We start from the raw sequence: 129,719 nt of genomic DNA on the forward strand, positions 1-129,719 counted from the left end.
TCACAAATACAAATCACCATCTGATTTACATTAAAACACATTACTTGACAGTAAGTTAATTCAAAATTTAAATATAATCCAATTAAAGAACCGAGCTTCTCTTCACTGTCATGGTTTTCCCTGAAAAATCTGATGCTAAGCGTTTGCATTGTTGCGGCAAATCTGCTCAAAACCCTCTCGCATATTCTAAAATGATGCCTCAGAAAAACTTTGGGTTGTGTCTTTTTTTTTTTAAACAAATTTAGGCTAGATTGCAGTCTGCCTTTTAAAACATGGACTGTATAAAATCTTTTCTGAAGGTTTAAATCAGCAAACACAAGACTTTGACTCGAATATTTCATTAAACGTCTTTTTTCTTTAATCATTCTGGGTTTTTGTTGTTATTTTGTGGTCAGTTTATAGAATATTTTCATTTCAATCGCTTGTCAAGGAATAACTGCAGATGTGGAAATGCTGCCATCCAGCGGCAAAACGTCGTCATCACGCGGAAAACCTGCACGACAATGCAGCATGCGCTTTTATTTCAGGAAACTTACAGTACATTTATTGGCAATTCGACACTTTATTTTTAAAATGAAAGTTATTAAAGGTACTTGACAGTAATGAATGTGATCATAATTGTATCCATTACTACTGGGACTGCAATGTGACATTTTTGCTCATTTAAAATTGTATTAAAATCTGTTATGACGACAGCAACAGGTTTTTAAAATCTGGAGCTTGTATTTAAGTTTCTTACATGAACTCCTTTACAATTGTTTCTGTGGTGACATCTCACATCTCACATCTCACCTCACTGTAGTCAAACATGCAAATATCTTTCAAATCATATGAACCAACACAAACCCAGCGGGCATTCTATTCAATTGGATTCATACAGGAACCAAAAAAAAAAGAATTTGAAATATTTCTACGTAGCCCTATTTTCTGAACCTTTAATATTTTTAAGCTTAATGAAGAATAACAAGAATATAGTTGGTTTCTGGTGCTTATTGTTCGAATAGCTGTTTTGGCTCATTCAGCAGATCATTTTGAGGTTTTAATGAATCACAATCAACTATAATATCACATTATTGTACCTTTCAAGGCAATAGTGTAATGCAGGATTTTGCAACACTACCTGTTGAGGGTCTTTTTTTGTGTTAGGTTATCATAAGTTGGTGATACAAAATGTACCAGTATTGAGTTAATCTTTAGGTCTAAATATGCATTTTATCTCATGACACAAATAAACAACTGTGTGCCAAGACATGGGGAAATCTTTATACTATACAAACATTTCAAGTAGGAATGAAATGAACCAAACATTAAATCCCGTGATTTACAGCCACATAAATGCGACTCTGCTAAAGTCTTTTTTTTTTGTTTGAATCTATTGAGAATTTTCCGTTTAAAAATTCCCCTGGCTTCCATAGAGTATTTCTATTCTGTTCTAATGACTTTCACTGACTTCACTGCTCTTAAAGAAGCTTCTGTTGGCTTCGATCAAACAGCATTGATTCCACTGTGGGGCAAAAGTCTACCTCAGCTGGTATTTTAAGATGTTTATTCAGTAACTGCATGTTGTTTTATTGTAACGTCTCAAAAAACACATCAGTCCAGGCACATTGTAGACAATTTCACATTTACTATTTTTACTGCACATCGTCTGAAAAGCACTCTTCAGTGATTGTGTAACAGACAAAAGAAAGTTACAAAGTGCATGTTGTAATGATTAACACTTAATAAATCAGACTGTACAACATCAACAATTTACATTTTGATCATTTGGAAACGGTTCACAACTTTCAGTACATTTATGACTATGATCAGTTGAGAACTGTCACGATAAAAAGGAATAAGTGAAACTCATATTCAGTGGTTTCTGTGGAAACACATTTCAGCTTTTTGACAGGAAACTGAAACAAACCAGACACATCTTCAGACATGTGGTTGAAGCACAGAGATGACAGGATTTTTTTTATTTTTTAAAGAGACAATACAGACCAAAACTGTTGAAACACCGTTGCTGTCTGTGATATAATTATAAAGCGGAGATCAAACACGTGAACAGAACAGGGTGGTGGCGGCAGTAACTACCAGTTTATAGACAGTATAAACATTTCAGTTCAGGGGCAGCACATTTCCATGCGGGGGGGGGGGGGGGGGTTAAATATATTTCCAGACGGATTTTTCCATCTCAGTCTTTCTTTACTGGATGACATGAACTGAATTGGTTAAATGCCAGACTTCCTCATGTCTTTCACATTGTAAGATATAGTAGTGGTGTTTGGAGGTAAAACAAATAATTTTGTGCTAGTTAAAGGCTTTCAATCTGAAAACTGGCAAGTTTTTACACAAACACTGAACTTATTTATTAATTTTACTTCATTTTCATTACACCAACAACAAATTTAGCAATAAAAACGCGTTGGACCAAAACAAGTTTTACCCTTTCCTTTCCAAAACATTTAAAGGGAAAAAGAAAACTCATCCTACTGATCTCCAGATTTGTTCCCTTGTTTTTTGCCCTCGGCTGAAGCTCTGGCCGCCCGCCCCAGTGGAAGTTTGGGGAAAAAGAACTAGAATAATTGAGGTAGTTCAAACATCAACTCTATGTCAACTTTGTATTTAAAATCACTTGAGCGGTCCTTGATAAAGTCTCTAACTTCCCTGAATTCATACTTGTGCTGTCAACTTTGTGACTCTTCAGAAGAATTTACGATAATCTACTTTGCAGTGACGATGTCCTTCACTTGACACGGGAAATAACGCTTCAACTTGCCGAGACCCGTGAGACTATAAGCGGCCATGAATGTGATGGAGACCTGCTGTTACAGTCAGTTCAGTGGCTTTTCCCACATTAGATCATGTTTTTCATGAACTGACAAAAAATATTTTGCAAGACAGATCAGAAACAGGAAATACAAAAAAAACCACCAAAAAAACAGGTGGCCTGATAGGAAGAAGCCTTTTTTTTTTTTGGAGAGAGAGAGGGAAATTACTGTGCAATGTGTTCCCAAAAGAGCAGTGAATTGTGAAAGTACACTCTGAGGATACATTCGTATATTAATTCTAACTGGCTTGGAGCCTTGCAGCGAGGCTCGACAGGCTTTAACCTGCAGAGCAGCAGGAAAGTAAAACCCACAACATGCGCCTCTATTATCACAAATCTGTTGTGCCTCTTGCTTCCCTTCATCTGCAGCCTACCCGTTTTTCCTGTCCCTTTCACACAAAGCCTGCCACAGTTCTCTGCAGCAAACATCTTTACATGACAGTCAATGGAGTGCTATAAAAAGGCGGCAGAAGCTCGTTCATCTCCGCTTCCTCCTCCGTCTCACCCTCTGTCACCTGATTCATGACTTCACTGCACCTCCTGTGCTACTGTCCACACACTCGCGCTGCAACAATGAAGTCACATAGAACGGAGACTAGGCTTTCTCCACAAGGAAATTCCCTCCCGACTCTTGAGATAATACCCACAATAAACCACACTGACTGTGCAACTGTGGGATTTACAATCTTCCCTGCTTCAAAAGAAAAGCAAAACAGTTTCTTGGACGTTATCAGCAATAAGGTAATAAACTCTGTCGGGCTGTGTAATACAAGACATCCGAAAAGATACGATTTTATGTTTTATATCACATATTGTGCAAACAAAACGGCATATTTATTTTAATATTGCCTAGTGAAAGCTTTTTACTGACATAATTATCTTTTTTTTTATTACAGATGAATTAACAAAGAAAAGCGATGTTCTCCATGTAACTTATAAATTATAATACCTAACAATCAAAAATACAGTTGTCCATAGTGATTGGTTGAGGGTGGAACGGTCAAGTGGTGTAACGAAATAGGACAATGGTTGACGTCCCCAAAATGTGGATCTGAAACTTTCAGAATAAACTGGACTGTCAGTGTCTCCTTATAAATATCCATTTCTCATCATTGCACAGATGAGACACACTTGAACTCATGACATGACCGCACACTAGATTTCCCTCCGAGGAAGATCATTGTTCAGATGTCACTGAGTCGTGGAGGGGGTGGGTGAGGGGTCATTTCCATTCATCAGCACTGCTCTGACTGTGTCTGATGATCGACGACACTCGTCATCTGTTTCAGCTCGTCCTCGGCGCGACTCTGCTCCGGCAGGGCTTCCTCCTCCACAGCCAGCTCCCACAGTGAGCTCTCGGGCTCAACTGTGACGCACCTCAGCAGGGCCACCGAGCGTCTTCTGAAGTTTCTACACAAACCGAGGTAGAGAAGAGGCCTGGCGCAAGCATGGACGCAACCCAACGCCGAGGTGGCCAGCAGAGCCGTTTTCAAATTTTCACCTTGAGGTTCCTCGGAGCCACTCATGAGCGTGTCCACGATGACTGTGAAGTTGTACGGCACCCAGCAGAGAAAGAAAACCCCCACCAGGGGAAGGACGAGCACGGTGGCTCTCTGCTTCTGCAGGGCTTTACAACTGCACCGCAGCCGTAGCAGGACGGAGGCGCAGCGGAAGATCAACACGGCCGCGGGGATGGTAAAGCCCACCAGGTGGTGGAACAGACGCGAGACCATCCGAGAAGAACCAGAGTAGCTGTGAACGCACAGCACTTTGTTTTGATTGGTCTCTTGCTTGGCCTCCAGGTAAATCCAGTCAGGGATGGTGAGAAGCAGGGAAACGAGCCACACCGACAGGCAGGTGACGTGAACGGACCGGGGCTTCCTGCGCGAGTACAGCTGGATAGCAGGGACGGTGATGCAAACCAGCAGAAAGATCCCGCAGAAGAAGTTCATCTGTGAAAAAGAAAAGGGAAATTGGACTCAGTGAAAGACAAATAAATCCATTTATTTCCCCCCACTTTTCATGTGCAGTTCAAGTCCATTACAAGTTAAAAAAAAAAAGTACATTTGTCTGAAACCAGGTTGCAATTGTCTGGGTGATAAGTGGGGGGGGGGGGGGGGGGGGGGGTCCTTCTCTCCTGATGGATTTTGCCTTTTTTAAACCACACGGGGGAAACATTCAATCTCTCCTGTATTAAGGCAACTTCACAACAGCCTGGGGACATCAAAAAAAAAAGGAAAAGAAAAAAGAAAAAAAACCTCCATGTCTTTCATAAGTGAAGGGCTGCCAAGTCTCGCAGAGTGATAGTGAAACTCAAACAGTCCTGAACTCGCATGCCACGGCCATTTTTGGCCAAATGCCTAACTTCCTGTCTTTTCACATTGTTGATGGTTATTTGGATCGACAGAATAAGTCAGCTACAGCTTCTTTACGTTATAACCACATAAATGTTGGCCCACATACATTGTGGTTATGAACTCTTTATATAGCACAAGACTGGAGAAAGTGTTGAGCTCTCCAAATAACACCGCTATATCCAACCTGAAAACAAAACAGCAGAGGAGCTTATCTGATTAGATCTGGAGAGTTTATAAGCGAACACGTCTCTTACATGTTCACTCCCAAATCTGAGGATTATTCATTGAACATTTCTGCTCCACCAGAGACACTCAAAACTCATCTTCACAAAGTGCAGCAACTGTTAACCTCCCATGAAAAACGGCAGGCTAGAATGCAGATAACGCCCGTTTTTTTTTTTAATTCACTCACACATGCAGTAGCTGCTGACCGAGCAAGAGGTTTTCAGTTTATTAAAAAAACTAAACTAAATCTGATCCGTCACTGATAATCCAAATTCCAAAGTGTGTTTCTCGCAACAAGCATGCACACACCAAGTGCATGAACCAGGCTGACATTGACCTAAAAGAGAAAGATAATGCTTATTTTATTTAGCAATTTCATATTTTATATATATTTCTGTTCTCACCACTGGTGGTACATGTACCACAGTTTAAGAACCAATGTTAATTTCTCATTACAATTCCCTTATTACCTTTAGAATGCAAAGAGTTACGAAAGAGATTTTTTTTTCAAATAAACGTTGGCGTGAATCTCCCCTTATTCACTTTTTAGCATGATTATTATTAATTTCGGTTACAAAGAGTAGATGCATGCATTAACGCGACATAAAAAGTTCAGCTTCACATCAGAAAAGTCCCATAAAATTTCACTTCTCCTTCCGGCGAGCCCTTCCTTTTCCTTCTCACTCTTAAGTCTGAAATGCGGTTGCTCTGGGAAAATGTTTGCTCAATAGCACAACCACCATCTTCTCTTGCTTAAGAAGGATCCGATGGCCCAAACCAAACACAAGTCATTTAGAAAACCTTTATCACAGCTTCAGATAGAACATCTTGCTTTCACTTTCTGACTTTGCCTCTTCCACACGTCATAAGGCTTCAACTTACACTGAAAAGGGCTCCACAGACTTTGCATAGAATCCCAGAGCATAATCCACTTCCGCCAGCCTGTGCAGCCCGGAAGGGCAGTGTGACCAGCAGGAGGATGTCTGTGATGCCCAGGTGGAGAATCAACGTGTCTGATACCCTCCATGACTGTCTCCTCTGGGCCAGAACTGCCAGGAGGAGTATATTCCCCAGCAGGCCCACCACGAAGACCAGGGAGTAAACCACTGGGATCCACACCGGCTTGTTGCTTCTTGGGTCAAATTCTTCTTTATACTCGTAGTCGTCATCATAGTCAAAGGAGGTGTTTTGACGAAATAGTCCATCAAGGTCCACGTCCATGTTCTGTGAAGACGCAAACACGTTGAACACAGAGAGATTTCAAAATGCTGCTCCGCCACAGATGTGAATAAGAAATGTTCCCTCTCTCTCTGTCAGCGAGAGGAAATTCCTCAAACTCCCCGCTTGTTGAATCCATGCGGGGTTTTATAAACACGCGCAGCCTCGCTCGTAACTCACATGGTGCGATGTCATGATGAGGCAATAGGGGAGTGGGTTTGAACGGAAAGCCCAGTTCCCTACGGCCGGCCACACCCACACACACACACACACACACACACACACACACACACACACACACACACACACACACACACACACACACACACACACACACACACACACACACACACACACACACACACACACACACACACACACACACACACACACACACACACACACACACACACACACACACACACACACACACACACACACACACACAAAACTGATGTATCATCGTCAGGTTTGTGGGCTGTGAACTGTTGACACTCATTTAGTCTCAATGAAGTTGATGTGTCACACAAACACTGGGGTTGAGTTACCATGGTGGCAATGGGGCATCGGCTCCCACTGTAATCAGATTACACCTGACTGAATTAGTCAAACACCAGGTTTGCTATGATGACTCTATGGTCATATCAGGATAATGAACAGCTAACTCCAGGTGTTGGATATTGTTAAAAAAAAAAAACTGCTTGAATCTTTTAAAACGTTTTAGAAAACGGCTAGAAAACAGTCCAGATGTATCACAGCTTAAATGTGTCGGGAATATCGAGAACCATTTGAAGCCTCTAGTGATGATCTGCAATGACCATATTGGATTTTAAACGTGGGTGAATCATAAGGCTCTTTACGCCTTGCAGTGCTCAAAAGGTCAATGTTCAGGCTCAACATTTTAACTTCCCCGAGCCTCGATTTTCATCTGGTTCGAGTGGAAGCAAATATTGCAATGTCATTTCATGTTGCACTGCAATATCCTTTTAGACTGGATGGAACAAGAGGTTAAACACTGTCAAACAAGCGGCAGCTGCAGTCAGGTGCTTATCAATATAGAATGGCTTTAGTTGAATGGCGGCTATGAGAAGTTTAGAATGAAAGTGCACTTTTTTTTTTTCATTTTAGAAAAGTGTCACCTTTAGAATGTCATTTTTCTGAAAAGCACCAATATGCACAGTACGCAGTAAATATTGAAGCGCCTTTACCCCGTCTTTCTTCATTAATTTGGCACGCTCAGCGATCCAGATGATGGTGTAGTGAACATAACACTTCCTTGGAGAAGTGCTGTTAAATTCAGGAGTGAGGAGCACACACCGCATTCATTATTGTCCTCATTTCATTATTGTTCTCGCGCGTCTGCAAAACTAATTACTACAACCGCCATGGGCAAGTATAATATCAGTATTTGAGAAAAATTCCCTTTTCCTCATTCACATAGAGCCAGAGTGTTTTCATTAAGTTACACTTCAGAAGTTGTATTGGAAAAAGTTGCTTTGTCAGTCGCCCCAAGCATCGTTGTTGTGTAAACGGTCCCCCAAAAACACAACAAAAGTTTTCCCGTTTTCACTTAAAAATGTTGTGATGTAAACGGGGCCTTGTAAGGCTTATTTCCACTTAGCTTAGTCTAAATACAATTCAGCTTGAAATCACAAATAAGTCGTTATTGAGTCAAAGATGGCAAGGAGCATTGCAGCTTTAGGGAAAGCGAGAAAAGTACTTCAGCAGAAATCACTGTTTATTACTTACAGTTCACTTGCTTTACAGTATGTGAGCTACTGTGTGGAGGTTTGGGGGAACACATAACTGTTCATATTGCCAAACAAGAGGTCGTTGATCGAGGATTGCGCATAATATTTGGTTTTGGGAGCACATGAACACACCGTTTTTAAAGTCACATGAATTAAAATTTGGGGATCTGGTCAAATACAAAAGAGCACTAATTATGTTTAAAACAAACAAACAAACAAAAAGTTAGTTCCGGGAAATATTTCGAAAATGCTTTGTGTTCAGGGAAAGGGGGTTTTAACTTAAGAGGAGGGTTACACTTAAAAAAGCATTGTGTTCGTACAACTGTTAAAAGTATGTGTATTTCAGTTTGTAGGGTAGAATTGCGGAACGGGTTCAATGAGGAGTTGAAGGGAAGCATCATTAAAAGAGGTATAGGAAGATCACTTCAAGAGAAAATATAGATGAGGGTTCACATTGTGTATTTATTTTTAGGTTAACTTTTAAGTCATAATGATGATTTCTTATAAGGGGGGGGTGAGGATTAGGTGAGAGGGGGTAGGAATTTACAGCACCCTCCTTTTCGAGCACGGTTTTGTTTAATATATATCTTTACTCACTGTTTTTACATTCAAAATAAACATACAAATTAAATTCAATAATCAAGAAAGATATTAAATGGCTTTCATTTCTAATCACTGGCCCCAAAGTTGACCTCTTGTTGACCCCGAGATCCTGTGCAGAAGCCACGCGTTCAGAAAAGCTTGCACAGAAAAACAAAAGTCATGCATCAGCGGTTGTGAGAGACTTCTATAGACGAAATAACATGAAATGTGAAAAATGTGCAAGTATAAATGACAACAGATACCACGTGTGAAGTTTAAAATAAGTTATTATGAAGCAGCTTTGAAAATAAAAATAAGGTGTACTTACCCTGTTCCCATGCAGGGTGTCAGCTGCAAATGGAAGAAGAACGGCGTTTCTGCGGTGTGGGCAGATGACACCCTAAACACGGTGCGAAAGCAACAACTTGCGCATATCTGCTGCGCGCGCTGACCAGTAACGACGCAGCTGTCGAGCGCCCGTCAAAGTCCTGCAGAGACACTTCACCCCGTCAAAGCTCACACTTTAACCACCAGCAAGGCTGCAAACACACACGACTGTGTCATCAGACTGAGTCCTAAAAACTGAGAAAGCGCCGGAAGAAACAACAATGGAAAAAAAGGGCGCAGAGAAAAGCTGCGCTCAACTCGTTGGTCGTTTCATAACTTGGACACTTTCTGACCGGACTCGCACACTCCCAGCACTTCTGAGCCCCTCGTCTGTTTACACATTAGGTTGTTTGTGGAAACCGAATGTCACATCACACTCACACATCGTCGCGTCTCCAATCTGCCAACTCACCTGAAACTCCGCGTTCACCGATTACTGGTGTTTCCAAGTAAAATCCACCGAGCGACTCTCCCGCGCAATGCGCAAAACAACACGCAAGAACAGAGATACCGAGATGAGTCGGAGCTCTTCTGTTCAGTCCTGACGAGACAGATACGATCAAATGTTGCGGATCTCGTGATTCAAGTTCGGAAAATGGCAATGACGTGGTTTGTTTTGAAGGGCGCGTGGAGGCGTTTCCGTGTCGCCCGCGTGGCTTGACAGTGAGTAACAGAGCGAGCCGGACACAAAGAGACAAAGGCTGCACTGACACACGCTCTCCACTAGGTGGCGCTACGGTGTTTGTGTAATTAAAGTGGAACCAAAACACGAGGCGCTCCTGAAAATAAACCATGTTTTTGCAGAGATGAGACGGCGTGCAGAGGATATACAACATTTATCATCACAGTTTGAGGATTATAATTTGACTTTTAATATGTAAAAAATATATACAATGTATATATATTGTTGACGTCAGGGAATGAAGTTGTTGAGAGCAGGTCAGCCAATGAACACATGGACCGTATCGACTAAATACTCACATCATGCATGTTTATCTAACACGTGTGTTCAACACATCTCTACTATACCTGTACTCTCCCAGGACCACATGATATGCTCTCATGCAAAAATGTTTGCACTGGATTGTAACAATACTGATCACACCTTTCTCTCTTGAGTAAAACATCTGTTGTGGATATCACAGTTTATGGGCACTTTATCATGGGCAGTTACTTGGACTATCTATAACAATGCTCTTAAAATAAATTACTATGGGGGAAAAAAAACCACTATCTTGAAAAGGTAAAATGCCGTAATTACAGAGTGGAATTCAATCATTCTCCCAAAATGATCATGCCAGTCGTACACAGTGGCTTGCAACGGAATTCATACGGTCGTGGGTATTTTGCTGTTGTTGTCGGTGCTGTTTGGAATAAAGTGTTAAAACAAGGTTTTTGTGTCAGGAGAAGTTTATTGGGGTCCCCAAGGCACAGGATCATGTAGAGTGCATTCAGCTGTCTGCAGGATAGAGTGTGCGTCTCACAAGTTGTGCCCGTGAGTCTTAACCAGTGGGGGGGGGGGGGGGGTTGAAGCAGAACAATTGAACTGTTGAGTTTTAGCAATAGCAGACCATTGACCTTGGTTCCCAGGCAGATAAGGCCTTGCTGGAGAAGGGAGTGAGGGAATCGTTGCTAGTTGAAAGCCAGCTTGCAAAGGGACTGAAACCAAGAGTTGCTAGCTTAAAGCCAGGAAGCCTATGATGAGCAAACATAATGAGTATAAGGCCGAGATATAATTTTACCACGACGATACCCCTTGATTTTATTTTGCCACAGCATTTTACATTGAGTCCAATTTGTGGGATGGAGACTGTTAGTTGTCTTGTGGACAGATTGTCCCACCTGAGTTGTAGACCTCTGCAGCTCCTCCAGTTAGATGGAAAGCCATGTCTTGGTAGGTTTCCAGTTGTGCCATACTCTTTCCATTTTGGTTTGAATGACAGCACAGAACGCCATGTGATGTTCAAAGTTCGGGATTATTTTTTGTTTAAAACGTCTTCACAACTCCATCTCTGGCTTGTCTGATGTGTTCCTTGGTCTTCACGATGCCGTTAATTCACAGGCCCTATCAAAACAGACGCATATATACCGAGATCAGATTGCGCACAGGTGGACTCTATTTAGTAATCAGGTGACTTTCAAAGGCTCTTGCTTTCAATGGATTTCATTTTAGGGATCAGAGAGAAGGGAGCTGATTACTGTTACTCACCACACTTTTCTGTTTATTATATGGTAAAAAAAAAAAAAAAAACAACAACAACCCAATAAAACATGTATAGGCCTAATTTTCTTCCACTTCACAATTACCTACATTTACATTTGTGGCTGTAATGTGACAAAATGTGGAAAAGTTCAAGTGGTATGAATACTTGTTCAAGCTACTGTATCTGCAGACTTTCTGAAAAGTAGAGGATGTGAAAGCAGTCAGAGCAGCTGCAGCAAATAGCTGGTTTCTCATCTGAGCTGTTATTCACAATTAAAAAGAAGAAAAAACTGTTAAAAACAAGCAGCACAAAGTTGAAAAAAAACTTTGACAACAGGCACTTGTCCACTAGATAGCACTATACAGTTATTATATTGCCCGTGCAGACTGGCGCTCAGTCCTGTGTATCAATGGAACAAACTGCAACAAACTACAATTAAACACCAAAACTCTACATGTGGATACAAACCCCACAAGAACTGAGAATTCTGTTCACCTTAACCAGGTGGCAAGAACAAAGTTATTTCTGGTCAGGGCTTTTAATACTTGACTAGAAACTAAAGTGCAGAATTTATTAGAGAAAATAGAACCCCCCCCCCCCACCCCCCCACCCCCACCCCCACCCCCCTCCATAAGATATTAAAAATTTTTAAATAAAAAAAGGAAAAGTAAAGGTTTGTTCTGACTAAGTGTGTATAAAGACCAAATTCAGAATACTTACAACACTTACAATGAAATTTATAGAAATTATTGTGGCCAATTTAAATGAAGTTACTCTCAGAATTAAGATATGCTGTTTGGCTTTACACTCTACAAAATAGTTTTATGCTGCTTTCACACTGAAACTGAACAAATAAACTGATTATGTTAGCAATTCTGTGTCTGTCCTGCAAAAGCATTGGGCTGTCTCACACTGACGGTTAACCTGATGTCAAATATCAAGACAAGGCAAATTTATTTATAGAGCACCATCCAAACACAGGGCAATTCCCTGTGCTTTACAAAGAAATTAAAGAAATACAGAAAAACTTTACAAAGACATAAGAAATATATTAATAGAAGAAACACATTGAAGCTTTAAAAGAAATGAAAGAAAGGCATTAAAACAGATAAAGATGAAGAAAAGTAGAATAAATAAGGTAAGAGATTTATTAAGATAAATTTAATAAAGTAGGTAAAATCGATTGTTTTTTCGAAAGCCTGCGCATATAAGAATGTTTAAAGTCCTGATTTAAAAGAAGTGCGTGTGTCAGCAGTCTTCAGGTGTTCAGGACGTTTGTTCCACAGGTGAAGAGGTAGGAACTAAATGCTGCTTCACCTTGTTTGTTTCCGACTCTATGAATTCTGAGTAAACCTCTTCCTGAGGACCTCAGAGGTCTGGAGGTTTTATATTCTACAAATCAATCTGAGATGTATTTAGGCCCGAGACCATTCAAAGCTTTTCAAACCAGAAGTAAGATCTGAAGTCAATCCTTTGACACAAAGGCAGCCAGTGCAAGGATTGGAGCAGGGGGTAATGCGCTCCACCATCTTTGTGTTGGTGAGGACTCTGGCTGCAGCGTTCTGGATGAGCTCTCATTAATTTCATTTATGCATTTACTCAGCCGATATAAGTGGGCGTGGTCCTTCACTGACACTGCTATATAGAGCTGTGTGTCGTCTGCGTAAATATGATAATAGCTGTCGTAATGTTCCATGATCTGAGCCAGCGGGAGCCTGTAGATGTTAAATAAAAGGGGCCCAAGGATGGAGACTTGAGGAACCCTACAAGTGATTTTAATTTGCTCAGAGTCATAATTAACTCTTGACACAGAATGTCTGTGCATCAACATAAGCTCTCTCATCTCTGCCATCCGCAGGTTCAGCATCCTTTTGTTTTTTTTTAAAAGACATTACAATTAAATCTACTTGTTCTTTGTGGCCATATTTCAATTGACACTGCTGCAGTGAAACTTCACCAGACTTTTCTGGGCTTGGCTTCTTTTACCTGCCTTGGACTGATCCGTTTGTGATCATCTCACATTAAGATCCACATTCTGCTTGTCAGATACTCAAGTAGATGTGTTGAAATAGTACTCCAGCTTTGCTTTTCTGAAGCTGCAAATATTGATGTATCAGTAAAGACAGATATGCATCATGTGCTGCTATGTGGTTCTGTTTCTTCATTAAACCAACTTCAAATATTGTTGCTGTTTGCAGTAAGCATGAGATCAGCGAGTGCGGAAGAAAATTGTTAAAGCTCAGAAAAACACGGGAGGTTAACGTTTAAAACACAAGGTTTTTATTTCAAAATATTTATTAGAAAAACTTCGACGGTCAAAAGGAAGTTGAGCTTTTTTACACACAAAATTCAGAGTGAGTCATTTCCTGTTTTGCAGCACGTAGTACAACTTCAAGCGTACATCTGAAAAAAGAGCTTTATAGACATTAAAGATATTCATAAAAAAACATGTATCAACACAAGCATTCTTTCAATCAAGACATTTCCCCCTGAACTTTATGAACTGAAAATCATTTTCTGCAAGCTATTATCTCCACTGAGTATGAAGAAGTGAGATATGAGTCATAGTTCAAGCCCTTAACTGCTTCACATGTCTGCAGAAATAAAGCCGTTTCACAAGATTTGACCATTGGGCACAAAACTTAACACATTCTCAGTAAAGGTGTTGTGACAGAATCAGCATTAAGCATTATGGTAGCCCCTACCATTTGATGATTTCACTGTGAAACTTGAGTATAAAGAACTGTCTAAGCACCAATGTGAGACAAACAGAACAGACAGGAACCTTATTTATATGAGAACATTTTGAAAGTCTTGATTCATCAAACACTTTGTTTTTTACTACCTCCCTCCTCACGAACCACTCATACTCTTCCTTGTGTTACATTTATGTTATAACGCCATGACAGAGTAGGAGGTATTCTCAGTATCTGCAAAGCTGGATGAGCCCGTGGTCCTTCTAGGACTCCTCTGGCTCCATCCATTCATTCCCAGCCAGCCTCTCTGTCCCAGCAACCCTTTGCACATTCTGACCAGCTCCCTCCGGAATTTCACCCCCACAAAGCCGTAGAGCAGAGGGTTGAGGGCGCAGTGCGAGAGGCCCACGCTCTCAGTGATCAGAGTCCCAATGTCCACCACACGACCAAACTGGCAGCCTCCGGTCACCACGCCGAGCCGGTGCAGACTGTCAGCCAGCTGGAAACAGTTGTACGGAGCCCAGCAGATGACAAAAACGGACACCAGGGACACGATGAGGCGGAGAGACTTGCGCTTTTGTCGGCGGCTGGCATTGCACAGGGACCTGAAGATCTGGATGTAGCAGTAGAGCATGATCAACAGGGGGACCCCGAAGCCCAGAACCACGCTGATGAGCTGCAGCCCCACGTGCCACTGTGTGGCGCTCTCGGCGAAATACAACTGGCACAGCGGTCCCCGCGTTTGGCCCACGATGTGCACCTCCATTACCTCTTTGAAGGCAATGTCCACTCCACTCAAGCCCAAACAGACCATCCAGATGACGGCGCAGGCAAACTGAGCATGGCAGGTGTTTCGCTTCCAGCCCGAGCTGACGGCGTGGACAATGGCCAGGTATCGGTCGAAGCTGATGCAGGCCAGGAAGAGGATGCCACTGTACCGGTTGAGGGAGAAGAGGGCTCCGGAGATCTTGCAGAGGGCCAAACCGAACACCCAGTGGTGAGCCCACTGCACTGCAAAGAGGGGCAGTGTGAAGGCCAACAGCAGGTCAGAAATAGCCAGGTGAAGGAGGAAGGTATCCGTCAGAGAGAAGGCACATGCTCCACCGCTCTGAGAGTTTCTGTAGCGTCTGATCACACACAGCACCAGCACATTCCCAACCAATGCTAAGAAGAACACCAGGCTGTACACGATGGGGGAGTACTTCTCTGCAAAACCATAGATGTCTTCCTGTAAGCACGGGGCTGCAATCGCCCCACTTGTCTCAGGAGACAGGGTGTAATTTTCGTCATAGTCAGGAATGCCACCCTGAGAAACAAAAAATAACACAAATACTTTAGTTTCAGTAAAGGACAAGATTCAGGGTGAAAAAGCTAATATCATGCACTTTGATGAGTCAAGAAATATCCACTCACCCAGTAATCCTCAGTGGTTGTCATGATCTGATCCATATTTACTGAGAAGAAGGAAGCAGCGGGCCACCTGAAACCTCCAGGAGTGAAAACAACGCAGCGCCCTGCTCACAAACACATCAGCTTAACATCCTTTTTCACAGATAATCTGTGCCACACTCGTCCAGATGACGGGGGTCGGAAAAAGGAGAAGTGAAAATTCAGGAACCGAATCCTGATGCATTTTAGACAGACGCAAACCTCGGTGTAGTGGGAATTGATGACTGTCTCAGGAAAATTGTGACATATTTTTAAAACGAGTCGGCAGCCAGTTATAAAGAGTGCAGACAGTGTGTGACTGTGTCCTCTAAAAATATTACAATTTCAGATACACAATAAAGCTCGGATTCATCAAATTTCAGCATATAGACAACTTAAAATACCTAAAGAATGAACTTAAAAATAGGTGGATTTATCCCTTAAGCAGCACAAAATATGCTTTTACAAAAGAATACCTCATAACTGGAAGAGAAGTGAAAGTGCTTGTTTGGCAGAAATCCTACCAGCCCCACCGATGTAGTTCTTCATAATTGTGTTGTTTTCAAAGATGAAACATTACTGTTGCCCGATATTAAAACACATTTTTTCTGTTTTTCTTTTGTTTTTTTTCACATTCCATTTTAGGTTTCACATATCTCAAAATGTAGTAAATAACCAATTGTTTTTAAGAAAATAAATATTTCAACGTAAATGACTAAAAATAGAATTTTTCAAATGAAAATTAAATACCTTCTATAAATCTAAATGTTTGTACTGTGTAACAAGAAGACAAGAACTGCCTACCTCTGAAGGACGCAAAGTGTTGATGCGAAGAGTACTTTGTGATGAGAAATTGTTAACAAGAAGGCGACAGGATGTGTAAGAACCTGCTTATCTTGAATAAACATGTCTTTGGGGTAATCATAACACTATCTGCTGTACATAAAAAGAGATATGCAAGAACTCCTGGAAATACGTTTCTATTCATTTTACGTGGAAATAATTGCAGTTGAGATCACACCCGTATCTGTAGATTCCTTCAGTGTACTTCCGTTCTTTATAATGGACTAACTGAAATACTAAGAAATTGAAAGATAGAAGCTGGTTATTGCAGATAAGGGGCTATTTTAAGTCTGGTGAATTTTCTTTTTCCCAATGCATTTACATTTGATGGAAAACGGATTAAAAAACACATACTTTATGTGTAATATCTTTAAAATTTCTCAAAATAGATATAGAAACGGAGAATAAGTATCATACAACATGATGTGTTAATTGCAATGAAGTTGCCTAAACATGAGATAAGACTACAACCAGACACATGTTGACTTGCTATAGTTGGCCAAGCACAATCTTGTTCACATTATTGTCATTATGGGACATGTGCAGCAGAAGTGTCACAGAAATCTCACTGATTTTAGAAATCTTGCACAAGCAATAATTTATCTCAAGGACAAGTGCCACTTGTATTACGCCAATAGTTCCAATGTTACTTATACTTATACTGTCAATATGGCTGCTTGCCTATAAAAGGCTTAACAGGTGATCTGCACGTTTGTTCACTTCAGAACATTTCCCTTGAAGGAAAATAGGATTCAGATTTGGCTCAAGAATGATAATTAAGTAGTTGTTGACACATGCGGACTACAGTTTGAGGGCTTCAGGGCTTTTAATGAGTCAGAAACTGGAGCGGCTAAAGACGGGATCGACCGAATTCCCTTTTCACCATTAACATCCAACAACTGATGCATTTAATCTGTGAGGAACTGAACACTGTTGCGGTCACTTCTGTCTCAACCGAGGGTCGTCTGCTAAATTATGTTATTGTGTAATATCACAGATGCTTTGTCTGCTTTTGGTTTGCAGGTTTGATTGTCTTTTATGAGAACTTTGCGGAAAAAAGCTATATTATTTTATACAGATTTCTCAAAACCATAACCTTCATCAAAACAAAGTCTTCAATTTGTTACGTCACAGTATCCTGACAACTGCTCCCAAACATCCAGTTTTGTTTCTGATAAAACACTGTATTGAATACATTAGATTATATTGGATTGCACTGCAAATTTACTGTCCTGACATTCTGCTGTAACTTGAGGGAAGATATGAATTATGTCTTGCATATTGCTCAAAACATTTTAGAGCTAATAATCAACCTCTCGGTGCCCTCTAGTGGACTGATTATGTAACGAGGACAAACTTGAGCACTGTGAGATAAATATTTGGCAAACCCTTCTCTGGGGCATGCGGCCTGTGCATGAAAAAATACAACCTGCACATGATACTAGATGTTTGAGGCCAGAGTTTTCTAAATCAAGTGTAAATTCCAGACCAGACCAATAGTCCACAGATCCATTTTCTGTAAAGGTTCATTCAACTCAGGGTTCATGGATCAGCAATCGCAGCTGACCGAAGGTGAAGGCATGGTACACCCTGCCCAGAACATAATGCCCATCACAGGGCAAACAGAGCAGCATAAGTTCTCAACCCTTTTCTAACCCCATGCTGGAGATCCTGTTTGGGAATTGTACTAATAGTAAGACACTTATGTTGGTCACAGAATGCATATATATTTAAGGATATCTTGCTCCAGCTTGATTGATGAATTCAAAAATATGACTAACGTACAGTGTATGTACACTCACCAGCCACTTCATTAGGCAAACCTGTTCAAATACTTACTAATGCAATTAGCTAATCAGCTAACATGGCGGCAACTTAATGAATTTAGGCACGTCCACAATAAAGTGCAAAAGTTCACACTGAGCATAACAATGTGGAAGAAGTCTGGATTGTGTGAGGTTTTTTGTTGTTGTTTTTTTTAGCTTTTTTTTTTTCATGATTCTCACCTTGTTTCAATCTTTGAGGTTGTTGAATAGGTAATGGGCAGTTTTCTCTTGTTTTCCAGTGTAGGAGACCCATACCGGCAGACAAAGGAAAAAGTAAAGAGAGATTCAATAAAACAATAATAAAACATTCATAGAAAAGTTAAAATCGATATTAGAACTCCTCAGAACATGCACTGGTTGGATTTGTAACAAAGTGCATACACATGGTGCTCCAATGACAGTTTGCTGATGATGGTTATGCTGAGGTATTAACCATTTTGTCTCACTTCTACAACCTGGTTATTTAAAAGTAGAGAAGAAAGAGCAGAAGGCTTCAGGCCTGAGTGCACCACTGAATCTTCTAAAATAGGCTTGTGATCAATAGCTTTGTCACTTACAAGTGAAACAATAACTATTGTTGGACAATTTCTAAAATCTGTATTTCAGACATTCCTTATTTACTAGGAGTTTAAATCCCATAGTCTACCTGAGTAACGAGTGTAACCATCTTCTGATGGCATCTCAAGCTGGGGAATTTTTTTTTAAATGTGTAAAGCATTTTTTGCTGCAAAATGTATCAAAAGTATTTTATAAATGCAGATTGATTGATTCTGTGAGACACTAATAGAGTCTAAAAATGTGACAAACACATCGATAAGTCTGTCTCCAGGAATATCGTCCACGATATTGTTTCATCCATACTCAGACTTTGAAACACCGCTGTGTGTTTTGTTTGGTTCAGCGGAGGACTCAAGGTGCCAGACATCACCGTAGATGGAACTGAGGCTCATCTTGATTTTCAACAAGTAAAAAAGTCCAAAGTCCATGAGATCACAGGAGAATCACAAAGACATTCTGGAAAGTCCAAACACGGGAACCCGCAAACACAGACAGACCAACAACAAGAAACAGAACTCAACTATATACTATACACTGCTGTCACCAGGTGCAGGCAATCACACGCAATCAGACAAGAGGGGGGGGGGGGGGGAGGGGGGGGGAATAATTAGTCTGGAACGAGAGTCAGAATCTCAAAAAGAAGACAGGAGACCAAACGTGAACCATAACACTATGTATAGAGCTGAGGATAAACGTAGTAGATTTTTGTCACTTTCCTTCCTGAACGTGTCTCACAAGAAAAAGGGCCTATTAGATACTATACTCAATACAATACCTTTCCCTACAATAAGCCTTTAGTTAGATGAAATAATTACGTCTTATGATTTTCAAGCCAGTCATCAAAAAACATGAATAAAATAGTTTAATGAAATACTACTTCAGTAGCAGTATTGACTTTAACAACTTCTGTAGTGTGGAAACAAAAACAAATATGTGTTGAATGTAACTCAATATCAACTGTTACAATTCTCTATTTTTTTTTATAGCACTTTCATAATGATTTTATTGTCATAAGTGTTCTTCATTTATATCTATATCACTGTTTATACATTTATCATCCATCTTTACAGAAGCACCCCGAGGATCAAAATCTTTTACAATATTGCAGGTATGAGTTAAACATTAGGAAACACTTGCTGCGTGTAAACTCACGTGTACTCCTGAACATATTGTACACCTCATCAGTTCATCAGTGCTAAAGCACACCAGTACCAACCCTCCACACACGACCGCTGACGTTTGACTGATGTTTTTCAGTGAACAGATCTCGTCCCCACAGTGGACACACACCACACCTGCTCTAAATGTAAAGGCTGGTTAATTAGTTGCCGAAATACAAATACAGACCATCCAACCACTTAAGTTTTTTATTGCTTTGTGCTCGTTAACACGGCCTCATATTCGGATGCAACCTTTTGAAATGAGCGATACACCCCGAAACTAAACATTTCAGCTTTTCTCTCTGCATGACGATAAATGTTTGGAATGTTGTGTCATCATAACAAGGCTCCTGCCTTCAATGTATTTCAATCCAGGTATAAAAGGCACTGCCAGGTCGAAGCCTTCCTCCTGTTGGATTTAGACGGCGACCATCCTTAAGATTCAACAGCTTTTCGTAGGAGCCGCCGTACACTCCTCTCAGGTCAAGACTAACTGAACCAAATTCATCCAGCAGTCTTCTTGCCGTTTTAATTCCTTTTACGCAAAACGTGAAACAATGAGAGCAACCTTTTGCTGCTTCGGTTTGGTTTGAGTCAACATGTTCCTGGACGCGATGAAGGAATGATTCGAAATTGAAAGAAGACTGTTGTTTTTGTCAATGTTGACGTGCTTCTGTTTTTCCGCTTGCAGCCATGGCGTCCCACTCAGGTCCAATCAGCTCGCAGCCGCAGGCCTTTGCCCAGTACAATGTGTCGTCTGGATCGTCAGACTGGAATTCAAATGTTTGCGACTGCTGTGAAGACTGCGGCATCTGTACGTGTCTTTATGTGTTCGTGGAAGCGAGCTGAACTTTCCCAAGTTTGTCAAGTGAATTTAATTCAAACAAAGCATTTCTCTCCTCTCCCAGGCCTTTGTGCAACATTCATTCCCTGCATCCTGGGCTGCCAGGTGGCTCAGGACCATGGGGACAGCTGCTGTCTGCCGTTCCTTCCTGGAGCCATGATTGCTCTAAGGACAAGCATTCGACACCGATACAACATTGATGTAAGTGCAGTAAAGTTACCTAAACAGTGATCACAAGACCATAACTGATGGACATATGATGAGATTTTGTAGTTTTCTTTGAACTGCAAAGAAATGGATCCATAAAAAGGTATCCACATAGAACAAGCAGGGTTTCCGTGTTTATTTGTGAGTGTGTCAAATCTGATTTTTCTGTTTTTGTGCTTTTCTGGTAGGGATCTGTGTGTGGTGATTGGGTAGTCATGGCCTGCCTGCCGCTGTGTGGACTGTGTCAGATGGCACGTGAGCAGAAAATGAGAGGATGAAAAAGAACTTCGAAGGATTTTCAAATTGTAAAGCAAAATTATGCTGAATCTGAACGTAATTATTGTCTGACATTTACGTTGTAATTTTTTTTTGTTGCATTTATGCTTAGAGATATTTATGTTCCTAAAGAACAGGGATTTCTACTTTTCTGAGTCTCTGTGCAAGTGCTTACATTTATAATGCTCTCAGTACCTAATAATACAATTGCAAATCGTCTCATTAGATGTTTATTTCACTATTGTTTTCATTAATGACTTGAACGCTGATTGTGGTTTTCCGACATGACATAAAGAAAGTCATATTATCAAATAGAACAGAAATGTTAAATCAGGTTTGTGCAATTACACAAAAAGACGACTGCTGTTCCAGCTGACAGCAGCTCGAAGACGGACATGACTGGTCTGTTTTGGGTCATTTGTCCTTGATTTTTGTGCCTCTGATTTTGGCCTGTTGAAATCCGGTATGGTTTATTATTTTAGTGAAACACCTTCTGTTTTCAATATGAGATGTTTGGTTTAAAAATGAGCAGATTCGTTACGCCTCCTATGGGGGAATTTCTTGTGTGGCTTCCACTTCTCGGTGCCACTGGACACGGCTTCCTTCAATAATAGACCTGCTGTAAACTGCCCATGTGACAAAATACCGAGATGTTAAGACATCTGAAATACGCTGCTTTTGGTGGAAACATCCCTTTTTTTATGCCCGTATATGATCTCAATGTCAATGGATATGAGGCGAGACCATCATTTCCTCTTAGCTTTGCTTTTCTCATTGTCATTTATTTAAAAAAATACAAATAAATAAATACTCCATGAGGCTGACGGCGCTTCTCCTTCTCTGATTACTCGCTCTGCTGAGAGGTTGAAGTCAGTTCACGAATAACGATCAGTTGTGGTTGTATCTGGGCATTTTTATGAGGATGACTTTTAGTTGACACTGACACTGGTGTCAGGCCATCCCCACTTTATAAATGTCTCAGATGTGGACAGTAACTCAGGCAACTCAATTGCATAAGTCATTGGGGTCAAATGAATTGGAAAAAAAAAAAGAAGCAGAGATTTACAGCAACAGTGATCCTGTAAAATTTACATACTATAAATATTAGTCTCCAAACAATGTTTTTCTTTTTTGTTGGCACAAAATAAAACTATACTTATCATGTGCCCTTTTATTTGTCTTTATTGTTAATTTTGTCTTATGTTTAATTTGCTATAAACACTGCAAGCAAAAACACTAAAATAAAATTTGTCTTGTGATTCACCTTTTTGCATGTCATTGGCTAGAACTGTATTTAAAAAAGGAAGAGTGAACTGTGTGAACACCAATGTTCCTCTTTAAGGTGTTTCTTATGGATAACATGGCAAAGTTCTGTAATGAACCAAAGTGAGCTGAGCGGCATTCCTTTGAACAGGTAAGACTTTCATGTTGAAATAAAATTGACTTTAAATTTGGAAACAAAATTGTACTGATTAAACAAGTGTTTGGGTTTTGTAAGAGCTTATTGAACATTTCATTGTGAATTGTTAATGGTTTACAGATAAGTCAGCTCTTACAATAAAACAAACCCTTTAAACATACAAGAAAAAAAAAAAATCTAGGAGAGTTGTTTCTGTGTATAATTCTTTTTGCTCTTTATGCTTCTTTCTTAGACATCGCCAGTGCCGATGTGTAAGACAAACAGTTTTATGAGTTTCCTTTGCCCATGAGGAAGTGGATCCTCCTCAGTCTTGCTTGTGTGAAAATAGTTGGTTTTTATTTTACATGAATTCACAATGTTAAGTGCCCACAGATGACTACAAACAGTAGAAACAATAGTTTGCCAATAGTGCCTTATATGACGTTTGTGTAATAGAAATGTCTGCAACAGGAAAAAGTGAAAAAGGATATGAAAATTCATCCAAAAAAGGGGAAACTGAATACGACTGGTTACAATGAATGCTGCAAGAAATTGGTGAAAAAGGCTGACTGGTGAGACGTTCAGGCTAAAACTGTTGCTGATGAAAGTATTCATAACAAATGTAGGACAACATTACTCTGATGAAGAATTTGGTGTGCTCCTCTTATTTTCACTACGTTTTGAATTCAATTTGAATTCAATTTTATTTATGCAGCGCCAAACATTTCAAGCCACTTTCACAGGGGAAAAGCAAACAATTCCACATGAACAAGTATAAGCAACGATGGGAAGGAAAAACTTCGATTTAGCATGACGAAACATGCAAAACCGGTCTTAGAGGTTGCAGCTTTTTGCTGTTTCACTTTGGTTTGAGTCAACATGTTCCTGATTTTAGAGACATTACGCAGGTCCTGCAGACTTGTTTAATGTGGAAGTTGACAGATAAGTTCTGGTCAAAAGTGAGTTTTTCACAGTGCTACTGGAGGTCAAAGTAGTACCATCCAGTGTTACTATATGTGTAGATAATTTCTGTCTTGGATGTTTTTAGCCAACTATAATAGATCCTGTTGTATCTGAGTTCAGAAGCAGAGATTTAAATGTATATTTTTTCGATATCTTTCAACTGTCGTACAAACAAAAGACTGACATAAAAATGCCTAAAACAATCTGAAGTAGATTTTTTTATCTATTTCATATCTTACTGGAAAGGAAATGAGACAGCCACGTGTGTGCAAGTGGCATATTAACGTCTGAGGAGATTGGATTAAGATTCACTGTGCAAAGGATTACAAATCCTGTTTCAACTTGAACTGTAAATGCTCCCTTTCCGCAGATCCCTGTTCCTGAAAAACCCAGAAGCCTTCTCAAAAGACATTTCTGACCATACAGGATCTGGTGACAGTCGTCTGAAAGGACGGATCCCCTGGAATAAATGGCCACTTCACTTCATCACCTGCTGACGGCTGCAGTTGTTCTTGGTACTGCTGTACTCATCAATGCATACAGCTACAACAACTGCATTGAAACTTCCAAAAATGACCAAAGAAAAACTTTTGAGTGCATCCATCGAAATGTTAAGACCATGTCTGCTTTCATAGAGGACCTGCCATCAACTGCCATCAACCTTACCATCGCCATTACTCCTGTGAGTCACATTCCTAAAGACAGCTTTGTTCATCTGCGCCACCTTCAGAACCTCAGACTGGATCACAACCACGTGTCAGACATCGACCAGTTAGCTTTCCACAACTTGTCTGAACTAAAATCTCTAAATTTGTCTTTCAATTACATCTCATGGCTCAACCCAGATGTGTTTCAAGACCTGGGCAACCTTACTTTCCTCTCACTGACAAACAACACACTAAAGCAGCTCCCGGAGAGGATTTTCTCCACTCTTCTCCAACTGAACACTTTGATCATGAGGCAAAACTTTCTGACCAATTTCTCAGGAATAGCTGCATCTGTGTCACATCTAGGAAATCTGAGAATATTGGACCTTTGCTTCAACCGTTTGACCTCCCTCACTCACACAGAAGTGACACTGCCCAAATCTCTGACAACGTTGTATGTGTGTAGAAATAACTTGCTTACGCTGGGATGTAAAAGATCATTTCTCACATCTATACGCGTTCTAGATTTGTCAAACAATGCCCTGCTCCCAACAAAGGCTTTTGGAGGAGTGGACTTGGAAAATATATTATATCTGCGTTTTCGTTCAACAAGTGTCAACATTCTGGAGTTTTTAAACCTCAGCAACATCAGGGCAAACCACATCGATTTCTCTGACACTGGTCTAAATAACACCAGCATGCTCAACGACCTTTGCAGAACTATGCACAGGAAAAGGGTGAAATATATAAAAACTCTCACACTCGGTAGCAATAGAATCAAGAATCTATCAAACTTCACACTGGACCAATGCCCTAATATAACAGCGTTAGATCTGTCCGGCAATAAACTCAAGTCCACAAATTGTCTTACATTTCTCACTGGACAAACACACATAAAGAAGTTTAGCGCAGAACACAACAATATTAAATCACTCCCGTCATGTAGAGCACAAAACATGGCTCAATTAAACAACTTGACAAACTTGAACTATCGATACAATCGCATCCTCACAGTCAACCGTGATGCTTTCTATCACACACCAAACCTCCAGACTCTACAACTTAACATAAACACTATTGCCTTTCTCCATTTCAGTGCTCTGAAAGGTCTAAAAAGGCTCGAGATTCTTCGTTTGGACAATAACCTTTTAACCGACTTGCTCTCCAACACATTTGAGGATCTAGTTAACCTACAAACCCTCAACCTACGAAACAATAGGATTTCTGTCATTTTCAATGGGACCTTTCACAGTCTTGGAAATTTGACTATATTGGACCTCGGAGGGAATAAGATCACACATTTTCAGCCATCTGGCCTTGATGGACTTAAAAGCCTGTCCAAACTTTATCTAGACGGGAACAACCTCAAACAGATTGACTCTTCCCACTATCACGTATTCCAAGGTACACTCACAGTGCTGGATTTACAAAATAATCACATTTGCTTCAACTCGGAAAGTCAGAGATCACCATTTCTGAATCTCAGCAAACTCAGAGACTTGAAATTGAGCCAACAGCAGCCTCATGGCATTGCTGTTTTACCAGACACCCTATTCCGTGGCTTGCATTCGTTAAAATCTTTATATCTAACTGACAATAACATTGTTCATATTTACCCTACAACTTTTGATGATCTAACAGGTTTACGGTTCCTCACACTGGATGGCTGCTGCGCCGGTGTGACACAGCTGCAAACAGGAGTCTTCAAAAACCTACGGAATTTGAGCAAATTGACCGTTGAAAATATGGGCATGCAAAACTTCTCAAAGGAAGTTTTTGGGAATCTCACGCAGTTACGCACACTGCAGCTCAACCGTAATGTGATGCAGAGCATTCCTGTCGATGCCCTGGAGAGTCTACCCAACCTCCATTACCTTGACATTCGTGATATCCCTCTAAGTTGCACCTGCACAAACAGCTTGCTGCAAAACTACACTCTAACAGACGAGAGAGTTCAGGTGGCCTATCTCTACAACCTGCCATGCCAACAGGACACAACACAAAAGTTCTATAACTTTGATAACAAGGTTTGCTTTATAGACCTTGGAGAGGATCTATTTTTCTGCACAGCAGCTGCAATTTTCCTCTTCACAGTAATTCCTTTGCTGTATGTCAAACTGTACTGGAAAATGAAGTATAGCTACTATGTCTTCTGTGCGTGGTTTAGTGACCAGTGGCGCAGTTTCAGAGATGAAAAGGAAACCTGCAAATATGACGCATTTATTTCTTACAATTCTTCTGATGAACAGTGGGTCGTGGAGCAGCTGCTCCCCAACCTGGAAGGGAATGGATCATCTTTTAAACTCTGCCTTCATCACAGAGACTTTGAGTTGGGCCGTTGCATTGTGGACAATATAGTTTCCGCTGTATACAGCAGTCGCAAGACTATTTGTGTGGTGAGCAGGAGCTTCCTGCAAAGCGAGTGGTGCTCCCTGGAAATGCAACTCGCCAGCTATCGGCTGTTTGACGAGCTCCGGGACGTTCTTCTGCTGGTGTTCTTGGAGAAACTCTCAGAGAGGCAGCTGTCATCCTACCACCGCATGAGGAAAGTCGTGTTAAAAAAGACTTATCTGCAGTGGCCTGGCTTGGACTGCACGGACCAGCAGCAAGCTCAGGACTTATTTTGGAACCAGTTACGAAGGGCAATGAGAACAGGCAGCAGACTGGAAAGGGAAGAACTGGACCAAAGGGAATGCTGTGATGTTCCCTCAACAGTTTGATGATTTTACGCCAGATGGAAACTATGAACGGCAGAAAGATGTTTCATTTCACAGTAAACCTGTAAGCATGATACTTGTGTTCTGCTGTGGGGGAGGAATCTTGAAAGCACGCACAAAGAATTGTATTGTGAGATGAACAGAAACATCTTTTACAGACAAATGAATCAGCAAAACTCCTTTGTCTTGTGGTCAATCTATTTTTATATTTAGCAATGTTTGACACAGAATATATCAATTATACAATATGTATACATTTACTCAATGCATTTAAACGCAGCCTAAATAAACAAAAACAAAAAGCTCTCACAACAAACATGGTCCGCTAAAAATATTTGCTTTGTCAATACTTTTCCATTATAGTCCCGGCCTAATAGATGTACAGTACAGTATAATAAAAATGCTCCAAAGATGCAAATAAAGCATAATTGTGTGTGTGTTTTTTCACATAAAGACGAAAGAGGTGACCCTCAAGATGACATCGAACATAAATTTAAAAATGAGTTTTAATTGAGGTTTATCAACATAAAACACATTTTCACTGGCGATTAACGAAAAGATCTTTCTGGTGTCTTTAAACAATCCGGTACTTTTAATTTTGAAAGGTTCACCACACATCAGTACAATCTCATGGCTGGAAAGGACCAGTGCTCTGGACTTGGAAACGAGGAACGTGGAGTTTGTGAGCCACTTTCAAGCATGCGAGATGGGGGGAAATGAATCATATCAGTGTATTTGTTGCTGTGAGATGAACAGGTCAGGTGGGCGTGGTCACAACATTTGTTGAAAGCAGAATAATGACGGTTTTGAAGAGGGCTGTAGTTTTGAGCAGAGATGGACGGAGCAAACGGGTGCGTGTTGGTTCTAAATGGGTCCTGATGCTGAGGAACGTGCATCTCTTCCATTGAATATAAATCTGTATGCTTGTCTTGGTGAGTGAAGGGAGGCTGCATTTTGCTGTCACAGTACTGTGAGCCATAGCTCTGCTCTCTAACTGCGTTGGTTTGCTTCATAAAGCTGCTTTGAAAAGAATCAAACACAAGTGACTCTTTGCTCTTTGGTCTGAAGAGAGCGTCATGCCAGTGTTGAGAGTCGGAGGCCTTTTCATCATGGCACAACATCGGGGAGGTAGCAAATGAATGACTTGCTAAAGACTTGGATGACTGGAAGCCCAAGCAGAACTGAGACGAGTCGGTGGGTTGGACCAAATCTTCCAAACCACTGACGGAGGTTTCCTCAGGAAATGGGAACCATGCAGCAGTCTTCAATCGAAACAACAGAAAGCACATTTGTTATAAGAGTCTGGAGTCATAAAGTTTACAGAAGAAAGGGAATGAAAGACATGATTCGTAACAAGCTCAAATAAGAGAGCAGCTTTGTGAATTTGGAGTCTTACCTGTTGAGGAGTCTGATATAGTGGCACATTGGACTTCCAGTTTGAATGTCTACGCTTTGTCCTTTTCAGAAATGCATCTAAAAAAGATGGAAACAAAACTGAAAACCTGCAAATAAACTGCCCACCCATCTATAAACCAATCTATATCTAATTCAGGATCCCGGAGAGCTGGACAATCACACACATTCATAATCACAACTCACTCTCTTTTGGAGTACTGACCAGTTGACGGAAGGTGATTGTCTTCTGTCCCAGTAAAGCCATGATCCGCATGCTGGACTGCCTTGGTGGAGGTTTTATCAAACTTAGGACAAGCCTGCAACTCCAGCAGGTTCTCCTGTAGCCATGGTCCGTGTTTCTCATGCAGACATTTCAATAGCACCTCCCTGCTCTCTGACACCAAGTTTTTCATTCTTCGAAATGGGAACTGCAAGCTGTCACACAAGCCTGCTGCCACCGTACCAACAGACTTGGATACACATTTGAGATCTTCTTGTCTGAGTTGTTTATCAAGGTTACCAGCAGTGATCGAGGGTGACAGTTGGAGTGGACTTGGGCTGATGGCTCTGGGTTGCGTGTGCGGGCCAGGTACCCCCGGGTTGTCTGGGGTTTGCTCAAGAGTAGAAATAATGTGTTTCTTTGCCTTCTTGCTGAATGTGTTCACATTGGGTCCGTCAATAATGGGGGTGAAATTGGACTTTTTGCCTAATTCAGACATCACATCGTTGGACTTCTTGGTCATGGTTGTTACTGGACTGACGGAGCTGTGAATTAAACTTTTAACACTTCCAGGTGAAAGGTCAAGTTGTTGCAGTGGCCCCTGCTCAGGTGTAACATCTGAACCTTCATCACTAAACTGAAGGTTTTTCTTTCTCTTCTGGTGGCCATCATCATTAGCTGGTTTCTTCAAAACATGAGCATCAGCATCAACAGCCACTAAGCCAGCGGTGGGGCATGATGCCTTCACGTCTGTTGAAGGTAGATGTGAGGCTGCACTTTTTTTTCCCTTTACATGCTGTCCAGCTGGCTCCAGTTTTTTCTGCTCACTGAGCAAACGTTCAATGTCAACAGACTTCACCTTGTGGTTAAACAGGCCTTGGTGGCCTGTCAGACGGCTGTCTGTGATGATACTGCGTTCCTGTGCAGCTGGAACAACACTTGGAAATGGTGCATTTTTCACTGAAGAACAGTGGCAGCAGTTATGGAAACGTGCTGCGTCTTTACTCCAGTGGCCATGGTGGTGCTGGCGATGGGATTTGATATTCGAGGTCACTTTGTAAGCAGCTCTGTTCTGACTTCTTTCCTTTCGGGTCTTCAGGTGCTTCGTTTTGTGCAGCCCGTGTGTCTCACTACGGTGGCTCAAGTCTTTTGACTCTGCAGTAAATCTGTTTGGTGATGGACAGCTTTTACATGCGACTTTTGAGTTCTTGTTGAGAACCGTTACCTTCGGTGATGATGTCCTGCCACATTTGTGGTTCATGCTGTTTAGGTTCTCTAGAAAGATAAAAGAAGTCAGGAGAAGTACTCGTGGGGCACAAAAGCAGAACTATAAATATACAAGGAGGCCATTTGCACCACAGTGAATTGAAGTTTTGCAACTACAAACTTGAGTCGTTTCATGAAACTTTAGTAGCAATGTCTAAATTCATGTTTCAATTATTTATTTATGCAAACTTTAACCATAAAGACCCTACATCATGTGACATATCTCAAATGTTTGTCTTTTTTTTTTTTCTTCTAAAGTATAACACTATATTAACTTATCAATGCATTTTGTCTTGTGGCCTTTAAAGTTAGAATAATATGTAAGGGAAATACCTAAATATAAAAAGAAATTCAAATGTCCAATGCTTTGCCAATGGAAGTGAATGGAGTTGAGGTTGAAATTATTTTTCAGATTTTACACAGTGCAATGTCACTCATCCACAGCAGCAGTTGGAGTGGGATTAAATGAGTAAATGAATATATAAATGCCAAAGTGGCCTTACTCTGATTCTGCCATGAGCTTTGTTTGTTTGTGAGACTGTTATACATTTTACATAGTGAGAATAATCCCGTTGCATTGTGTGCACAGATTATAGGGAAATGGCTGAAGAAGTATGAATGTATGTGCACCCTCCTTACATCAACTAACTATAATAAATATTTGGTGGATCGGTTGACATATCACGTGGACTCAAATCGTGAGTAACACATTGTTAAAAGTTACTATGATTTCCATGTATGTGTACCATATACCAAGTTATGGCACAGTGAATTAAGAAATGCGACTTTTCTTATCTGGAAACAACATTTAGATAGTGTAAACGGAGAAATAATAACCATTTTTCCAAACTGCAGTAGTAATTGGCGCACAGCGCCTCCGCTCGTTAAATCGTTAGAAAACAGGTAACGTCCGCCATCAGGTGCAATTTACCTGCAGGCAGACAGGTGTACCCAGCTACAACTACAACTGCTGAGAAATATCATATACAGCCGAATTGAAGGGAGCACACAGTCTAAAAGCAGTTTAAGCAAACAGAAAAAAAATGTTTGTCAAACTTCTCGCTCACCAGAATCTTCAGCAGTGGGTCAGTTGCTCAGCATCGCGGCGCAGCGCTGAGTTTGCGCAACTCCAACTCCCATGAACACCAGCACACTTGGGCGAGTCCACTCACTCAGGCAAGGAGGGGAGATCCTCTCATGATGTATTCCTTTTTACGTAAAAATGCTTTATTACCGCCGTACATATATTTTGCGTTTACAAATGCATATTCTAACTTGAAAGCAATCGCAATAGTGGCCGTAGAAAATATTAATCAGCTTTTTAAACGTAAAGTTGCATAAAACGTTGCCCCACGGAGGCCAATGGTACAACCGAGCACGGTAAAAATCTACTTCCTGAAACTGAATTTGGAAGATATTTTGATTTAATGGTAAACTATTTTTTCTCTATTCTCTTCATGTAACCCCTTTTAGAGCTCGGCAGTTTTCCCATATACTCATTCCATATTTGTATAAACTATCGTTGGTGCATGTTAGTTAACGGTACAATATCGGATCGTTGTTGTTTTTAAACTACATCTATCTTGTGTCTTAGCAGGTAAGCTAGCTACCGAGGCTAATCTCGTCCATCCACCACGAATATCGATAGAAGGAAAAAATACATGCGGTTGGAAAAAATGTTCATTGCTGTTGCTAAAAGTATTGAACACTCTGAGTGACTTGCTTTCCCAAACAGGTAGAGTCATGAGTGAAGAACAGCGAAACCCTGCTACCACACCCGTCCCCTGTCAGGACACACAGGGAGATGGACGCTGGATCTCTCTGGTGTGTAACGTAACACGATTACTATTTTACCTATTCTCCGGATGTTTACGAGAGTGTTTACTTTTTCCTTCTTTTTGTTTGCTAACATTGAGATTTTGAAGATAGGCACATATCCGACACTGTAAACATGCATGTTGTTCTTTAAGATTCATCATTACTAATTTTTAGGGATTGTTTCAAGAGTTTGGGTTTATCTTTGTATTCAGTGACGTCGTTGACATGGTGTTGATGCAGATGCAATGTTTGTGTCCAGATAACATTTATATAAATATATGTGCTCATGGCATTTAAATTGAACACATTTTCTTAGGCATGATCTCAATATTTGAACACGTGCCACATCTTTTAGGGTCTTTGACTGTGTAAAGAAAACACACAAGCGCATACAATTCTGCCTCTTTCTCTTTATAGCATCACCGCTTTGTGTCCGACAGCAAAGGCAAGGAACCTGAAGTGCTGTTTGTTGGAGACTCCCTCATTCAGCTTATGCACCAGTTTGGGGTAAAACACAGATCACATTCATACACTGATCAGCCGTAACGTCACAATCGCTGACTGTCAGGAGAAATAATCCTGATTACCTTGTTACAGCATCTCTTAGTCGGTCAAATAGATCAGTCAGTCAACAGATCTTGAAGTCGATGGAGTGAGGAAATAATCACAACTGTAAATGAAAGACAATTGAATTGTGTAGAATGGACCACAGCATTTCCAAAACAACTGCCATGGAGAGTTTCTGAGCTGCACTAACCACAGCACAAAGGATTGAATATATGAAGTTGTAGTCACATTATCAATGTTGCATTCATTCATATGTATTTATTCCTTGGATAAGAGATGTAAGCATAACATAATCAATGCAGAATGAAAACAAGACAAGACTCTGGGTCCTGCTACTTTTGTCAGTCACCTATCTAAACAGCATTGCAGAATATATGTACTCTATTGTTACTGCAATATTCTCTGACTGCCCTGACCTCATTCATCAGGATATGGGGCTTCCTTGGCCTGCACTGCTCATGTTGTGGTGGAGGAAACTGAAAATGTGTTCAAGGTGTTTATTTGGCCTCCAAATTCCTCAAATCTCAGTCTAATTTAGCACATTTGGAATGAGCTGGAAAAACCAGTCCAGTCTACACAGGCCTCTTCTCTCAATCTATACTGGACCTGCTAAACCTGATTCTTTTCTCTTTGGCTCCGATACCATATGAGCTCTAGGGTCTCTGCAGTTGTATGAAGGTGGTGGTTATAATATGGCTGATTGGTGTTTATTCTGAGTGTTGTTGTAAACCTTTGTGCATGCTATTACACTGTGTCAAGTCGGTGTTCAACACATGAACTTTTTACTTTTGTGGTTTGTTTCCAGATATGGCGGGAGTTGTTTTCTCCTCTACATTCCCTCAATTTTGGCATTGGCGGCGATGCCACACAACATGTGCTGTGGAGACTGAGCAATGGTGAACTGGATAACATCAGCCCAAAGGTACAAAAATATGGCCAAAAATATCTTTAAAAAAAACATGATCACACTTCTTCACTTTCACAAACGACTGATTGTGCTTAACTTTTTGATAAAATCTGAATTCCGGGTACCTTGATACAAGCTATTAACGACATGTGCTCAGCCAGACATTCCTTTCTTTCTTGTTGTCGTAGGTTGTGGTTCTTTGGGTTGGCACGAACAATCACGGTCACACTCCAGAACAGATCTGTGAAGGCATCATGGCTATTGTCCAAGTCATCAAGAATAATCTCCCCCATGCCCACACGCTTGTACTTGTACGTATCCTCTCATGCATTCCTAAAGGAAGCGTTAATGTCCTCGCCGGTATGTTTTTTTGAAATGGGGATGTGACACTCAAACTACACAGATGGGTCACCCCTTTTAGTTTCTTCTCAGGTTACTGAAAGGAGGTGGATAACAGGGTACTGGATACTTTGTAATGCTAACCCAGTTGAATAATAATAAAAGGGTCATTTCATATACTTCAGAGTGGGTTAACAATGGTCAGGATGTCAAATTGGTTTGGTTGAAACACTTGAGTTTAAAATTTCATGTGTGCGACTCTGTGATGTCTCACGGAATGTACTTTTTCTTTTTTTTGTTGTAAACAGTATTTTTCCATCACATGTGGCTGTTTAATATTCATAACAAAAGCTTGTCTTGTTTTCCAGGGTTTACTGCCCAGAGGTAAAACACCAAACCCTCTGAGAGAACGAAATGCCACGGTGAACAAGCTGGTTCAAAATGCCGTATTAGCGCTTCCTCATGCCTCCTTCCTCAACGTGGATCCGGGCTTCGTCCTCTCCGATGGCACCATCTCCCATCAGGACATGTACGACTACCTTCACCTGACCCCGAAGGGCTACCAGGCTGTCTGTAAACCTCTGCACAAGTCTATCACGTCCCTCCTAGATAAACCTGCCGAGAACTGAGCTGCCAGGGTTGCATACAATACACTACCGCAGTGGTCCACATCCCTGGTGCCAAGGAGCCCCATAATGAGCTTATTAACATCTTGAATTGTTTGAAGAATCAGTTATTAAGGGCTAAAAGCTGCACAGATATGTTGTGTAAAAGTCCTCTCCCTGGCCGGGGTTGGAGACCACTGTTACAGATATTGGGACCATACATTTGTTCTTTTGTTGACGTGTATGTCAAAAATACTTTGCAAGAAGAAACTTATGACCACTATGACAAAATCCACTGATTAGGCAGCAGTTAAGAGCGAGTTGAAAAGGTTGGGGGACTCTTTCAAGTGTCTGATGGGATTCTCTGTAAAGCTTCTTTATTTTGTCATTTTGGTTTCTCCGTTTTACTGAGTTTCATAAGTTACCTTTTATTTGGTAATGGCTTTACTGTGACGTCTGTATTATTTTGTCCATGCTCATTTGAATAACCAAAGTTTTGAGTGTGTTTGTCTACATATGTGAACAGTTGATTGTTACTGTGTTTCCTTTTCACTAGTCATGTTATCCAAGTAATGTACCTCTTTCCTTCACCCACTATACATTTTCTTGTGAGGGGATTTCTTTTTGAAATTGTATTATTGCTCCATCAAGTTGCTTATACTTCAGTTCAATCTTGTTTTGCAACAGTTTTGATGTTTTACTTCCCACTGTCATGCTTCTAAACCTCTGAATAAGGATGATGCTACGAAGCTTAATGTGCTAATGGCTGTGAAAGTGATGAAAGAAAAGCATTAAATATAAAAACAGATGGGGTGATGTTGATTGTCACTGATGCAGAGCCTCAACTTGAGGATGTCCTTGAATTTCTCCACTGGGTTCAGCAAACGTTCACGTCGGTGTCCATGGCAGAGTTATTGGTTTTGGGTTACTGAGATTAATCCTCTTTCAGACCTGATTATAAAGAAAGTGAGTTGTTCCTGAAACCTGAGACGTGTGAGCAAGTCGGGCTTTGCACCTTCACAAAAAGTTTGCAATATTTGGCTTTCGGGTGAAATTTCAGGATGAACCTAAAATGCACTAAAACTTTGACGGGTTAACTTAATGTGATCTTCTCTAAACTTGAATACACATGTTCAACTCTTCAATGTTTCAGTTCTTTTTGCGCAACTTGCTGTTCTCTAACAAGGAGCTTAATGGGAAAATTCACGACAGGTGTTTCATACATGAATCGACGAATACATTTCCAGGTTCAATTAGGATTGGTATTTAAACAGTCGTCATCATGCTTTTCAAATTTTGACACCATTATATAATAACTGATTAATAGTACATAGAACAACGGTACATTTATTGTGAACGGAGCCCTGTTGAACCGGATGATGAATGCCACTGTACTGCAGGCACATATAAGAGAGGTGAGATGCATGTAAAGCCGTCTACATCAGTGTGATCCTTGTGCTCGACCACCTGCCAGTACCTGAACACACCACCAGGCACAGGCATCATCTTGCGCGGGCCAGGGAGCATTTATGCTGGATGAAGAACCGGTGGGCCTCGGTGCTGTTCTCTGATGAAAGTCCATTTACGATGAGCATGAATGATGGCCGCCAACGATGTTGGAGACGCCAAGGAGAGTGCGATAATCAGCCACTGTCGTCACCAGACGAGCCTTTGGTGGTGGTTGTGTTAGAGTGAGCAGGTGTGTCTAGTTTATAGAGGATGGCCTACACTTTGTGAATGGTACCGTGACAAGGCCATACTACTTGAATAATATCATTAATCCAGTCAGTGTGCCCCTACATGAACAGTACAGGCCAAATTTTATCTTCAAGGACGACAATGCTCCAGCTCATTGAGGTCGGATCATTAGAAAATGGCTACGAGAGACAGTGGTAAATCAAATGGAGTAGCCTCCACTTTCTCCAGACCTGAATCCCATAGAAAACTCCTGGACCCTGAGTCATTAAGTACAGTCTCATAACTCTGTACCCCAGAACCTCGGTGACCTGATGGCTGTCCTTCAAGAAGACTGGGAAGCCATGACACCTCAGCAGATAGGTCGACTTGTGAACAGCACTAGATGTCGATGCTCAAGGTCACATGACAAGTTATTGAGACGTTGACATTTTTTTGTATACATGTTGTTAAATTTTGTTTCAATACATTGTTTGAGATGAGAACGTCACCACTGCATCCTTCTACTTTAAAGTCTTACTGTCATGATATAATATCAGTGTAGCATGAAGTTTATATGTTTTCAATAAATGTCACCCAAAAGACAAATGTCTTCAACATTTTGATTAGTGTGTCACTGAAATACTAATAATTCTGCACGGCAGTGAATCCAATCTTATGACTTACAGTAGAATATCAATTACAGTAGGTCAGCTTATAGTGCATGTTGTTCACAATAATAAGAAAGTGTTGGCAAAACTCTAAAGTTCCATTTAAGAACTCAATCTCAACTGATATATTCAAGAAGACGCTTTTCAACGCAGACCAAAGGAAAAATCTGGTTTAGTGGGAGACAGTGTTTCACAAGGGAGAAAAACAGTGGTGGCTCAGTTGGTGGAGTGGAGGGTTTGATTCCGCCTCTCGCCTTGTCCATGTGTCTAAACTTGTTTGACCAAGACATCAAACCCCAAGTTTCCCCTGATGGCGTGCAGACATTTCTTTGTGATGAGGTTTCGGCGAAATGATCCCCTTTCACTGCAGCGCAGTCTTGTGGAAATCCCTCAAAGCAATGAGCCATTGCTCAAAACACGGGCAGATTTGTTGGCAAACTTACATGCTGGCAGTTATTCACAACCACCCTCTGAAGATGGGTTGTCCGGGCAAGACGGGCTTCATTCATCTGGCACCTGATGAATGTGCCACAGTTCTGATTTCAAACATCAACACCATCCTTTATAAAGAGTCAGAACAAAAGGTATTTTATTACCTGACTGGGACTGGGGTTGGAGTACATGCAGGATTCGTACCTGTGATCAAGCTGCCAGGGGTTCATTTTGTTGCAACATGGTGCTCAGGATGCTGCTGCTGTTGGCACTGCTGATGTTCAGTGTTCACAGTCAAGGTATTGCATATTGTATACTTAGTGTATACAATATAAAGATTTATTTTTAATAATTAGTAGAAGTAAGCTTACATGTTTTCTTACTTTTTTTCAAAGGCATTCCTGATGAAAAACCCTTGACTGTCAGTACATTCACTGATGGTATGTGACTATGATTTTAAATTTAAAAAAAATATTTCAGCTGTGTTTTTTGTGTTTAGTATGCTGATATTGAATACGTAAGGTATTTTTCTATTTGAACATTGGAGGGCTGCGGCATCTTTTTAATAGCACCTCAAAAGATGTCGACTTTATGAAGCTTTTGGAGACGTGTAAGCTTTGTTTTTTTATATATATGTTATCTATGTTACAAATCTTATGTTTTCTTGTATTTGAACAAATTTCCTGGCTTTTAACACTATTGCATTGCTTAACTCAACTTTATTACATTTTTGTATTGTCATACCTTGATTTTAATGATTTTGCAAAAGGCTAGGGTTCTTCGTCTTCTTCTTTTTATTATTATAGGCTCTGCTGTTGCAGAACCTCTGACATCTGCGCGTCCCATCAGCATGCCAAGAGAAGGCAAACGACGATGTAACTGCAGAGGTAAAATTTGTACTTTCAGGAATATGCATATATTCTCATCTTCTAAGTCTTATTTTTGTGTATACCTGTATTAGCAGAATGTATTTCATGAGTCCCAAACCTCAAATTCCAAATTCCAATATATTGATGTGTATTTGGGTCACCCAGGGAAGGAAAGCGAGCTGGTGAATACACCCTGTCGCTGTCAGCCGTCTGTCAGACGCAGAGGCAGGCGTGGAAAGTGTGAGTTTTTTAATCCAATATGCAGTAAAAGTGTGTACAGAAAAGTTATGTGTTCAATACATATCATGACATGAACTTAGAGGGGATTATAAACTCACAGGCTGCAAAATGGATTTAAAATATTGCTGAAATTTTATATTTTGTTTCTTGTCTCCCTCTGTTTTTCCTTTCTATGTGAATCAATTTGAAGCAAAGAGACTGTGCCAGTTGAAAAAGTACAAGCATCTGAAGACGTGCAGCATTATTTTCAGATCGAAGAACGGCGGAAAACCTGGGAAGTTTGACCCCAGTGTCCCAATATGAGCTTCCCAATTATGCTGCACACTCATCTGTCATTGTAAGGACCACTAATACATATATAAACACTTTCTTTTGTTGTACACAGGCTTGTGTATTCAGTGTGGATGATAGTATTTCATTGAATAAATTTACCTATGTATCTGTGAACCTGCACATTGGCTTATATAATCAATAAAGCCCAAACAAAATACATGATGTTGATATTTGTTTATTGAATACCAAACAAATACAGGAAATCAAAACAGGATCATCGGTTCAAAGCACACAAACACCTTGCAGTTTTATCACCATCATGCTTCAAACTGCAGCTTTTTATTATGAATAGGGGTTGTTCAGAGAAAAAACTCACATGCTTGAGAAACTATGCAACAGTATTAATGCACTTCCCCCAAACTGGCCTCAGGACAGTGAAAACAGTGAACACATTGATAAAACAACTACCTTTGCTTGGCAATAGTTAAACACAAAAATCAAAGCAGATGCTGCTATAATAAGACGACTGTTACCTCCTTTGTCAAGTCGACATTAGGAACATAGTTTGTTTTCTCATTTATGATAAAGTAAGGCTGCAATAAAAGTCTCGAGAAGAGAAGTGTCAAACTAATTTTAAGTCATTTGCCCCATACAGACCCATGTGACCTCAATTTGGCCAGAAAAGTAAAATGATACTCATTCAATGAATAATTAAACTTCAATTTCAAAACTCCATTCTTAAAATGTTCTCATTTAATGCAACCTTTCATGACCAACATCTTTCAGGCTTCTTTGTCTCACTCAGCCGGATCTCTGCAGCTTTCAGCATGCCTGTTCATTAATCCACCCACGCAGTTTCGATTCGATGCTAACGCTATTTTTCTAGTACAAAAGTAGTAATTTTTGACTTCAGCATGGTGCTGTAGTGTGCTGTTTAGTTCTTGGTCTCAGTGACAAAGATATGTCTGCTAATCTTACTGAAATAGTGCTCGTCACAGTGAAAGCTGTCTTTTTTTTTTTGGTAATTTTTGTAATGTTATCCCATGGGCCAGAATGGAACCTCCGCTGGACTCGACCCGCCAGCCATATATTTGACACCTGTGCTCAAAATGGACTTCTCGTCTTCTCAGTTAAAGAGCACGGTGGCAGACAAAGCAAAGAGAATGACCAACGTGAGGCTGCGTCGGGATGCGAAGTAGATGGCAGAGTCCTGACCTGGGAGTGGAAATAATGAGAAATATACAAAAATGGCTTCTCAGAAAAAAAAATATCGCAACAATGGTATTAAATGTATAAAAAGTAATAACAGAAATCAAGTTTATGGAAGTATTGCATTGTGTTAAGCTCATACTATGCTTTTCAGATATCACAAAATTGCTTAATGCAAACATTTCTAAGAAGGTACTATGATATGATGAGGCAGAGGTCACTCACCTCCGAGAGCAAACATTTTAGTTTGGTACATTGTGATGTTGGTCACAGGGTTCCTCGCCTTACATATGTAGCTCCCCAGACTTTCAATCGCCACCGGGAATGTGATGACAGACCCATTCTTTACAGGCGTTGAGTGGTTATTGAAGAACCAGTAGAAATCACACTCTGGATAGGAATCCGCAGAGCATTCCAGTGACACCGATAAGCCCAGCTGTACTGAAGCTGGACCAGTGATAGTCACACTCAGAGGACCATCTGCAAGCAGACACAAGAAGCTGTTAATAACAATAATAACAAAAATACATTATGCAATATTATCACTTCAATAAAAACAAATGAGATTATGAACCTGACAAGAATAATATGCTGAAGAAATGACAATGAAAAGTCGAATAGGAGACAGTTAAATGATCACATATTGAAGATACAACTATCTGAAGGTTTCTCATGTAACATTTTAGAATGCAAGAAGTGATGTTTCCAATTAGCACACTTACAGTTGACCTGGAGCATGTAGCTTGGACTCTTATGGTGAGCAGCCTGATTTGTGGCGACACACCGGTAAGACCCGTCACTGTATGTTGTGAGTGGGGAGAAGAGCAGGGTGTTGTTTTCCATGAGGTAGGACATGTGTGGGTGAGTGCTGGAGTTCATGCTGAGTGTCATGTTGTCCTTCATCCAATAGATGGAGTTGTAGGGTCCAACAACAACACAGGTGAGAGTGAAGTTTTCATTGTTGATAGGACTTGAGCTCTTATGGATCATCACTGACTCAATGGCCTCTGCAGACACAACACACAGTAAACTGATATGGTTAGAAACCTTGATTGTACTTCGATTCATGAAAACTTTTAGACTCGTGTCATTCTTTCCCACACTTGCTATTTCATACCGATGACTGTGAGCATCTTGGTGCTTTTGCTCATCTTCCCTGTCACGTTATTATAGGCCTTACAGGTGTACTCTTTGCTCATGTTTAAAGACAAAAGGCCAGTCGTAAACATGGAAGTATTGGAGACAGAATTGTTATGGTACCACCAGCTGAATGTGCTGGGAGGCTCTGACATGGCAGAACAGGTAAAAACAGCTTTGCTTCCTGTCTCAGCGAATGCTGGCCCCTCAATGACGGGTGTTTCTGGTCCATCTGCAACGAAGAGAGAAGACAGTGGACAACAACACCTTTACAGATGAAGTCTTTGCTATATTAAATATTCCTGAATATCATACTCACAGATGACAAGGAGCATGTAAGGATAGCTGGTCATGTATCCCACAGCATTAATAGCTTTACATTGGTAGTATCCAGTGTCATAACGATCCACTGGCATGAACATGGCTGTTTTGTTTCTCATGTAGAGAGCAGTTGTATTGTCTTCCTGCAATATCACTCCATCCTTCATCCAGTAGATGTGATCATGTGGTCCTGTTACGTTGCATGTTAAATTGTATGGATAACCCTCCATGGCGGAACCCATTTGTGCAACCACATGTACATTTGTTATTGGATCTAAAAAAAAAGAAAAAACACCCCGCAGAAGTTGTTTAGTTCCATTTTGAGCCACATTGTCCTTTTATAGTTTCGCGTTTAAAAACACTAATGTTTACGTCTCACCGATGACTGTGAGCATTTTGTAGCTGCTGCTGTTTCTGCCTGTGATGTGGTTGAAGGCTTTGCAGATGTACTTCCCACTCATGTTCAAGGTAAGAGGAGGTGTGACATACACAGACATGTTGGAGACGTGATTGTCATTGAAATACCATTTGTAATGGCTCGGGGGATTGGATGTGGCATTGCAGCTGAATGTGACATTGCCTCCTGTCTTTGCCACGTGTGGTCCTGTGATCATCGGCATCTTTGGTCCATCTGAACACATGAAATCACTTTCAATGGCAATATGTCCAAATTGCTATATAGTTCTGAATTCTGATTAACATCAGCAGAACTATAAAGCGCTGACTCAGCTAATACACCAAAACATCCCTACGGTGAAAATAGCTCTGTGCATAATTGCAGAAGTGTACCACTCAATAACATGACGTAAAAAATTAGATGGTATTTCATGGTGTCACTCTTATTTGATTCTGAACATTCATAGTTAATAATAATAATAATAAATACTTACAGTAAACCATGACGGCGTAGGGGCTGCTCGTCATGTTGCTCACAGGATTTAAAGCTTGACATTCGTAATATCCACTGTCAGAACGTTGGACTGGGTGGCGAGTCAGTGTTTTGTTGCCCATGCCAAACACAGTTGTATTGTCAGCAGAAATAGGATAGCCATCCTTTTTCCAAACAATATTATCAACACTTCCAGTGACTTCACAACGCAGAGTGAAGGACTCATGGAGTATCGCTGGTCCAGTATGATTCACCACAACAGAGGTTAATGGATCTGTGGAAGTTAAAAGGTCGTTTAGAATTTAAATTCAGCAGTGATTGTGATCAGGTAAATCAGAACTACAGCCGGAAAAGAGAGATTGGCCTAACAATGTTATTGTCCAATTTACAGAAAGAGACTAATGAAGCATGTTGGACCAAAAGTTCTGTCGCGTCGTTACAATTATTGTTTGCTCTAAAGGCCCACAAATCCAACCTTACCCAAAACCCAGATCCTAGCACTCTTGCTGCTGAACCTGGCCGTCACTGAGTTGTGAAGTAGGCATTTGTAATTTCCAGAGTCACTTTCCATAACATTTTGTAGCATAAGATGCGGCCCAGAGTGGTTCAGGCTCATTTCATTCAACATCCACTGGATAGTAGCTGGAGGGCTGGACATGGCTGAGCATGACAGAGTGATATTCGATCCTGTTTTATATGTGGTCACCATGGCGGGCATGATCGTTAACGATACATTGCTTGGCCCATCTGATGATGCAACAAGAGAGAAATAGTTTGAGAAGTTAGTCCTACAATTGCACTTTCTTCATACAAATGCTTATGCATGGGAACATTTACTGTTGTGACTTACAGTTGATGGTCAGAGATACATGGTTACTGACTTCATTGCTGATGCCATTGGACACGTTGCATCTGTACGACCCCTGGTCATGGTGGCTCACGCTCATTATTGTCAGAGTGGCACCTCCATTACTGAGATAAATGTTCCCACCAATCGTGACGGTTGAGTTTCCTTTCAGCCATGTATAAGACAACGACGAGCCATTGGTCACAGAGCACATGAGAAGTGCTGTGTCATTGTATTCCACCAGATGTGTTGCATTTGCCTGCAGGGTCACATTTGAAATAGGCACTGCAGAGAAAGAAATAGCAATCACATTATCAGGTTTGGTTGAAAACGACCATTTCACAAGTCTGTTATAAAAGTCCAGAATGTCATATTTTAGTTGGAATTCAATATAACTGGGACCCTATGATTTCCATAATGCAGAAAACATGCAAGGAAGCAGAAAAAATAAGGTAGAATAACACAATAGTTACCAGTAAATGTAAACATAGTATTTATCTCGTACTTTGTTTTGCTTGGTTAAATCTTTACATTCAACATGTGAGTTCACCTGCTTTGTGCATTAGAAAAACAAATCTTAATAAACAACCTTTGGAAAAGCCAACACACGGCTGAATGAGTCAGCTGTTTAAGCTGAAGTAGAATGTTAAATGAAGTTAAGTGAATTGTTCCGATGAAATGTAAAAAAAAATCAAACAAACAAATTAAATCACTAACCAAAAATATATTTTGACAAACAAAATGAAGAATTTCAAAAAGACCTCTTTAACCTCAAACAGTACGCCTTCTTGAAGACAATGTTTTGATGTGCTGTTGGTGAACTCACCAAAGTTAGCTTGTTCTCCACCACGTTTAGTCTTGTAATACAAGATCGCACCACAAGGTAGTGTCTTGACTCACACAAGCAGCAGGATTAATAGTTACTCGTCAGTGACTGGAGTTCTTGGGTACTACACAGGGGTGAAGTCTATGTAACGGCTATGTTAATCATGTTTATCGACTAGATTCAATATGAATAGCTGCAATCAACCAAAGTGATTTGAAAGCGAGAAGATGGACAGGCTGGCTTTAAAGTGACTCAACACTGCCCCCCCAAAGAGCAAAGTGTGTAACTGAAGAAAACACAATTTATGACTAAAGACAAGCAAAATTTGTGACAGACTCAAGACATAAACTATTATGAAACACAAAGAGCAGGTTTGGGAGCCTTTCAATGATTTTCAAGAAATTATAAACTTAAAGTAAAGGGGAAGTGGCCCATATATGTCAGGTTGAACTTAATCAAAATGTACGTGTCCATGGGTTTTTGAGAAATCCTTTACCTTGAACTGACAGTGTTAAATCAGCACGAAAACCAGTCACAGCCTGCAAGGTGAACACTCCAGAGTCCTCCAACTGCAGAGACTCTATTGCGAGTGACGAAGTGTTTCGATTGAATGCTGCCCGTTCGGTCCAAGGAGCAACAACGACGCTGCCTTCTGCCGATATAAACACAACCAGAGCGTTGTTGAATAACCATACTCCAGAAGGGACACTGGTTGTGCTGCGGAGTTCAACGCTGCTGCCCACTGGTAGGGGGTTCTCAGATGCAACTATGTTCTGGCCTCTGGCATGATCTAGAGACAGAGTAGAGATATAATCAGGCACCACCAAAAACAAATTATTTATGTCCAAACAATACTGTGAAACAAGAAGAAGGGACTGATTCATTGTTACCTGTGAAGGTGATCATGGCCAGAACCAGGACAAACATCCATGAAGACTTCATTCTGCTCTTTAGTTTTCTCCTCTGTTGGAAAGTTTTCTTTCAGCTTGAAAACCACAATTTGACTCGGGCTTCAGACGACTCAAATCCGACAATTCTGGTGTGGATTAATGCTTCACAGCAGCTAATATTTGCTTTCCATCACTTCACCCCTCTGTTCTCTTGAGGCAAATGCAAACCGCTACCATCAGCATGCCACCTCCCAGTCCCTGACACACCTTGTTTTGCCCTGGTACATAAGGTTTTCATCCGTCACACCTAGGAGCGTCCATTTACTGTAAACTGCAAGCTGACATTTTGTATCTTATAACCAACCAAGAGAATCTCATGGGACGATTGTGTAAGTGACTCAATGGAGCACCAAGAATGTCACATCAAGACAGTGGGATCACCAGCTCTCGATTCAGAGCAGTAAAAAGTACAATGTGATGAAGCTGAACACTGTGCCATACAGAACACTGATGTAAGAATTTCATTCTCTTCCTTTAACATCTTAACTGACACGTGTCATTGAATGTTTTTTTTGTTTTTTTTTACTTTTTTATGTGTGTGTCCACACGGAAGGATTATTACAGGAAAGGAGTTTCTGTTTCTCAGCTATATGGACTTTGTCTGTCTCCTTCTGTGTTTACTGTAAGCAAAGACCCACAGCAAAATCTCTTGTGAACACATGACATGACTAATTTTTATTATTTTCTCAAAACTTCCATGAGCGAAGCACAACAACCTTTAGGCAAATTAATCAAATCAAACAACTGTCAGTGTTGTCTAATTCTGAGTATCAGATGATGAGCTGAAAGCAACCAAACCCAAACGAAGTGGTACATCTTGGTGTGATGCTAAACTGATATTGTTTTGTGAAACAAAGAAGGCACTCAGTGGTAGTCAGGTGCAAATAACAGGCGTGTGGACCCAAAGTGAAAGAAATCATTCTGATGATCAGATTTTGTTTTAAAACCAAAATGTGTTTCTAAATGTTTCTGGTTTGGTTGAAATTTTTCATTATTTTTATTCTCAACTTATTGGTCTCTCCTCTGGTTTCCTGCCATTTTTATTTGCTTTCATCACATCTTGTATCTTGACTGTTCAAGACAGCATTAAAATGATCAATAAATACATGAATATTCTGTCATTTTCATACATCAACCAATGTATCTTCTTTAATATTGATGTCAGTAACATAAAATAGAATCTCATATGATGGGTTCTGTGCAGCATATGAAAAGCCAAGGACCCCATGATAAAATGAGAATTTTTGTATTTGTTGTGCATTTTTGAGTTTTTCTACTTAATTATATGCTTGAGCAGTTTTGGTTGTGAAGTATTTTCTGCAACATATTTTCACACATTTTTCATATATTTCACATATTTTCTGCAACTTTCTTTTTTTTATTCTATTCACACAGGTTTCCTTCTTTGATTCTTGAACATGCGGCTTACAAAGTCAAGAATTACACATCACGTTTGTTTATACACACGATTTTATTGCTTTAATCAATAATCAAAAAACACCGACATAGACACAGAAAGCACAAGTTGATTATTAACTTTCAAACATTGAGTGCAGCCTTTGCTTTTTCATATACACAGAATCATACACGATGTTTGACAGTTTGAAGTCGACTGTAATCTTCCGTCACTGAATCAGAGGCTGAAAGGGCCGCTCATGTCTGTGGAAGAGAAGCAGGTGTTCAGTTATCCCTCATGTTAATGACTCAGGCTGTCAAGCTGTCCGTTGTTCCATTGCTGTCAAATATTTCCCTCATTCTTCTCTTTGTCTTCTGGCAAACTTTTAACAAATTTCAATGTTTGTACTGGATTTTACTGTGCGATTATTCATAGGGCTGCCAACCTTTGACACTTTTAACTAAGTGGGACAGGGTTGCATGTGTATATGTGAATGTGGCATGCACGATTTAACTGCCCTGCCCAAGACAGTCTACTATTTTTTCCAAGTATGTGAGTTAGATAACCAAGAAGAAACACCTCTTGCCAAGACAATCTGCTATTGAGGGGAAAAAATCACCAAAAGTATGAATAATCATGAAGTGAGATGATTGAACATGGAAATGAATGAAAAAAATATTCAAGAAGTACTGTAACATTTCCCTACATGCCTGAACTTTTTTGTAATGTTTGAAGAGAAATTATGACATATAACTTTTTCGTACATGACATAGAAGTAGAAGTAATATTTATCAGAAATAAGACATATTGATGTAGAATTTGAGCTGCACACAGTGGTGTCGTTGTGATTATCCTCACAGTTCAATTTGAGCTCTGTTGGGCCTGAAGAGTAAAATAATACTTATGAAACTTTTAGATAAAGACAAAGACAAATGTTTGCTGCATCCAAAAATGCTACCAATGACTTTATTTACTTCAAATCCGCTCTACAAAAGTGTAATAGCCTCCAGACTGACGTGGCAAAATCTGTTGATACTGAACAAACATGGTTTCTGCAGCCCTCAGCTTGCATGTTTTTACATATCCATCCTTACAGTATGACTTTGATGCAAATGCTGTTTCAGTCATGCTGCCTCACAGAACTTTTGACTCGGGCCACAATGTAAAATAATGTCTCACTAAAACAACATGATCCCTTGTGAACAAATTAGTAGCATCCATGACATGTATTGAAAACTTTAAGTGAATGTTTTCATTGAAATTTTGATTATGCAGTGTTATCATGTGACTTGGATTGAACTGTTGGGTCTAGTGTTTGAAACTCCGGATTTAGATTCTAATGTCTGACAGTGCCTGAGGGTTGGCAGCCCTGTGGTCACAGCTGCATGTGCCATGTGAGTGCTTTCTCCATGACACATCCCATTGCTTTATCCAAACGACCAGGTGCATTCACTGACTTCATTAGAAGTGGCATCATTAAAGCTGAGAGGACACAATACATGGTCAATTGGCTGTAAGGCAACGCAAGTGTTTGTCCTTGCTTGCTTTGTAGTCTTGTGGTTTCTATTTTGTGGGATCAGGTGTATTTGTTTTCAGCTTTTGTATGTTTGTTCATTCATTCCATGACACTTTTGTTTCATTTGAAAAGTTATTTATTGTGTACTGTTTTTTACTTTTACAAGGTTTGTTATTCATTGGTCCATATTTATTTAATCATATTATCCATTGTTTTGTTTTTTCTATTAAACTTTAATAGTTGCAACATACATGTAAATAATGGGGGTATTAAAAGTTTTGGTTTGGCAAATTTTAAATGGTCATTTAGTTGTTCCCAGCAAACTATGGGCGAGGGCAGTGCACAACCTGGACAGGTCGCCAGCAAAACACAGAGACAGAGAACTACACCCTCACATTCACACCCAGGGGCCATTTATGTTCACCAATTATGTTTCTGGGATGGTATGAGGAAATCCATCCACACATTAGGAGAAGAAAAGATATTATCTCTGTGAAGTGAGTGCGCAGGGTTGAACCCACAACTCTGAGATTGAATACTTCTGACTAAGCTCGTCGGGCTCCCTTGTCCTTGCGCTCCGCTACCCTGGAAAGGACAGACAGTAGAAAAGAGGTGGATGGATGGATAATGATATTCTTTAATCTGAACCTGGTTGAATGGACAAATGTTTTGATCAGTTAATTCTAAATTGTTTAACTTTTTAAAAGCAGCTCTTTATGGGTAGAAGAAATCCATTTATAGGTTAATATCAACTGAAAGTAGAAATATCTTTGAGACACTATTGATAAAATGTATTGACTTGCCTGGAAAAGATGAGATGAGTCCAGCCAACAACAGAAGAAGAAGAAGAAACACATTCGCAGCTTGTTGTTCAGATCCTGACAAAGGAGACTCTGCACAGAAAATCAAACTAAAGATCGGAACAGTTTAAGAATTAGAACATTGTCACTGCAGTGACACACTCACTTGTTATGTCGATGTTCGTGGTGAAGTTGTTAAACATGTTAGTGTGATTATTGAAGGCCAGACATGAATACGGCCCACTTTGTTCCTCAGTGGCGTGCAGCAGATGCAGCAGTGAGCCCGTGACGTTGAGCGTCTCTCCTCTGAAAGCCCAGTGAAGCTGAGCCGCTGGGCTGGACTGTGCTGAACAGAGCATGGTCAGATTAGATCCCACTACAAAGGAAGTGGTGTTAAGTCCATTCACGGTGAGGACCATGTTGTCTGGGCCATCTGAGGAAGACAGAGAAAGAAGACCAGGTAAAACAGCCTCAGAATTTCACATCCATCAATTCTTCTTCTACTACAGGAGGCTGGAGACGATCAAGCTGATGCCCTGCACGTGTTCAGATTTTTCAGGAAACTTGAAGAAAACCCAACATTCAATGAGAATGACAACATTCAATGAGAATAGAGGTCAGTGACAATATGATGAAACCTCTTTCCTCTGTTGTTGATTGCAAAAACTACCATGTGTTGTAAATCCCCCGAGTTGGGCTACTTGTTGTGTAGTGGCTAGAAGGATCCTCCTAGACAGATGATATTTGGTTCTTATCATTTATTTCAATGACTCCACTTTGAAACTACAATAGCCTCCTATGACTTTTGGGAGCCTCCCTAATAGGGCCCTATGCTTACTGCTGTGAAACATGAGGACACATTAAGCGTACCCTTTCATCAGGTCATAAAAAGAAAAAGAAAAAAAATTTAAGATTTGCAATGCTATTTAAGAGTCGTCACATTATTCTGTCCATCTCGAAATGACCAAATGTCATGCTAAATGACATATACAATAAAAATCTTCTGGAAGTACCATGTCACTATTTTATTATATCAGCATTGCAGTACTCACAGGTGATGGTGAAGTTTACTGCATCACTGCTGCTGTTGCTGACTGGATTGGACACATGACACCTGAATGGTCCCTGGTCATAGCGGGTCACGTTGACAATGGTGAGAGTGGAGTTTCCATCGCTGAGCTGAATTCTGTCACTGGCTTTGACCTCAGAGCTGCCGTTCAGCCAGAGGAAAGTGGCAGAAGATCCGGAGGAGATGGAGCAGGTCATGACTGCTGAGCCGTTGAACTCCATCAGGTGGGTCTCGTTCACAGTGAGCGTCACGTTTGAAACAGGTTCTGTCAATGCAAGTGGACAAGAACAAAAAACAAACAAATATGAAAAATATAATGAGAACATCCAATACACACACAAAATGCATGAGAAGGTATTTGAACCTGCTCTTGTCATTTACAACAATTACAACTTTCTTTATGAAGTTCAAAATGCTCCACATTAACTGACTATGTAAAACATGAGTACATTTAATATATATTTATTGGGGTTATTGTGAGTTGCTTTTAGCCCAACTGCTTCTGAAATAATTGTTTCATACTCACATTCACACCTTTGGGCAATATAAGGTCACCAATTGACCTCAAATGCATGTTTATAGAAACCGAAGTAACTAGAGGAACCCCACCACCCCCACCCTCATGTTTGCACATGGGGGTGGGGGCCCCCGGCCGGTATTTAAACTCGGACCTTTGCGCTGTGATGCGTCACTGTGCAGCCCTGAACTTTAAGTGTATATACAATTACATGTGTGGTGATTGGAAGTATTCCAACTTCAAGCTTAACTTAATCAACATTATTCAACTTAAGAATGCCTTTCACGTTTTTGCCAAACTCATTAATAATATTAACAATGTCATTCAGTCTCATTCACCTTATTTCTTTGTTATTTATCTTATTGTCGTTCCCATTGACTTAGTCAGGACAGCATGTAATTTGTTTACAACAGAATATCTAACCCACCATTACAAAAGTAACAAATGTAGGAAGTATTAACAGACAGAAATGGAGAAGACCAGCATCTGTGTAAAAGGGCAGTGAAACCAAAACAAGCGCAGACTGTGAGGACTGGCGAGCTGTGAAGCGAGGAAAGATTATGTCACGAGGAAAGAACACGAATCCCTTACATGTTTTATAAATGCTGTTTAGGGAAGATGGTTTTTCAACAGGAACCTGTTCCAGGGAAAAGGGTAGTGTAAACACTACATCAGCACATTATCTCCTCTCTTCATTTCTCTGCACACGATTACAAAACACTGAACAGCCACAAGACACTGGAGGCATTCGTCACGTCTTTTAATCTGCGAAAACTTCGGTTTACTTTTTATTTACTTGATTTTAAAATGCCTTTAAATGACAAAATGTATGTTTATGCGCTATGTAAAAAAAAAAAAAAAAAAAAAAAAGTTAGTTTGTTGTCACCGCCGATGCACATCATTCAACCCAATACATACATTTTAGCTGAAGCTGAGTTGAGCTGGTTTGAGACTTCCAAGTTAAAAATAAAAAAAAACAAATCCTTGAAGAATTGATGTTTTTTGTTTTCTTTTGGGATTTTAGCATAAAGTGGAGGATGTCACATGTATGCGTATGTGTTGCTGCGATACATTAGCTGAGCAATGTGTGAGCCAGTTTAATCACTGACACACTTGATATGTTAAAAAAATCGAATATCATTAAATTAGCTCTTGCAACTGTACATCTTTGCTCATTCAAAGCATATTTAATTGCATTGTTGCTGATATGTGCTATACAAATAAAGTCATATAGGATGAATAAGGGCTCAGGTCTGTGCGACAGCAATTTCTGTCGGAGACAAGTTTTTCATCAAGGCCAACTTGACAGTGCTATATAATATCTGCTACAAAGTAAAGTGTAACTTTTATAGTGTTTTTATTATTTATTTTTTTTTTACAATAAAAGACCACTTTTGGACCACATCTATGAGTTCTTGTATATTTAAGTCTCACCCAGAACAGTGATGGAGGTGCTGGTACTGAGTTGGGGGTCACTGCTTTGCACCACGTACACTCCTGAGTCGGCCACGGTGACAGAGGTCAGCCTCAGGGCTCCAGTGAGAACATCGACCGACGCTCTTCCAGTGTAATTGGGAAACAATGCCTGCTGCGCCCCGAGCCAGGTGAGGATGAGGGATTCTCCCACTGCCCACCTTCCACTTTTCAGGTTTTGAGCAGGAGACAGGGACAGGGTCAATGTTTCTCCGGTCGGGACGGGATTCATTGAGGGCTCGATCTCCACACCACCACAAGTCAGAAACCCTGACAGAGAGAAAAATTATATCAGTTACGAAAATAAAACCCAAATACTTTCTATTTCAGACAAGAATACATCACAATCAATACATTGGAGGCCCTACCTCGTATTAAAAGCAGGAGTATGGTTGCTGGAGTTCCCTTGCTTTTCTTCATTTTGTCTCAGTGGTCTGAACCTCCTCTTGTTGTTTTTTCCTCTAATATACTGTCGGTCCCCAATGTTTGCTCTGCCACCTCCAGAAGCAGAGCCACCGGTCTTATCTGCAGGTGTTATCTGCTAATTATTTGGTATTGACTTTGGTCAAACTTAGGTGACTGCGTGTTTGATTAGAGGTGAAGTTCTGTTAATGATCCATCAACTACATGACAAATTATGACAGATGGTATGTGAGGAATGACCGAGGGAAGGGTTGCAGATGGCTGTATTGAGATTCTTTTTAGTTCAGTATAACAGATTTCGTGTCAAGTTGATGCTCTTTCCTGCCACATAAGTGTCCCAACTATTCCTGTACTAAGAACAGCTTACAGTATGTCATGAAAGGATTCTCTTCACTCCACCCCTACTCTTCAAAGTTTCGGTGAACACACCTGACATATGACACCAGTGGCAGACCTGGCTGGTTGCTCATGAAGAATGGTCTTTGTGCACATGATGGCGCCCCCCCCCAACTCACCCCGGGCGCTCAGGGATGACAGTGTTCCTTGCAAACATGACTGAGTGGCATGCCCTCTCCAGCTAATGACTGTATAATTCATTATTTAATCATGTTTAGCATGTATGGTCGCTACTGTATGAGCCCCGCAGCTCGTTAACATGTCTAAAGGCGGGCTTACGTGATGCACCTGAACGCATCACTCAAAGCGGTCAGCTAGAAGCCCGTTTTAACTTTTCAACTGCACAGCTTTTTTGTTTCCAGAAATGTTGGTCTGTGCAGACAGGGGGTGGAGTCACACGGCCGTGTCTGAGCCGGTGCACAGTGTGGCCCTGTTGAGTTTGGGACCTGAGTGATGCAGGCCCCCACCCCTTTGCAAAAATCAGTGACAATAGTCCCAATCGTTTGTGCTGTGTTAGTGCTGGTTTGTGCCAGAAAAAAAACATTGTTTTTGCTGCTTTAGTTTTTAAGGTATAACAAATTTATTACACAGCGATGACGTCACTCAGCCCCCATATTCTAAAAATCGAACCAAAAAGGTCTCAATGGTTCGTGCTGCATTACTGCTGGTTTGTGCTGAAAGAATTATGGTTTGTGCTGCTATGGTTTTTAAGATATTACAATTTCTATTCCCATGTATCTGGGCCAGACTGTTTCTGTTTTAATGGTTTTCCTGTTTCAAGACCGTGTGCGTCCATGTGTAGTAGGCTGAAGAATGCCATATCTTAAGTTTTGTGAGGAAATAAACACTTCCTCTATTTTCAATTTTTTTTTAATATTATTGTTGATGTGTCTTTTGTTTTGGGGATAAGATCCATCCCGAACAGCAGATGGCGTTTGAAGCGCACTGTGTAGAATAGAGGGACAACAAGCAGAAATAAACCAGCCGTGGCCAAACGTTAGACTGGCCACAGATAGTTTATTTCTGAAGCTGCGCCTGCTTGTTGTCCCTCTATTCTACACTGTGCGCTTTAAACGATTAGTTTTTCAATGTTACATGTCCAGAAAACAAACAACCCCACCTCTCACAGCACCACTCAGCAAACACCTGTGGCATTATTCCAGTGGTGCTGGTACAAAGTCCAACCTTCGATCACACCTGCGTTATGAATGCAACTCACTCAAGATGTGGCTGGTTGTGAAGTATGGGGGTCGCAACATTAAAGGGCCAGTACTTCATTTTTCTGGTTAGTCTAATACAACATAAAGATCACCTCAACATGTGATGTCACAAATGATCAATCTCCTATTTGAAGTGTGATCATTGACCAAGTTTTTATTCACCTGAATCTGAAAACTTGAGAACTTGATTACATTGCATCACTGGATAAAAAGCGGTATGAGTTTGACGATTAAATTAAAAGTTTAGTTTAACACCCATTCTCGTGAAGAAAACCTGACATCAAGTGTTCATTTCATCTCTATACAGTAGACCAGGATGAAATCAACACTTGGTGAAGAATTGTCATGAGTTGGATATGATGTTTTGAATATCCCACATGCAAACCTCTGTGGGACTCCTGCAGTGAGCAAGATGTCATTGCAATAGATCTTTCTGCAGGACTGGCCTGTGTGATCAAAACAACCGCGGTAAGCTGCTGCTCCATGCCCTCGTGTTGTGGTTTCATGTGAAACCCTGATCAGAGGAAACACCGTCCTACGAAAGCGCAGAGTCATCCTGAGTGGGCCCAAATCTGTCCTATAATAATCTTGGTTTATCTGTGTCCTTGTCAGATTCCACTTGTGTGTGTGTGTCAGACAATGAGGGGGAAAAACACAGTGATACAAAAAAGTGAGACAACGACAAACAACAAAGTAAAAGTGTATTTGTTGTGTTGGTTTCCAGATATTCTACTGTTCAAACAACAGGAGTCAGATTAAAAGGGCACGAGCTGGTTCTTACAAGGTAACTTCATAGAAAAGCCTTGAGCAACCTGTAATGACTCCCATACACCAGTGGGTGGCGCCAGAGCAAATAAATTCGGTCTGTCAGGAACCCAACTTCTTTTATTATTATTATACCTTTGTACACTGGTAACGACTTGCTATGTTTATATGACTGCTGGATGTTGGATCACACATATTTATTTCCTGACAAGTTCTTTCCAATGTTTTATATTATTTGGTTTGTAACTAGGTTGCACCTTCGCATTTCTGTTTTTTTTATGACTTTATTTGTATTTATTATTTTCATTGCTGAAGTATATCCTTCAGTACAATGTCAACCCATCCACCTTTTATACCTCTTTATCTTGTTTGTTGTTGGCACACCTTGGACATGGATGACACACAACCACACACTCACCACACAGTCACATTTACCACACCTTATTTTGCATCTCTTTCTCTCTCTCTCTCTCTCTCTCTCTCTCTCTCTCTCTCTCTCTCTCTCTCTCTCTCTCTCTCTCTCGCTTGTGTGTGTGTGAGTTTACTCCAGGTGCTCTGGTTTTCTCCCACAGTCCAAAAACATGCATGTGAGGTCATTTAGAGACCTTAAATTGAGACAAATGAAAATGATCAATAATATTTATATGAAACAGAATTTATTAAAAAACAAACTTTACACACTTTAAAACTGTGAATAAAGTTCCTTCCAAGTATTTTTTATCTACTTAAATCCTCCAGTTTCACGTAATCTAGACAAAACCAAAATGCTGATACAAAATAAAACCTGAGATGTAACAGCCATAGGGGAGGAAACAGTGACAGGGGCTGGGAAGTTTCATTGACTCAGACACGGCCGCCACACCCAGAAAACCTCAGTATCCAAGAGTCTCTTATCTGCCATATTTGTTCAGTTTCAGAGACGTAAGAGAGATATCATTGAGTCATTCATCACCTGTGTGTGGTGTTAGTGAGTCAGTGTCAACACAAGTTATTTTTAACTTTACTTCAGAGGATAATTAAAGCGTAAAAACCAAAAACATTGATTCTGAACTGGAATGCACTGTATTTTTCAGTGTGGCTGATTTGGGATGCCAAATACCAATATGGGAAAAGCACAAAGTAACGCTGATACAATGAAAAGGATGAGTGTGTGAGAGAGAATGTGAGGTTTTATAGCATTTCATTCTCTTAATTGTTTATCAGATCCAGATTCTTAATTGCTTGCTTTAATGTGTTTATTTTATTTCTTTGTAAACCATTGTGAATTGTCTGATTTGTGGTCTATAAATACGTTTTCCCTGCCTTTCCAGAACAAAATATGGGCGAATCAATCAACTATAAAAATTAATTGTTGAAAAATGATCACATCCAACTATTATTTTTGCCAAGACATTAATATTTTGTTGTTTGTTGTGAAAAATCCAAAGTCCCAATCAATTGTAAAGTAACCGTAGCCAAAGAGTTATGCTGCAGACGATAAACAGGCCCGTGATCAAAGATGAACTGACTAGACTGGAGGAGAAAACACATCTTCACACACCGGGACGACGAAGAGCAACAAGACACCTGAGGGGGGAGCCTGTTTTGATATACCAACTTACATAAAACTATACCACATTTTAATCAACGAATCAACGAATGTTTTAGATTTTCTTTAATAAAAACACAAACACATGATTTAGCAAATATCGTCACAATTGATGAAGACTTGCTGAGAGCATACCGTGGCACCATTTTGAAATACATAAAATAAAATCACACTTGTTCTAAACTTTAAAAGTGACCCGAGGACAACCGCAGGGTTAAAACAAGTAAAAAGACAGTTTGTAGAATATGAAGAGGAGAAAGTACAAATATTGTCATATTTCATGTTTTGTTCTTTTTGAGGCTCCTTCACCTTCCCTTTCTTGTGGCTGATTGTTGCCCTGATGTGCTTCACCTGTGTCTGAGTGTGTGATTGTCTTCACCTGGCTGATTGAGTATATATATCGGGCGCCTTCTGCGTGTTCTGGTTGTTGGCTCATCTGTGCTACTATGTGTGTGTGTATGTGTGTAGTTCTCTAGTGCAACAGTCTGTGTTCCTGTTTTCTGCTTTCCACTGCCTCAGTAATGATTTTCTGTGATATTGAGGACTTTATTTTGGACATTTAGAGTTTTGTGTTTTTTGGAGTGGAATAAAAATGAGCTTCTGTTTCACCTTGAGGGTGGACCTTCTTTGAGCAACAAACGCAAGAAATATTTGTGTTTGAGTGAATCAAGTAGAAGTACAGAGACAGAAAGATAAACTTCCAGTAATACTATGCTAGTAAAAGTGTGTCCCCTACCATGAAGACACAATGAAAGGAAAGCATCCGACTTTATATTTTTCACAATGAAAACAAGCGAACAAGGGAAGTTTTATTCAAGTTTTTTTTTCTTTCTTGGAGACAAAATATTTCTTTACCAAAACAATGATCAGGGCAAAAATGCTCTCTGAAACATGAAGGGTAACAAAGTAAATATCTATAAATATAAAACAGACCAAATTCCCATGAAAAGAAGCAGTTCAAGAAGTCCATTGAGCTGCACAGGCTGGGATCCAGACAAAGGAATACCTAAAGGGAGAAGATGTTAAAACCAGTTACTATAGGCCATTATGAAGTTTACACACAGCTGAACAGTCTTGTGGATCTGCACTCTTAAATACAGTCGGTACCTTTGACTTCCGTCATCTTGGTGGCTTCAGCAGAGCGTCCAGCAGCTACATTTTCTGCCACGCAGGTGAAGTTTTGGAAAGTCCCAGGTATAGACGGAGTCCATTTGAGCTTGTTTGAATGGACGGAGAAGTAAGTTCCCACAGGGAATCCCCCTCTGAACGTCCACCGGACTGCACAGTCCACGTTCAATGTGCAGCTGGTCAGACACGTAAACTCACTCGGTCGTCCTTCAAACACGACGTCAGGACCACTGACGCTGACGTTCCAGGGATCAACTGCAAAAGAAAACCACTTTACAGAAGTGCTTATAGTCTTCTTCATTCTACATTCTGATATACCTACAGCTGAGTTGATAAACTGAGCTGAAGACATTCGTCTGTAATGTGGGCAGGTCGCTTCCACACTGGTAGAAACCAGCGTCCGAGAGCTTCAGTGAGTCAAACCGAAGTGTGAGGTTGTTCTGCAGGAGATGCACATTTTCACCAAGGGTCATTTTCTTTCCATCTTTGTACCAGACCAGTCGAGCTGGGCCCTGGGGGTCACCAGATACAGCATCGTAGCAGAGAAGATTGAAGGACTGGTTGAGGGAAGGGAGAGTTTCCGGAGGATTGTTTCGTACAGACATTGGATCTGTGAAGGAAAGAAGTACAACTCAAAGTAATCAATCTAGTCTGCAAATGAATGATAAAGAGTTGAAGTAAGTAAATAAGTAACTACATTACACTGGAGGGATGCAGAGCTTAACTTGCTTCACTTACTCCTAATTTGTATGATGGTGGTGGTGCTGGTGGAGGTCTCTGTGTCTGGACTGAAGACAATGCACTGCAGAGTTACTGTGTCATCCAGCCCATCTGGAGTCCAGGTCAGTGAGCTCCCGTTGACCGTACGGCCCCTAAAAGACCAGCTGTAGATGCACTTTGGAAAACAAGATGAAGAACAAGTGAACGTGGTGCTGAAACCGGCCTTCACCACGCCAGTCCAGGAAATCTGCATGGTGGTCCCCAAGGCTGGTGCACCTGAGGGGGGAGGGAGACTCATTGTGACTGGATGAGACGTTAGTGTCTGTGAGGACAAAGGGAAGCTGTTTTCAAAGAAGCACAAATGAGGAAAGCCTTTTGTTTTTGACAAAGTGTGGCATGAGCTTTCTCTGGACAGTCGCAGGACAAACCTGCAGGTCCAGGGGATTCCTTTTCCCAGGGGATTTTAGACTTTTAGTTTCTGAGAAGGAATCATGATCAAACATGAATTATTTGAAACCATATTGGAAGAGTTTTAAATGAAGAAGCATTAAATAGTAGTTTTGCTCTTTCTCCCGCGGTGTGAAAACCTGACGTCTTGTTGAGTCAGTTTACATTCAAACACAGTATAATTACATTTAACTAACTTTTTTATTTAAAAACCAGCCAAGTTAGTTGTGTTAAATAGTTGTGAATGATTTCATCTTTTTTTTTTTTTTTTACACCAGTGTTGTAATGGTTTGTACTTGTATCTTAAGGTGAGGATGTTCTTAACTTAAGCAGTAATTGCAGCTCAATAATGTGATCCCTCCAGTGAACACTGAACCATGTGTTTTCTGGCTGTGTGAGGAGATGGCCTCTGAGTACACAGCTGTTTTTGTTTCACACCGAGTCCTGTTTGATTATGCAGCGCTTATGTTCAGGTGGAGTTTGTTCCTTCTCTCTTTCAGGGCGCTGCTTGTGTTGTAAAGGTTATTTCTGCACAGAGGGAATTTTTTAGAACAAAGCACTGAATGGTGAAAAATGAGAATGTTGCAATGCAAAAATTGTGATGTAACATGAAAAAAAAAAAACTATACGTGATCTGCTTTATATGAAATTTGCCGTTTGCATCAAACATTTCGTTAAAAAAAAATGTGCAGTGGAGTACAAATCTACAAGCAGTTGCATACGTATGTCCAGGCAAACAACTGTAGGGAAATATTGATAGCTAACCAACCATAATCATCTTTAGTACATCACACTACACACCAGGTAACTATTCATCCATTCTATGTTTTATGGCTTTGTTGAAGTTGTGCCAGGCAGGAGCCAATACCAGATTATAATGGGAACAAGGCAGTGTACACCTCGGAACAGGACAAAAACAGGAAGACAGCTACATTCACACCTACTACAATCAATTTAATGTCACCATTTCAACTAATACTCATGTGTTTCAACTGAGAGAGAAAATCTGAGTAACCAGAGGAAATCCACAGAGAGACCCACAAACCTTCTTTCAATGTGACCAGTGTTAACCTATTTCTATATGTAGCATTAATATGTGTCGTTTAGAATCAGAATAGGTTGAAAAAGGAAGTTTCCTTACCCATAAGAGCCACCAGCAGTAAAACACAGTAAAGATTTATTTTGATGGATATCATTTTAATTCCTTGAAAGATTTTACTCTGTTTGTTTCATCTCTTTTTATACTGCACTTTAGAGGCAGGCCCACGTTCATCACCAGTGTCTTACTGAATATGAGAATTTACATGATGAAGCAATCGCTGTTACTCACAGTCACAGCAATGGAAATTACAACAAGATAATTTTCTGATTTTTGCAACTGGATTTGTCAGACCTCTAAAGAGAAGTGTGTTGAAACTGCAGCCTGTTTCTGAATGGTTTTGTCAGAGAGTTGCATGAACAAACTAACACCAGATGTCAGTGTCTCACAGGAGTTTGCAGTCAGTTGCAGGTCACTCCCACTAAATGTGAAAGGATGTGAACTAATACCATAGGAAGTTCCAAGTGACAAGTTATTTTCACACTAACAAATTGTCAGTGGGTTTTCACACGGTTCCTGACACACAAAAGACTTTACTTCAATGTGTGTTCATTCTTCCTAAATTAACCTGAACTATCATTCTTTATCGTCATTCTCTTTGAATGAGACTGTGAGCCTGAAGGTGAAGGATGACTAAAAGTGTTGTCATGACAGCATTTATTTCTCCTATGATAAGCTTTTATTGCATTAAATGGCCACTATAAACGTTGATGAATCACATTTCCCAGCAGTCACATTATAAAGCAGGTCAATAAATAACATCTGTGTCCAAACAGGTGAAGCTTTTCAGAAACTTACCAGGTCACACAATGACGTAAACATGTCAAGGCTCAGACTTTAACATAAATCTGAAGCACACCACTCTGTGGGCCCACAAAAGAAGAAATATCTAGAATCTAGAAATTTATCTAATGAGAGTTTCATTTTACGGCTTGGTTATTGCTTTGATAATGTCAGGTTGCCCCAGCAACGTCGTTATCTCGGAATTTATTGCGACAATTCGAGTTTGGTTTCTGCTGTGACGATGGACTCAGTTTGATATGTTTGCTTACAACTACTTCCTGGTGTACAACTGCTTTCAACCCAATCTCTATAACATTTGAAAGCTTTTGGTTAAATTGTTGTGTGTAAAACAAATATATTTTAATGGTAATCACATTGCAATAAATTCAACTTCACCGTGAGAATATAATTCAGTGATATGACTTTTTTTTTTTTAAAGACACAATAAATAAATAATTATTACCAAAACTTTCCTTTCTGAACTTCCCCTTGAACTCTTTTGCCTGAATTCATTGTGTAACGTAAAGCATTTCAACGTGTCCTCTTTCTTTCTTTGTAACACACATACTGTACAACTAACAGACAGACAGAGTCTTTATTGAACAAAAAGATACCAAAGCAGAAAGTGTTTCTCAAGCATCAGTCACTGAAAAAAATACTTTATTCATTTGTGCAAGCAATTCATTTTTCCAATACATCTTTATCCTGAGATTCTCTCTGATGGAACATTTGAGTAAAAAGGTAAAACGTTCAGCAAACATTCACTTTGGTATGTGACAGAAAAAAGAAAAAGTAAAGTTTCCTGTTTGAATGATGAATGAAAAACAGGAGCTTGTCGATTGGCTGCTGAAAAGCTAATGATAAAACACAATGTGTGGGAAAGGGAACATTCTATAATGTTTAGTTCTTTCTGTGAGGGTGATCATTGTATAGGAAGCTTGAGCTTCAGTAATGAGTAACTAATGTGCGGAGGGGAGATCAGGAGGAATGGCTCATATTTCAGCCCTTTCATTCTCTTTATTTGTTGTGTACCTGAGTCATTATCACATAATAGGGATGGCAAACCAAACACAACTGTGTGATGTCTGAAATCGATAAATGCTTGAAACCCAGCTTTCTTGGATCGATAAAAGATTAACAAAAAGATTGCAGTGCTGCAAGCCAACTTTCACCAAAGCCTCTAATGTCCAGGTCTTCACATATCCTCACAATGTTGATGCAACCTCACAGCTTCACCTTTTGATTTGAGTATTTATATACTATCAACAGTCAGACACAGTTTCACCAACAACTGTCAGTCACATTTAGCTTTATTTTAACAGTGCAACAAATAAAATCTAACGCTAATTGTTTATAAATCAACTGTTTTAGAACAGGCAAACAGTGTTTGAATCCAGCTATTAAATTGAATCTAAATTAAATCTTCAGTGCCAGAACATGTGTGCAAACCACTGTAACGACAACGTCTTAGAAATCAAAATCTCTAAATTAACATGATAAACATGGAGTACAGTGCCAGTGTATGACAGAGTAAAAAAAAAAAAAAAAAACATGCTACAGTAGAAGACCTTTACACGTAGGTTTTGACCGAGAACACAAGGAGGAATATTCTTGAAATTATCTAACTCTTTAAGACAAAGCATTTCTTGGTGAAAATGACTGCAGTGCAGATTCTCTCTTCAGGTAGTTCTCACAGCTCATTAGTTCTCTTGTTTCAGACAAATACAAAAAAGACAAGAAACATTGGCTCACTAATGAATTTCTCTTTTACATTAGCAAAAACTCTTTACAAGTAAAATGGGTAGTATTTAGGGCTTGGTGGACAGATGTTTGTATAAAAGTAAGTAAATTACAAAAATCTATGGACAAGTTGGATGTTACTTTGTGAACGGACAAGTGGAACAAACATTGATTGAAGAGGAACAGTTACTTCTTTATGATCACATCATTTTAGATGCACTGTAAACTTGTATACTGAATCAGGCCCAAGTTTCTTCCTGTCTGCAGGATGAACTTGAGACCTTAAAAGGTTTATTGCACTCATAGATCAGATAATCTGCAGGCTCTTTCACCTCGTTTCATATTCAACTGTGAACTCTTTCATCTAACCCCCCCCCCCCCCCCCCGGATCTTATCATTGTTATGTATTTACAACCATTATTGCAAGCTAAGATTTCGGATCAAAGTTTCAACCTACATGAATATTTCCATCAAGGGGAAATTTAGAAGCAACCTGCTCTGATAATAAAATACAGTATGTTATTAAACAATGTACATACATTATCAGATTGGTGCAACTGATATGTTCTTAAACTCAATCTCAACAATTTTTCATAAATGATAAACCACCAACAACTTAATTATACAAAGAAAACAGTGCTGCTCGTACTTCTGCACTTTGTCTCTCCTGACAGTGTTGGTAACAGCAGTCAGGGCTGGTTGTTGATTAACCAACACTAAAGTTTGTTTCACAAACGTCAACTCAAGTCTGAATTGCTTAACCATAAAAGGCAAAACACAAAGAGGTGAGTGCTGTTTCCTCTAAACCAGCTGCCGTCCAGTGTGACTTGACATCATCACCTCTGTTACAGTCCATTTGTGGGAACCTAAGTGTTGATTTGTCTGCCACCACCACCAGGCTGCGGGGCGGGCCGCTTCACTCGCTCTATATGAGCATCGTAGGTGGGAGGCGACGAGGCTACGGGGCGGTTGTTGTTCACTCGGACTTCAGCGTAGTCTGTTGAGGTATCCTGCAACCCGAGCGTCACCGATCCTCCATTGTTTTTACGGAAAGCCCTGATATCTGCATAGTTCACCTCCTACAATTAGAAAGATCAGATTTAATTATGAAAGGAGAAGTGCATATTAATGAACACATACATGTAAATATGCAAGATTAGAGCCAGAGTCGCAGCACACTACATTACAACAATAACAATCGCAGCAGGAGTATAAAAAAAAAAAAGATTGAAGGAGAATTAGTGTTGGCTTCAGACCAGATAAGGTAAAACAGCCACCAGGATTTAAAGTGTTAAAAGTGCTTCATGGAATTTCTAAAAGTGCATGAATAAGATTCCACACTGACGACATGTTGGTGTTATTGCATGTCATCTTGTTTCACAGTATTACACTGAGAGAATTGCACAATGCCCTTTTGCTTTCTTTGGTACAAACAGGCCTGTACTGTGTTTGTCAACAATATTACACCAGGTTAGCAGACATATTACACCCATGTATACAGGATGGTGCGTACGTAAACAATGTACGCCTTTATACATAAAGACAAACACACTTAGACATTATATTGGTGCTGAGCAAGAATTAGGACTTTTAACTGCAATTTATCACATTGTTTTGTATAAAATTAGCTAAGAAGTAGTGTATTGTGCATTTATCTTCTAAATACCTACTCAAACACATTAATACTACTCGATGTGAAAATGCTATAAATACAGTGTGTCATGTGGGCTTAAGGTACTCGCACTCTCCTCAAGGTTCAAAGTCTGGGCACCAGTTCTTGTCCAACTGTCAATGAGCGCCACAGACGGAGGGCGAGCCTCTGTGAATCAGATCACACTTTCCTGACTGCCTACAAGTATTCTGATTATTAGCCGCTATGGGAAAAAATACATTTCACAATATTTAATCTGAAATACTAAAAAGAGTACAACATTTTCAAATTATTTCTGTGTCCTACAAAAATTATTGTACTTGTCTAGTATATGTGCTTTATTGCGTGTGTAAAGCGATCACCCTCGTATTGATATACTATTAATACAGTGATACGTGCAGACAGCAAAAATGACTCAGAACAAATAACTGCTAAGATTGACCGTAAAGACATTTTCAAGTCTTGGAAGGCATTTTAAGACTCCTAACTTCTTTTAATATTGGGATTTGTTTGGCTGTTATTTATTGCTATCTCTATTACTGAGGAGGATCCGTAGAAAACATTCTTATTACAAAATGTAGGTTGTTTGTTTTCTGTTTTTGTTTTACATTTGTGATTGAAAACCTTCTTTTGTTCGACAATAAATTTAAACTTGGAATAAATATTTTCATAACAACAAACTCCATAGACACTGTATGGAAGTTGTATCAACCAAATAGTTTTGTACTGCACAAACAGAATAATAATTAGTTTGAGGCGAGGAAGCGTTTTTTTTAAATTGGACAGTTTAGTTCAGAGGTTAGTTTGAGAAGGAGTATTTTAAAGAAAGAAACATACAGCTACTTTAGACAAGCCACTCTGTTAAAATCCTTTTTTTATATTTGTTGTTTACAGATTTTGATGTTTTATTTTTGATCTTTTAGCTAAAATCGGATTTGCAATTTAGTTTAAAAATCAATTTTCAGAAAAAAACACGTGAAATAATTCTAGCATCAGACCGAAAATTCAGAGAAGTGAATTGATGAACTGTTTTTGAAGACATATGTAAGAATTTCCACTTATTGAATCTGTTTGAGACATCAGCAGCAGAGGAAGAACTGAAAGGATGAGTCGGAGACGTAAACAGTCCCTGCTTATGATGACAATCGTTGATATGAGACTTGTTGCTTCCATCAAATTATATGAGCACATCTCCTTATTTGGTTGAAGAAAAAAGTGTCATTTACAACATCCTGGTATGTTATTATGCTCCAGTAAGAATATTTAGACACTATGATGAGAATTTCAAATCATTGTATCCTGTTTTAATTTACATTTTAACCCTTTGTAGTGAACTCATTGTAATTTTCAGCATTCGAGTGTTGATAGATAATATTTCAAAACCTACTTTCTTTCTTTTTTTTCTCTTGTCCTGTTCGGCAGCTTGGGCCAACAATATGATGTGATTGAAGGGGATAACATACAATATCCTTGTTGTGCTACATATATTATTTGCAGTTATCACACTGATCCAAATACTTTCCAGCTGTTTTGGGATTAAACCAGCTTGAGCAGCTCTATCTAGACAGTAACGTGAAGCAGGAACATGAATTAACAAAGAGGAAACAACAAAAGAGGAACAAACCTACTTTCTTACAATTGTATCTTTTCTGAGTCCGTCCTGTTTAAATCTATTTGATAATGTAAAACTGGCCAAAAGGAAGACAGTTTATTTCACAAAAGATTAAAGGTATCTAAACAGGTTAAAATTCTCAGAAAGTCTTCATAAAGCTTACACAATCCCGTCCTCTCATCCTAATCACCACATGGTACTAATGTGCTGCTGCATAAAGCGTTAGACATGGTCCCAACATTCTTGAATCTGTGATTGCACAAAAATAATTGTCGAGTTTTCTGAATTCATAGAGACACGAGTGGAAATTACCTCACTTGCGTATCCTTGATTTTCCTGAGCTCTACCTCCTTCAAAAAAGACAAGCAAACAAATACTTAAACAATTAAACAATGCTTGTAATTAACAGTAAGATCAAATGAGTGAAAATGACACTACACTAACACACACACACACACACACACACACACACACGGGGACACACACACGGGGACACACACACACACACACACACACACACACACACACACACACACACACACACACACACACACACACACACACACACACACACACACACACACACACACACCTGTTGTGAGAGAAGAGGTAGATTTCTTCGTCTTTTTCCTGTTTCAAGAGAACTTTAAGTTTTTATAATGCAAACAGATAACAGATAAGCATTCTCTATTTTTTGCCACACTAACATGGACAAGCGATCCTTTTTTAGATACGTGTTCACTTTTACGATCACATTTTCCACAGACAGTTTTGACAAAGTTTGAATTTGTTTTTATTTCAAAGACGTTTTCTTGGTCACTCACTTTTTCTGAAAGCAGTAGAACCCTACGCCCATGACTGCAGCAACGACTACAAGACATGCGATTACGATCCCGGCAATGCAGCCATCAGAACAGCTGCTTGGTTGATCTGGTCCTTTTTCTAGAGAAAACATCAATAGTTTTCACACCACATATTAGCCAAGTATTCCATCAACTGAAGGCCATACTATAAATAACAGTTTTGATTTCTTTCTTGATGCAGTGAAGACTTGATAGAAGAACACTTGGTTTGGCAAAGTGATGGACGCGCTGTATTGTTTTAGTAAACATATTTCCACAGGTAATGAATTGAAGGATAATTTACTAAAACATTAAATCTATTACTGATATTTGACTAGCAATTCAACTTTGAATGAATCTAGCAATTGATTAATTTTACGAGTTAAACCTTTAAAAAGAAGTCATTTCATGACCAATTGCTGCCAGTCCGAAAGAAAGAACTTACTTCTGAAAATACCTGTTGCCTGATTTTAGTTGTCACTCAGTTAAAACGTATTTACAGTTGGTTGCAAGAAGAAGTTATTTAAAGTGACTCATTAATGAACTAACAGACCACCACCCTTTGAATGTCACTGAAATAAAATCAACAATGTTTACAATTACCTGAGGGTCCTGTCACAGACAGTTTGTGCTCAGCAGGTACAGATGTTCCAGTTATGTTATTTGTCACGTTGCAGGTGTACGTGCCACTGTCAGAAACATCAGCATTGTTTTTAATGAACTCAGAAGACTGAAATATCTGAGTCTCATTCAATGACCAGGTGAATTCTGCCAACGGCAGTGAGTCAGCAGTACAGATCAAATGTATGGTGCTTCCCACTTCTATCTGACTTTCACCACTGATTTTAACATTTTCTGGTCCATCTGAAAAACAGATTTAAAAAAATGTCTTAAAGTTGGCATTGTTATTCGATCCTGACTGGACAGAAACCGATGATAATGTGAATATGAAATAATTAAAAAAAATTACTTTAGCAAATTAATTCTGTGATCGATTGGAAAAGGATTAAAAATCTAAATCATGCATTGTGATTTGGCTTTTTATCATTGAACTATTAATATTAATCGAACATCACACTACTTACAGTTTACGATCAAGGAGTAGGTAACTTTCACATTGCTGATGGAATTGTTAAGATTACAGACATATTGTCCTTTGTCATTTCTGGTGACAGTGGTGAAAGACAGCACTCTGTTATTGTCATAAAGATTCATGTTGTCATTCAGGGTCAGATCTGAACCATCCTTCGTCCACTTCCTGCTCCGCACTGTGCCAGAAGCCTCACAGGTTAAGTTCACACTTTTCCCTTCAACTGGAGGATTTGTTGGCTCAACAGAAGCACCTGATATTTCCTCTGTTGGTCAAAAGACAAAAGGACTTTGTCAGAAGGAATTTGACTTAAAAGGGTTTAAGAAAACTAATATAATTCATGGGAGAATATGTATTAAATATTGTGATGACAAATTATTAATAAAGTCGGAAAGGTATTCTGTGAACACCAGACTGACACACAATCATTGTGTAATTGAGCAAAGTTATTAATATGCAACTTCCTATTCCGAACACACATCCTGTCTATTTTGTACTGCGTGACATTACCTTTAAGCTTGGATTGAAAATCTTTGTCTGAAAGTATGTCTGACTATTAAGCACCACAATGTCCATCATCTTGCCAAACAAAATAGCTTTTATGTGCAGATTTTTAGGTGAAAGGATTCACCTGCAGTGTTTCTTGAGAAAATTGAACAGTGAACCAAACAAATCCAGATAAGAGCTGGAACAGGCTAAAGACTGCAAATAATTCAGCACAAGCTGAGGAACTCTGCAGTTAATTCTCTGTGGATTTATGACATCATAATTTAAGTGAAAAGGACTTACAACATTATCTAATTCCATGAAAATACTAGTCATGATGAGTGATTTAATGTTATTTTCGGAGCATAATAATCTAATGTTAAATTTTAACGTGTTTGATATGTTGCGCATTAGTTGTAGTCATTGGCCCTCTGGTCACATTACAAGGAAGCTCCAGGTTCCAGTTAGGAATGAGCTCATGTTCTCTTACAGTGGGTCATTCACACTCACACACCAGCAGCAGCGGCAGCTGTTTCCGTACAGAGTTGAGATAGTAAATTGGAGTTCAATGTCATTCCCAATGACCAGGAATGATGGGAATAGAAAAGACAACCCAACTTGCTCATGCAGAATCTGTAGTAGTATGTTGTGTCACAGATTGAACAGAACAGTAAATGAGTAATACCTGGTGAGCCACCCTATTACTACCGCTGCCACTTAGGCTATAAAATCATCTGGATTTATTTTTTTCGGTTTGTTAACAAAATATCTCAAAAACTAATGAGCTGATCTTCATGAAAATTGGTACACGGATGCATTTTGATCAAAGGAAGAACTCATTACATTTTGCTGGTGACCCAGATCAAAAATAATTGAGTTATTTTCATTTTGCTATATATTGCTACATGCTTAGCCTGTCACTTACATTGACAAGAGCATTGTGGTAAATTGAGTTGTAGCATGTTTTTGTTTTGGTAAGTGTAGTTTGTTGTTGTCCTGTTGCGCTCCAGTGCTATACTGCAGGTGTGCTTGTGGAATGACTGGTCCATAATAAGCCAGGCTTCTCGGACGACAACGTGGAAGAAAGTAACAAGATTGTCTATTATCTTGTGTTCTTTCAAAATATGAAATAAAATCATGGGATCACCAAACTATTAAATGAATAAAGGCAGTTGATCTGGATGTGGAATATGTGTTATTTCTCTGTGTCCATGCTGACCCTTGGCAGAGGCCAGAAATCTCTGATTTATGTTGTTTCTAATGAAATAGTATTAATATCTAAGCCATAGCAAAAGTTTTTCTGGAGAAAAGTTGTGATGGAAGAGTTTGTTCAACAAAAAAGATTACTTATGAACATTTTAATGATGTACTCAGGATGTATTAAAAAAAAAAAAAGATGTGTCTTTAGAGTCGTGTGTTACTTCACCTTCAATTTAACAGTCTGGCCCAAATGAACTTAACATCGTCAAACGACCATATTTGTTAACTTCCTGATTTCGTCCTTTTTTTTCTTTTTTCCAAAACTAACAATGATAAGTTCATGAAAATCACACATTGAAATAGGTATGGCTGGTGGAATAATTAAAAAGTGTGGAAATGATAACATCACAATAATAAATAAACATTTCATATGGACATAAACCCATCTATGTTTTGGCAAAGCATCTCTAAACCCACTTAGTGGAATAGGATACTTGAATAGCACTTTTGAATATGAAGAAATAGAAGAAATTAACTGGAAAATTTGGCATCCATAAAACAAGTGAAATATGTATATTGGGAACATGTTCAGTAACCGGTTGTAAATAGCACATTGCACTATAGGACAGCCGTACTGAACAGTGTATGAGAGATAACCTCTTCATAATTAATATATAATGGTGCATCAGTTGATTGGCCTCAATAATTCAGATTTCCATCTTCTATTGTAAAAGCTCACGTTTGTCTCCAAGCAAAAGTTGCATATTAAACCTGAACATTTGTCAGTGCCACAACAATTCAACTACAATGTTTCCTTATTTAATAAAGCTTTCATATTTCTCACCATATTCTGTATATAAAATCATTAATGAGACTGACCCAGGATATTGACGACTGAAGGTTCAGATGTTTGATATCTCAGAGTTTCGGGGTTGAAGGCCTGGCAGCTGTAGCTTCCACTCTGATTTACTTTCACATCCATCAGTTTGAGCTCTGATCCAGTGCCCAGCAGCTGAGATCCATTTAGAAACCAGGTAAACTGGGCAGCAGGTCTCGACTCAGCTGAACAGACCATTGTGATGTCTGATCCTGCTGCATGGTCTGTTACTGCTGGTGATGGTGTCAACTTCACTTTTTCTGGGCCGTCTGGGTGGAGAAGCAAACACTGAGAATCAAGTATTGAAAAACATGGTATACAAAATGACACAGTTTAGATCAGACGGAGCCAGGATGTGGCTGATCCAGCCTGCGAGTAGATATAGGAAGATGCATGGTGGTTCTAAACACAACTGACTACCAGGATAATTTCTACACTCTTCTTAATGACACCAGCACCGATGAACACTTCCAATGGGATCCATCTAGCTATAGAGAAAAAAAAAGCTTTAAGAGTGGCAAAAAATAAAATCTATGAAATGATGGAACTATGAACGCCAACAGTAACTATGTCAACAGTAATCTGTTCTTATGCCTAAATGAGCTACACAGAATTTACAAAGATGGTGCTCCACAGACTGCTTGTCAGCAGTATCAACTCTGTCATATACAGCATCGCTAAACAAAGTAACCAACATCCTCACTCTCAAGACCTCCCATCACTATTTTGTAAACAAGGCCCAGGGCTTGAAACTGTATACAGATGAGACCGTGGTGTCCTATAATATAACCTATTTCTTTACATGCATTTCCACTAAGAATGCAGTGGAAGATGTGAGACTAAGCCTGTTCCAAGACAATATTTGCCTTAACAGAACCAACTTCAACCCAAGTAAGATCTGCCAACTACTTGAACTCTGTCTAAACACCTATTTCTGTTTCATTAGAAAAGAATACATACAGAAACATGGCCGTGCCATGGGCTCTATGGCATTCCTCATTCTAGCCAACCTGTCCATAGAGGAAATAGAGCAGAAAGCACAATTCCTAGCCACTGTTATAAATGACAGTTAGGGCAAAATCCAAACCTAACTGGTGTAGGTATTCACTGAATATCTCAACAATTAACAAGAAAAAGAATAAGAACAAGAACACCTTCCATTTCTTGGACTGTGACGTATACATATGTACTGGGAAAGACAAGGAATTCCTCATTAAGGTGTACAGAAACACACACATACAGCCCACTCTCTGAGTCCCAACACTCTTTAGATGACACACCCAAAGAGAATGATACATGAACTCCCCACAATGTAATTAGATGAGTCAGCCTCGTCTGGTGAACAGCATAAACTCATGAAGCCAATTAAGAGAAGGGGTGAAATGTTTGTCTACCAAGTACAGTTAATGTGATTCAATTTGCTTTGAGATACTTGAAGCTTATATATTGTAGCATTAAGACACAATATCCCCAACCAACAGAGTTGAATCTATCCCCCAGGATGCTCTTGCAAATTCTAAAAGTAACATTGCAATTGTAATTCTTTTATGACATTAACTTTAGCTCTTAATTAATTCTTCATCTGCAGGTTGTGCCTCGCAGTAAGATTAAAGATTGAAATGCAAAACTGCTCTTTAGCCCCCAGTGAAACTCTGGTTCTGAGTGTAGCTGCCGATAGAACATAGTTACAGCACACAAAATGAATAAAAACAGAAATCTAGGCTTTATATATAGTATAACAGTGTCAGGCTCCCCCTATTTTGTGCTCAGTTGTCAGCTGGGTGGGGGATTTGATAGGTTGCCATTGGCACACATCACTGGCTGAAGAAGGAACCTTGCTGGAGAACCAGACGGTGATTAGTGTGGCCATGGACCTGGGTGACAGCTGCTCAGCTGGGAACTCCTGAGGTTCCACACCCGTTTGGGAGGAGGAAGAGGAACAAAAGGTGCTGGTGGCTCGGTTCAAGAGATGGAGCTAAACCTTCGTTATACGTGCAGTATATTTGAAGGGGATTGATAATACGTAGGGAACTTAGTCTTTATTTGTGTAATTCTCTCCTTTCCAAATTTGATTGCCTCCTAATTAAGTTCCATCTGTTTGTTTGCTCCTGATTTATTTGTTTGTTGGTTATTTGTTGATAATTGTGTACCTTCCTTGTTTTTATGTGGCATCCCCTTTTTCCAACTTGAGCCAGGGTCATAAAAAAACAGATATTACTTAACTAGATTTATTGTATTGGTTTTTCTAGTTGTAATGGACTCTGTTTCTATAATAAAGATTAAAAAATGTTGAATGACAAGTCAGTGCAGATGTTATAAACTCACAGTAGACAGTAACAGTTGCATTGCTGGTGGCACTACTGGCAGGATTGGACACTTTACACATGTAATTCCCCTGATCACCACGGGTCACGTTGACAATAGTGAGCATTTTGCCTCCATCAGTGATCTGAACTCTGTCGCTGGCTGTGACCTCAGAGCCGTCTTTAATCCAGAGGAAAGTCAGCGAGGATCCAGAGGAGGAGCAGGACAGCTTGAGAGAATCGATGAACTCAACAAGGATCGCAGTTTTAGGATGTATTGCTACATTGGAGACTGGAGCTGTTGGAGGAAAAACAAAGTGGTTTAATGGGTGACATCATGCAACAAAAAAAGGAATGATTATGATTGATAAACTTTGCAATAAATTCAAAAGTGGTATTTATTTTCTATAAAAGATGGCAGAATAAGAGTTGATTTGTCAAACCTGAGGGCCAAAACATATTTGTTTATGTCAATATGACATAATTAAAATAAAATAGATCCTGTTCCCCTGGTTTAATATGTCAAGTCTAGCATAACAAACTGCCGAGTCACATTTTATTCAAACCTTAACCTTGAATTTCAAAGTAAGAGGGTGCTTGAATTAAACTTTTTTTATTTGTAGCAGTAAGTTAAAATAAATCAAGTTCTTCATCGGGAGCACTTTGCAACAGTAATTCCATGCGTTTGTCACCACTTGGCTGGATAAGATCAATACATTTTATGTTTGGGTTAGTGGGACCCCTGTCACATGTCTTCAGCTGTTCCATAATGCTGTTGCACAATACAAGATGCAAACATTAATGTCTCAGCTGCTTCTTTTATGCATTCTTTGTAATTGTTGAAATAAACTTGAATCTATATATTTTATTTGTCTTTTTAGGATTTTTATTGAGTAATATATTTCTGTGTACAGCACTTTGTGTACCTGTGATGATTTTGAGTTCTTGATAAATAAAGATGGATTCGATTGGATGTATAGGTCATAAAAGTGATAGTGTACTTTCAGACCATTTTTTAAGGAAAAATGACAGAAGGAACAACCAGATTTGAAGACGGGAGTAAGATAAAGATTAGCTGTAAGCAGCCAGATGATGATGTTCCAGAGATAAAATGCGTACATTTTTATCCATTATCTATTAGAATCATACTACATGCTTCCTATTTGAGATTCTCATGTAAATGACAAAGTGAAAGGAACAGTGCCCCTATAGCCCCATAAAGCTTGTTATAAACTCACAGTAGACAGTAACAGTTGCAGGATCGCTGGTGGCACTACTGACAGGATTGGACACTTCACATGTGTAATTCCCCTGATCATCACGGGTCACATTGACAATAGTGAGCATTTTGCCTCCATCAGTGATCTGAACTCCGTCGCTGGCTGTGACATTAGAGCCGTCTTTAATCCAGAGGAACGTCAACGAGGATCCAGAGGAGGAGCAGGACAGCTTGAGAGAATCGATGAACTCAACAAGGATCGCAGTTTTAGGATTTATTATTACATTGGAGACTGGAGCTGTTGGAGGAAAAACAAAGTGGTTTAATGGGTGACATCATGCAACAAAAAGATGAATGATAAAATTGGACAATGGGCACAAACAAGGTATGTATTTCTTTTAAAAGAAAACAAAATAGCATTAATCAGTTGAAATAACATACAAACCTGATTAAATAATAGTCATTGCAGACCTTAAAAAAGGTTACGTACACTAACTGAAGTAAATGATCTTTAAATCAATTCATTGTCATCATGTAAAAACATTTAAACATATAAGTTTCTGCTTGAAGCAATAATCTACACTGAACAATGTTTAGTCAAACTATAGAAACAACTTTTGTTTACAACGATAATACCACTGCTGACTAAGCATTAGCTAAAATTAAACTCTGTTGCCTGTAAAGTTCTGACATTTGACCGTTCTCTCTCTGCCTGCTTTACACAAACTGTTTATGTTGTAGTTGGATTTTAGTTGTAGTTATCTTAATTTCCAAGATGCGGTGAGTCAATTGTTATGGTGAATACATTCTTAATTGAACACTCACTCAAATTTTTAACAGTGAAAATAATTTTTCATATGATTATTATGTACCATGTTATGGCCATTGGTAAAACTGTTTTTATATTTTGATACCAGCAGTGGGGGTTGGTGGGGGGGGGGGGGGGGACAGGTGGGGTTTGTGTGCGTGTGTGTGGGTTATTTGATTTGATGTATTTGTAAAGAAGTCTGTTGGAAAGTGTGACATTGAGGAATTGCACATGTCATACTCTATAGCTTAAAATGTCTTTAAAATGCAATATTTCTTACATTGTATTTCTGTAAGAGGTTATAAAAAAAACGTGTTGGCACATTACAATACATTGAATTTTGCAATTTGAAACAAAGGTTGTTAAAACCAGATTCTAATGTGGGATTTCTTTTGTTGGTCCTGTGATTAAAGGAGTCAAAATTGATTAGATTTTCTTACTATATGTACTCATCAGTTGTCCTGTCAGGGAAGACATGCTTTGTCAAAGCTGAAGGCCAATACAAATATTTTTATGTCAGAATGAGAAGCTTAAAGCTTTGTTACTATTTGCACAATTATTAAGTCCTACACAAGCATAGAATAAAAAAGATAAATAGAATATATGTCAGTAAAGTGCGAATAGAATACAACATTAAATATGTAAATATCAGTATAAACATGTTAAAGTTTGACAGAAATTAGTTATGTGTATAAAACAAAGAATCCATTTGTACATAGAAACAGTCTTGACAGTAAAAACAAATGTCTATTTCAATATGGAGCACAACTATCTTCTTATGGCTTTTATGATTGTAATGGATTCATGATCAATTCTGAAAGGAACAAGAACGCTACCAAATATGCTGAAAGTATAGTGGTTTATGGCGGTGTTCAATTCTGCCTGTTTATTTCAATGTCATCACAAACACTTTGAGCACACTTCCTGAGTAAAATATGACAGGCCTGCATTTATTTACTTAGTGTTTTATTTAATGAAAGACTATTAAATAATGTTTTATTACTTTTACTACCATGTGCTACATAGACATGCATTTTACCCCGAATGTATTTGAAGAAAAAAGGGATTTTTGTAAACTTGCATCTTGTAATTTACTTATGAATATGAGCAACAGTAACCAACCATGAGTAACAGTGACTGGTAGAACATACATAAGCTTAATCAGCACTGACTCTGGATTTTGATTAATCATCAATTATCTTGAATGATTCTGAGTCTGTTATCAAATTAGGCCATACAGTGGAGCACTCAGTATGTTTTTATAGCTATTCTCCATAAGGTGTGTGTGTGTGTGTGTGTGTGTGGGGGGGGGGGGGGGGGGGGGTTGGGTGGTTGGGTGGTTGGGTGTGTGTTTTCTCCAGCTTCCTCCCTGAGTCCCAAGAAATGTGTTTGCAACATCCACCACCTCCATTAATTGAATAAAGTGGTATAAAGTATGAATGGATGTAATCAAGTTAGGATAACCCTTTCACTGCATGGATCTCTACTTTTGCATTGATGAAAATAATAATCAGTTATAGGTTGATTGAATGAATTATTGAAACATTTAGTCTTTATTGTAAAGGTGTGGATGTTGATACGTTGAATGAAAAGGCAAAAGACTAATTCTTACAATATGTGGAATTGACCTTTAATGTTACAATAATTTGAATAGTCAAAAGTGGCTGAGTGTGGTTGGACGATACTGCCAGGCTCTTGGACTGGACTTATAGTTGTGCTTGTTGATATGGGTTCAATCACACACTCAAAGGGAACTGGGACACCCAGGAAAAATACCCACACAAAGGTAGGACATGTTGACTCCACACATTGCTAAGGGACGAAGGTACTAAACACTGCACCATCATGCAGCTATTAAACTCTTTTGTAACCTTTTAAATATCATTGTAAGTGCTCATTATAAGGGTTACTGTTACTAATATTAAATTTTTGGAATAAAATAATAACCATTAGAATATTTGTAAATGAATAAACAACATATTAATATTAAACACAATTTCGATTTTTTTCTTTTTTTTTTAATAAAACAAGCTATTTTATTTTCAATTTATATGACAAAGGATATTACACTTTCATACAGCTGTAATTAAAAGCTGCTCACCGTGTACTCCCAGTGTGGTGTTTCCAAACACAGCTGGACCAGTTACAGGGATAATGCTGACTCCGTATTCCCCACTATCAGCAGCAGTCAGACTCCTGAGCTCCAGAGATCCAGTAGAATGGGAGATTTTTGCCCTGTCTCTATACTGTTCTGTAATCGTCTCTCCAGAAGGAGTTGAGACTCCTATAGTATTTAACCCAAAGGCCCAGGTAACGACTGCAAACGGAGTTTCTGATGGAGTCATTGTTGTATTGAAAGACACTGAGCCTCCTATGGCTGCATCCAGAACATCTGGTAAAACACCAGCTCCTTCACTTAAACCTGAAACAGACAGAAGTGAAATGACATCAGTGTGAGATAGTCGTTTAAAAAAGAAAGAAGAAAATAAAAGAAATCGTCGTTTATAAAAGCAGACAACACCACGTATCAAGATTCTTTTCTGACTTTCTCCCGCTGTTCAGTTCAGTTTCGTCTATAACTTCGGCCTTTTTTAAACGGTCATAACAGAACTTTATAAAACAAAATGACAGTGAATTCAGGAACCAGATATTACCTAAAACGATACAATTACCAATGAAAACAGATCCTTACCTAAAAAGCCCACGTAGAGAATAAAGAATAAAGGCAACATGGTCATGAGCAGTGCAGGAGAGGAGAGTTGAACCATAAGAGCGACTTCCAACCTGGCAGCTCGTTTTATTGAATGAATCTCCTCCTCCCTGCTGTCCTGCAGTTCACCTGTCTGCTGGCATGAGCTGTGAGATGATGCCTCCCTCTGGTGGTCATAATGTATTGGTTCAAGTCATGGAGAAGGACTCGTTTATTTTCATCTTAAAAACCACCTTATTGGGCGGATTCAGACCATTTGTAGGGGGGTGAACTTGTGGAGCCACTTAAAAGTGATAACAATGGAAGCTGTCTTTTTCACAAAAATCATAAATGAGCTCACATTTATCACTTAATAAGAAGTACTGTAACCTTTGATCTTTTGAATGTCCTACTCTGGCTGCTAAAGTTGTGACCAAGTCTCTACTTTCAAGTCCAGAGTTTCCAAGTTTCCATCCTCTAATTTTGAAATTCAAGTCCCAAACGAGTCGTTCAGTAACCCTCTAAAAAATATATCTAGATGCATGTATTTATTTGATCGATTAGATCTATTCCAAAAATAATTCCTCAGCTGTTGTGGACACATTGTACATTTAATGTACTTTGATTTTTACTTTTAATAAACCATTGGTAAAATTGAAATGACCATATTTATACTTAAAATGTTCTGTCGTTCTTTGCTTTTTTTTAGTATCAGATGTGTTGCAATGACATGTCCAAGAAACAACATACACTGAAAGTTTAAATGTGAATTAGGTGTTTGATGAAATATGAAGGCGTCAGATGAAAATTAATCATTTTGAAGACAAGTGCAATTAAAATTGCATTTAACATACAATTAACCTGAAGCCAAAAATGAAACATGAACATAAACTAAGGCATGACATGAAACACTAAACATGAATGTAAATAAAATTATCTCACTTGGCAACACATAATATTTTTCAGGTTCATGTTTTAGGTCTGATTCCAGTTCATTAAGTTTTAACATATTTACATGCATATAATACACATATAAACTATAGTGGTGCACAACTCAACCTTTTTTGTTTTTAACCTCAAGGCAATTTTCCCTAAATGAATCCTTTTGTCCACATCACTGTTTTTAGTAACCAAACTGGACTTGATTGTCCTTAATAACTGAGTTAGAATCAAATAAAAATCAGAATTACCGTGAATCACGTTACATGTAAGCTGCTAAACAGTCTGCGGGCTGAATGGTTTCAATGAATAACATGTCAATGATCAACTAGAGGAAGAGGTGAAACTTATCTGGTTAAAGGTTATTTCCTTGTATGAATTACTATTCACGTATTAAAGTTACTGTCACTACGGTTACCTATACTGGTCTCAGCACCAACAAAGTTACACAGTGAAGAAGGGTATTTTTCTTTTTCATCGCTGACTTGACATTTAAAAGATGGAAACAGCTGTGAGGCTCTTCATCATCTTTGGAGCGTTCTCAGGTGAGCTGACTCGATACAGCTGAACATCTAAAACAATTTACTTTTTTAATTTGTTAAAACAATTACTTAATGTTTCATGTCATATTGAGGACTGATCATTTCAACAATTGTTATATTTGTTTGTTAGTTACATGTATATACAGTTTGTTTTCTGCTGTTAGTTCTATAATGATTACATATTGTTGAAATATATTACATTTCTTTAGAGCACACAATTTAGATTTAACATTTAATTAAGAATGAATATAAAGTTTAAAATGATCTCTACTTATATTTAAAATGTCCTGATCATGTGCTGTTAAAGATGTTCTACTGAAATATGTGGAACAAACAGCCAAATTTCAATACAATTGTTTGAATTGTTATTGTTCTACATGTTCTAAAGAGCATTTTTAAATATCAACATTTTTAAATTATGTGATGAAAAACGACTGACAGTGATTCTGCTCTTTATGTCTTTGTTGATCAGAAAGGATTCAGTCACTCCATTTAATATTCATTCATCTATTTAAAATAGTGAGTTGGTTAAACTCAGAGGTGAACAGTTTCTGGATTACAGTGTCATCAAGCTACAAATGTTCACCTGACATGTAAAAGACATTGAATTGTGACAGTTTAGACAGAAAAAACTAACAATTTGTTGTGTGAAATGTTGTGTAATGAGAAAATATCTCAGCCCCATGCTCATACTCATTTTCCTGAAGAGCTGCAATTGATTAAAACTATTATTTAATAAATCAACAGGATCCTAAACTTTTTAATATCACCCTTTAGAATAAAACCCTCTTGTGAATGATGAATTTATAGTTTCTAACATTACAAAACTGACAATAAAGTTCTCTTTTTTCAATTAATACTTGGAATTTTGCTGTTTACTGTGGAAAAAGTCATGTCTGCCATAAACTCATCTTGCACTATTCCAATTATAAACTTCAAACTTAAACTGTGTTTCAGGTTTAAGTGAAGGATCTGGTGTTTTACCAGATGTTCTGAATGCAGCCATAGGAGGCTCAGTGTCTTTCAATACAACAATGACTCCATCAGAAACTCCATTTGCATTCGTTACCTGGAGCTTTGGGTTAAATAATATAGGAATCTCAAGTCCTTCTGGAGAGACGATTACAGAAGAGTATAGAGGCAGGGCACACATCTTCCATTCTACTGGATCTCTGGAGCTCAGGAATCTGACTGCTGCTGATAGTGGGGAATACGGAGTCAGCATTATCCCTGTAACTGGTTCAGCTGTGTTTGGAACCACCACACTGGGAGTACACGGTGAGCAGCTTTTAATTGCAGCTGTAAGATGGTGTAATAGCCTTTCTGTCATATCTTTTTAATAATTAAGCTAAATATGAAAATAACTTGTCTCATTAAAACAACTGAAAAATAGAAAATGTGTTTCACTGTTATATGTAATATATTAATTTTTATATATTCTAGCAGCTATTTTATTTGGAAAATTGAATAATAGAGTAACTCTTTGAAGGTTTCGACTCACTAATAATGAGTGTTTAAGGTGATGATTCAAAGTTCACAAAAGCGTTAATGACTGCATGATGGTGTAAAGTTGTGATTTTCCACTTGTCTGCTCTGTGTGGAGTCCACATGTTCTTTTTTTTGTTTGTTTTTTTAAACATGTCTTTATTATTTTTCATATTCATACAATACAACAACCAACAATTTCAACATATGGCATTATTGAACAAAATAAACAAACAAAAAAATACATCAACAAATATTAAACAAAATTCTGAGCAATAAATGAAGAGAAAATAAATAAATAAGTACATACATAAATGAAAATACACATTGAAAATGATGAATATTAATATTCTCGATATAAGTTATAGCATACTACAAACAAAAAACAAACTCATATAAAAATCTTTATCACCTCACTCTCCCACTGTCTCCTCCATATCTCCCCTCTCCAACAGTTCCAGAAAAAATCTTCCAAATGTCATAAAATTCAGAAGCCCTTTTTCTAACAATATAGGTCAGCTTCTCAAGAGCCAAACTCGATGTTAAGTTATTCAACCAGTGGATAACAGAAGGACATCCAACATTCTTCCAACATAATGCAATACGGTGTTTGGCCTGAAGTAAACAAAGATCAACCATTTTCCTTTCTGTGGTGGATAAAGAACAGTTCTCAGGATAGATACCTAAAATACATAGCTTAGGGCATAGAGGTACAGGAGAAGACGTGATTTGAGAAACATATTTTAACACTGAACTCCAAAATGTTTGAATCCCTTCACATTTCCATAAACAGTGAATTAATGTACCCTGGTGATTGTTACATTTATAACATAGGTCAAGATTATTAAGATTAAATTTATTTAATTGTACAGGGGAAATATATGTTCGCATTATCCAATTAAATTGTATCATTCTCAAACGAGTGTTGATGGTTTGAGTATGTGCTTTTAAACATAATTTACTCCATTCACTGAGTGAAATGTCAGATTGTAAGTCACGTATCCACTCCTGTCTCTTACTATCAGAGTTTTCCTTATGGTTTTCAACCAGTAAGTTATCAAACCGGGAGATCAGCCCTTTTCCAAAACAGTTTTTTGTTGCATGTGTTTCTAAGGTGGATAGTGGAGGTTGTTGCACTGAGTTGCTTAAATTTGCCAGAATAAAACTTCGGAGTTGTAAATACTTAAAGAAGTGTTTCTGTGGTATATCAAACTTTGCTTTTAGCTCACTGAATGACATTAAAGTACAATCCTCATATACATCCTGCATTTGTTTTATGCCCTTGTTCATCCAAGTTTTAAATCCCATATCATTCTTTGCTAGGGCAAAATGATCATTACCCCAGATGGGGGCAAAACAGGACAACCTTGAAGAGTCACCCAAATATTTTTGTACTTCATGCCAAACAACAACAGAGTTTTTTACAAAAGGATTAGTAGTATCTTTCTTTAGTGTTTTAAAAGAAGCTGAGTATAGACAGCTATTCAATGGCGAATCTTTTGAGGACCGTTTTTCAATTTCTAACCAGGGTATGAAGACATCTTTAGAAAACCAAAACATCATGGCCCTCAGCTGAGCAGCCCAATAATACCATTCTAGATTTGGCAGCTGTAGCCCTCCTCTATCATAAGGAAGATATAAGAGGGAAAGTCTGAGTCTTGGCTTCCTATTGTTCCAGATGAAATTAGAAAGGAGCTTTCTGATCCTGGGAAAAAAAGAAAGAGGAGGAGCCAGTGGAATTGATTGAAAGACAAATACAAACTTTGGTAGTATAGTCATCTTTACTAGATTTATTCTTCCCAATATTGAAAGAGGTAGTGTTGTCCATCTCGAGATCTCTTCTGTTAAATCAAGTACCATGGGCTCATAATTGGCTGAACTAAGATTACTTATCTTTGGGGTTATTTTGATGCCCAAGTACTTAAATCCCTCCAAGGCATTCACAAATGGATGAGATACTAAAGGTTTCTTCCTCTCATTTTCATTTAAAAACATAATAGATGACTTTTCTTTGTTCACCTTAAACCCAGAGATACTTCCAAATCGACCAAACAACCCCAAGAGAGACGGTATCGATTCTGCAAGTTGTGATAAGAACACTATAGTATCGTCAGCGTACATTGCTGTATTGTGTTCCAAATCCCCAATTTTAATACCATGAATTAAGGGATGGGATCTGATCGCTATTGCTAAAGGTTCCATGGCTATTACAAAAAGAAGAGGTGAAATCGGTGACCCTTGCCTTGTGCCTCGAAACAACTTGAAAGGCTGAGAGATGAGACCATTAGTGGATACCATAGCTGAAGAATCAACAAATAAAATTTCGACCCATCTATGAAAATACTCACCAAATCCAAACCGCCTAAGCACTTCGAGTAGGTATGGCCATTCGACTCGATCGAATGCCTTTTCGGCATCTAATGATAATATTGCAGTATCAGGGGACTCCTCACATTCATATATTATGTTAAGAACTCTCCTCACATTATGGAACCCTTGCCGCTTCTGCACAAAGCCATTCTGGTCACCATGAATAATGGATGGTAGAACCTTCTCAAGTCTCATGGCTAGAACTTTGGCTATAATCTTTGCATCTGAATTTAAAAGTGATATGGGTCTGTAAGAACCGCATTCTGTTGGCACTTTGCCTGGTTTTGGAATAAGAGTGATTAGAGCACTACGAACCGAATCAGGGAGGCAACCAGTTTCAAAAGATTCCAAATAAACATCTAGTAGAGGGGCTAATAATTTTGTTTTAAATAATTTATAAATATCGATAGGAAGCCCGTCTGGTCCTGACGCTTTACCTCCTCTCATGTTTGTAATGGCATTAGAGATGTCATTTAAATTTAATCCCCTCTCCAGTTCAGTTTTTGTACTCTCAGAAATACAGGGGATGACCAGCCCATCCAAGAAATTGTTTTGGTTTATCTGGTCTTGAGGAGTGTCAGAATTATAAAGAGTTTTATAAAATGAGACAAAGGTGTTATTGATTTCTGAGGGATCTGTAGTTAATTGTCCTTGTTCGTTTCTAATTGTATTGATGACTCTGTCTGATTCAATTTTCTTTATCTGCCAAGCTAGTAGTTTTCCTGGCTTTTCACCCTGATCGTAAAAAGTTTGTTTCAGTCTTACTATACCATCCTCAGCCTTAAGCATGGAGAGCTCCTCATATTTTGCTTTAAGGATCTGTAATTCCTTTTTCTTTTGTGTTGAATCATCTATGCTAACTTCCCTCTCCAATTCTCTAATTCTGGAGTCTAATTCATTCATAGTTTGTTTAAATTTGTTAAATTTAGAGCTGGTGAAGCTGATCATTTGTCCTCTAATATAAGCTTTAAAAGCTTCCCATCTAATGGCTGCAGAAGTTTGATTTGTATTAATAGAGAAGTAGAGATCAATATGATCTCCTACAAATCTTATAAAGTCAGAATCGTGTAGCCATTTTGGATGTAATCGCCAATTAGCTGATTGTCTATACCAGGGGTCTCAAACTCAATTGACCCGGGGGCCGCTGGAGGCAGAGTCTGGGTGAGGCTGGGCCGTATCAGGGATTCCATAAAAAAAGTTGTAAAAAAAATCGTCAAACATCATTATTAACAGTTTTAATGATTTCTTGTGAACATGAAGTGTCCTGAACATGAATGGAACATTGATCGTGAACGGTTCTTCTGAACACAGTTTCTCTTGCCTCCTCCTTGCTGCCAGAGACTTGGCAGCGCTTCTTCTCACATAATCTGAGACACATTTGGCTTGAGAGAAGAAGCAGTTGAGACCCTCAGAACGTCTAGAACAGGGGTCGGCAACCCGCAACGCTGTGGTCTCTCGAGGTGAGGAGCGCCACATTTCAATAAATCCGATCAATACGTCAAACTATTTGAGGTAATGGACTTTTATGATCACAACATAATAGGAAATGGTACAACTACATAATGTGTTAAATCACACCAATCTCTTTTGGTCCTGACATTGCTCATTGATGCTGGGAATAACACGCATGCAGAGATTCTCACATGTGATACAAGAATAGCAGAAGCTTTTACTTTGACACTCATAAATCATCAAGAGCACCATGGCAGGACGAGACCCCACACAAAGCCCTCTTCACTCCTGGTTGCCCACCCACAACTAATAAACCAAACTAAACCAGATGAATTAACTAACTACATGAACTAAGCAACATAACCAATACCAATACTACAAACCCAATATAACCCCCCAATAATTACATCTAAAATGCGACGAACAGAAACTCCCATGATGCACTGCAGCTATCAGCTCAGCGATCACGGAGCTGGTCGCTGCTCGGTGTTATCACAATAACAGCTTGATTTTCATGGTATGCGCAGTGGAGAAGACGTGCACATCGAGCCAAACCCTAACACGGTCTGCTTACTTGCAAAGCGGCTGGCCACTTAACTGGCGCGACCTAGGAAAAATGAGGCATGACTTGTGCTTACACCCAGAAAACTTTATAAATTTGTGCTCATAATTGCATGAGATGACACAACGTCAAACTAAGTATTAACACTCACGCGTCGCGGGCCGCAATAACGTTACACTTTCATAGCAATGTGCGGGCCACAAAATATCGTCACACGGGCTGCAAATGGCCCGCGGGCCGCTAGTTTGAGACCCCTGGTCTATACCCTCGTCCGATGTTGTACAAAAGTGATGTTGGGGCATGATCAGATAAAACAATACTATCATATAAACAATTAGATATACTAGGTAGCAGAGATGAGGAAATTAAAAAATAATCTATTCTGGAGTGTGTTTTAAATACTGCAGAGTAGCAGGAGAATTCCCTTTTATTGGGGTTTTGAGCCCTCCAAGGATCACAGAGGTTTAGGTCTTTAATGTATTGTTGAATTTTTTTCTGGATTGGGAATGGGATGCATCTATCCCTGTCGATCGATCCAGTTTCGGGTCTAATACACAATTTAAGTCACCTGCCAATATAATCTTACCAGGGAGTGTGGCCAGCATCAGAAATATATTCTCAAAAAATGATGGGTTATCATCGTTGGGGCCATAAACATTAACCAAATTAATATTTTCTCTCAGGAGAGTTCCTTGAACCACCACAAATCTACCACTTTTATCATAAATAGTATTGTTTATTTGAAAAGGCACCGACTTATGAATTAACACCATAACCCCTCTTGAACGAGAAGGGAAACAGGATGCTACTACTTTGCCTGGCCATCTCCTATTTCACCAAGTCCTCTCTGAGTAAATGAGTCTCCTGGATGAACACTATTGAAGACTTGAGTTGTTTAAGCCTGGTAATCACTTGCTTTAATTTAGTCAACTTTACCATCCCTCTAACATTCCAAGAAGTGAATTTAACATTTTTATTTGCAGTCATCTAGTCTTAATAATATACCAGATTGTACAGCATGGCATCATCTTTTAGTTGTTTGTAAACCTGATGAGCATCTCTGAGTAACATTTAGGGAGAGTACCGATGAAATATCGCAAGATGTGGAAAAAACAAAAACAAAAACACTTAAACTTTGCCATGAACAAACCCCCTGAGCTGTCAACCGGAACAAGACAGCCCCTCGCCTTTCCCCACCCTCCCCCCGAACTTGGGGTGCAGATAAGTGCAGTAACTGATCCAGTGTTAACAAGGGAGCAGTTAAACCAAACAGATCTCCATTGTGTCCCCTGGCAAAAGAATATGATCTACATAAACAAGTATATATGAAATGTTCATCATAGTCTTTCTTGCGGCTTAAATCTCTTCCGGGAAAGCAGACAGTATGCTGAATAATCACTTTAAATAGACTGTGAGTCCTCTGTATTCTGTAACCCTTGTATGAATTTTTCAGCTTCTGCTGGGGTTTCAAACTCACGTGATTGTCCATCAGACGTCACTCGTAGTTTGGCTGGGTAGATTATTCCGTATCGAATGTTCATCGATCTCAGCTGTTGTTTTGCCCGGTCGAAACCCCTCCTGCGTCGGTGGAGCTCCGCCGAAAGATCCGGGAAGAACATGATCTGTTGACCGGCGTAGATAACTTTGCCTTTGGCTCTGGAAGCTCGCATCACTCGGACTTTATCCTGAAAGTTTAAAAACCTCACGATGATGACTCTCGGAGTGGTTGATCGATTCGGTTGCGTCCGGCCAGGTAACCTGTGCGCTGTTTCAATCAGAGGAGGATTCGGGAATGTCGCTGGTCCCAGCACCTCGGGGAGCCACTTCTCCAGGAAAGCTACCGCGTCACTCCCCTCACTCCTCTCAGGCACGTTAACAATCCGCAGGTTGGAACGGCGAGAGCGGTTTTCGAGCTCGTCAAGTTTGTTTGTGAGGAGAGTCACTTGTTTAGCTCGAGCATCAGCCTTGCCCTTCTCTGAGTTAACTGTGTCCTCTACGCTGCTGATGCGCGCTTCCGCTACATCCGCGCCGAGAAGTCCTGCACATCCCTCTTAACATCTTGAATAGCTTTCAGGACCACATCTATGTTTGTGGAAAAGTATTTTCTTATCCCGTCAAGTATCTGAATGACGTCCGCGTTTTGGGGTGCTCCCGTGTCCACCTCGTTCTCACGAGGCACGTGACTCGCAGCACACTCCGAGTTAGCTAGGCTGCTAGCATCTGGGACGTCGTCTTCTTCAGTCTGAGAAAAGTGTGCTTTCGAGTTGTTCCTCCTCGGCATACTGTCGCGGGTATGCAGTATTAAGTCGCCGCAAAAAAAGTTATCACTGTTTATGCAGTTAAAGGAAAGTTTACAGGATTGTATTAGAATATAGCCAGGAGCTCACAAAAAGATGTGTGCTTAGCTCAGCGCCATAACCACGCCCCGAAAATAACTTGTTGGCACTTTACTATACATTGAATTTTGCAATTTGAAACAAAGGTTGTTAAAACCAGCTTCTAATCCTGTGATTAAATGAGTCAAAATTGATTAGATTTTCTTACTATATGTACTAATCAGTTGTCCTTTCAGGTAAGACATGCTTTGTCAAAGCTGAAGGCCAATACAAATATTTGTATGTCAGAATGAGAAGCTTAAAGCTTTGTTACTATTTGAACAATTATTACTTAAGTCCTACACAAGCATAGAATAAAAAAGATAAATAGAATATATGTCAGTAAAGTGCTAATAGAATACAACATTAAATATGTAAATATCAGTATAAACATGTTAAAGTTTTACAGAAATGAATTATTGTGGAAAAAGTCCTGTCTGCCATAAACTCATCTTGCACTATTCCAATTATAAACTTCAAACTTAAACTGTGTTTCAGGTTTAAGTGAAAGAGCTGGTGTTTTACCAGATGTTCTGAATGCAGCCATAGGAGGCTCAGTGTCTTTCAATCCAACAATGACTCCATCAGAAACTCCGTTTGCAGTCGTTACCTGGAGCTTTGGGTTAAATACTATAGGAGTCTCAACTCCTTCTGGAGAGACGATTACAGAAGAGTATAGAGACAGGGCACACATCTTCCATTCTACTGGATCTCTGGAGCTCAGGAGTCTGACTGCTGCTGATAGTGGGGAATACGGAGTCAGCATTATCCCTGTAACTGGTTCAGCTGTGTTTGGAACCACCACACTGGGAGTACACGGTGAGCAGCTTTTAATTGCAGCTGTAAGATGGTGTAATAGCCTTTCTGTCATATCTTTTTAATAATTAAGCTAAATATGAAAATAACTTGTCTCATTAAAACAACTGAAAAATAGAAAATGTGTTTCACTGTTATATGTAATATATTAATTTTCATATATTCTAGCACCTATTCTTTTATTTGGAAAATTGAATAATAGAGTAACTCTTTGAAGGTTTCGACTCACTAATAATGAGTGTTTAAGGTGATGATTCAAAGTTCACAAAAGCGTTAATGACTGCATGATGGTGTAAAGTTAGGATTTTCCACTTGTCTGCTTTGTGTGGAGTCCACATGTTCTACCTTTGTGTGTGGGGGGGGGTTTTCTCTGGGTGTTCCAGTTTTGCCCCGCCACATAAAAACATGTGTGTAAGGTTAATTGATTACTTTAAAATTCCTTATAGGTTTGAATATGAGTGTGTGATTGAACCCTGCCTTGTCAGCTGATATTGGCTCTAATGTTTCTTAACTGGATGAAGCGATAGAAGAGAGGAGGACAGGAAACAAAGTCCAGGATTTATTTGCGTGGGCGAAAACATTCTTTGTGGTTTATTTTAAACAAAAATATAAAATCAAACCAAAAATTCAAACACCAAGGTCTGTTTGCCACCAAACAGACCAAGACCAATCAAAGTCGACCTCGTTCTACTGATGATGAAGGAAGAGAACCTGACTGAGAAGAGATGAGACACAACAACCATGAATCACCTTTGAATTAAAAACTTTCACTCGTTATCATAATTATCATAATATTGGAACATAATATTAAAAGTCAATTCCAAATATTGTAAGAATCTACATTACGCCTGTTTTATTCAACACCTGAGAAATGTGTTCAAATACATGTAAAGCAGAGTCAGAGCTTTATTGGGCGAAGGGGAAACTCCTAACCCGATTACATCCATCCTTACATATTTAATACCACTTTATCCAAATCAAGGTGGTGGCAGTCGCTTCAAACAAATGTTTTTTTGACATTCTGGGAGGAAGCTGGAGAAAACCAATGCACACACAGGGAAAACATACAAACTCCACACAGTAAGGCGTCCAACCAGAGATGCTGTGAGGCCAAAGTGCTCCACAAGATACTTTTAATGATCCATAACAATACAGAGTGTTGATAAAATGTTCTACCAGCCACTGTAACTTATTGTTGGTGAAAACCTGAGTAATTAACATACAAATAATGTTATAGGAGTAAAAATATTAAGAAGCTGTTTTTCTGATGTTCATAAGAAACTTACAAAAAGCATGATTACAAAAATCACCTCTACATTCTTCAAATGTGTTCTGGATGAAATGAATTTCTTAAAATATAGTAGCTGATGTTTTTTACTATCAAATATTTCTCAATGCACATTTTGATTTTCTGTGAAGCTTTAACATGTATATAGTGATATTTAGTTATTGGATTGTATTTTATTCTATGCTTGTGTAAGATTTACAACGTGTGCAAATAATAGCACAGCTTAAAGCTTTAAGTATGTCTTAATGCAGTTAGTGCAACAACAGACCTGGTGAAAACATTTAGAATAAAAATAATATTTAATCACAGTCCCAATAAAACAAGTGGCATACAGCAAAATGCCGGTGTGGTTTTCATAACCTCTGAGAGGAATACAGTGAAAATCTTAGGTCACCACTGCCCTGAGCTATAAAGCATTCTATACATGCAAATGGTCAATTTTACACTTTTCAACAAAGGTCTTTACAAATAAATGGCACAAAATTGTGTTATTATTTAACCAATGCTAATTGAAAAAGCCTCAGGTACAATCCTTTGTACCCCAAAATGGATTCAGTGCATCTTGAAAAATATGAGAACTTCCATTAAAATTCAACATTAAATCAAGTTTGTATAGATCAGGTATAGAAAAAGGCCAAATGTCTGAACTTTACATCAACCCTTGTATAATCTAATCTAGTATATTCTTAGTCAGCAGTGATATTATCATTGTTAACAAAAGTTGTTTCTATAGTTTGTCCATCATTCAATGTAAATTATTGATTCAAGTAGAAACTTTGAATAGACGTTTTACATGACAACAACAAATTGGACTGAAGTGAATCTATTGCAGCCAGTATTGTACAGCAAATGTTTTAAGGATTAAAAATAGATTAAGATAAATAATCCTCTATATTGTACAGTTCTATCATTCTTCTTCTTGTTACGTGATGTCTCCCATTAAACCACTTTGTTTTTCCTCCAACAGCTCCAGTCTCCAATGTAACAATAAATCCTAAAACTGTGAACCTTGTTGAGTTCATTGATTCTCTCAAGCTGTCCTGCTCCTCCTCTGGATCCTCGCTGACTTTCCTCTGGATTAAAGACGGCTCTGAGGTCACAGCCAGCGACAGAGTTCAGATCACTGATGGAGGCAAAATGCTCACTATTGTCAACGTGACCCGTGGTGATCAGGGGAATTACATGTGTGAAGTGTCCAATCCTGCCAGTAGTGCCACCAGTAATCCTGCAACTGTTACTGTCTACTGTGAGTTTGTAAAATAGTCAGTATTTCTCATAAAATCTGCACTCACTTAAGTGTCAAGCAAATCTAGTTCAGTTATATCCTGTTACATTATGTATTTTGTTTCTAACATTGTGTGCAGCAGTTTTGTTCTGTAGCAGAAAGAAAGAAATTGGATTAAAGTTATTATATTTCAGCCAGTGTTTTACATAACCTTTTTTTAGAGAATTGCTGTAATTGAATCAGATTTGTATGTTATTACAGTTAGTCAATATTACATTGCCATCTTTTAAAGGAAATATTTACCTCCTTTGTAGTTTTTGCCCATTTTTATCATTCAGTTTTTGTTTTTCCTCCAACAGCTCCAGTCTCCAATGTAACAATAAATCCTAAAACTGTGAACCTTGTTGAGTTCATTGATTCTCTCAAGCTGTCCTGCTCCTCCTCTGGATCCTCGCTGACTTTCCTCTGGATTAAAGACGGCTCTGAGGTCACAGCCAGCAACAGAGTTCAGATCACTGATGGAGGCAAAATGCTCACTATTGTCAACGTGACCCGTGGTGATCAGGGGAATTACATGTGTGAAGTGTCCAATCCTGCCAGTAGTGCCACCAGCGATCCTGCAACCGTTACTGTCTACTGTGAGTTTTTTTTTTAAATTAAACAGTATTTCTCATAATATCTGCACTCACTTATTAAAGAGCTTTGTTATTATAAAGGTTTTAGAAACACATAGGATTCTTTACAACTGTTAGAAATCAACAAAGTGTCAAATAAATCTAGTTATAAATTATATCCTGTCACACCTAGATTAGAATTATTTTAGGAACTTTCCATGCAGTATTTTTTTCTGTGGCAGCTCGGGATGGTAGTGTAATAGTATAAGATTTTCACGATTTTGATTCCATTTTCAATTCTGTTTAATGAGTTTGGTCTTTGTTGATTTTCTTATGGATTCTAATTTGGAAATGAAACCTGCAGTACTGACATTGTTGCCGCTGTTACTGGGTTGAGATTCACAGCAGAGCAGATCTAAAACGTGACCACGCGTATCACAATAAACTCAATACTGTATTTCATTCACTTGAAAAATTCAGCTCCCTAATTCATTATCATTTTTGAGTTTCACTTCTCTCCATTCAAATTCAGTTTTTCCAGTACATTTTTTTGTGCCACACATCTGGGATGTGGCGCCAGGCAAAGGTAGTTGACTGCACATGGCAAGAACTCGATCTTAGGACAGCAACGTGCTTTAGTTCTTTACCTTGTGTAAACACCTCCGATAGAAATAATTATTGGAAATACGATGTGCCCAGTGGTGTGAGGGCAAGCTGGCATACCCGGACAAATCCCAGTGGGCCAACGCGATCACTCCTGGCCCCCGGTGTTTCGGATCTAGTTCACCAACTTCCTTTAGCGTCCATCATTGTTGCTAGTAAGAGGAGTTGTTAAAATAAGACTCACAAACGGAACAGCACTTCAAAACTAGATGTTCACCGGGACATTTATGGATTTCTGTCAGGTTTTCAACAGCTCCCCATATGTCAGCAACAACAGACCTGAAGAAACTTGGTCACCAGTTAATTGGGTAACCAGTTGATCCTTAACACCGGTGCTCAGTCCAGTGTCAAAACACTGATATATAGCCAAGTCTTGTAAAACTCAAATGCTTAAAAACTGAGAAGTATCTTAATTGTGTTGACTTTGCCTGCACCTGGAAGCCTCTTGGGCAGTTGGACCCTGGGTTCAGCAGGTCCAGAGGAAACGGTACTACAATAACTTGAAGAGGTGTCTTTCTGAACTGACAACCTATGGATGGCCACCGCATGGCCGCCTCACGGCCCAGTCTGATGTAAACTTGTAAAGGACAAAGGACAATATGTCCTGTAATCTTAGCAATTCCATCAGCAATGTGAAAGTTACCTACTCCTTGATGGTAAACTGTAAGTAGTGTGATGTTTAATTGATTTTTAAGTTATTCGCAGTTCAATGCTAACAGCAGAATAACAATGAAAGCATTGCATGCTTTATCTGTTGCTCTGTAACACAGAATATTGTCAGAATTAATATTCTAAAGGTATATTTTCAATTCAATTCAACTTTATTTATATAGTGCCAAATACATCACAGTCATTTCTCTGCACTTTCCCCGAGAAAACTCAACATAGAAAAGTTATTACATGTTTATATTTGTTTCTGTCCAGTCAGGATCAAATAACAATGCCAACTGTAACACATTTTTTAAATCTGTTTTTCAGATGGACCAGAAAATGTTCAAATCCGTGGTGAAAATCAGATAGAAGTGGGAAGCACCATAAATTTGACCTGCACTGCTGACTCACTGCCGTCGGCAGAATTCACCTGGTTATTGAATGAGACTCGGATATTTCGGTCTTCTGGGTTCACTAAAAACAATGCTAATGTTTCTGACAGTGGCACGTACACCTGCAAAGCGACGAATGAAATAACTGGAACATCTGTATCTGCTGAGCACAAACTGTCTGTGACAGGTACTTTAGGGGCATTAATTGTAAAGATTGTTAATATTTTCATTGTATGATATTACAGTAACATGTTTTTGTATTTGTGTTTTCAGTGTTTTCAGGTGAATCATCTGGTTGTGGTGCTGGTTGCATTGCCGGGATAGTAATTGCATGTATCGTCCTTGTCGCTGCACTTGTGGGTGGAGGGTACTTCATCTATCAGAGAAAGTAAGTAACATTTTCTTGGGAAGGTTCTGTTGTGAAAGCTCAGCTAACATCTAAGTTAAGGTTCATTCATTACATTGTGCTTTATTTATTATTTAATTACTTATTTCCCAGCTACAACTCAGTCTAGTACTACTTGAGGATTAAGGTATATTTGGCTGTATGACCACTTTGTTTTATCTCCAATATTTAGAGGAAACACTGAAGCAAAACCAAAAGTTGATGTGGACGTAGATGTTGATGAACGTGAGTATGACCATGGAAAATATGTTTGATATGCAAAGTTAAAGATTGATGAATATTTTAAAATTGTTGCCGCTTTATTTGTTTAGAACAAGAAAATCACTATGAAAACATTTCAGCAATATATGATAAAGTGTTGTGAACTGAACTTTCATCCATTCAGGTAAGTTCTAATTTATTTTTATTGTTATAGACAACATATTATATATAGTATATTTATATTATATGTAATATCAGCTCCTTATGTTGTTATTTCTTATTTTGCAGATGATCAGAAACTTTGTATCCAGCCATGAGAAGACTTCAGTGATGTTATTTTCTCGAACAGATGAACTTGTCTTTATTTTATGACCTGTATTGTTTCTGTGCCATACAATAATTCTTGCAACATATTTCTGTGCATTTCCCCATGTTTTTGGACAATTTTAAAATGATCTTTTGATGTTGTACAGTTTTTGCATATTTTGCACTTAATGCTTGTTTGCATAATTAATAACATAAAAGCATTTTTCTCTCAAAATTGGGAGGGTCAGGAAGGGTGGTGGGTGAGGTACGTGGTCATGGTGCCAGCTTTCCTGGTGAACCAGGTGTACAGGTCTGTGAGGGAGGGGGGGGGGGGGGGGGGGGGCAATGATCCTGCTGGCGGCATTCACTGTCGGCTGCAGGCTTTTCTTGTTGTGGGAGGTTCAGCTGCCTCTAGACAGTGATGCAGCTCGTCAGGATGTTTTCTATGGTTCCCTGGTCGAAGGTGGACATGATGGGTGCAGCAGGGTGAAGAGAAGCGGCCTCAGCACACATCCTTGGGGCTTCCTGTGCTCAGCATGGTGGTGTTTGAGCTGTTGGAGCCAACTCTGACTGTTTGGAGTCACTGTGAGACAATCCATCAGCCAGTTGCAGGTGGAGGCGCTGAGTCCAAACCTGGTCAGTTTGAAGATGAATAACCAGCTCCGTCAGTGGCAGACTGCTGCAGCCAACATCCAGGAAGGAACAACCACAGGTCATTTATACCCGCTGCCGTTAATCTGTTCCACAGTAGAAAATGAATATGTGTAAATAACACCAACACTGAATACTGCAAATATTGTTAATATTCTTGCTACGATGTGCATTTCTCCCAAATCTGTATCTCTGTATTTCTAAATGTATATAATATGCAATTATAATTACACACACACACACACACACACACACACACACACACACACACACACACACACACACACACACACACACACACACATACATAGTCTATTCTCTTGTGTGCCACTATTGTAAGTATCATTTACTAATTGTGCAAATGTGGAACTGCTCTGTTGACCTCATTTTCTAATGTGGGAATAATAAAGTCTGATCTAATCTAATCTAAATGACATGACAGCTTCTAAACAGGGCCTGAGGGCATGGAAGGTTTCAATCAAAAACATGTCAATGATCAACTAGTGGAGGAAGTTAAGCTTCTCTGATTAAAGGTCATTTATTTGTACAGATTCTATAATCTCATGGTAAAGTCATTAAAGGTTACCTATACTGGTTTCAGGAACAACAAAGTTACACAGTGAAGAAGGCTATTTTTCTTTTTTTTTTATCACCGACTTGATGACATTTTAAAAATGGAAACAACTGTGAGATTCCTCATCATATTTGGAGCATTCTCAGATGAGCTCACTTAATACAGCTGAAGACAGATATTTTAACTTATTGATGCAGAGAGTATGTTAATATGCAATAATCAAAAATGATCAATTGACAATTTATCTCTGAGCCACCACTGGCCCCAAACAGCTACAACAATTTACTTTTTTAATCTGTAAAAACAAATACTTACAAGTTCATATGCTCATATTCATTTTCCTGAATGGCTACAACTGATTCAAACTATTTTTTAACAGATAAACAGGATTGTACACTTTTTAATATCAGCCACTTAGAATATAAAGCCTCTTGAGAATGATGAATATTTAATAATGGTTTCTTAACATGAAATTGTTGTGTGGTCAATTTAACACTGGAAGAGTTCATGTAACACCAAAAATCCACACTGACATGTTCAGCACTTAAATGACAAAACTGACAAAGTTGTCTCTAATATACGGTCAACAAAATACACTTACTGGTACCAGAAATACTCTAATATCGACACTCATGAAGTATAACAGTTGTTCGGACATCGTTTGTGCTTTTTCATGAGGACTAACCTGTAAAAATCAGGAAAAAAAGTATGAGAGGGAAGTTGTTTCCCTCCCTTGCTTCAGTCAGCCCGTAGAAGGGTCGTGAAACGTACTATGCTGTCCCTGGGAGCCCTCTGCTGGTGCAATTTGGGAGTACATCCCAAAAAAGCTTAATATTAAAATAAAATTACCGGATTTTACATTTTCCAACACAATACAAGCAATATGAATTACAAAAATGTGATTACAAATGTCCGTGCATTATATGGAGCTGCTCTGTTGACCCAATTTCCCCATGTGGGATTAATAAAGTGTGATCTAATCTAATCGAAATGACATGACAGCTTCTAAACAGAGCCTGAGGGCATGACAGATTTCAACCAAAGTCATGTCATTTCATGTCAAAGATTCTCACAAGATACATCACATTGGCACATTGCAGCATAATCATTGGCACTGATGGAGACCCAAAAGGCATATTTTTTTTAAATCAGCCTTCATAGATAGAGCTCGCCTGTCACATACAAAGATGCATGTCATGTTTGAGTGACAAAACAAATCCCCTCCCAAAGCATGCAGGTATGGCTGCTGTACCACCTTTACAACCGAGACCCCATCTGAAGACAACACCAACTAGTGAAAAAGCTAAAGTTAGGGCCTGTCAGCCCTCATAGAGGAGTTTAATTTGGATGACACTGTTTATGCAGTAAGGTTCATGAATGCTGCCATGGATTAGTGTCTATTATGACACACATCTGAGGCCCTAATCATTAATGCTGCACCAGCAGGCCAAATTACATAAATGTATTTTAAAATCTAACTGAAGAAGATGCCATTTCTTGTGTTTCTCCAGTAAAACTCAAGCTATTAAATCCAAACTGCCCGCACACGATTTGTCTGGAGTCAATTGTTATGTCTTTGGGTTAGGCACACAGTGAGTGAGAGCCGTCGCCATGATGCTGCGTTTCAACAATAATTCCTGAGCTGTGATGAAAATTGGGTGTTTCAAGAATGCAGTCTTAAAAGATGCATGGCCACATTATTCCATCCAGTCAACTTTTGTCTTTATTTCTTATTTCTGTTCACAGCTGAAGTGTCAGAGCAAACCATTATAGAGGGCAAAGCTCAGCTGACTGTCACCTGTGATGCTGATGGGTTTTGTATCCAGCAGGTGTGGATGAAATACAGCAAAGTTCTGGTATCTGGTGGCAGGTTTACCTTTTACAACACCAATAGAGTGTTGGACAGGATTGACACTGGAGCCTTTCTCTGTAATGCCAGCAATGATATCAGTTTCAAAACGAGCAAATGCAAACTAAAAGTGTAGATTTTTGAAAAGTATTTCCTAATAGTTGCTCAAGCAGCAATCCACCTAGACTTCCCAGGCAGGACCCGATAGGAGCAGAACTGGAGGACAGTGTCACTTTCAAGTGTTATGCTGACTCTTCTGCAAAAGTGAAATACATCTGGGAGTTCAAGAAGAAGAAGAAGATGTTCGGCTTTGTGCCCTACATTGATGAGCTGGAGGAGAAGCGCCAGGGTAAATACATCTGGTCTAAATGCCTCTGATGTCCACTGCCTTCCTGGTGAACGAACCCTCTTTCTCCTCCTCATCTTTCACTTGTGTTAAGCTGAGAACAGAAAAGAGAGAGTAATGTTTTCTCTTCTGATCCAGACTCTTTCACTTCCGTTAAAAGCATATGTGAATTGCTGATTTGTAATGTTCTGACCTCATTTGGTCTAGAAAGTCTCACGTTGGTCTAGAAACTGCAGTCAGAGGAATAAAAGAAGCTCACTGAGATCTATAACCGTGTTGATTTTACAGCTCTGTGCGTCATCTTGGTTGGAGTCTATACACTGATAGTAGAGCATTATGAGATAAATATGAAGAGACCTCCTCACCAGAAGTAGGGAGAAGCAAGTTTACACACTTCTTGAAATAATAATTTAAAAAAAATTATAAGTAGAATTTAAAGGCACTTTTGATTGAAATGGATACAATTTTTCAAATGCATTTCTCTATTTTCTTATCATCTCCTTTCTCCCTCATTATATCATTATAATGTGTAGCTGTGAGGATTAAAGAGGACGCGTGCCAAGTTATTATTACAAGGCTTTCTGATTATCAGTTTACCTAAAGATACATACTACATCTCAGATATATTTCAGCTTCATGCCAGAAGTCTGAGCAGTAACAAACCAGCAGGAACATCAAAGCTGAAAACTTTCTCTTCATTCACTCCACCACTCAATAATAAATCATAATCAAATAAAAATAGAATGAAATGATGGAAAGAGTGAGCTGCTGGAGAAAAATGCCAGCGACAGAGCACAGACTTTAAAATGCAGTTAAGATGGGTTTATTTATTTAGAGCTTCAAATTCAACTTCCAGTGAAGCTCAACACTTTATTTCTCCAAAGAGTAAAATTTATTTTGGTCGCATTTTGTTCAACTGCACAGGTATTCAGAAAGCTATTGGTTAAATGTTGACTGTCGTCTCCTTTCATTTCTTCATGAAGCAACAGATCAGGGGTTGTTGCAGGATACAGTGAAACGCAACTTTGCATTTTTCATCCAAAGTACCTGGCAGCTTTTCTTTCTTTTTTTTTTTTTTTTAACTGGCAGCTTGAATCATAATTACTGTAACCATCCAGGTTTTTCCTCTAAATCATTTTTCATTGTCTGTATTGTTGCCTGAGCGTTGCTGTGTTAAGCTGGTACAGAGAAAATAATGACTGTGTTAAGTTAAACTGTGCAGTTCTGCATTTGAATGACATACTGTCGTTATCCATAATAATCCTCTCACGCTCAGCCAGCATGAACATGCTGCTTTTCCCAAGTAACTGTTCAATATGTGTGACTGTACTGTTTATGTCCTGTCTATCCCAGATGGCCCAGAAAATATTCTTTTGAAGTTGTCTCCCTCACAACAATACTTTGAAAAGGGATCAAACATGAGCATGGTGTGCTCAGCTGTCTCCAGGCCAGCTGCTTTGTTTCAATGGTTTCTGAATGGAGATAAGCTGCCTCATACCAATGCAGAGCTCACGCCGACGGATGTTCAGGGAAGTCAGAGAGAGAACTACAGCTGTCAGGCCTTCAACCGTAAAACTATAAGCTATCAAACATCTCCAGCACCACCCATCTCACTGACAAGAAAGTTAAACTGATTAAAACCAACAGTAAAGGTTTCAAAACCTTTAATATTTAATTTACTTTCAGCTGCCGTCTCCTGCAGCCCTGTAGAGGATCCTCCTTTCCTTCATGTGGTTGAAGGACTTCTCCGAGGTCATCGCCAGCGGCAGAGTTCAGCTCCCTGATGGAGATGCTCACGATAACCGACACTGCCCGCTTCGACCAGTCCACGGGCCGTACAGGTGTATATCAGCGATGTGATCAGCCAGGCCATGAATCTCTCCATAATTGTTATATTATTCTTTGTTCAAATCGCAGTGTGTTCTTCACTATCTGTATAAAATATCCTCTATCCATCAATCTGCAAGAACATACCAGCTCTACACACAGTTCTCACGCTTATTTATTTATTTATTTATTTATTTATTTATTTATTTATTTATTTATTTATTTATTTATTTATTTATTTATTTGTTTATTTATTTATTTATTTATTTATTTATTTATTTATTTATTTATTTATTTATTTATTTATTTATTTATTTATTTACACAAACTTTGTCCTGCACTTCTGCCACCCAATGCACAAAAGGGGACATTATTCACACTGTGCATTTTACATTCCGCTGCTTTAAGCAAATGCAATAGTGGGTATATGTGAGTGTTTGATATAGGAAATGATGTGCAGGCCGCTGCTCCTGGTATATGTAGTTAAGGTTAACTATCAATTAGAAAGGTTAAATGCAGAGAGAGAAAAAAAACAGATTAAATTAACAAATCCCTTAATTTATGAGAAAACAAAGTGAAAAGATTTGTATGAGTGTGATAACGGACCCATGTTTAAATCATCCTGATAGTTTGCATCAAACTGATATACACGATCATGAATAGTATTACTGATCATTTATTGATGCAATGCAGGAGTTTTGCAACAACAATGTAATCTGCACACTAAAAGGAACCTTAAAATGGGAAAAAGGAAGAAACATTTACCAGCAATGTGTAAATACATACTTTGTTCAGCACTGTAGCATGATGTCAAGAGACATTTAACATATACTCAAACGAGCAACACATTTTTCACACTGTGAATAAAGGTCTGATCTCACAAGGTTTTATTAGACTTGTATTGTATCGCATCAGTTTGTGTTTCAAAGTAAAGGTCTCTGCTGCTTAGCTGAAATCGATACCTTATTAGTAGGGATTTCTCAAACATAACACCCTGATTACACATGGAAGTTCTCAAGATTCCTTTTCACATTATGGCTTAACGTTTTGTAGTTTTATTCAGTCCGTAGTTTAACAGTATTTTTCTATTTATTTTCCAGAGCCAAAAACCAGCATCCAGCACGTCTTGTTTTGACCTTGTTTAGTACAATTAAATGTGAAACTGGACCGAGAAGGCCTGTAGCCTACAGGAGAACGATCTGTATTCCGTTCACACTGAAGGTCAGTTTCAGTGTTTGTTCTGTCGATCAAAGCGTTGGGCCATGTTTTTAATCATTTTTTGAACCTCTTGTAGCAGTCTAAACACAATAGAGGATGTACATGCCTCGATAAGCACTTTGAAGAAAACTGAATAAATTCTCATTTATTTATAAATGCCTTCTTCACATTAGTCTCCTGTACTCTACTCTTAACTTTTAAATTATTATGATGGTTTTGAAACAATTGAAGAATTGCAACAAAATAAAAAGTTAATATAAACAACATGCAGTACATACCTCCATACATACATATATACAGGAAAAAAAGTGGGGGGTCAAAGTGGAAAGAAATTTCCAACAGAAGCATCCTCAGGTGGCGGCTTGCTGCTTGTACAGGTTATGGGTAGAGGAAAGTAAGGGAGAAACTAATAAAGAAGTTGATATAAAGCTAAGAAAATCTATATGCTACCAACCTGACAGGGGTGTGAGGCACAGATCACTTTAGTTCTACAGTCAGACATGCCTGAAGGAAGGTAGATGAAGAAGAGGGAGACACATAAAGACACTTGGATAAAAGTTAGATTAATGAGAGAAAAGAAGCTCAGTGTAAAAGTGGGTCTCCAAGAAGTGTAAAATACTCACGAATGTAAATATTTGTCAATTTTAAAGCAGTGGGGATTAAGTATATTTTATGCATGATGATTTGTAAACATATGAAATCGTGCAAGATGCAAATCTTTAACAAAAATGTTCAATGTTATGGTATGAATGTTCAAAAACTACTCAATTTTGCTTATTCATTTTCATCATTAATCCATGAACCTCACCTCTGTAATGGAAATATTTCTTCATTTTTTGCATTTAGCATCACTAATTCCACAATTCATCTTTGAATCAGTTTTTTTTTTCCTCAAAAGAAAGAAAACTAAGTAGCCATAGAATAATATAAAAGATTCAATCTACTGTAGTCTGATAGTGTTTGATAATAATCTCTCACCACCCTGTTCCACTACAGGTGGAGGCTGAAGTGAACTCAGTTCAACTCTACAGGCTCCATCATTAGTCACTGATTAATTCCTCCAAAGAGTGGAGCCATAATGATGTGATAAATTATGAATTGATTTTCGACACTGAATATTAAACAAGTGAAAACTCACTTTGGATATCTGGAAATACCGTACTCTCAAAATAAGGTAGAAAATTGTGAGGGTGACAGTTATATTCATAGTGGTGGAATATATGCTATACATTAAACTAGTTTCTCATTCAGTAATGAAAGGATAGTGGCTTTTATCAGCAGTAAAATATTAACTGATTTATAAACAAGCAGATAAGATCTGGAAGCAGCCTCACTCTGCAGGTCATTCTGGTTCAGATATCTTAAAAGCACTCGGGGGAGGGGGTGAAGGGGGGTCAGAGGAGGATAAGAAAACACCCCTCCATGACCCTCAATGACCTTTAACCACATTGCACAACGAAGTGGCCGTCTCTCTGAAGTGCGGTGGTCACTTCTCAGGTCCATGAGCCATCGGGTATCAGTTTTGTGTGACGCTTCTCTTACCCAGATGCCTTTCCAGTATATTTCTTTTCTCTTGGTGAGTTTAACCTGCTGTTCTTAGGTTCCTGCCATTAAAAGTGCACCCTAGCTCATTCAGTAGAGAAGACCCTTTATTCCCCTGGCTTCTACCTCTTTGGAGGTGTATCTCTTTAGCTGGTGCCCAGAATATTTGACATAATTAAATCAAATTACAGTATAAATAGAAATACGCACGGTCTTCATCATATTTACTTTTGTTTTACAATAAAATGACCCATGACTCATGTAAATGGCTGTCATGACTGTTTGCTTTTGGTTGGGATTTTTTGAGTGGGGTTAGGGGAGTATACTGTTTATTCAACTGTGCCATTGTCTGTATTACTGTACATTCACTGTGACCTTTTAACAAGCTTGGAAAAACTGTCAACAAATACCTTCAGGCTTGTAAAAGCACAGATGTTAACTGACTCCATGGGTAGAGAATCCATCCTCTATTACATCAATTATGATTGTGAAATTAAATAATTCAATTTGCTTGATTATTTCAAGCCATCAGCCACAACTCAAAATCATTTTTAACCTTTTCCGTATTATAATAAATACTCTGTTATCATTTACTACAGCATCACAAGAGTCTGAGTCAGAGGGTGTGTGACGCCATATTTAAACTAAAAGCAAGACTTACAAAAGTTCATTGTTATTGAGAGGCTGCACATCATATATTGTATGTAGTGACAGGTTCACCCTCCTATGCAGTCACATATTCACATGGCAGGAGTTTTAGACCCTCGTGACTCATCAGTGACTCAGTGTTGCAACTGATTTAACTTCTGTGTCATCATGCAGACGTTTATTTCAAACTCATCTACTCTGGATCAGTAATTAGGACTAATGTCAGTAATAGACATAAAGTTATAGTCTATTATAGCTTAACTTCATTGAATCAGTCTGTGCACAGACAGTGAAGGCAGTGATCTGGTTGTGAGTCACTCTGGAGGAGGCTGAGTGTCTCCTGGGCTTCTTTGATCCTCCTCCTGGAGGAATGCTACGGCTCACTGCTGCTCCTCAAACACCACGATGGCGATGAAGGAGGCCCAAAAGCACGTACTAAAAGGCTCATAAAACTGATAAACAGCATGCCTCCCGAAATGCCACCTCAGTGACTCAGGCCTCTGCTCCACAGTGGTAGACGTAATGCAGGTGCATTTGTTATGTATTTGTGGAAAATCCTGACCGAGGCATCCATCAAGCCATTTTTTTGATCATGGTTAATGCGAGGCAGAGTCGATCCTTTACTGGTCACCAGTCCTTCACTGGGCAAACCCAGAGAGACAGACACTCAGAGAAACTCAGAGAAAACTCACCCATCCATAAGAGGGAACATTGAAACACCACACCTTCTCGCTATGAGGTGAGACGTACTACACTGTTGATATTATGAAATAGATCAGAAAAGTCCATGACATTACAGACGTGTCAAACTAGATCATATTTTAGATGTTAATAATATTTATTTCAAATTATTTGCTGGTAAAACAAAAGCAACAGTGGTAACAAGGTGATAAAATGAAATATGCCACTTTTGAATTTTTAGTATTGAGAGGGAATTTTTTTTTCATATTCTCTTTTTCAATAGGGGGCATATTAATGTTTCATCTTCCACTGTCAACATTGGTGTCAAGTTGGAAATTAGCCCTTTAAACATTGCTCTGTGCAGCATATGTTTTGTATAATCTGATTAATCAAAAAAACATCTTGTTGAGTTAAGTTTACAGGACCAGTTCTTTTATTGTTTTTGGGTTGTTGTTTTTTTTAAACCAAGATTATGAATAAAATCTATTCAATGTTGTTAATGTGTTCTTTGGTCATTATCTTAGTCAGAGAGATTGAATTAATATGCTATTTGGATGGATAAGTACTTTTTAAATAAAAGCAAACAACATTTCTTAAATGAAAAGACATGTAATAGTCTTTCGACCTCAGATTAGGAAAGTCCTATCTGACCACCGGCAGGCCGAGGAGCTTCCTGTACTGTGGTATTGTTAGCACTTTGTGTGGATTTTATGAGTGAGCAGGGGGGCTGGAGCTGCTCCTGTGCTGTGAGGGTGGGACAATAAAAGCTGCAGCACCTGTAACTCTCCTCGATTGAGATCTTGGAGCGCACTGTGAAGCGAAGAGAAAATCTTTGTAAACCATGGAGAAGTGCATCATCTGGACTGCTGTGATTCTTGTTTCATCAGGTCGAGCTCTCTTTAGATGATGTTATATGGAGAATGCTATCAGCTTTTAATCTGATTAGATCATCCATTACTTAGTCTTCTTGCTATTTAGATCAGAGCTTTTTATGTTGCTATAATACTCTCAAAACCTTCGCTGTGTTGTTTTCTCCTCATCAGGCAGGTGTACAGGGGAGGGCATTTTACCCCAAGGACCTGCGAGTGGAGCTGTAGCAGGGACAGCAAAGCTGACCACCACCATCCGACCTCCTGAAAGACCATTCCTGTCTGTCAGCTGGAGTTTCAAAGAGGCGAACATCATCACTTCCACCAGCAAAAATGTCACCGATGCTGAGTACGTGGACAGGATCTTCTTGGACAGAGCCACAGGTTCCCTGGAGCTCAGAGACCTCGGGCTGGAGGACAGTGGGGAGTACACCGTCATCATTATACCAGACGGAGGGCTGCAGCAACAGGGCAAGATCACCCTGAATGTGTATGGTGGGTATCTATCTATCTATCTATCTATCTATCTATCTATCTATCTATCTATCTATCTATCTATCTATCTATCTATCTATCTATCTATCTATCTATCTATCCATTTTAATCCGTGCATTCAAAGTTTATTGAAACATGCAAAAAAGACAAATGCTTAAAGATGAGTTACAATAAGTTCATATGATACTCTTCATCAGTGAGGACGAGTGCATCAGCCAGGCTTTTACTCAAAATTTACTATATATATTCATGCCGTGCTTTCCAGGCTATAGGTCACATTGTAGTATAAATTGCATCTGTCAAAAATTACATCGTGAAGAGGAAACAAACAACTATAAGTCACACACTCGTGTATAAGATGCGTTTATTCTTCCATGCCCACACACATCTGCACCGTCGATAAGCCTCAGCCAGCAGCTGCTGTTCGAGGTCCCAACTGTGAATTTGTTCCCTCGGCTCGTGAGCTAAAAGCACCACTGGAGGCCGTCTTTGTTTTATTCATCACTGAAGCAGTTTCTCTGCTTTTCTCCAGTCGCTCACAAGTTTCTCAGAGACGCTGAACTTTTTCTGCTGCTCGGTTTCCGTTTTCTGCTGCATATTTTATCATTTTAGTTTATATTCTGCCGTGCACCTTTGTCTTTTTGGCTACATTGTGCTTGGACTGTCAGTCATACACCATTTTGGAGGTTTTGCAGTGGTGCTGTAGCTGTATATTTTGATATATATGTCATGTTGTAAAATGAGATGCATGAAAAAAAAAACACTTATTGAGTATACAATATGGCCGAGAGTACAGGGATCGTCATGTTTTTCAGAAGTGCTGAAAATGAAATGTTGTATTTTGTGTTCTGCAAAACTATCTTGGACTGTTGATTCAAAGTAAATTGAGTGGATTACAAAGTACTTTCTAATTGAAATGCTGCTCGACTGTTGAATGTAGATTATCTATTTTGAATCAACGAAGGATAACAAATGCAAAATGAAAAAAAATTAAAAGTTTTATTAGTATTCAGTAACAATCAATAAGCTGATCATGTATTTCCAGTGTTGACATCTATTATAAGTTATCATACCGTAGATAATCCCTCCTAAAGAGTTATGACGATATTTTATGTGTTGGTGGGTCAAAAGTTGACAGCATGATTACAGCTTTTCTCTTATCTATCTTATCATTATTTTCACTGAACTGTCCCACTGTCAGCACTCATATCTGGAGCCAGCATCAGCAGCCCCTCTGCAGTCCTAATAGAAGATAAAAGCTCCACCAACCTCACCTGTGAGGCCTCCGGCAACATCAGCACCACCGTGTGGATTAAAGATGGACGCCTTCTCAGACCCAGCGACAGAGTCGTCTTCTTCGCCGACAACAAGACTGTGTTGTTACGACCTGTCCACAGCTCGCACCACGGCACTTACCAGTGTCGAGTCAGCAACCCGGTCAGCAGCATGACTGTTGCCTACAGTCTCATCGTCAACTGTAAGTGCTGGAAGTGAGCTCACCACCTCTGGTTTCAAACTGAAATCAAATGGATTTTCTTAAAAAAACATTAAATAGATATAAGTCTCTACCTTCTACATTTCCGTCTGTGCAGTTGGACCGCACAACGTATCCATCATTGGACCCTCAGCAGTCTCCCCAGGTCCCGGAGTGGCCCTGCAGTGCACCGCGGCCTCCGTCCCTCCTGCAAACTTCAGCTGGACGTTCAACGGCAATGAGACGCATGTGAACAGCTCCCTGTACATTATAGAGCAACTGGAGGCAGAAAACATAGGAAACTACACGTGCACTGCCAGAAATACTGTGACGATGATGGAAAACTCAACCGTTCTGAACCTGAGAGGTAAAATGAATTCAGCATGAATGTACTTCTTAGATTTTTTATGTGTTTTTTTGTTTTTGCATTTTAAAACCAGTTGACATCACAAGTGATGGTGTTTACTTTTCTCTTTGCTCTTGAAGCATCGTGCACTGCTCCCTGCTGGTCATTCTCCATGTTGCTCATCGGTGCTCTGACCCTGAGCGGCCTGAAGTGAGAAGACAAGGCAGGTCAGAGCATGTTCAATAATAATGTTATTTATTGACAACATATGTTGTTGCTGTCACACAAATTTCACACTGATTTCTTCTATTTTATATTTTTTTCACAGGTTCTCCAGGAAAAGAAAATCCAAACCGGTTTGATGCCTCGGCTCTTTATTCCTGAGATAATGTGAAGACTCTCGTGTTGAAACTTGTTAGTGGAAATCTGCTGATAAGATGATAAAATATAAAAACAAACTGCCATCATGAGATCAGTTATGTCCATGCCTTTGATATTGATTCATTGCTTTAATTTGTTGAGCATTATGCTCCATGTATTGGTCATCAGAGTGCAATAAAAGTCTGTTTCTGCAACAGATTACAACGCAATCATTTTATGTTCTGTAGTAACAAATGCAACAGTAGTAATCCCCGGTGGTTGATCATCAAGTTTGCGGTGGTTTATAAAGTGAACTGCACTCCAGGGCTTTTTTCTTTTCTTTTTTTTTCTAACATGGAAGATGTTGTTTGATTGTAAAGTGAGGATTTTCCTTGTGGGTGACAAAAAGTCCAACAGCGTTGCTTCACTGTTGCATCACCTCAGTACAAACATTTTGCTCTTAAAGAAGTTTGATGGGTTTTTTTTATCAACCACAATCAGCACTGGACTGTCAGTGTATGGACTCATTTCTCCTTGTTTCCTTGACAAGAATAAAATAATCAGACTGGCCTGAAGTTTCTTGAAGAGAACCTGAAACCACGGCTGTATGCCAAGTGCACAAGTTTCCTCCCACAGACCAAAAACGTCAGTTTGACGTTTTTCTGGTTATTTCAATCGCACTGAGTTGCAAATGTGATTTGGTGTTTGAACTGTGATCGACAGACATCGAGAGCTCAAAAACCCACAAAAACTTTCATTGACTTAATAGCAGAATATTTTTCATAAAATATATTATTTCAGTTGGTCGACTCATCTTTACAGGACCTGAAGACACGCCGAACTGTATTTGCTGCTTTCCCATCCATTAATACTGCACAAATATTTTGTCAGCAATATGAAAACGTTTAGCGTCTCGCTCTCACTTGGCCGAGCACAACTCAGGATGCAGAGCTGTGTCGACTCCACTTCTTATTCCTCTCATGCCGCAAAGACCTGTAATTTACATGCAGGCAACAAGCTGAGCTCGGCCAACTGAAACAGGCTGCAGCGCCTGGCATCGCAGACCTGATTACCCTGTTGAACACCTGGGACTGATTTAGCCTTGAACGCTGATTGGTGGAGATAATTATACATCACTTCTATGAAGTTCAGCTCCTTCGGGAGGGTTGACATGAGGTCACTGGTGCGAGGCTTGAAATCACTGCAGTTCTGCTGCGAGCCCCTTTTCTTTCATTTCCTTTTTTTTTTTTTTAAACCCTGTTATCATCCAGCATCTCAGCTGAAACGGCTGATACTTTTGACAGACTGACAGAGTGAGTACATACAGTGTAATATGTGGACAAAGTATATCTTCTCCTTTCTACTTGACTCTGTGCATGTTATTGATGGTGATGGATGGGTTGTCAGCTCCAGCCTGTCCATCATGTTTAGTATCATGGGTTCTGCTGATCTCCCAGAGGGACCTTATACTGTATAGCACTGTAAGTGGATACTACAGTTCTCCTTTCCAGTTGTTGTGTGGTGCTGTAGGTGTGTGATGAGGCTCGATCAGTGGTTTGCAAAGTGTGGGAGAAAGCATCACATTTTTTGCCCACATAACAAGATAATATTGTTAACAACTGCTGGGATCCATAAGCAATACGATGCATCACTATTCCCCTGACAGTAGGATGCTTTTAATTTAAAAATAAATATCTGGCAAACGCCAGTCTGTAATTGTTGTACTTAACTTGTACTTACAGTTTTGCTGTGGAAAGCTAGATTTAAAAAGCGTGTTTTAATATTATAATGGATAGTTTGACCCTACACTGACAGTGTGTGATGGTATCTCCTCAAAGCACTGAAAGGACGAGGCCGCTCACCCAGGCTCATCAAACACTCCATAAAACCACAGCACCAGATGAAGATAAGCAACACAGTGAACTGCTCCTGACTTGGTCTTTATTTATCAGACTAATCAATATTCCGCAGATGCATGAAGATAATAGAAGCTAGAGTAACACTTTTTATCTTTAAACAATCTTTAATCACCATGAAACTCAGGCAATCAATCATTTCGAGGGGGAGCGTAGTACATCACTGCCCACAGTGGAGTTTTACATCAGTTAGCCAAACAGCCTTGAGACCATTATGTGGCTGTAAAACTTTAAAGGTGCAGTATGTGTTCATTTTTTAGCTCAATACATCAAATTATTAACATATTTGAAATAAAAAAAAACGAGTCTCTGTACTGTTGAGGCTGTCCTCAATCCAGCAAAAGAAAAGGAGGGCAGTCATGCTTATAAATGGAGCTATAGAAGAACCACAATTGAAACGCTACCAGATTACAAAATAAGAAAATCAGCACAATACAATGATTTACTACTGCCACCTAGTGCACAAAAGTGACATTACACAAATCCTACATCGCATACCTTTAAGGCTAACAAAAAATAATCATTTCATTGAGTTTCAGATCATCTAAAATTTTAAAAATAATTTATTGAACCTTTTGAACAAATTCAAAGAGAAGTGAGCACTGACAATAAGAATGTACAACTGAGTTGTATGTAATGTTTAATTGGTGTTTGTGCTACTTTACACACACACAAGTTCAGTCCTGCTACTGAATACAGGCCGTCGCAGTGGTGTTTTTCCAGAGTGATAATAGATTTTAAAATACATTACAATTTTTTTTGACAAGTTGGATGGATGAATCATGAATCACATACTTAAACAATACTAGATGGAAATCACCTATTAGGTATGGTTATGCAGCTGTTTGCGTCACTGTCAAACCGACAGCAGTGTGTTTTCACCACACGAGGTCCCTGTTGTGAAGGATAACACACAGAAACCTGATCGCCTCAGATAGTAAATCATGCTGCCCTCCTGTCATTGAAGTGAGCTGAAAATCTTAGATTTCCACTATGAAAAGGATCAACATGAGAACTTTTGGGAACTGTTTCATTATCCGATGAAAGTTCCCGAGCACTGGAAAATATCCATGCTCTTTTGTGAGTAATTCATTTTGCTTGTTTTAAATACTGATTTAATTTATTTAATAGCACAGTTAAGTATGCACCTCATTGCACCTTGTGGTTTAAGTGACCTTATCGGGGTTCACTTGTCATTCGCAGCTGTTTTGCTCAGAGAAACTGTGGCTCTGTTGAATCACTTGTTCCCCTTTGCAAAACGATTACAGTACGGTATATCTTTTTCCTGTTTGCCACACGCAGTGAACATGTCTGATATTTGTGTCACACTGCGGGTTTTAGTCTGACCGACGAAGCAGAAACCTGGCGGATCTCTGACTGGAAGAACATTTCTCTTAAAAACAAGGCTTTAGTTACGACTTATTCACTTTTTCTACTTTATGTCCAACGTCTGTAGACGTGCACAATGACCACTTACTACAGATCATCCAACTTACTGCTGCAGCTGATTTATGTGGCTTTTCTACAAGGTAAGCATAAAGTTTCTAAACTTTGGTAGTTGCTGTGCTCGTGCTGGATGATGTTTTAATTATAAGTCGATTCTAACTAATTCAAAACTGTTAATTAACGTCTAAAAAAAAAAATACAGCTCAGTATTTCCGCACAGCTTCTTTATATTAGACGCACAGATTTGATTTCTGTTGAGAGTAAAAAAAAACTGAAATAATCTCACACTTAGAAATCTTACAAAGATTTATTGACACAATGTAAATAAAATAAACTCTATAGTTGTTTTTATTGATTTATGTAAAGCGTTTTACATGATTGATCATTCTGACCTAAGAGGAACTTGTCAACATTGGCTTTCAAGTTATTTCAATAACCATTTCCAGTATGTTGTAATGGATGACACTAACTTACACTGTAAAAAAAAAATTGACCGATGGTTTTCCACACATTTCTCTTTTGCGACATTATTCATTCTAACTACCAATTATATCTTTACACTTTCAAATAAGTAAAATTTCATCAAAAAGGTTAACATTTGTAATTTGCTGATCACACGAACATATTTTAATATTTTTTGTTCTTTAACGGATGTGATAGAATAAGTTATAAAAGTAAAAAGGGCTGTGTTGAAAAAAAGAAAGTCCTTCAATATTAATTAAAATATCCCAAAATGTAAATAGAACTAATGGTATGGTGTTTGGAGGTGCCACCGTTTCTGAATTTACTTGGAGTTAACATGGAACGACTATATGAAACAAAACCCTCCATTTTCTCTATTTTTCACTTATTGTGCCCTTTATGTCTTATTGTACTGAGGTTTTGGGAAAACGTGTATAATGAAACTTCCAAAAACAGCTTCCAGATGAATAAATAATGGCGGTTATTTTGATTCTAGTGATCTATTATTGATATGGCCCTGCACTTAAAAAAAATTTCTGACATTGTGGATTTAGAAAAATTGGATCTATGATATTGGGTTCACAGTAAAAGCCTTCCTGATTGTATTCAGCTGTTTGTTTGGGTTTTTTTTTTCATTTTAAGTTAAGAGAACGCAAACAAGTGAAGTAAAGCGAGAACTAATGCACTATATGTATATATATATATATATATATATATATATATATATATATATATATATATATATATATATATATATATATATATATATATATATATATATATATATATATATATATATATATGTGTGTGTTTCTATTCTGGGAGTTAAATTGAAACACTCTCAGTTATGCAATTAAAGGAAGTATGTTGCTGTTAACTTCCAGAAACTCTGTAAAATGCAAGACTGATGAGGAAAGAAATGAATGTAATTATATATTTAATTGTTACACAACTATTTTGTTATTTTGAGTTTTTCTTTTTTTGTTTGTGAATTGCACATGAATAAGTCACTGGTTTCCACTTATTCTTTTTCTTGGTCATTTAAATTGTACAGCATTTTTATTTGTGTTTGTAAATTAACTGTTATCAGCTATGACCTAAAAAAAAAAACATTCATTCATTCATTCATTCAAAACATTTACTGATGTCTTATTTAAACAGTACATTTCATCAAAAACACACGTTTTTCAACATTATCAAACTGAAGTTATAAAGTTATACCCCCGCTCCCTTCCAATGCAATACTTTCTGAATATCCCCCGGTGGTGGATACTTTTTTGGGATGAATATTAGGTGACACAGTGATTAGTGAGGAGACACGAGGGCAGAGTCAGACGAACATGTGAAACCAGAGAAGTTATTAGGAAGAACAAAAAGACATTAATGTGCACAAACATGAATCCCAATCATGAACCATGAAAACAGTAAACAGACAAGAGATCAGCCATCCGCAGTAACTTCTACTTCATCTTGAAATTGTTTAGCATCTTAAAATATTTGCGCTTTTTAAGATTGTATTTGTTTTTAGCGAGTCTGAAAAGGAGGTAGAAAAAAGCTCAACCTTTGGCAGAGATGCTGCTGAGTGATGAAAGAGACATGCCCTCAGCTGGCTCCCCACAACTTATATTTAGAGACTTTGTAATAGGGATTTCTGTGTTGCAAATCTTTCAGTCTCTTCTGTTGTTCCTCTTTTTCACCACAGCTTTGGCTTTCACATATTGTTTTCCTTTTTTTCTTTTTAGCCAAATTAAGAATTATTTTCTGTAATGGTAGCATTCATATCCATGGTACTACGTTAGATTCTGTACATGCTCCGTACAGTTACCAGCAGATCGTTCTCATGTAAACAGGGTCTAATGCCACGCAAAAATCGCATTTTAACACTCCTGCTTGCGAGTGTCACTCGTGGTTTCATTCTGAGTAAATCACCTGCAGAACTCTTGCAAAAGAAAAGAGCAATTTGATTGTATGAGTGCAGAATTTCTGATTTAATAAATCAGGCCCAATGTGTATAGCAAAAAGGTGGTTTTAGTAATCACTTCAAATATGCTTTAAAATACAAACTGAATAATCAGCATGTATTTTCTTTCTCTTTGCTTTCTTTTCATTTCATTTTTTTTTGACAGGTTTTGAGGCACAAAACCCCAAAATGTTGCCAGATGTGAGGGGATACCTCGGGCAAGATGTTACCCTGCTGTGCCCTTCCATCCAACCAAGTGAAGCCAATATATCTCAGGTCGAGTGGAATCTCCTGCAGCCAGATGGAAGTACAATCCTTATTATTGTTGTCAATAAACAGTTTGGGGAAAGCATTCCTGACTCTCCTCTAAAGGATAGAATTAAGATTTCCGAGCATGCACTCACAATCCTGGATGTGAAACTGACAGACGCCGGTTCGTACACCTGCACAATGGCTACCTTTCCACTGGGCCCATTAGAACAAACCACCAAACTTATTGTTCAGAGTAAGTAAAACCATTTTTACTTCAAACGGTTTCAAATGGAACATGATCCCTAAGGTGACACAAATGAGACCAGCTTAAACTGTGTTCGTTGCTGAATGAGCATTTTTCATAGAGAGAGGCTGAACAGGTATGAAAGTGAATCAGATAAGGTCGAGCAGTTTACAGATAAAGCTGGAGGGGCTTCGTTGAGTTTGAGCATGTGCTGAGGAGAGATATATTGGATAAGGGATGCTGGAGATGGAGATGGAGCCCTGGAACAGGAAGAGAGGCGGAAGACCTCAGAGAAGAGTCAAGAGTATAGTGAGAGGGCACATGGAAATGTTTGAAGCACATGATTATGATGTTCTGCTGTATATGAAACAGTAGGACAGCTGGAGAGGGCTGAGACATGAAATGTGTTGTGTTGATATTTGAAATAAAAAACTGCATTTAAGATGGATGGAGGTACAGTATGTCCATAAACATGACTGACATACACCATAAAAATGAACCTGCCACATTTAAAATAAAAACAAACTACTTTGACTCACTGATCTCACATGGACCACATAGTGCCCAAGTTTGCTCTGTATTTTATAACTACTTATCAGGGGAACTGGGCAAATTGCCTTCCTAACACACACACACACACACACACACACACACACACACACACACACACACACACACACACACACACACACACACACACACACACACACACACACACACACACACACACACAAACATTTGAACAGTAACCCAAGGTGTGTCATTTGATTGTTGTAGGAGCCGCGGTATCCGGAGTTAACTCAACAAGAAAGTGCAAAGTTGACTTAAAAGAGGGAAAACTTGCTCACAGACCTGCTTTCCCATTACACCACTGCCCTACCCAGTAAATGCTGAAAATCAGTGCCGTGATCTCTCCCTGCTCTCCCTGTGGTGGTCTTCTGTGTTTCTCTTGGTGACCTGACCTCCTTTGTTTTTAGCCCAGTATCACCCGGAAGAGTCTCCAGCTCCTCGTGGCCCTAATTTTGGTCAATCTGATGCAGAAGAGGGATTCTTAGTGATACTGAAATCAGAATATCTTATCCGGAGTTACCCAACCTTCAGAAAAAATGTTTTTAAGTGACATCTCAGACGTCTGTGCACACAAGGGGTTAATCAGCCACATTTCTTCCTCCAGAACAGATGTTCTTATCACCGGGGATTATTTCAGCAATTGTGACAACTGTGGTGCTGCTGTTAATGATAATAACAGCAATGGTTTACCTATTCTTCATCAGAAAGTAAGTGTGCGTGGGTGTACTTTTATTTATCTCTCTTTGAAATCTAAATCCATTGACAAAGGAAGTTTAGTTAGACATTAAAAAAGTCATAAAATGAATTGCTTGTAAATGGAGATGTTTAGTTTAGTTCACTGTTCTTTGCCTGAGAGGTTCATTTAATTGTTTTGTGGTTTCCCATGGACTGGACCAGTAATAACTTCATCGGAAAAAAAAATAAAAAAATGGTTCCCAGATATATCAATTATAATTTTACATGGCGTCTTAGCTTCTAAATCTAATTAAAACTTTCGATTCCTTTGCTCAGATGTAATTCTTCAGCGAGGCATCGTGTCTTAATTGGTGAGAATAAACACACATATGATACTGTGCAAATGTTTGAGGTAAGATAAGAGAATGCTTAACACAATGTGAAATGAACAGATTAGTGGGATCAGCTTTAGCACCCAAACAAGCATCATCTCTTCTCAGAAGACTTGCAGGCAGCTTTGGAAAGAAATCTATGGTAAAAGTGTTAAACACACCTCTGAGGTCTAATCACAGATTGTCCTCGTCATTTAAACCTCGTCAGACTCCATGATGTCTAGATCAGGATCCTGCCATTACTTTCAGGACTCCTAATTCATCTTCATCCCCTTCGACAGTTCAAAAGGACATTAGCCGTGTGATTGAGGTTATTGTGCTCGGTTGCAGAATGAATCATGGGCTAATTAGTTGCCTTCTCAGTGGTGATTCATGGCTGAATACAAGCATTACTTACACGCCTCAAACTTCTGCACAGCCAATTTATTTCATTTAACTTTATGCAACAAGTTATTCAACTGCTGTTTGTTTTAGTTCCCCTGATGAAACCCTGTTTGTCTCTCCAGATACAGCCGGTCCGTTGATTGATGTAACCAGACCATCTGTGATCAGGAGAGACGAGGTGAGCGCTGAGCTGATTTCACGCAGCATTTCTGACTTTTTTTTGTCTGGTTTTAGACGGGTACATTAGTATTCATGCTGTTCCAACAGAACAAAGATATGATGGTGAAAGCATCCACTGTGTCTCTGTCACATTCTTTACTCATAGGAAGTGGTCTACTCTGACGTCACGCACAAAACTCACCGAGGCGGCACTCCCTCATCCAATAACCAGCGCAGAGATGCTGAAGATGCCGATAATGTCACATACTCTGAAGTCATTATTTCTCCTCAGCAGTACATGTCACCCAGTGTACATATATGAGAATGATGAAGCTCCTCCTTAGTTTTGCAAGTGCTGTCGCTGCAGGAAAGCTCCGAAAGCTACTGTATGCCTTTACGATGGTATCATCACTTTGTAAAATCACCATATACTGGCTTGATTGTAATGTTTGTAGCTGCTGCAGGCCCTCCTTTGATATGCTCATGCAGACTGTATTTCAGTTAAGAGATGAGAGAGATATTTATACCGAAGTGCTCATAGTTTCTAATGCCGGAGTGTTTATGTGCAGCCGGTCCTGGTATGTGTTTCATTTTCACTGCTCGGATTGTCATACAAATGTTAATACAGGTGGATTTCATCCAATTACAATATAATAGAAAAGTTAAATGCTTGGTTGGTTATTTCGACACTGAACACAAAAACCCAAAAGGTTAAAGCATTACTTTTTTTTTTATTTAAGATCATCATTATGTCCTGTATTAAAAAAAATATTATATATAAGCTAGAATGATAAAGATTTAAAGATGGCTTGGAATATTTCATGTTGATCTTTACTTGTTTGAATAAAACATGTTAAATCGAGCTTCTCTACTCTAAAGTCATTTTTGAGATGCACCTGTTGTTTTGTGGGTGTTATTCATTTCACTCAAAGTGTCTGCGTGTTGAACCTTGTCGTGTTTGGTGCTAAAACCAGACCTGTGGTGCTGGCTGCGTGTGTGCTGCTCATTTGCAAATGTGTGAAAGCTGCCATCTTATACTCCAGTGAGCAACAAACAAAGGGATCCAAGTTTGTTGATAAGCAGACCTCGATCCATTTGCAAATAATCTCTGGTGGTGTTAAACTGAGGTCCCTTTGTGAACACAGTCGCAGAACAAAGACCCACTGTGACAGCTTCTGTTGTCATTTCTGTTGCCACTTCCTGTCTGGTTAAAATGTTCCAACAATAATCCAACATGCACTGGATTATAAGTCCCAGCTGCTATCCAGCATGTACATGAGTGCAAAACCAACACGACCCAAGAGCAAACCTTTTACCTTTTGTACATACAAACACATTGATTCTGCCTTACTGACCTGTTGACAATAGTGCAAGTTTAAAAAAAAAAAAAGAATTACTGCAGAGCAGAGAGTTATCATAGTGTGGGCGAACGAGCCCCACGGTAGCCTGAACATCTGGTGCAAGAACCAACACGTCCATTTCAAGTATTTTGTAGGACTGTACTGCTCAGTTGTGTAAAGCAGCTTGAACCCTGTTGTGCCCCCTCAACTACCACACTGCAAATATTTTGTCTAAAGCATTTAAGCGTATATAATATCTGTTGCCTTCATATACTTCATTGTGGCACATTGTTTAGTGCCCGTATTGCATCGTTGTGAATGTTTCTGTTTTATTACTCTATGAAGGACTCATATCTCGTATATCTCATTCATCCGCTTGGCAGTCATTTGGTATTCATCACAACTTAGTTGAAATGCAGAATATATGACTCGTTAGACACTCTGAACGAGAAAAATGTGTTGAGTTGTTTTATTTTGGGCCTCTGGGTTTCATGACGACGAAGGTCTTGTAGCAATCCACCACAGACTTGTTGATATATTTCAGTATGAACCAAAATGGTCGACCAGCCAATTAACTAGCCCTGTTGTCCCTGGAGCGGCGCTGCTCCTATCACTGAGAACACATCCCGCTCTACACCATATCGATGTGTCTGGTGCCATTTGGTTTGGGGGATAACTTTTCAGGACGGATTAGTACAAGCAGAAAACAGCTACATTGAGCTGTTGTCTGCAGAGTTCCAATATGTTGTCAAGGTAAATAACTTTTTTTCCTCCCATTTTTGTGCTGTCCAGCGGAGAAAACACTCACAAGCATCTCCAGCACTACCGGAGACACAAACTGCTCCCGAATCTAACTCAGCAATCAGTCAAGTAATGAGGACATTTCCATCGGTGGGTGCCTCCGTCTGAGACGGCGTGGTGTCTGGCCCGCAGAGCGTCACATGGCCAGCTCATGTTCTGTGTGTAGCCTGATGGAAGCATTACCCGGCAGAGAAGTGCTGGTTATGCTCCATTTTTAGGCAGTGATTCTTCCTCCTTTGTTAACCATGAAAGGAGGAACATAGAAAGAAGGGGAAGAAAAAAGATTTGCATTCGCACAATTAACAGAGAACTGACGCCATGGATCAAAAACCAGACTGACCTGCAAAACTGAATTACAGCTGTAGGTGATCGGGAACATTTAGAAACAGACACAAAAAAAAAACTCAACACAAAACTACGTTTCTTTATGCAAAATCCATTCCAACATAGAATTTTCATTTCCTCAAACGCAGACTACACTGCTATGTGCTGCCCAGTTTTACAGGTGAGCGGTTGCTGTGTTTTACCAGCTTTGTCTGCTGATCGTATAGCACAGCAGTTTAGACTGGAAACTGGAATATTTTCAATAAAGCCACTTACTGTTTCTCACATATTCACTGAGAATTGTTTGTACTGTTTCACTAATAGTACATTAAGAGGACATTAAGACCAAAGCCGAGAAATCAGTGATGCAGCACTGAAAACTCCTCATTAAAGCCATACTGTGAGGGTGGATTTTTGAAAACATGCACGCTGAAAGCTGCAAAACAAGACAAAATGTCTTGATGCTTACCCAGCCAAAAGTAGAAGAGGGAGCAAAGAATTGCTTTATTTTAAGTTGATCATATTTTAATTCCTAGAAAAAGAAGACGCTTGACAGATCCAGATACTCAAATGATACAAATGATACTCGAAGTGAACTAAAAATATGACGTATTGTAATATAACCATACTATGCCACCTCTGAATTAATTCGGCCTAAATAATCTTTTTTCTAGAATCGGGTACAAAAATACAAAAAATTTTAATCTCTGGAATGAATGACATCTACGACCTTGTAAAGTGTCACTTTGGGCCTTCACTCAAAAAGCATTTTGTACAAAGCAGTCATTAAATACTTAACTTTATTTAACTATCCAATTCATTCTGTGTGGCGCTACAAGACTTTCCCCCAGGGATTAATAAAGTATTTCTGATTCTGATTTTAAATACAGACATCAATATGTAAAAACGTCTTCGAATGCCCCTCACAGGACAGGTAGAATAGACATGGCAAAAGGAGTCCGTTTGGGCACCCTATTTGATTTCCCACATGTCAACAGTGATTAACAAAGAGAATCTGTCCTCCACTTTTTAACCAGTCCCGAAGGAGCTGTGGGAAGCCACCTTCTGGAGAGCATCTGGTGTGTAAGAGTCTTTTTCAAGGGCCCACAAGGTGGACAAGCGTTGGCTTTCATTTCCCCCTCTGAAATCTACAGGAATCTGATTTTTGCCTGAAGAATGTCACCATGTGAAGGTGTACCTATTGCCAATAAATGACTTTAGAGGTGTCTTTAATTATAGGTTATCACTTTACTAATCCTGCACACTGGAGATCTGTGGAACTGTCTGTGACTCCTGCACCGTGATGAGTGTGACACCCTCAGTGTGGCACGTTGCTGAATTTCACTGTCTGGTAAAAACAGCATTTCCTGCCCTGGTGATTTTGTGGGTGTGAGATGTTGAACTCGAGGCGTGTGATATATTCAGCACTGTCAAAACACGTTAAATCAAAATGAGGTTTTGCTCTTTGAAAATGTTAAGTTAAAGGTTTTGATTTATTTATTTAAGTTGATGCATTTTTTTGATTTTTTTTTTGAATTTGCAGTTGTGACATTTGATGGTTTCCATGTAAAGATAAGTTAAAGAGAAGTTTGAATGTATTTCTTTAAATTCAAATTTACAGAAATACATTTTCACTGCATACTTGTATTGTGACTAAACTTTTAGACTTTCACGGACTTTACCAGTTCCTCGGGGTGCTCTTATGCAGACTTACATGTGACAGATGAGTGAAGTCATGAAAGCGGTTACTGAAACACTCTTGCACAAAATTTAAACACATCTCATAAATATACGACTGACAATGAGCCACTAAACCCACAACTAGACATTAATTAATGAGAAATTTAGCAGTTTGCCCAAAAACTGCTTAGTCACCACAAAACTTTCATTCTGTAGTCGTCTGGCATTGCATCCAAACTTGTCTAGCTCCTCTGTGTGACTATTTTTATTTTATTTTTTTTAAACAAGAGTGTTTACAGTAGTTTCTCGTGGAGGTTCCTCTCGAGGGCGTTACAGTAAACACTGACTGCAGATCAGATTGTGACTGAGGCAGCTGGAGCCACCACGGCAGAGACAGTTTCACTTGTTGTTGATTTTACAAATTCCCTTCAAGCGCCATCTTCTATTTGGACGGAGATATTAAACCTTTTAATTTAAATATGAATAATTGTATTTGTCTAGTTGGGTTTCTTGTGTACATCACAGTGAAGCCAATCAAGATTTGACACACAAACTCTCAGCAACATACAAAAGCTGGATCAGCTGGTTCAAAATGAAAGCAATGGCAAGCTTCCTGCTTTACATTCAAGGAAGCATAATGATTATGATAAATTAAGAGCAGGCTAAGCCCGGGGCACCCTCTGTGATCTCTGGCGCCCCCTCAAGGGGGCTTGAATACAGACTAGATATCCTGTTCTCTGATTAACGGAACACTTTATGTTTTTAATGTAATCCATCCTATATATATATATATATATATATATATATATATATAAGCTCAGAACATTTAGCTGCACTAATACTTTTTTCTGCAAAACTAGCTTATATTCATCTTAAAACAGTATTGCTGGTAGAACTGGCAACTTTATTGATTTTATTTCTCTTATTTAACTTCCAATCTCTGGGGCTGCAATTAATTTGATGTGAATATTCTTTCTGCAGCAGGTTTTGTAACCAGAAGACCTCACTATTTCTGCCAAATCACACAAAAAGTTTATACCAGATTGGTCTCTAATGGTCTTTTACCACATTTTATTACTGAACTTAATGAGCTCAGGCTGAATCTGAGCAATGTCCCACTCTTCTGTTTCACCTCAGACGGCCCATTTCCACAGGAGCTTTCCTCTAAAACCTCAAGGAAATTACCTCTCATAGTTGAGAGTTAAGGAAACGCCACCCCGATGAAAGCGAGATAGCAGCGAGCGTCTTGGGACTAAAACATTTGGAGAAGAGTTGTGTGATTTGTTTAATCCCACACATGTTCTGAGGCCGACTGCTCAGCATCTGCCTATTAACCTCGTCACAAACTGTTTTCCCCTCCTATGTCCCTGCCAGTAATAAGCACCGCTGACACTATTACTAATGGAAAAAATGGCTTCTTTCCCTTTTGTTGTACATTTACATGCACTTTTTTTTTAATCAGAGGTCTTCAAAGCCCCCTCGCAGAAACCAAACCACATTACCATCTCAGTGGATTTCACTTCTCATGCTGCTCAAGCTTTGTCTCATCCCAATTAATTGTTTTTGGTTGAATGCCAGACTTTGTAATGTTTGTAATCTACATTGGAAGATAATATTGTTGTCATTACCAGTTAGACTTTCAATTTGAAACATCTGAGATCTCTCTCTCTCTCTCTCTCTCTCTCTCTCTCTCTCTCTCTCTCTCTCTCTATATATATATATATATATATATATAGTATTTTTGTCATATTTCATACACTATATTGACACAGACAGCTTGTTTTTTGTTGTTGTTGCTTCACTCACCACAGATCCTAAAATAAACAGTTCAAGTATGAATGTCCTCATACAAATCATATGATGGGGTTGAAGTCTTCGAGCTTGCAGTTTTAGCAGGACAACACATCAATAAGTCATTACATCACAGTAATGGGTTTTACATTTATAATATGACAAGTAAAACTGCAGCTCTTTATTGATCTAATAATGTCAGAAGATGGTGAGAAATGTCTGGAGGAGGACTGTCTGATCGACTGCCAGACAACCCAATAATGAGGGTATCCTAATAAATAATAATTATACGAGGAAAGTTTCTCCCAAAAAAAGATAATTTATCTGCCTTTTTATAGGAAACAGTGTCCTAACCTTGCATAAGGCCAAGACAAAAACAGAAAGAACACCAGATATGAAAAAACAAACTGTACAGTATATACTTTTAACCATGCAAGGCATTTTCAGCCTACGGCTCAGGAGTCACAGCAGGTCCATGGACTCTCTGTAGTGGTTCCCTGAAGCTTTAACATAATTACCTATATAAAGCTTAGTTTATCTTTGTTTTTAATTTTGTTGTACAGCGGCAGTTTTTCAAATGAAATTGTAGCTTTCGTTTGAAGGTGAAAATGTGACTTCTTTAAAAAAAAAAAAAAAAAAAGACAAATTTATCTCTGAATTAAGTAAAGTGTATTAATACTTTGTCAGATAGAATAGAGGTTCCATATTATTCATTCACCTTCACTGCAGTGGTCGGGCCGAGGGTTTGCATGTTCTTCCTGGTGGTGTGAAAAAGTAAGAAAGAGGTCATGTTTAATGACATTTCCAAAGCAATAATGCAGCTTATTTGGGAAAATATCCGACAGACAACGACGTACAAATAGTAATATATAACAAAACTATATGTATACAAATTGTTTCATCTTCATTTTGAAAAGTAAATATTTCTTACAGCTCTCGTCGAATGGCGTCCTCCGCACCATCAACGATGAGAGTGATGGATGAGTTTTGAAGGTGCCTGTGGTGTTGTCATGCAGACGAAGAGGAGCAGTTGCAGGAGGATAAGAGCCAGACCAACCTCACAGGAAGTGGTGTATTTATACCTTGTAGGATCGCAGGACTCAGGTGCTCCACATGTCAGCGATGACAAAGGTCCCTTCAGCCAGCGCCACGCTGTCGAGACACACTGCTGGGTTTCACTCCAAATTCAACCATCAACATCAACAGCTGTAGTTATTAATAAATAAGTTGTACATAGTTAATAACTTTATATAAAAAAGTTAAAGCTTTTTAACTATGAAATTTGTGATGGTTAAAAACACGTTTTTTTTCCCTCTTAGACTGTAGGAGGAAATCTCCCGCAACCACAGGTAGAAAATGTAAACTCAATACAGAATGGCCCCCAACTAGACTCCAAACCGTGACTTTTCACTGTGAAACAAATTGATAGCCACTTCCACACCGTGCTACAGTCAAAGTGTACAATTTTATAAACTAAATAAATACATGCTTAAGTCTAACACTTAGTTAGGACATGTTTATCATGAAAATAAGTCCAGTTTTAGCCCATAAACAGTCATCATACTGCTAAAATGTATTTTTTTTCCAGAGGTCTTTGAAGCTGCCAAATATAAACTATATATACCATACCCTACAGTTATATTTCCTCTACAAGAACATTTACAAGCCCACCCCAAGAAAAATCATTGAGTTATACACAGTTGTTGTGTCTATTTTGTTTGTAAAATGTCAAATCACTAGATTGTATCACTTCAACATACAAGAGGCTTTATTCTGCCTTGACTCAAGTTTTCCAAGTCTTCTTTAAGGAATTAAGGTATTACCATCAATAGCTCTTAATCCCCCTACAGGGGGCTGTGGCAGACATGGTCCATCTTGGTCAGGTCAGCAGTTACACTCTAATTCACACGAACACATTGTTAAAATAAGCTTCACAACTATGTCACCTTTCATGGGATATTCAGGATTTCTGTGTGCGACAGTCACATGAGCAATCTTATTGATCACAATATATGACTATCGGCACCCTGCAGTTTGTTCAAGCTGCTTCATCTTCAACGTCCCAAGTGTTTTCTCCGGACATGTGACCACATGAGGTCACTGTTGTACTGGGTGTGACTGTTTTAGTGACACGAAGGAAGACAGTGACCAGTAACAGCCACTGGTCACTCATTTGTCACTTCTTTCTGGGAAGCATCATGTGACTAGAGGAGAATGAGGAACTGAAGCAGACGAACACACGTCACACTGTCAAGACCACAAACCTCCCATTTTGAAGAGGTCATCGTCCAGATAGAATGTGATCTTGTTATGGATCCTTTAGGTTGTCTTCACTGACTAGTGCACTGTGGAAAGAAAGTGATGAAGCAACATTACATCACATTACCTTTTCTTTTGACAAACGTTTGTCCAAATTATTTTGCAGCTTTTAGGCAGAAGAAATCAAAGTGATGCCCAAAGTGACTGCGTACCTCGGGCATCACGTTATCCTGCCATGTCTGTTCATCTAAGGCCTGACAAAGACCAACATCGCTCAGTTGGAATCAGTTCTCCTGCAGCCAGAGTCAGAGAGGATCGTCCTAATGTTAGTCCAGAACGATCTGTTTATGACTCTCCTCTGAAAAGGAGAATAAAAGTAACAAACGTATCACTGAAAATAAGGGAAGTAGAAAAGTCAGGAGCAGGGTTGTGCACCTGCAGCATTGTCACCTTTCCCTGTGGTTGATTTCAGGAAACCACCACACTTATTGTTCAAGGTGAGTCCAGCTGTTTTCCGGTCATCTGTCAACCCTGACACATTATTTAAAGTTTATTGCACACGGCAGGTTTTTCTTTCAAACAACAGTGTCCACATCAACACTCCTGAATGATATTTAATCTTCACAACATGATGATGAAGTTGATTCTTCTCCCAGATCAGCCTGAACAGATGGCGATATCGCCTCGGATGATTGCTGCCAGAGTACCCGTGCTGATAGCGGTGACCATGTTAGTCACAACTCATGTCATTATCATTCCAAGAAGGTGCGTCTAAGTGTGTGTGCACGCGTGTGCATGTTGATTAGATCCCCTCAGAGAGTCTCATGATGGGATAATCCTACCATATTTACATTTATCATGCTCTGAGTAAACATCTGCAGCGTCAGCACAGATGTTAGTTTAGGTTAATTTGATACTTAGTCCATTCAAAGTGATTCATTATTTGATTAACCTTTTATAATCTGCTCATTGAAAGATTTGAAAATGGACAATTTCCACCACGATTGAAGGACATTTGGGGGACTCCCCAGGGGCATTGGGGGTGAAGAAAATATAGAATTTTCCAGAATGTCTGCGTATGAGTCCAGGCAACTGCAGACTATATATAAAGACCTTAAAAAAAAAATCTCCCCAAGTCATAACTTGTAATAATTTTTATAATGAAAAAACATTAGTGAGACCTGCATAAGAGGTATCCTACTTAAAACTATAGCTTTCTATTTACCAATATATTCTGTGACTGTCATCATATTGTTAGTTTTGAAAACACGGCGACAAATGTAATAGTAACCAAATATTTGACTGAAAAAGGGTTCAAACACATTCAATCTTAATAAGAATAAGTATTCCTAATAATGAGTTTTTATTTCTGAGGTCTAAAGCTGCACTGTTAAGTAATTTTTTTCCAAAGTGAGCATCTTTTGGTTTGTTTCAGTTCCCTTTTTTAAAATACACTATAAAGTATTTTAAAATGTGAACTCTGAGGTTAACTCAGGGATGCCTTAGTTCAATTGCTTTGACATAAAATGTGTTTATTCCAACAAATGAAGCCAAGAATAATCTGAATGAAACAGCAATAACTCTTTCATTCTTCTTGCGACTTCAGTGTTTTTGTCTGCTGATGCTTTCTTTGAGTCTGCAAACACATCACGTAAAAAGCGAGTGGGAGATCATCAAGCAGCAGTGACTGTGGAGGTCCGCTACTTTGTTACTTACTATTACTTTCTAATTCTTTGTCTTAAATTTTAAACCTATCTTAAGTCAATTGCCAACCAAAACCTTTCTCTCATCTTACTAAATCAAGTACTTTCTTACATTGGGGTTAATTTCCACAACAAATTTCTGAATTATCTTTAAAAAAAAAAACCGTCTCATGAAAACAGCCACAACACTGAGACATGTTTTTTTTCTCTGCCTCTGCCGTTTGAAGGAAACGTCAAAAGCAAATTGGTATTACAGGAAAGTTCCTGAGATTGCCAAATGTACAAAATTACAAGAAACATCATAAAAGCCACGGAGCGATAAGACTTTTTTTTTTTTTTTTTATCTACTGAACCTGAAATTAAGGAAATAGAAAATATAAATTGCCAGTGAGTAAACACGTCAGGATAGGGGAACAAAAAGAACAGATTTGAAAATGAAAAACTGAAGGAGATACGACCTCGTACATGGAGCCACAGTGGTCAACTCTCGTCTCACCGCATTAATAAACTCAGGCCTTTTTGTGTGACGTTTGCATGTTTTCATGCATGCATGAATTTTCTGTTTCCTCAAAGCAGTGAACAAAAAAACGTGCATTTGAGAGGAATTGCTGACTTTCATTCGTTGTTGTGAATATGAGTGTCTCTGTGTGAGCTGCGCAGGCGGCAGCTCGTATTGGAGACAGTCAGGTGGGATCGACTAATGACGCCCGCGACCATAAACTCTATGAGGAGGTTAAGAAGATGTGTGAATAGATGCTCCAAACTATTTTAAAGTGAGACCGGAAATAATCATACCTCATTCATTTTCACATTCCCTCACTTGTTTTGATATGGGTTTTTTTTTCTTTATTTTATAGCAGCAGAAACACAGATGAGAGAGAGAGGAAAAAGGGTATGACAGGCATCAAAGGTGCCACGGCGTGGAGTCAAATCATGTTGCCGTTCACCCTCGGGCTGCAGGGAAGGCTCAACCGTTTCTTTTTCTGAGACAAAATTAGATCCTTAATTCTCCACTTAGCTGTAATTGTTCTCCACTAAACTGTCTGGACGTTATAATATCGAGCAACTAAAATGTGTCTGAGCTGCAATAATTTGAATTTCAGCTTAATTTGAGGTTCAGGAGGTTTTGTGAGCGAAGTCGTTCAGATTTATCTTCAGTGCTACCTGACTCTATCCTCGAACGACTCCAGCTTTAAGGCAGAAACAAGGTTTTTACAGAACAAAGTTGAGGCTCCAGGGCCTTTTTTAATGTCGTCTGCATGTTTTCCCTGTGTATGTGGGAGTTTCTGCTGGTATTGCTGTTTCTTTCCACATAGATATGCATTTGAAGTTAACTGATCTCTTTAAATTTCCCAGCGTTAAATGTGCTTGTGGCTGTCCAGAGTGTGATCGACCCTAAGTTAAATAAAGCAGTATAGAAGATGGATGGGAGGATGAATTTGGACGGTAGCCGTCACCCTCTTAATCTAAAGACCTGAGTCGATTTTCACATTATTGAAAAAACCAAACCCAATATAGAATGTGTTATTTTAAAATGACATTATCTCTTGATTTACGTGAAAATACAAGGCCAGTAATCACAATCTTGACATATATGTCTAGACTGTGGTGATAAAACATCATGATCTGTGAAACTGAGGTGGCTGGCACCAATATTTTAGTCTAAAATTGACTTTTAGTTTAGGAAGTCGATGATATTAAACCTTTTCCGTTTCTGTTCCACTAATTTACACACGTTTGAGCAGTATCTTTTTTTTTTTTCTTTTCTTTTTTTTGTACTGAGTGACAGTATTTTACAGGCTAATTCTGAAATAATTTGCCATGTGGCTGCATTGACATTGTGAGGTGTTGCTTGGGAAAAACTAGTCCCAGTCTGTGCTGTCAAGTCTAAGTTGTTTTGTTGTGTAACTGTAACGACTCGAATAACAGAACTGTGTCAGAAAAATAAAAACTGCACAATCTGGTTTCTTTCTACAATTGAAGGTTTTGTCTTGAGGGGAACTGACTGTACATTTAATTCAGTGTGGCCTGCAGTGTTGCTGCACCTGTATTTGTACTATGTGTAAAAAACACACACACAATACATAGAGACCTGGTGAGAAGCTCTCAGGTCTACATATGGCTGTGTACATTACGGCCTGCACAGAGTATAGAACGCTTGGAACTGATGTGAGTGTCAGGCAGTTGATGGCAGTTTGTACTTTCAGCTACTTATTTATATTGTGTGCTTTCAAATCTGTTTATCGCACCTTCCCTGGTTTCATCCATGAGTCTTTATAAATAGATTTAAAAATCTGAAGTCATGATGTTGTTGTGTTCGTTATCAGTAGTTAATCAATGTAGAGATGTTATGTTTGGGAGTCTACAAGTTCTTGTTTCTCGGTCTCGAGCTGATAAAGTATGCTATAACGTGATATATAATGGTAACAATGAGATGTCTTTATTGTCATCGACAAATAACGTTTTTCTGCAAAATGAGCTATTCTAAGTCAGGGATGAGCAACCTTCAGAGATGGGGGGGCGCGACAATAAGATAATCTTCACCAGCAGAGGGAAAAAGGGGATTTATGAGAACTGAATGAACTCGACTATCGGGTCTCTAATGTCTCAATTCTTAATTAACATGGATGCACTTTATTTGCTTTGAAATACACACAAAAATTCCCCCATCATCCTACTATTACCTGTGAAACTAATACTTTAATAATATTTGAAAACGTATGTGGAAAAGGGAAAACGTGTGTTAATTTTCTTATGTCTGTTTTAAAGGCTTTTTATTATTGACACTAGAATATTTTTGCTAGAAAATTCAAAAGCAGAAACCTGAAAACAAAGAGACATGCAGCAATACGTCTGTTTGAGTAGTTTTATTCCAAAAGAAGTCTGTGTGTCTATAGGTTTGAACAACAGGGCGAGCTCTCTCAACAACAGCGACTTCGTACCGCCATCCCGACCCCCCCCCCCCCCCCCCCCCCAATCCCTCACCCACAAGCACACGGCAGAGCTTCTTGCTCTTCAATAGGAATAATAACAATTTAATCATAATATTCATCAGTTTTAATAATCCATTTAGCACTAGTATAGAAATATGAAAAATACCCAAGAAAATAACATAATAGTAAACAAAAATGTTCGGTTTTGTTTTGAGGAATGACTGTTCAGACATCCCGTTTGATGTGTTTTGTGACCCTCCCTCCCCTTTTCGATTCACATGGGTGATATTTTGGGAAATATTTCGTCCTGCCTCACCGCAGCAATGCCTTTCAGTGTATAAATGCTTTCAGCTGATGGTTTAAAGCTGCTGGTAGCCACTCAATAGCTATGTCATGCTGTCACATATCAAGTTTTCAGAATTTATGAGAACTAACAAAGGCAATAAAGAAATGTGAAAACGGCAAAAAAAGAAAAAAGAAAGAAAAAAACAACCAGTGGATTTACAGACTTCAGGCAACAAAGGAGAGATGTTGTGGGTGAGAGTGTGTGTGTTTTTGTTGTTTTGTTCTTTTGTATGCAAACAGCGACTACTTATGGAAAAGGTTGTCTGGTGTTGCCCTGTCAGCATTGTGAACACAATGGCAGAGGTAAACTGAAGGAGCGAGAGGAGTGAGAGGCATCAGATCAGGCCTGCTTCTGCTGACAGTAATCATTCAGGAAAACAGCATAATGAGTGCAAACAATGTTATCACTGGTTATCTGGAGCACAACAAATCTGCCGTACTGCAAAACGCATAATTTGGTGGAGCAAAGCAATATTAGCCTCCATAACAATGCTTGTATTTATTTTAATTTTTTTTAGAAGGATTAGTAAAAGGTGCATATTACCTCTTGGACTTTGCATTATTGCCCTACGCCTGGCTTTCAGCTGGGAGGGGCTCCAGGACAGATAGATGAATGGGTGGGCAGTCAGTGAGGGATCATGTTCTTTTAGCTGCAATTGCAGCTCCTGCTGTTTGGAAATATCTGAGAAAACAGCATGATTCTCCTCTGTTAAAGGTTAAAACAGCTGGAAGCTTCATGTGTGCTGGGTGAGACTCGTGGCCGTACTGTACGCCGAGAAATTATCATTGCACTTTCAGGTCGCGGGAGAGGAAATAAAAAGACATTTATGTTTCCAGGAAGCCAGAAAACAGCTGCTATGAATTGAGAATCTGCTCCTGAAAATGATTACATTCATAAGTTCTGCTGTCAGGAGAATAAGCAAGGGGACAAGGACTAATAGGAAAACACGAACACAATCAACAAGGTGAGTTTAGGAGAGTTTTGCATTGAAGATGTTGCATGTAATAACTCTAAAGTCTTCCAGGTTTCTGTAACACACCAACCACACAGTCATTTTTTTAAATATATATATATATATATATATATAAATCAGTGTCACTTTAATTACACAAACCACAACCTAGAGTATCAAAGTCCATTAAGGAGTGAATCATTCATCAGGGAATAATGACTGAGCAACAGGTTCAATGGATGCTGATGAGTCACTGACCTGCAGACAAAACTAATGCAGCACATGATTATGATGTGAAATCAACACGTCATCCCGGGTCTCCTGTTTGAAATCAATACCCTGCAAACATAATGCATATGTTTCTATCGCAACCATGTGGGATTGAAACTGCTGCATAAGCCAACCACAGTAGGTATCTGTCATGCATTAAAGCAAATAACTGGATTATTTCATTCTTTTTACTATGAACATAAAACGGTGTCACTTGTCATCCAAGCCACCAGATGATGGAGGATAATGACATCTGATTATACTCACATCCTTAAATCTGGCACACGTACAGTCCCATTTTCAGACGACAAAATTAAAACAGCTGGGCACTTCACATTTCAGCAGATGTTACTGAAACGGTAGTAAATGGTGTATTTATTAGGGCCTATTTCCAGGCACAGACTAATCTGCTTGTGAATATTTCGAGGTTAAAAGACTGCGAGTGTGTCACATAATTAAAGAAAATATTTCCATATTAAACAGCACATCAGGCAAATACTGTTTATGGGATTAAATCAATGTCGGTTTCGGTCTTTTCGCGCAATCTGTTGATGATTACAAAAATAGAGATATTTAGATATAGAACTATGATTTCAATATTTGCTGCAGCAGATCATCTACAGTGATTTGGTGCGAAAGCATAGGCTTCTCTGAAGGGTTATTGTATACTGTGACAAATCATTGGCAAGAATAGGAAGATTACACAGTTTCAAAGGATGGAAGTAACAATATGAGATAAATGTACATACCTGTACATATAGCTCATAAACTGTGCCCAATTAATGTAAAAAAAAAAAAAAAGAAGAACGATGACTGAAGTGTTTTCACATCAAATCCTTGTTTTGGGTAAAATGGTGGATGTCTGAGGACTCACCCTGGAATCAGGTGTTTACTAATTCTACATTACTATTAGACCCTCTTGGGCGGCCATTGTTGGGCCATGACCTTCTTTGCAAAGAGTGAAAATCCAAATAAAGAATTAACTTCTTCAACAAAAGTAACCGCCGCCCCTAATTTGTCAACTCAGTTTCGCACCTTTTCTTGTCTTCACGTCTTCACAGCACTGACCCCGAAAACTGAACAGCGGGAGGCCGTATTGTCCTCAGGAGATCAGTGACTCAACAGTGGAGGCTAGATACCTTATTGCTCGTGAAGCAGCAGGAGCATCAAAGCTAAAATGTGTGTAATGAGAGGCGACAGGCTCTTTTCACAAGCCCAAAGAAAAACACTGCAGAACAGAGGATTTTAGATCTGTTCGCAGAGTCAAGTCATCTGTTG

At 39.0% G+C, this 129,719-nt stretch overlaps 13 protein-coding genes across 19 annotated transcripts; 7 read left to right on the forward strand and 6 right to left on the reverse strand.

Annotated features, from left to right (window-relative positions):
• Positions 1–1,615: 1,615 nt before the first annotated feature.
• Positions 1,616–15,800, reverse strand: cxcr3.2 (chemokine (C-X-C motif) receptor 3, tandem duplicate 2). Its single transcript, XM_080472458.1, has 6 exons — positions 15,649–15,800; positions 14,439–15,541; positions 9,277–9,348; positions 7,824–7,902; positions 6,280–6,621; positions 1,616–4,767 (listed from the first exon to the last, which is right to left on the reverse strand). Exons 1-6 carry the CDS (start codon positions 15,682–15,684, stop codon positions 4,051–4,053), a joined length of 2,349 nt encoding a protein of 782 aa, XP_080328584.1. The 5' UTR covers positions 15,685–15,800; the 3' UTR covers positions 1,616–4,050.
• Positions 15,801–20,743: 4,943 nt separating this feature from the next.
• cnfn (cornifelin) lies at positions 20,744–21,379 on the forward strand (the record flags this gene model as incomplete). Its single annotated transcript, XM_080472013.1, has 3 exons — positions 20,744–20,864; positions 20,959–21,095; positions 21,290–21,379. 3 exons carry the CDS (start codon positions 20,744–20,746, stop codon positions 21,377–21,379), a joined length of 348 nt encoding a protein of 115 aa, XP_080328139.1.
• A 1,321-nt stretch (positions 21,380–22,700) lies between these two features.
• Positions 22,701–27,519, forward strand: tlr21 (toll-like receptor 21; the record flags this gene model as incomplete). Of its 2 annotated transcripts, XM_080470746.1 has the most annotated exons (2): positions 22,701–22,791; positions 24,110–27,519. In XM_080470746.1, one exon carries the CDS (start codon positions 24,209–24,211, stop codon positions 27,104–27,106), a length of 2,898 nt encoding a protein of 965 aa, XP_080326872.1. The 2 variants fall into 2 exon arrangements, with proteins under 2 accessions (XP_080326872.1, XP_080326871.1); XM_080470745.1 differs by lacking the exon at positions 22,701–22,791 and having other exon boundaries at positions 24,359–27,106.
• On the reverse strand, positions 26,589–31,130 carry prr19 (proline rich 19). Its single transcript, XM_080470748.1, has 4 exons — positions 31,052–31,130; positions 28,722–29,993; positions 28,500–28,576; positions 26,589–28,365 (listed from the first exon to the last, which is right to left on the reverse strand). Exons 2-4 carry the CDS (start codon positions 29,977–29,979, stop codon positions 27,721–27,723), a joined length of 1,980 nt encoding a protein of 659 aa, XP_080326874.1. The 5' UTR covers positions 29,980–29,993; positions 31,052–31,130; the 3' UTR covers positions 26,589–27,720.
• A 227-nt stretch (positions 31,131–31,357) lies between these two features.
• pafah1b3 (platelet-activating factor acetylhydrolase, isoform Ib, gamma subunit) lies at positions 31,358–36,493 on the forward strand. 2 transcript variants are annotated; one of them, XM_080471674.1, is made up of 6 exons: positions 31,358–31,414; positions 31,720–31,808; positions 32,220–32,309; positions 33,175–33,291; positions 33,465–33,587; positions 33,984–35,362. In XM_080471674.1, exons 2-6 carry the CDS (start codon positions 31,728–31,730, stop codon positions 34,242–34,244), a joined length of 672 nt encoding a protein of 223 aa, XP_080327800.1. In that variant the 5' UTR covers positions 31,358–31,414; positions 31,720–31,727; the 3' UTR covers positions 34,245–35,362. The 2 variants fall into 2 exon arrangements, with proteins under 2 accessions (XP_080327800.1, XP_080327799.1); XM_080471673.1 differs by having other exon boundaries at positions 31,375–31,581; positions 33,984–36,493.
• Positions 36,494–37,165: 672 nt separating this feature from the next.
• Positions 37,166–39,113, forward strand: LOC308114345 (uncharacterized protein). Its single transcript, XM_080471157.1, has 5 exons — positions 37,166–37,296; positions 37,393–37,437; positions 37,804–37,884; positions 38,032–38,106; positions 38,297–39,113. The coding sequence occupies exons 1-5, from the start codon at positions 37,239–37,241 to the stop codon at positions 38,407–38,409; spliced, it is 372 nt and encodes a 123-aa protein (XP_080327283.1). The 5' UTR covers positions 37,166–37,238; the 3' UTR covers positions 38,410–39,113.
• ceacam1 (CEA cell adhesion molecule 1) lies at positions 38,599–44,826 on the reverse strand. Its single transcript, XM_080471156.1, has 11 exons — positions 44,499–44,826; positions 44,105–44,398; positions 42,786–43,067; positions 42,416–42,682; positions 41,937–42,209; positions 41,426–41,677; positions 41,045–41,320; positions 40,706–40,957; positions 40,311–40,595; positions 39,814–40,068; positions 38,599–39,594 (listed from the first exon to the last, which is right to left on the reverse strand). The coding sequence occupies exons 1-11, from the start codon at positions 44,548–44,550 to the stop codon at positions 39,506–39,508; spliced, it is 2,577 nt and encodes an 858-aa protein (XP_080327282.1). The 5' UTR covers positions 44,551–44,826; the 3' UTR covers positions 38,599–39,505.
• A 1,191-nt stretch (positions 44,827–46,017) lies between these two features.
• LOC308115068 (cell adhesion molecule CEACAM2-like) lies at positions 46,018–52,122 on the reverse strand. Its single transcript, XM_080472419.1, has 6 exons — positions 51,698–52,122; positions 51,291–51,599; positions 49,323–49,604; positions 48,437–48,703; positions 48,274–48,363; positions 46,018–46,217 (listed from the first exon to the last, which is right to left on the reverse strand). Exons 1-6 carry the CDS (start codon positions 51,747–51,749, stop codon positions 46,192–46,194), a joined length of 1,026 nt encoding a protein of 341 aa, XP_080328545.1. The 5' UTR covers positions 51,750–52,122; the 3' UTR covers positions 46,018–46,191.
• Positions 52,123–56,500: 4,378 nt separating this feature from the next.
• On the reverse strand, positions 56,501–59,226 carry LOC308115069 (basement membrane proteoglycan-like). The gene is made up of 5 exons (XM_080472420.1): positions 59,158–59,226; positions 57,588–57,845; positions 57,172–57,459; positions 56,829–57,104; positions 56,501–56,727 (listed from the first exon to the last, which is right to left on the reverse strand). Exons 1-5 carry the CDS (start codon positions 59,210–59,212, stop codon positions 56,636–56,638), a joined length of 969 nt encoding a protein of 322 aa, XP_080328546.1. The 5' UTR covers positions 59,213–59,226; the 3' UTR covers positions 56,501–56,635.
• A 1,303-nt stretch (positions 59,227–60,529) lies between these two features.
• LOC308115067 (pregnancy-specific beta-1-glycoprotein 4-like) lies at positions 60,530–76,488 on the reverse strand. Of its 2 annotated transcripts, XM_080472417.1 has the most exons (11): positions 76,419–76,488; positions 75,828–76,148; positions 72,938–73,216; positions 71,722–71,997; positions 69,399–69,665; positions 66,829–67,098; positions 66,347–66,607; positions 65,726–65,843; positions 65,494–65,531; positions 65,214–65,251; positions 60,530–62,717 (listed from the first exon to the last, which is right to left on the reverse strand). In XM_080472417.1, exons 1-11 carry the CDS (start codon positions 76,462–76,464, stop codon positions 62,505–62,507), a joined length of 2,127 nt encoding a protein of 708 aa, XP_080328543.1. In that variant the 5' UTR covers positions 76,465–76,488; the 3' UTR covers positions 60,530–62,504. The 2 variants fall into 2 exon arrangements, with proteins under 2 accessions (XP_080328543.1, XP_080328544.1); XM_080472418.1 differs by lacking the exons at positions 66,347–66,607; positions 66,829–67,098.
• Positions 76,489–77,703: 1,215 nt separating this feature from the next.
• LOC308114821 (cell adhesion molecule CEACAM2-like) lies at positions 77,704–93,780 on the forward strand. 2 transcript variants are annotated; one of them, XM_080472014.1, is made up of 8 exons: positions 77,736–77,899; positions 78,854–79,174; positions 89,829–90,107; positions 91,725–91,976; positions 92,063–92,177; positions 92,368–92,420; positions 92,507–92,580; positions 92,685–93,780. In XM_080472014.1, exons 1-7 carry the CDS (start codon positions 77,854–77,856, stop codon positions 92,557–92,559), a joined length of 1,119 nt encoding a protein of 372 aa, XP_080328140.1. In that variant the 5' UTR covers positions 77,736–77,853; the 3' UTR covers positions 92,560–92,580; positions 92,685–93,780. The 2 variants fall into 2 exon arrangements, with proteins under 2 accessions (XP_080328141.1, XP_080328140.1); XM_080472015.1 differs by lacking the exon at positions 78,854–79,174 and having other exon boundaries at positions 77,704–77,899.
• LOC308115110 (cell adhesion molecule CEACAM6-like) lies at positions 93,239–105,436 on the forward strand (the record flags this gene model as incomplete). Its single annotated transcript, XM_080472459.1, has 7 exons — positions 93,239–93,338; positions 95,674–95,856; positions 96,042–96,125; positions 103,082–103,402; positions 104,604–104,879; positions 104,995–105,243; positions 105,363–105,436. 7 exons carry the CDS (start codon positions 93,239–93,241, stop codon positions 105,434–105,436), a joined length of 1,287 nt encoding a protein of 428 aa, XP_080328585.1.
• Positions 105,437–108,458: 3,022 nt separating this feature from the next.
• On the forward strand, positions 108,459–114,905 carry LOC308114769 (nectin-2-like). Of its 3 annotated transcripts, XM_080471914.1 has the most exons (7): positions 108,459–108,578; positions 108,955–109,027; positions 111,533–111,871; positions 113,037–113,139; positions 113,444–113,478; positions 114,006–114,061; positions 114,209–114,905. In XM_080471914.1, exons 2-7 carry the CDS (start codon positions 108,964–108,966, stop codon positions 114,362–114,364), a joined length of 753 nt encoding a protein of 250 aa, XP_080328040.1. In that variant the 5' UTR covers positions 108,459–108,578; positions 108,955–108,963; the 3' UTR covers positions 114,365–114,905. The 3 variants fall into 3 exon arrangements, with proteins under 3 accessions (XP_080328040.1, XP_080328041.1, XP_080328039.1); XM_080471913.1 differs by lacking the exon at positions 108,459–108,578 and having other exon boundaries at positions 108,793–109,027; XM_080471915.1 differs by lacking the exons at positions 108,459–108,578; positions 113,037–113,139; positions 113,444–113,478 and having other exon boundaries at positions 108,694–109,027; positions 114,209–114,903.
• The last annotated feature ends 14,814 nt before the right edge of the window (positions 114,906–129,719 follow it).

The sequence above is a fragment of the Lipophrys pholis genome, assembly GCF_963383615.2.
Source record: "Lipophrys pholis genome assembly, chromosome: 9".
NCBI classification, from domain to species: Eukaryota; Metazoa; Chordata; class Actinopteri; order Blenniiformes; family Blenniidae; genus Lipophrys; species Lipophrys pholis.

Bases quoted from the DNA above. Each gene is read 5' to 3' on its own strand.
- LOC308115069 (XM_080472420.1), bottom strand. From the start codon at position 59,212: ATGATATCCATCAAAATAAATCTTTACTGTGTTTTACTGCTGGTGGCT. The intron at 57,460-57,587 runs GTAAGTGAAGCA...TTTCCTTCACAG, and splicing joins CACCATCATACAAATTAGGA to ATCCAATGTCTGTACGAAAC. The intron at 56,728-56,828 runs GTACCGACTGTA...TTCTCCCTTTAG, and splicing joins CAAGATGACGGAAGTCAAAG to GTATTCCTTTGTCTGGATCC.
- pafah1b3 (XM_080471674.1), top strand. From the start codon at position 31,728: ATGAGTGAAGAACAGCGAAACCCTGCTACCACACCCGTCCCCTGTCAG. The intron at 31,809-32,219 runs GTGTGTAACGTA...TTCTCTTTATAG, and splicing joins ATGGACGCTGGATCTCTCTG to CATCACCGCTTTGTGTCCGA. The intron at 33,292-33,464 runs GTACAAAAATAT...TTGTTGTCGTAG, and splicing joins TGGATAACATCAGCCCAAAG to GTTGTGGTTCTTTGGGTTGG.
- ceacam1 (XM_080471156.1), bottom strand. From the start codon at position 44,550: ATGAAGTCTTCATGGATGTTTGTCCTGGTTCTGGCCATGATCACCTTC. The intron at 40,958-41,044 runs GTGAGTATGATA...TCTTCGTTGCAG, and splicing joins TTACATGCTCCTTGTCATCT to ATGGACCAGAAACACCCGTC. The intron at 40,596-40,705 runs GTATGAAATAGC...TTGTGTCTGCAG, and splicing joins CAAGATGCTCACAGTCATCG to AGGCCATTGAGTCAGTGATG.
- LOC308115068 (XM_080472419.1), bottom strand. From the start codon at position 51,749: ATGAAGAAAAGCAAGGGAACTCCAGCAACCATACTCCTGCTTTTAATA. The intron at 49,605-51,290 runs GTGAGACTTAAA...TTGCATTGACAG, and splicing joins CACCTCCATCACTGTTCTGG to AACCTGTTTCAAACGTGACG. The intron at 48,704-49,322 runs GTGAGTACTGCA...TGTCTTCCTCAG, and splicing joins AGTAAACTTCACCATCACCT to ATGGCCCAGACAACATGGTC.
- prr19 (XM_080470748.1), bottom strand. From the start codon at position 29,979: ATGAACCACAAATGTGGCAGGACATCATCACCGAAGGTAACGGTTCTC. The intron at 28,577-28,721 runs GTCAGTACTCCA...CATCTTTTTTAG, and splicing joins CAATCACCTTCCGTCAACTG to ATGCATTTCTGAAAAGGACA. The intron at 28,366-28,499 runs GTAAGACTCCAA...TTTCGATTGAAG, and splicing joins TATATCAGACTCCTCAACAG to ACTGCTGCATGGTTCCCATT.
- cxcr3.2 (XM_080472458.1), bottom strand. From the start codon at position 15,684: ATGGATCAGATCATGACAACCACTGAGGATTACTGG. The intron at 15,542-15,648 runs GTGAGTGGATAT...TTTGTTTCTCAG, and splicing joins CAACCACTGAGGATTACTGG to GGTGGCATTCCTGACTATGA. The intron at 4,768-6,279 runs GTAAGTTGAAGC...TCTTTTTCACAG, and splicing joins TCTGTGGAGCCCTTTTCAGT to ATGAACTTCTTCTGCGGGAT.
- LOC308114345 (XM_080471157.1), top strand. From the start codon at position 37,239: ATGGTGCTCAGGATGCTGCTGCTGTTGGCACTGCTGATGTTCAGTGTT. The intron at 37,438-37,803 runs GTATGTGACTAT...TTATTATTATAG, and splicing joins TGTCAGTACATTCACTGATG to GCTCTGCTGTTGCAGAACCT. The intron at 37,885-38,031 runs GTAAAATTTGTA...TGGGTCACCCAG, and splicing joins ACGACGATGTAACTGCAGAG to GGAAGGAAAGCGAGCTGGTG.
- LOC308114821 (XM_080472014.1), top strand. From the start codon at position 77,854: ATGGAAACAGCTGTGAGGCTCTTCATCATCTTTGGAGCGTTCTCAG. The intron at 91,977-92,062 runs GTACTTTAGGGG...TTGTGTTTTCAG, and splicing joins GCACAAACTGTCTGTGACAG to TGTTTTCAGGTGAATCATCT. The intron at 92,178-92,367 runs GTAAGTAACATT...TCCAATATTTAG, and splicing joins TACTTCATCTATCAGAGAAA to AGGAAACACTGAAGCAAAAC.
- LOC308114769 (XM_080471914.1), top strand. From the start codon at position 108,964: ATGACCACTTACTACAGATCATCCAACTTACTGCTGCAGCTGATTTAT. The intron at 113,140-113,443 runs GTAAGTGTGCGT...TCCTTTGCTCAG, and splicing joins TACCTATTCTTCATCAGAAA to ATGTAATTCTTCAGCGAGGC. The intron at 113,479-114,005 runs GTGAGAATAAAC...TTGTCTCTCCAG, and splicing joins GAGGCATCGTGTCTTAATTG to ATACAGCCGGTCCGTTGATT.
- LOC308115067 (XM_080472417.1), bottom strand. From the start codon at position 76,464: ATGACCATGTTGCCTTTATTCTTTATTCTCTACGTGGGCTTTTTAG. The intron at 76,149-76,418 runs GTAAGGATCTGT...TGTCTGTTTCAG, and splicing joins TCTCTACGTGGGCTTTTTAG to GTTTAAGTGAAGGAGCTGGT. The intron at 62,718-65,213 runs GTAATTTCCACT...TTCTAATTGTAG, and splicing joins ATCAAGGATACGCAAGTGAG to GAGGTGAACTATGCAGATAT.